Raw genomic sequence first — 144,179 nt, 5'->3', positions numbered from 1 at the left:
TAGACCCCAAGCTAGTAGCAAAAATAAATTAAACAGAAGCTTATACAAAACGCAATCGTTCACATCCGAACAGAAAAATCATACGTCATGCGAACTGTGCACAAGAGGGCATAAACTACAATCATGCGAGAAGTTTAAAAACTTAAAAGTTGACGAACGAAATAATTTTGTCAGATCAAAAAGACTTTGTACAAATTGCTTGTCACATGCGCATAAGTATAAAAATTGCAAAAGCAAATTCAATTGCTTATATTGTGACAAAAGACACCACTCAATGCTTCATTACAGCAAATTTCCCAGCTCACCCCAAAAGAGCGCATATATTAGTATAAAAAGAACTACGGGTTTAGTTTCAACTACAAATCCCGAAAACCACAATACCGAAAATTGCCAAATGACATCATGCTGCTGAAATGCAGAAAACACTCAAACGCTACACAGCGAAATACAAAGTAGAGTACTACTACCAACAGCAGTCGTCTCCATCGAACACCGAGGAGAGCTGTTTAAACTTAGGGCCTTAATAGACCAAGGATCACAACGATCTTTCATAGCGTCTAGGGCTCAAAATAGGCTACAACTGCCAACAAAACTAGCCAATTTTGAAATTACGGGAATGGGCGGAAGAGTAGTCCAAAACTCAAATAAAATCTGCCTCATTACCCTAATTTCCCCCCAAGCGGATAAGCATATACAAGCAGAAGCTATAGTCTTACCGCAACTAACAAATATGCTTCCAAGCTATCATATAAATAGAAAGCATTGGCAAAAGGTTTCACACCTAAAGCTAGCAGATCCCAACTGCAACACCCCCGCTCAAATAGACATTCTATTAGGCAGCGATCTCATACCTCAGATAATACTCGAGGGTGTTGAGAAAATTTCAAACAAACTATTGGCACAAAATACTATTTTTGGGTGGATCCTAAGTGGACTAGTTTCGAAACCAGTTACCACCATGACCACTCAGGTTGAGGAAATCTCAAACGAATACCTCAATTCACAATTTATAAAATTTTGGGAGTTAGAAGAACTCCCCCCCATATCAATCACAACGCCTAAAGATCAGTATTGTAAAGACTTCTACAAAGCCACAACTACTCGATCAAATAATGGCCGGTACGTCGTACGACTACCACCAAAGCCACAAACTTCCAACACTCTACAAATTGGCACAAAAAACCATGTGAGAGTTTGTTCTGACAACCCCAGTGCTAAAAACACAAATATCTATAATTCAACCAAATCATCGAGATATATTACTAAGTATTGTATAATGCATCTATCTAAGCGCTCATCATACGGGTAGTTTATTGTAAAAGTTGTAAATCTCACTTCAAAAAAGTGAGCGAAAATCACAAATCTCACTCTCGCAAGATCCCTCTTCAAAGGTTTGAAAGGAGCACCCATTCTGGCCACATCTGAGCCAGGCGTGGAGTCGCTATCCTCATAAGCCAATAATAAAGAGATTGCACCCTAGTGAAACACACCACACCTGTGAACACTCAAGGAATTTCACCCCACACCAGATGACACCACACAGGACAACACAATATACCATTTCATTCTCTTATCGTCTATGGGCCTGAGCGCCACATCAACATCCTTCGATACAGCATCCCACCGCACGCGTCTAACCAGAGCAGGCATCAGATACACCGGCCGCGTTTTCCAGATACACCGGCGATTGGACCGACACGTCACATCGTTTCGTCAAAGCAATCCCGGATATTTTTCGACATCAGGCTTATAATAATTGTGTTACTGAATAATATTGTAATTATGCGAAAATACATATAAATAATAATATAAATACTTGGAGATTTTCCCTAACATATTCAGTGCGATAGTGAGTGGAATATAACATTTGAAATATATTGAGAAGTTTTCCAATAAATTGGGTCCCCAATTATTCATGGTCCTTCGAGCCATAGTGAGCGGCGCTATGGATTAAAAAAAAAAATATATATATATATATATATATATAACTATATATAACTTAAGTGAAAAAAAGTGCTACAAAGTGACAAAATCGTTAATACTTGTATATACACACAAACGGAATAGAACGAAAAAATAAGGTGACAGTAAGTAACAATTGGGAACACACAAACCTACCATATGTAAGGAGGAAAATAAGTGCGGTGAAAATAACAAATACATAAATATACAGTGCAAAATTTGCTAAACATCTTAAACAAATAAAAAACAACACAATCGGGCGCGAAACTTAAAAACACAGTATACACAATAACATAAATAAAAACAAAGCAAACGGGCGCAAATTTATCCACAAAAATACAAACAACAAACACGCATAAGGAGCTAGCCAGCTGATGCCGAAGAGGACAGACACTGGGACAAACGCACAAGCACATATACTTGTATATACAGATATACGCCCTCCAAAAGCCCCTTCAGGAAAACCAAAGTGAGCGTATTTATTTCACTTATTATTTTAGGTATATACTAATATAAAAAAAGATTACCAAACTGGTATAGATCACGGTAAAAATCGAAATACCGCTGACATTAAAACCAGTTTGGTACAATATATATATCCAAATATATATTATGTAAATAATTGATGTATGCCTATAAGCTTACCTTTGTGTTTTCAAACACACATATTTCACAAACACAAAAAACAAAAACAGAATTCAAGTATTTACTTGCAATATTTTCCGGCAATACCCCTTATTTTTAACAAAAACAGTAAGCAGGATTGCCTAAAATAAGTAAGCAAAGGCACAAACATATAACAAAAATTTAAAGACAAAGAAAGAGAAACAAAATAAATACAAACGACATATTTATATATTTTCAAAAACCAAGTACATATTTACATCCATATATGTGCATACGGAGAATATCTGCACATTATCAATTCCTTTTTCGCGCTCTCTTTCTATTGCAATATATTGTAGAAGCCCAGTTTATACATACATACGGCATACAATCTACCTATATTTTTTGTGGTGATTGATGTGCAGGAACGATGCGCACGCGGTGGCTGCCAGCAGGAGAAGAGGCCGTTAATCGTGTTGTATCGTCTTTTATAATAACAGCAGGCGTCCTCGAGCCTAACTGTTGACTATGTATTTGCTGTTCCGTTTTGTGTCGTATTCGTTTCAGCGTTCCTTGTAAGCCAGGATCAGCTGACTTGCTGACATGGTGTTGCCATGTTATATTGTTATATATAATATTATATTGTGGCTCATCCCACAAGTACTCCCCTTCTCGGAGTACGTTATCGAAATCATTGACAATTTAAAAAGGTGATCAGTAGTTCAGCGGAATCTGACGCGTCTCTTGGGTAACGGTGTAGGTGAGCTGAAATCGGATTCTGGTGGGCGGTATGATGACGACGAAAATCGAGATGTCCCAGATTCGGATGACTCCGGTGAAGTTGATGTAATAAGCGTTGTGTTGTTGTCATCGTCGTTGTTCTGCTCACTGTCGTTGAGCTTATCGTCAGGAAGGAGGTAGATAGGCTTTAGTCGATCGATGAAATGTTTCTCATGCCTTGAAATGACTCGGTGAGGTCCTTCATACGGTGAAGTGAATGCGTGGTGTGGAGCGTCGCGACGAACAAAAACGTGTGAACATGTCGATAGTTCTTTAAAAATAAATGTTTTCCTCTGACCATGTCGGACGATAGGTTGAGGTGCGAGGTCTGCGAAGTAGTTTCTCAAACGTTCTGCCATATTGGATGGTGGCAAACCAGATAGTGGCGAAGGAGCGAGGAATTCACCTGGTAGACGAACTGGCTCTCCATAAACAAGATCGGCAGGAGTTGCGCCAAGATCTTCCTTCCAGGCAGCGCGAATTCCAAGAAGGACGATTGGTAGCATGTCGACCCATGAGTTATTTTCGTGACAACGAATCGCATCCTTCAAATGACGGTGAAGACGTTCCACCATTCCATTTGACTGTGGATGGAAAGTGGTGGTGTGTATGTGTTTACTGCCGAGGAGACGAGCGAGAGCGTTAAAAAGTTGACTCTCAAACTGTGTACCCTGGTCGGTCGTGATGCGTAACGGTACTCCGTAGCGGCATATCCATCCGGCGAAGAGTGTGCGAGCGACACATTCGGCCCCGATATTATCAATAGGAAATGCCTCTGGAAACCTGGTGAAACGGTCAATGATTGTCAAACAGTTACGATATCCTCTTGATGGTACGTATGGTCCAATGATGTCCACGTGAATATGTTCGAAACGTCTTGTGCGGCATGGAAAGTTTTGGATTGGTGATAAAACGTGGCGTGATACCTTATTTCGTTGGCAAGCTAGGCACGTTCGGGCCCACAAACGGCAATCGCGGTTAATGCTGGGCCAAACGTATCGTTGCGTTAACAATTTGGCGGAGGCTCGTGCTCCGGGGTGACTAATGCTATGAAGAGCGTCGAATATTCTCTTCCTAAGCGCTGCAGGAACGTAGGGACGAATAAGGTCGCTAGAAACGTCGCAATAAATTGGTTTATTGCAGCCTGGAATGTTGACTGGTCGTAAGTTCAGTGAATCGTGCTGTTCCCTTCGTATACGTTGCTGAAGTTCCTCGTCTTCAGCTTGTGCTTGAGAAAGTTCGTTTGAGGATACTGCCGTTGATATTTCTTCGATGCCGGAAAGAGCATCTGCGACGATGTTGTCTTTGCCGGCTATATACTGGATATCGGTTGTAAACTGGCTGATGAAATCCAAGCGGTGGAATTGCCAAGGTGTCGCTCGATCAGCGTCCTGAGCAAAAGCATGTAGCAAAGGTTTGTGATCCGTGAATATCGTGACATGTCGTGCTTCGAAAATATAGCGAAATTTTCGTAAAGCTGCGTAGATAGCGTGAAGCTCACGGTCGTATGGACAGTGTTTCCTCAGAGCGGGTTGAAGCTTCTGGCTGAAGAAAGCCAATGGTTCCCAGTGTTGTCCACGTCTTTGTTGGAGAACGGCGCCGATAGCATACTCGGAGGCATCAGTAAATATTGCCCAAGGAAGCGTTGTGTCTGGGTATGCTAATATCGTTGCTTTGCGTAGCTCTTCTTTGCATCGGACGAACGCTGCTTCTCCTTCTGGTGTCCAGGGGACCGGATGAGAACCTTTTATTGAAACCCCTTGAGTGTACTCGTGCAGGGGTGCCTGAAACTTGGCAGCATTTTTAAGAAATTTACGATAGAAATTTATCATGCCGAGGAACTCACGCAGTTTTCGGATCGTTGTTGGACGAGGAAAGTTAACGATTGCGTCTACTTTACCTGGAAGAGGTAAGATTCCTGTTGCTGAGATGCGGTGTCCCAAAAAATCCACTTCAGACAGACCAAAACGGCACTTAGCGGTGTTAATTACGACACCATACTTAGTGAGCCGTTGGAAAAGCGAGCGAAGGTGACTGCGGTGTTCCGTAACATCCTTAGAAGCGATTAGGATGTCGTCTATGTATGGGAATACAAAGTCATCTAATCCCCGTGTTACTTCGTCGATAAATCGTTGGAATGTTTGCGCAGCATTCCGAAGTCCGAACGTCATGAACGGAAATTCGAAAAGACCAAACGGTGTTATAATTGCAGTTTTGTCGACATCTTCTTTGGTGACAGGTATTTGATTAAAAGCGCGCACGAGATCAATGGTTGAAAATATTGTTTTGCCAGTTAGATTGGCAGTAAAATCTTCAAGAACACGAACAGGATATCGGTCTGGCAATGTACGGGCGTTAAGTCGTCGATAATCTCCCCAAGGTCGCCACTCACCAGACTTCTTTGGAACCAGATGGAGCGGAGATGACCAGGAGCTCTTCGAACGTTGAGCGATTCCTAATTGTAACATTTTTTCGAACTCTGTCTTAGCAATTTTGAGTTTGTCGGGAACAAGTCTTCGGGCCTTACAGGAAACAGGAGGTCCCGGCGTAGTAGATATGTGGTGCTGCGTCGTATGTTTCGTTGGCTGACAGATTCCTTCCGGCTTTGTCAGATTAGGGAACTCCACTACAGTATCTGCCCATATAGGGTCGACGGGCAGTACTTTAATTTCCGAAATGATGTTGGATGCTGATAATTTACATGCGACTTTTAGTCCAGTGATCGAGTCGATAAGGCAGTTGTTCTTTAGGTCGGGTAAGATTCCGAAATGTGCTAAAAAGTCTGCGCCAATAATAGGTTTTGTTATGTCCGCCACTACGAAGCGCCATGTAAAATTTCGTCTGAGGCCAAGGTTTAGTGATAGAGTTATGAAACCGTACGTGTTTATCGTAGACCCATTTGCTGCTGTGAGATTATAGTTGATTTGTTCCGGCGACCAAGGTGCGAGAGACTTGGGAAACGTGCAGAGCTCAGCGCCAGTATCCACCAGAAATTGGATTTTGGTGGCACGATCTGTTACGAAGAGGCGGTTTGATTCGAGTGAGGAGCCGTTAACCGCCACTAACGGTCCGACGGTAGGTTTCCCTGAAATGTGCAAGGTGACCGGCAACGTTTCGCTTTATTGCCGAAATTTTGATGATACCAACACGTGTCGTTGTTCGGTGCTGGAGAAGATGTGCGCGAACGAAAGCGATGACGAGAACGGGAACGAGATATGACTTGTCTCTTAAAACTGGAAGCTAGCTCATTAATGGAAGCTTCGAGACGAGAAATGCGCGATTCGACTGCTGATGTTGCTGCTGGTTCTTGGACCGAATTGATTTGTGCTGCTGGTAATGCGATATCGTGTATTTTGTCTGCAAGAGATGCGAGTTTATCGATATTCATGTCTGCTTGGGACGCAAGTATAGATTGGGTTGTCATCGGAAGTCTGCTGAGCCACTTAGTTCGTAGAATATTGTCAGGAACAGTGTTGTCAAGGCTTCTGAGATGTCGGAGAAATTGCGATGGTTTTCTATCACCCAAGGTTTCTCGATCGAGAAGCTGCTGTAGTCGTGCTTCTCGAGAGAGCGTAAGGCGTTCGACCAGTGTCCCTTTTAAGCGAGTGTAAGGCGTTTCTGTGGGAACATTCAAAAGAAGATCTTCCACTTCTGCGGCGGCCCTAGCGTCAAGATGTGAAGAAGCATAGTGGTATTGCGTAATTTCATCGAAAATTCCGGCGAGATGAAATTGTCCCTCAAGTTGGGCGAACCACAAGGCTGGTCGTTCGGAATTGAATAACGGACACCGTATAGAAACACGTTGGAGCGGCGTTATACTGTCGGCTACTTGCACGTCCACGCTATCTCGCATAGCGATTTTTGCTGAAGAAAATTAAATGATTGGAACGTTTTATGCGCTGCGCTCAAAGCTGTGAAGATTAGGAATGCGCGAAAACTCCAGCTGTCCTCCAATCGGTCGTATGCGTGGGCAGCCACGTGCGCGATTATGCACAAAAACCAATACACAAAGTGCACTATAATCGCAAATTTATGCACAAGTGTTGAAACTTGAAAACGAAATGCACTGTACACGAATTAATCAGCGAATTTTAAAATTATATTTACAAAATCGCGGAAAAATTATTAAATCACGTCGGGGTCACCAGTTGTGGTGATTGATGTGCAGGAACGATGCGCACGCGGTGGCTGCCAGCAGGAGAAGAGGCCGTTAATCGTGTTGTATCGTCTTTTATAATAACAGCAGGCGTCCTCGAGCCTAACTGTTGACTATGTATTTGCTGTTCCGTTTTGTGTCGTATTCGTTTCAGCGTTCCTTGTAAGCCAGGATCAGCTGACTTGCTGACATGGTGTTGCCATGTTATATTGTTATATATAATATTATATTGTGGCTCATCCCACATTTTTATACCATACTCAACATTGGGTAATATTAAATTATTAAAATTTTAAACATTCACTAAAAAGTGATTGTCCAATTGCGAATGAATAAACAAAGTGAAATAAAATTTCCTTAATTTTTTTTTTAAAAGCAAACAAACTCTTAAAAAAAAAACAAAAAAAAAAAATATATATATATAAATACATAAAATATTCTTTTAACAAGAACTAAAGTACATACGCATATGTACATCTATTCAAGGAAAACCTCTTGTTCTTGTTAAAACACAAGCAAGCAGGATTGCGAATCAAACAAAAACGCATTGATCTCTCTAACGAGCTCTCAATTGCACACAAACAAAAATAATATTTAAAGATATATACATATTAAAACATTTACAATTATAATTGTACATATTTTCAAAGTCCACAATTGGCATACATCCCGCAATACCCCTTGTAACAAACAAGCAGGATTGCGTACACAAAAGTAAAAGCAAATTGATCTCTACAACGAGCTCTCAATTGCATTAGAAAATATACATACATACGCACAAACAATCCGTGCATACTTATGTACAAAGTGTATTGATCTCTTCAACGAGCTCTCAATTTCACGAGCCCATAAATATATACTAACAAGTCCGTGTATTAGGGTGTACCTAAATACATCAACAATAAGGACATAAAAAATATTGTTAAATGAAAAGAGCGATTCTTAATAATAAAATTAAGAAAATTTAAATTACACTCACAACAAAATATTTAAAATAATTTACAAATTAAAAAATTTATTTCGCATTTAAATATTTATCTAGTCCGAAAAAAACTCGTATACAAGTATACGTAAAAGAGTATTCGGTATTAATTATCATTTATTGCTGCGTTTAAATCAGTTAACACTGAGACAATTTTAATTAACTTTGACCCATATAGTAATAAATAACATAACAAAAATGGTTAATGACGATAAAAATCAAATTACACCTGCAGAAGCTACACGCGCAAGACAGGTTAACACAAAGCAAATAAAAGGCATAAATATGTGTGCCACCAAATTCATTTCTGAGAGTGACAGATTAACACGATACTGCACTCGATTTTCATCTTCACCGATTCAAGACATCTCTGAATCGTTATTGGAAATAAAAAAACAAAATAATGACAATTTTTGGACTCGTCTCCAAACGGCTCATGACGCCATAGTAGATTATGACAATTCAGATCTACCACACGATTTTAAATAAATATGTGTGCCACCAAATTCATTTCTGAGAGTGACAGATTAACACGATACTGCACTCGATTTTCATCTTCACCGATTCAAGACATCTCTGAATCGTTATTGGAAATAAAAAAACAAAATAATGACAATTTTTGGACTCGTCTCCAAACGGCTCATGACGCCATAGTAGATTATGACAATTCAGATCTACCACACGATTTTAAATCGTCGGCTTACGCACTATACGAAAACTGCTTAGACCAGTTCGAAGAAACAAAAGCTATGATTTCTGATCAATTAAAGCTAATAAAAGCTATTTCACCTACTCCACATCCGAGAGTAGAGCTGCCACAAGTACAAAATCAAGAGGCAAGTTCAGGCATCCATCTCGAGGTGCCCGCATGTGACACAGAAATATTTTATGGAGGTTATGAAGAATGGCCGTCCTTCCGGGACATGTTCACTGCCGTTTACATCAACCATCCAAAATTATCAAAAGCGCAAAAATTGTATCACCTCCGATACAAAACGCAAGGTCAACCAGGCGTAATAGTCAAACAGTTCGCACTTAATGACGACAATTTCAATTTGGCTTGGGAAGCTCTAAAAGCAAGATATGAAAATGAAAGAATATTAATCGATAACCAAGTAACGACACTAATAACCTTGCCTAAGATTCAAAAAGAAACCAGTGAAGAGTTTATAAGACTACAATCCACTGTTTCAAACTGTTTGTCGGTTTTATCGACACAAAATATTCCCACCGACAGCTGGGACCCTATACTGGTAAACATATGCACTGCCGCATTACCAGAAAAATCGTTACTTTTATGGGAGCAATCGCTCTCATCACGAAAGAAATGCCCCACATGGCTACAAATGAAAGACTTTCTAACTACCCAGTACGAAATCGCTGAAAGGGTAGACAAAAAGCTAATTAAAACAAGAAATGTACAACACGACCAAAAAAGAAGCTTCAATAGACCCCAAGCTAGTAGCAAAAATAAATTAAACAGAAGCTTATACAAAACGCAATCGTTCACATCCGAACAGAACAATCATACGTCATGCGAACTATGCACAAGAGGGCATAAACTACAATCATGCGAGAAGTTTAAAAACTTAAAAGTTGACGAACGAAATAATTTTGTCAGATCAAAAAGACTTTGTACAAATTGCTTGTCACATGCACATAAGTATAAAAATTGCAAAAGCAAATTCAATTGCTTATATTGTGACAAAAGACACCACTCAATGCTTCATTACAGCAAATTTCCCAGCTCACCCCAAAAGAGCGCATATATTAGTATAAAAAGAACCACGGGTTTAGTTTCAACTACAAATCCCGAAAACCACAATACCGAAAATTGGCAAATGACATCATGCTGCTGAAATGCAGAAAACACTCAAACGCTACACAGCGAAATACAAAGTAGAGTATTTCCTTAATAGACCAAGGATCACAACGATCTTTCATAGCGTCTAGGGCTCAAAATAGCAGCTACAACTGCCAACAAAACTAGCCAATTTTGAAATTACGGGAATGGGCGGAAGAGTAGTCCAAAACTCAAATAAAATCTGCCCCATTACCCTAATTTCCCCCCAAGCGGATAAGCATATACAAGCAGAAGCTATAGTCTTACCGCAACTAACAAATATGCTTCCAAGCTATCATATAAATAGAAAGCATTTTCAAAAGGTTTCACACCTAAAGCTAGCAGATCCCAACTGCAACACCCCCGCTCAAATAGACATTCTATTAGGCAGCGATCTCATACCTCAGATAATACTCGAGGGTGTTGAGAAAATTTCAAACAAACTATTGGCACAAAATACTATTTTTGGGTGGATCCTAAGTGGACTAGTTTCGGAACCAGTTACCACCATGACCACTCAGGTTGAGGAAATCTCAAACGAATACCTCAATTCACAATTGATAAAATTTTGGGAGTTAGAAGAACTCCCCCCCATATCAATCACAACCCCTAAAGATCAGTATTGTAAAGACTTCTACAAAGCCACAACTACTCGATCAAATAATGGCCGGTACGTCGTACGACTACCACCAAAGCCACAAACTTCCAACACTCTACAAATTGGCACAAAAAACCTTCTTCTTCACTTAGAAAAATGGTCACAATCCTCAAACAATCTTAACGATATCCGAATCTACCGATTCTTGGCCACAATCGCCCACTTCCATACATAATATCGTCCGCAACATACGAGTAATTGTCATGGAATGTTCAAAAATCGACACTTCTTTTACTATAGTGCCTCATAGTTGCCTAAATTTTCATGATCAAATACAATTCAAAATTAAAGTTAAGGAATCACCATACTTGCAATGTGATACAGTGACGCACCCAGACTTACAAAAAGCAAAGGTCGCACTTATCGCATCTATCTAAGCGCTCATCATACGGGTAGTTTATGGGAAACACTTGTAAAAGTTGTAAATCTCACTTCAAAAAAGTGAGCGAAAATCACAAATCTCACTCTCGCAAGATCCCTCTTCAAAGGTTTGAAAGGAGCACCCATTCTGGCCACATCTGAGCCAGGCGTGGAGTCGCTATCCTCATAAGCCGATAATAAAGAGATTGCACCCTAGTGAAACACACCACACCTGTGAACACTCAAGGAATTTCACCCCACACCAGATGACACCACACAGGACAACACAACATACCATTTCATTCTCTTATCGTCTACGGGCCTGAGCGCCACATCAACATCCTTCGATACAGCATCCCACCGCACGCGTCTAACTAGAGCAGGCATCAGATACACCGGCCGCGTTTTCCAGATACACCGGCGATTGGACCGACACGTCACATCGTTTCGTCAAAGCAATCCCGGATATTTTTCGACATCAGGCTTATAATAATTGTGTTACTGAATAATATTGTAATTATGCGAAAATACATATAAATAACAATATAAAAACTTGGAGATTTTCCCTTTTTTTTCAGTGCGATAGTGAGTGGAATATAACATTTGAAATATATTGAGAAGTTTTCCAATAAATTGGGTCCCCAATTATTCACCTTGGAAGCAAAATGTGGGACCACCACATACAGCTGAAATATGCAACACATTCTAAGTGTTGCATAGCCGAAACGCACAAACATTTGCGAACATTTAATTAAAAGGAATGACAGAAAAACTCGATTTGAGTTGCTGGACTCTTTTGCTCGTGTGAATGCACAGAGCGATACCAAAAGAGTATTAGCCGATAATGAGGGTCAAACGAGTCCCAATGTAAACACAGTGAAAAAGGCTAAAGTTTTAGATTTAAAAGACCCTTTTTATGTGGTAATAGATAAACTGCGACCCCATAGGCTACTATCTATTATTTCAGTTTTGCGTCACAAAACACACATTTTGTTGTTTAGCTTATGAAAGGCTTAAATATTAAGACAGAATAAAGAAAACATACATACCTGCTCTACATATGTATGTGTGTACCATACGTAATTATATGTAAGTTATTGTTAATTTAGCCCTCATAAGCAAACCTTTCAAATAGGTACCATAGGGGGGCAGGATTTTTCGAGCACTTAATTGCAATGCAATGAAACTACTAATTTCTAAAATATAAATGTAACGTAATATTATGTTAGTGAATATCTATGTAATATATAGGTATACAAAAGTACGTAAGCTGTGTGTTCAAAAATATACCCTCTGTAGCACCATGTTGCAAGAGTATAATAAATATCAGTACACTGTGTTTGAAGTTTCAGTTACACTAGATTTCTTGACCTGCAAAGTGCTTCTTTAAACAAATTTTAGTGTATTACTTATATAGTTTGTAAACTATTATTATACATACATATGTGTACACATTACATCAGTATATTAACCAAAGTACCTATACACCGTACAGCAAGGACTCAATTACAGTGAAAAAGAGCAGAACCTAGGATCCAACTTTTCACACCCGGACGGACGGAATTATATAAGTATTATATATATAAGTAGTTTATATATTTTGGTAAGCCATTTTTTATTTATTTATTATGCCTAGATTAAGTAAAAGGTTTGTATTACTAAGTCGTCTTCAGAATCTAGAGATAGTGAGCAGTCACAAGATACTGTTAGGCAATTCACAAGCTGCGCCTTATGTCTTATGTTATTTCAATAGTCCCCCTTAATTGTTGTATGTCATAAAATGTAATATTTCTACTCTTCACCAGCTGGTAGTGAAAAATTAAGAATACAAAACTGCCACGGGAAAGTGACAAAATTAAAAATAAAGCTTCTTTATGTTGAAACAACGGCATTTTGATTCACATTGCAACCACAGAAAGAACAAAATATTTTTTTATTTCCCTTTCTTCAACTTAATTTACCTGAATATCGTGGCTTCCTTCGATATTATTAAAGAAATTCATGAAATATATTTATTTTATTAATTTTAGAAACCAACAATAAAAAAAAATAAACAGATACGCTGATAGAATAGCACACTCAAAAAACATACTTCGCCGTGTTGTATTTGTTGTATTTGTCGTATTTCAATTTTGTATGGGAAAGAACAAAAGTGTCGATATGACAGTCATAAAAAAGTAAGACAATATGACGATATGACATAATATGACCCCTTGTGAATACCCTATGTATGTCATGATAATCGTATATTAGATTCCGATGTACGTCTGTCCGAACAAATTATCGATACAAATCAACATAGAACCAGGAGGGAAAATCTCGAGGTACGCTCGTTTGAACAAAATTGAAATACTGTTCAACACAGGGGTGTGTCTTACCAAATTTGCTCTGAAGAGCAAATAAGAAATACTCGAAGTCAAAGATCTCGGCGCGGAGACCGAAGCAGGTTGGAAATACTGTTCAATATAGCAGAAGGCGGCAAGATCTACAAATTTGCTCTGAAGAGCAAATAAGAGATACTCGAATTCATAGATCTCGTCGAGAATCCCGAGGTTCGCCATGATAAGCAAAGTAGGAAAACTAGGGATCATAGAAAACTTCGCGAAAGAAATCCTGAGTATAGGAATTTAAAGCGCATTCGTGATTAAATGCAAAGAGAGAAGAGTGGCAATTTAACAGATTTCAAAAACATTTATTTCCAAAATATAAAGAAGGGTCCTACTGAAATATGTATTTGCTGCGGCGGATTATGATTTTCACCCCAAGTTCGCAATTTAAATTTCGAAACTATTGCGCAAGGTCACCCGAAAGCTGCATCCGCCTTCTTTTTAATGCAAAAATTTGCAACTTTTGTGCTACTTGCAAAAATGCGATTGTTAAAAAAAACGTTCTAAAAATATGTTTAGCTAACGGTCTAGACTTTCCTGAAATACCGGATTGTTTGAAAGATTAAACCCCAATTGAAGAACTCATAATGGCTAGATTGCCGTTTATGACAATCTGTCCAATAGGAAATCAAGGTCATAGTTCTCTCAAAGGTGCTGTTGTTAATATACCAATTTTTGTTAACAATATTGTGACCTCTCTACCAAAGTCCTTTGATGAGGCTCATGTGATACAAATTCACTTAAGAAGGTGTTTGGAATACAATCATGATTACATGATCAATACCATACGCCACGAAAAGATTATGGAAGCTTTGCAATTCTTAGTGAATACCCCTCTGTAGCGCGAGCACAATATACATATTAATGAGAACTGGATTTCAGAATTTAATAACCAAAAGGAAGTTTCGTTTGTTGCATCTGCAGAGGATTCCCGATTATTTAAACTTTTTCATGTGGCACAAACTTCTCATGATAATCCTTCTGGTAATTATATTCCCATGAGCTTTTTACCTTCAGAGCTAAATCCAGGCGGTCAAGAAACACTTTTGATATTTGAATATTCCTACAAAAAACTTGGACTATAACCATTTAGTCATAGCGCCAGGTGAAGGACAACGACCAATTGACATAATTTAAGATAATAATTCAGAAGAGTTGTCATTTTGAACAATTGATCTTTTGGTCATCTTCTCTAAAACTGTTGATTCTAAAGATGTTTCGGAAGAGACGCGATTACTTGTGCTAGATATTTTCACTATCACTATCGACAAATTCTTAAGCTTTTTAAAGATAATGCCGGAATTTTTGCAGAACATTTTGTCACAAATTTTTACTGGAGAGTGGAGTTTTAACAGAGAGGTTCCTCGCATGTACATGACATGTATTGGCTTAATAATCCTCCCAGGATCAACCTTCAAGATCATCAGACATTCCCTGATGTCATTAGTTTTATTGACAATTATATTTCTACAGATGGTTTGGTCAGTCACTTAGAAAATTATTCAAAAGCATAACCACAGTCGGTCTTATACTAGAGAAATGAGAGGACCACATTTTTGTCATTTTGGTATATCATATCCACCAATGCCTTCAACTTAAATACTGTTACCTCTTGAAGAAACAAGTCAAAATTCAGAAAGCCACAAGGACAACTTTTTTCAATATTCAAAACGTATGACTACAGAAGACATTTCTAATTTAAAATATTTTGAGCATTTCCTGTCTGATAGTAGAATAAATATGTAATATGTCTTTTGATGAGCCCTTAGATCCAGTTTATCAAAACCCAAACTTTTTCTAAAAAGAAAATTACAGGATCGTTTTATAAACGCTTATAATTTTTTCTGATATCTCTGATTTTGGAACTCCATAGAGCAAATGTGGATATCCAATATATACTGTATGCATATGCATACAAGGGAAATTTTTAGGATCTTAAAATAAGCTATATCAGAGGGTGAGGCTGTAAATGATACTGTTAACCAAAAACTTAAACATATGGGTCACAAATTTATATCAAGCACAGAAATATCTGCACAAGAAGGAGTATATTGCTGCATTGGGCTCCATCTTTCGGAGGCAAGTAATGCAGAAATATTTATAAATACCTCTCGACCTGAGGAATGTGTTCGAATGGTAAAACCAAGAGCGGAACTTCAGAACCTTTCTTTAGGTTCGACTAAAATATTCCTAGTAAGTATTTTAGACCGTCTTGTTCAAAGATCCGATCAGTTAGAAACTCTTTGTATAGCTGATTTTGCATCTAAGTATAAATATTTTAAATCTAGTAGAAGAGCACAAGGCATTGATCATGAAGAAGAAAAGGGGGAAGACGATAATTTACTAGAAAGCGGGATTGTCATGCCTCTTAAAGACGCGGTTTTGTTAAAAAATCTTATATTCAAGTAGTTTGGTATATCTTATATCAAGTAGTTCAGTATAGAAGGTTTAACCCAGATTTGGCCAGAGTTGAGTATTTCCGCGAAATGGTAATGCTTTATTATCCATCAAGATCTCAAGGTGCACAAAATGAACTATCTATCGTGGAAAAAGAGTGCCAAGTGTTGGCACTTCCAGAAATAGTCCTAAATATAAATTTGCTGGACTTACATGGTGAAGATTCAATAGATAATAGCACTAAATCTGATTGCAATATTATACTTATTAAACTACCGCCTTTAATTCCAGTTGAGGAAGTTCAAAGCCTAAATACTAAGCAAAGAACGTATTTGACACATTTGATGCATCAGCTAAAAACAAAAGTTGAGCCCACTTAGCAATGACATAGTTAATTCATTGTATTCCAGACTTATCAATTTAAAATTATTTATAATTGATGAAATATCGATGGTAGGCGCTCGTATGTTTAGCTCTGTTGGTGCGAGATTAAAACAAATTTTCAAAACAGACAGCCGCTTTGGTGGTATACCGAGCATAGTGTTTGGTGGTTTGAAGCAACTCTCACCTGTTGGAGATAGATGGATATTCTTTCCTAATCCCAATGATACATACAGCACTTTAGTTGGGTCTCCTTTATAGGAGTTATTTAAATACTTTAATTAACAGAAATAATGAGACAACGGGAGGATCAGGCCTTTGCAATTGCATCAAACAGTCAAATGAAAAGTAAAATGACTGTCAATGTTTTTGAACTTTCTCGAAATTACCAGATACCATAGGTAATTTTCATTTGACTGTTACCAGATACCATAGGTAATTTCGAGAAAGTTCAAAAACATTGACAGTCATTTTACTTTTCATTTGACTGTCAGTGGTGACAGTAATAAAGGATTCAGCTATTTTATTTTTACACAATATAATTCGAAGATGTCTCTGTTTAACAATAACAGTGACGGTAAGTTGACCGTCACGACTGACATTAAAAATGTGAGTGTATTGGTGAAACCAGCATAGGAATACTAAGCTCTTGTTGTTGTTCTATGTACTCACATATTTTTTTCATTTTTAAAGTTTATATTTTCAAGATTGGATTTTCTATCACCGTTAGACATTGAAGAGAATAATTAACATTCTTAAAATGATAAGTTTAACAACTACTGCACTCACATCGCCACCACTGTCTATGAAGACCTTTAGAATCACATAGAATATTGCACATACATATGTACTCATACAATATTTGAATGAGTTGCTATCCATCCGATATTTTCAAAGTAATCAATTTTAATTCATTACTACCTTATACACATAAGTGACACTAACACAGGAGTAAGCAGTGTAATAAATGAATGTAGTATACTGTTAATTTAATCTTGAATTTATGGAATTCTGTACTCATTCTATTGACGTCTAAATTGTTTTATCATTAGGTTTTGTAATAAATTCGGTCGCCTCAAGTTTCACGTTTTATTTTATTACTTTCGCGGTATCTATCTTATGACACATTCCATGCAGACAGCAGAAGTAAGCCAAATTGGAATAAACGCAATATTAGTCCAATTTAGCATTTCAGGCAACTTAGACGCATTTCACTTGGAATTGAAACAAAATGGATAAAAAAAAATACGCTACCCATCGATGCTGATGTTAAAAATGATCGTGAAAATTGGTCTGGAAAATTGGACTTCTTAATGTCTTGTATATCAGTATCAGTTGGTTTGGGTAATATATGGAGGTTTCCATTCATCGCATACGAAAATGGGGGAGGAGTTTTTCTGGTACCATACATAATTTTGTTATTTTTTATTGGTAAGCGTTAAAAATTTTGGCAGCCAGTCTAGTAAATTAAATTTTGCATGTGGACCATTCATTCTTGATAAATTTAAATACATACTTAAAAACTTAAAAAAACAAATTTATATAATCAAGTTTTAAAAAAATTTTTTTACAAGAAAATTCTTGTCGAAAGTGATCATAACATTCTGAAAACCCCATAAGCACTTCTTATTTTCGAGAGTAAAACTGATTTCATCCAGTAAGGAAGAGCTAAGTTCGAGTGTAACCGAATATTTTATACTCTTGCAACTTGAAAGGATCAAAGCTGGCGAAATACTTATAGGTGTTGGCAAAATTTTATTTAGTATAAAAAAAAGAATGTGATAAGAGTTATTCCAAAAAAATTTGTATTATTGTAATTTTGAGTAAAATATCAAATAGCAAATAAATTTTTTTTCTATTAACAAATATTTATTTGTATTAATCATTTTCAAAATTAAACTTCGAGTACAATCCCTTAGATTCTTATACAGTATTTCGCCTGTATTGAAAAACAACATTTCACTGTATTAAATAGTTTATTATAATAGTATATAATGTTTACCATAGCCACAGCAACTCGTGGTCGGTTATACATATAATATATAGATATATATGAGCCGTTTATTTTGAAAGTGATTTAAGTAAATTTTAATAAGAATTTAGTTAATAATAACAATAATCACAACCCTGTATAATGTTTTTTTTTATAAACAATTTAAGTCTAGTGTCATATGAGTGTGTTTTCAGTAAGTAAATTTCTAGTATTATTTAACAGTGCAATAAGAATAGCTGTGTTTATTAAATATAATTTTTAAAGTTCTTATTATTGTATAATATTTAATATGTCTGACAAAGATTACACTGGTGATAAAAAAAGAATTTTCCTTTAGGCTTATAATTAAAATAACTTGTGAACTATCGGTTACTATTTTCAATGGATATATACCTGATAGATGCTTTAAAAACCAATAATTCTAATAGTACTATAAAGAGAAGAAGAATCGCAGAAAATTATTTGTCTTCAGATGATGATGATGGAGTGCCGTATGATTTCAGCACAAATTCTTTAAAAGTGAATGAGTTACCAGAAAGAAATGGTGATAAATACGCTTAAAGATTAATAAAATCTGGGAAAAAATATGGTGAATGTATAGTTTAGGTCCCCCAACTAAGGCGATTTAAAAAAAAAATTCATTTTTGAGGCCTCCTTAGTTGGGGGACCTTAACTATACATTTACCAAAAATATACCAAGACCATAGACTGTCATTGTTTAAAGAATTGCATAAATCTGATTAATGTAGAAGAATGGAAAAATATTTTTGATAACTTTTGGAATTTGGGGAATTCAATAAACAAAATTTATGTATATCATTTAGCTACGGAGCAGCATATTGTGCTCCGTAAACGCTTGAGAAACACTTACAAATGTTACTTAAAAACTACTCACGTAATTTTGTTATAATATATTAACAGAAAGATAACCACGTATTTAAAAATGTAAAAATATTGGAATTGATTTGCGTGGACATATGCCAGGATCTTTTAGGAAAATTAATGAAGAGGATAGAGAAGCCGTAAAAATCATATTAAATATTTTCTTCAATATGAATCTCATTACACAAGGTCTCATAATCCAAGTAGAAGGTACTTACACCCTGCATGAAATGTTACTAAAATGTTTAATCTATACCTGAAAGAGTGTAAACAAAATAGTTTAAGCAATGTTTATGAGTGGACATATACAAACATTTTTAAAAACGAATTTTCATCACCCATAAAAATATACTTGTCAAAAATGTGATCAATTGAAATTTAAAATTAGAGCATCTTGTAATACGGGGAAAAGGAAAACCTCAGGGAAGTGCATACTATTCACTTAAGATGTTGTGTAAAAGAAGATCAAGATTTGGACCGAAATAATCCAAATGTATATTTCGCTATTTCATTAGACTTAGAAAAGGCGTTACCTTTTTTAAAATTGTCTGTTTACATGTATGTCTGGAATGAAACTGTGACATCGAGAATTTCTCAAGAAGTAGAATCTTGTATATTAAAGAACCTCAAAAATTTAAAAATCAGAAACATAGCATAAGTACATGTTTTTCTAAATACATAAATAAAAATATATATCTAAATTGAAAGCTTCCCCATTTACTTTAAAGCTATTACATTCATCTACATCAAAAATAAAATATTTACAAGTTCTATTATTTAATTTCTTTAAAATAATAATTTCACGAACTTACCTTAAAAATATAACTATTTAGACGAAACACTGTGTATACAATTCTTTTGGATAATTTGTTCAATATTATTGTGAAGCTAAAGAAAATTGTTAGCTAATCAACCCCATGTAATAATTGTATTGGAATTATTAAAATGTTGTGGAGTAACTTGAAGTAAAAAAATAAACTTTAATAATATTAAACACAAAGTGAACTTATTCCTTTTCACAAACAAAAAAGTAATTTTATTAATTTTGAAAATGGTTTAAGTCCATTTTAAGTTTTGAAACACAGCTTATATTTCTAGTAAAGTTTACAAAACGTATTACGTTATATATTCTAACATGTTTAAGGTCACAAAGCCATAATCACAACTTAATACAAGTTTACAATATTTTTGAAACAATTCAAACGCAAACCCTTAAATATTCCAATATAAGAAAAAATGGGCTTAAACCACTTTCAAAATGAACGGCTCATATATTTTTATTTGCTATATACATATCTAAATATGACATAATTGATTTGAACGATATTTGAAGTAATTTTCAAAAAAGAATTTCCTTTTTGTTCTGCAGTAAAAAATTGGCTACAAGCGTTTGTGTAAAAGGCTTTAAAATCACCCCAACCATTTCTTCTACGTTAAATTAAAAAAGAAAATAGTGTTAGAACAGCATTTTCTTAAAATGATTTTCAATTTATTGAAAGTTTGAAAATATTTTATAATACATATATTTATGGTAAGTATATACTAGAAAATTAGCGGGTTACAATCAGAATTTATTTATTTTTTTATGTATGTATTATATTATTTTTTTATGTACGTATAAATGCTATTAAAACATAGAAAAATGTATTTATTACAAGCGTCAAAATAAAAAAGCATGCTTTTTATTTTTATAATATTTCAATTTTAGGTTCACATAAAGTGGAATACTATGAGGAAAATAACTGCCATTTTTCAAAATGTTTGGTTAAGCTTTTGAAACTAATTTGTACGCAAGTCGAAAAGTCCTTTTGAGAAGTACGCGTTTGATAAAATCTCTCGGTTAAGCTTTTGAAACTAATTTGTAGGCAAATCAAAAAGTTCTTTTGAGAAAAACGCGTTTGAAAAAATATCTCGTTTGGGGCCTGAAGGTGAGCTACTCCCTTTTACGGTTTATAGCAACAGAACTAATCGGAATTTTCATTTCAAATTTTGGAAACATATTTTTCAATAGCATTACTAATAATTTATGTAAGTAAAAATTCAGTTTTTAATTAATATATGTTTAAATTATTAATAGGTAAACCTATGTACTACATGGAAGCTCTTTTGGGCCAGTTTGCCAGTAAAAGTTCTGTGAGGATGTGGTCTTCTTGTCCAATATTTATGGGTGCGTATTCAAAATTAAAAATTTTTCATGAATTATTTATTGTGGGATCCAATAACTGGTACACCTTTATGGTTATGTGGTATAAATTTAGGAGTGGGCATCGGGCAAGCAATAGCGACGTTTGCCGTTTTAACGTACTATTCGGCTTTAATAGCGGTAACTATTTATTACTTCATTGTATCATTTCAATCGCCCTTGCCATGGGCGTATTGTAGGGAAGATTGGGTAAACTGCGTCGGCTCCAGTCTCTCAAACCGTGAAAATGTTACCTCAAGTGAAAAATTACAAAGCAGCTCCGAGTTATATTTCAGGTAAATAGTATTTTGTTGGTGTTTTATTTAATTACTTCAATTACTTAAATATTTAAAATTAAAATAAAGAAGTAAATCACAATACTTTATAGTAAAACTGTGTTGAGAGAATTGGACGATATATCTGAAGGGATTGGAATTCCAAGCTGGCGACTTATATTAACTCTTTTGCTTTCTTGGATAGTTACATATTTAATTTTGATCAAAGGTATGAGAAGTTTGGGAAAGGTTGCATACATTTTGGCACTATTCCCCTACGTAATCCTAATAACATTGCTAATAAGGGCTGTGACTTTAGAGGGGTCTGTTGACGGAATTATATTTTTTCTAAAACCTGAATGGGATAAATTGCTTAATATGAAGGTATTAAAATGTTTATGTTTGCATAATCAGAGTTAGTATGATTTATAAAGAATTTAATTTCATAATATAATATTATATTATTATAAATGTACCTAGTGTATCATAAAAATTTCATTGGATGTACATATGTGACTAGCATTATAAAATAATTTATTATGTTAAATTGTTATATATATGTATATACAATATATAAATAACTTTTAGCTCTTTCTCAAGATTAGAATATTAAATGATGATTGCAATATTTGTTCTTGATAAATTTCAGGTGTGGAAAGAAGCAGTAGTTCAGTGTTTCTTCTCTTTAGCTGTTTGTTTTGGACCGATTGTGGCGTTTTCGTCACATAATCAATTTCGTTACAAAGTTTACAGGTAAAAACTCATATTCAATGACAATACATTATAAAAAATGTCCCCTTTAGAGATGCTATGATTGTTACAACATTGGACACCATTACATCTCTTGTAGCTGGCATTACTATTTTTGGAATACTAGGAAATTTAGCGCTTAATCTGAATGCACCAAATATTGGAGAAGTGGTGCGCAGTGGCACTGGATTAGCATTTATTTCATATCCTGATGCAATTGCCAAATTCAAATTTGTGCCACAGGTGAGTTTATATATATACCTACATATGGCTGATTTTTTACCGAAAACATTGGTCAATCTGTAAGTTATATTATTCAAATACGAAGCGAATCTTTTTCTGTGTAATAGTGTGCCTTTATGGGGAAAATGGATAGAATATGGCGAATACTTCCCCTAGCACTCACATACCTAATGTTGACTCAATACCATACCGTTCATTCTGTGAGGTATCTTAATGAAACTCAGAGATCACCTTTATCTGGTAATACTCGTATGGCAATTGATAAAATCGGGTCTATACTACTCCCAACTCATATATACCTAATAAATATAAGAATTTTAAACTTCCAATTGGATTTACACCATATCTATCGGTCAATATGTATGTTATCTTAGTAGAATTATGTGAACGTATATGTGAAATCGGTAAGCGAAATATCCCAGCTCGCTTATACCATATATAATATAATATAATATTATGATTTGCGTTATTCTAGCAGAATTTACGCCGAATATGTCACATTCATAAAATGGCGTGAAAACATGAATAACTTGAGTAGTGTCAAAAGTCGACGCAATTAGTCTAGATCTTCACCTAGTCCCAATATACCCGATATAGTGACTTCCATTGTTTTGGCTTTCCGTTAAACCGTTTACGATGTTAAATGTCATCTATTAATAAAATTTGCTAGATTTCTTTACCATAATGTGGTTTAACGTTAAATATCAATGAATTAGGTCTATAGCTTGCTTTCAACGTCATCCACCAGATATAATGACTTCCGACTATTGGGTTGGGTTTATTCTCCCATACCCAAAATATTGAATTTAGCCCTTTTGACAGAGAATATCTACCATACACTAATATTATAAAGAGGAATTATTTGAATTTTTGTTTGAGTTGATAAGGCTCCGAAACTACTAGACGGATTTGAAAAATTATTTCACTGTTGGCAAGCTATGTACATTACCTCACCTAAAAAATTATTTACACCGTATGCGCTTCGAGTACTGTTGGTTATAGAACAAAATAAAGTACTACGACTTTGTAGAACATATAATTTTCTACAAAAAATTTCGCGAATGTAATTAAAATGCCGCCTCTGTAAAAGCTCTTAATTCGTAACTTGCTATTAATCCTTAACCAAATTATTTACTTCGTATTCAAGATTTATTCAATACTTTTATATAACTTTTTGAAATATATGATTCGGACATTCCATTCGTTAAAAATGTAAAAAATATTAGAAAAACGTCGCGTGGTCGCCGCTCACCCCGCTAGGCTAGGCTGCAACATACATATGTACATACATGTACTACAAGTATTATGCGATGTAGGTGCCATTTGCGCACGGATTAAGCATACTAAATATAGCTAAAAAAGAAAGCGGTAGACAATTTCACATTAAAACGAACATTGATTTATACACAAACCTTGTTGTATACAATTTTTTAAACATTGTTAATATTGTTGCATTGTTAGTTTAGTGTTCTTATTTGTTATAGTCTCGCAATATGTTTCACTAAATTGTGGTTTTGTAGTAAGGAGAAATCTGACCATTGTCACTCCCACAAATTACAGTTAATTGGAAATCATGCTAGAAGACTTAACTACTCGTTTTATAAAAAGGATCATTGTAAGAAGAGATATATGCGATTAAAAAAAAAATGGAAAAATGCTCGTGATTCCGCTCCTTATGGTTTATATACTTGTACATACTTGTATATCACAAAATACTAAATCTGTGTCACCGAACTTAGTGAACTCATTTCACTCTACTATTTATATAGTATGAAAATGGGTGATATCGGGTAATAACAATGCTGAATGTTCAAAACTACTAAGAGTGCTCAAAGCTAATGAATATAATATAATAGTGAGAGTGGCAGCGACCATCTTATTTTGGATAATTTAATGAAATCGGTCCATATGTTCCCTTAACCCTTATGTACCGAATAAATGATTTCCGCGCTTCTGATTAATAGTAATCGATTAACAATCTCATTGAACAACGAATGTTGAATTCATATGCAGAATTTTTATACTATCGCAACATGTTGCTACAAAGTATAATATTTTTTTTCACGTAACGCTTATTTGTATCACCTAAAACCAATCGAGATAGATATGGAGTTATGTATAAATAAACGATCAGGTTGACGAGACGTGTTTAAATCCGGGTGATTGTCTGTCCGTACGTCTGTACGTCTGTCCGTGCAAGCGATAATTTCTGTAAAAATTGAGCTATGTATCTTGATGAAACTGACTACCTATTTTCTTTGGCACCCAAGGGACGATAGCATTCCAGATGGGCGTAATCGGACCACTGCCATGCCCACAAAACGGAATTAAACGAAAACCTATAAAGAGCCATAACTAAGCACTTAATTAAAATCCATAACTGTAATTGAATACAAGGGATCAAAGTAGCGAGGGACATCTATTGGATACATTTTTTTAAAAGAAGGCTTGACCGCTAAGGCTAAAATATCCACCAATACCTCCTGAAAAGAAGTTCTTTTAGTACCTCTTTATTTACTAAGAAAATGAGTAAAATTAGATAATAATCACGCCTTCTCCCCATATGTCGGGGATGTTGAAAACTACTAAAAGGGCGGTAACTCCCTTTATAAGTACGCCACAAACAGTAAATTTCACAAAAAGGATGGTAAGGAAGGGCTTTATAGGAGCAGGTGTAAATATTGGTCAATGGCCGTAGCTGCGCCCACCGTTAGGTGAAATCCTGTATATCAAGAATTTCTTGAGCAATTTCCACTAAATTTGGTTCGTGAGTTTACTCAAATATTTCTATTACACACTGTGAACGAAATAGGAAAACAACTAAGCCTACTTTTCATTTGACAATCTTCTGAATTCTATCTAATTCTTTCACTTCACAGTATACAAATCAAACATAATTAAAGTTATCAGAAAAAACGATATTTAATATTATGCCCAAACAAAAAAACATTTTGGTCAATCTGTGACTTCTCGAATTGAAGTTACATCATCCTCTTGTTCCAAAAATGGCAAAAATCTGGTCGAAACTTCTCTTAGCTTCCATTTTTCTAATATAAATATTTGACCCTGTAAATATTTAAACTTATGACCACAATTCAACTACAGTTATCCGTAGATATAGTAATGCACACTTAAATATATTGTCTGCGAAATATTACTTCTTCCATAAATTAAGAAAATATTAATTTTTAAACACCGAAAAGCTTTTTTCGGTTTTATTTTTTTTCATGCTTTTTGTTCTCGGGATCGGTACCTTAGCGGCACTACAAAGTGCTTTAGTAACTATTATCTGTGACCAATTCAAATTAAAAAGGTTCTGGCTTGCCTCATTGATAACAACAATAATCGAATTTGGCATTAGTATACTATATGTAACGCCGGTGAGTTGCACTTAATTCATTTTATATCTAATAAACCAATAATTATTAGATTAATTTATATATGTTTTTATTTTCAACTTATTAGGCTGGACAATGGATTCTAAATCTTGTGGACTATTTTGCTGGAACTTACATAGTGTTCTCTCTGGCAGTTTTTGAAATAGTCGGTATAACTTGGTTCTACGGTACGAAAAGTATTATTAAGACATAAGTTTTTTTCCTTACAGTTTTTGAATTACTAACACATATGCAAACCTACAAACTTGTAAGAATATAGAATTTCATTAACATCTTGTACATATGTAGGTCTGCGTAACTTTTGTGATGACGTAGAATTCATGACTAACCGTAAAGTGTCCATTTACTGGCGGCTATGTTGTCAAAACTAAAATCCAACTATTAAAAAAAGTCTACCTATTGTATTTATAAATAAATGTATTCGACTGTGATTTTGAGCTATTTTAAGAATATTTCAAATATATTCAAGTTTATTTTTTAATTACTACAAAATATCGAGACTGTCAACCCTGCGTTGCAAGAGATTGCTCTCTCACTCGTTTCTATGGGAAAAATTCAATTTTCGTGGATATCATACCGTAAGTTCTGTAGAAGCGGTGGTTAGTGCTCATTTACATTGCGCTCTCATAAGATAGGTCGTATCAGCTCATTTGGTCCACGTTTTTGCGTCGGTGACTGTTTGAACTATTAATCATGCATTGGGTATGAAATCATCCAACTATAAACAATATCTATTATATGAAGAATGTATTAATATGTGTCATTGCAGTTGTCGGCTGGATATTATTATTAATTGGATTTCTTCAATTTCCCTTGTGGGGTATTTGGTACTTGTATGTTCACAAAGAAGCCACCTTCAAAAAAGTATTTATTTAACATAAAAATATATAAATATACACGCTAATGAAAAAATTTTTTACTATCTAGACCATCAAAAAAGCGATATCTCCGAGTCAGAAGTGGGGCCCAATGGACCCAGAAATATATGTGGTATGGCTGCAGCACAAGGAATTTCTAAAGAGGTTGCGGGAAAAAGAGAGAAATGAAAAGGAGCTTAGCAAGTTTAAACAAAATATTTATTATCTAATAGGCATATCGAAATAAGGCTAATAAATGGTAATAAAAGTGCGTAATGTCTAATTAAATGAGAACCTAATCTCATCGAAAAATATCTATGTATGTACATACATATATGTACAAGTATATGCATGTATGAATATAACAATTACGTGTCACGTTTTCTCCGAGGTTATCTTCTAAACTACTGAACCGATTTTAGTAAAATTTAGCACATTGCGTTCAGTTTGATTCAACTTAAACGGTTGGATAGTTTATATCTCAATTATATTAAAAGTAAAACAATTCCTAAATAAAAAAAGAATTATGTAGTTTTATGAAACCACGGTAAAAGTGAAACTTTTTTTCACATTATGGACATTTAACTAAAAATCGTTCATCAATCTCGATTTTATACTTGGAAAAAAATCTAAAAAATAACAGAATTGAACATTTTCACTGTTAAATGAGAAAAATTATGCTGATTCCAATACTAAGTAATGTACGCTTAAAGATTCCTTTATTTACAATGCGCAAACGACTCAGCATATTATCTATAGATAATCTATAGATAATCTGTATATATTTGGTATTTCAGGCCATAAGTATATAGTACATACATACATATGTATCTATGTTCAAATTTACCCATTTCATGATGAATTCCATAAAATCTCTGGAAATATATAATAAAGTAAGGATTGTATTATTACCTAATTATTTGATTTATATAATATATGTAAAATAACTTCCTTCGATTAATAAGTATTAAAAAATACATGGTTTTCCACGAACGGGCGGAAGAAATCAAAACGATAGTTTGAGTGATTCTGATGGATAACTGTGCTCTTAATTTCAATTTACTCTTATTAATACATTTTTTTATTTGCTTAATTCCTACAATAAAGAGAGTGTCAGTTACAATATTAGCTTATTCAGTAATTGGTTTTATTTGCTATTGCTTACATTTTGTGTTCAATAATTGGTTTTAGTGTTTACATTTTGTGGATGGTCTTAACTGAATGAAAAAGAATATCAGTTACTAAAATAAGCAAAGATGCTTGTTAAGAGGCTATATAATTGCTAAGTGCAAAGATACAGTTTTGTTTATAATTAGCGTAAAGCTAATGTTATATGATATTTTTTGAGGTTCTTCATTTTTATTTATTTTGGAAGTTCTATAAGATTTTTTAAATTTTACAATCTTATAAATTATGTACATTATTAACAAAATTACAATTATGTACCGTAAAAATGAATGATGTTTAAAAACTTTCATCAATTTATTCATTCATTCAATCATTTATAATTTTTGGATACTTAATTTATATAACAATTACATCTTGATTTTGTAATACCTAGTTAGAAATGTCCATTAAATCAGTTATAGTCAATCGTCCGTATTCACTTTGAATTATATTTTTTATCTCATCTAAATAGATAGCAGGGTTTAAAATTCCTATTTTTGCCATAGCTATCGTATGAACCATATTTTGTAGTTCAGTTATTAAAAATTGATATTTCATTTTCATTAAAAGTTTAACGTGTGAATTTTCGTTTACATTTTTAATTGTTTCTGTTAATTGACTGATAATTTTAAAAATTTCAGAGTTTGTTGTGTATTGTTTATTGTTATTTTCAATTAGTTCGTTTAACTTTTTATTTATTAACACTAAATCGTCATGATCTGGTGTTCCTGCTATCCACTTCCGTAGTGTCCCTAATTCATTTATCCCTCTTTTATATCTTGTGTCTTTATTTTGTATTTGCTCTAATAAAGTTTCGATAATTTCAATTTCTGGTTCTGTATCTAAATCATTAATATATGCTACCTCATTTTCATTATTCCCTTGTAAATTATTATATCTGTATTTTTATTACTATAACTTTTGTCTGAATTTATAAGTTCTCTAAAATAAGTTAAATTAGAATGTGAAAAATGTTGCCATAGTCATTATATAAAGCTACGTCGCCGTCCTCTAATAAGACATAATCCTCTCTTGTATAGTCCACAATGTCCGTCATTGTTTGAACAATTAATATTAGAATTCTGTAGTTAATTGAATCTTTATTCTCTAAATATTCTTTTATTACTTGTTTCTTGTGTCTAGGCTTTAGCTTATTTCTCTCCCCTGTAATTTTTTATATATAACATCTCCACATAAATATGTTTTGTTAAATCTATTTTTGTTTTGTCTTTCTAGCATCCTAGTTTGTGCTAATAAAAGTTTGTCTGGTAAGTTGTCATGAGAGGCCTATTATAAAGGACTTCGAATGGTTTCTTATCAGTTACCGAGTGTATAGTTTTATTGTATTTGAGCGGTTCTAAACATTGATTCCGAAAAGCTGATTGAATTTTATTCTTGTTTTATATAATATATCGTGAAATTTCAATTATTGTTGAATCTACCCTCTCAAGCTGACCGTTTGTGGTGCTATGATTTGGGTTGCAATCTGAAGTCTCTGCATCAGGGACTTAAATTGTACCGTAGTGAATCCTGGTTCATTATCGGTTGTTATTCTTTTTACATTAGGGAAACCTTGTAATATTATGTCTCTAACACTTTATCTTTTAATAAATTTTATCTTCAAATTACGTAATAACTAAAAACTTTGAATAACTGTTGATACATGTAATGAATTTTAATGATTGTGCATAAAATATATCTATCTATATCTATTCCCTTCTCTTTAGGTATAGGGACCTCTCCAATAGGTATTTTTAGGGATATCTATCATATTTTTTTTTATTACAAATTTCACAATTTCTAATATATTATTTGAATTGTTTATGCAATTCTGGCCAATAGTAAAAAGTTGAGATTTGTTTAATATTTTCGTCAAAACCCCTGTGCGCTCTGTTATGCGTTCGCTCTATTACTGTTCCCTGGTCTTCGTTGTTTGGTATATCCATGGGGAAATTTTTTGTAAATAAGGACTTGTTAGTAAATGTTTTTTTTAATTTAACTTTTATATCATATAAGTCTTCAGGTATACAAAATATTGCAGTTACAAGATTTGGTTGTAAGAACTTTTTTAAAATAGTCATTAAATTCATATTCAACAACAAGCGACCTTTATTAAGAAGTATTTGTTGCTTGAATTGATTGAATGGTTTTTTAGTTTCTTGAATTTGTGTATTATCAGAGCTCTGAATGTTGTGTGTCCGTTTCTGATGAATCATCAGTTATATTACTAAGTTTTGTCGGGATAAGGCATCAGCCGGTTTTTCCCGGTTTATAAATCATTTTCAGAGCATATTCCTCAATAATGGTATTCCTCGATATTGGCTTAATACACCACCTAATGCATCATTTAAGGCATCAGTTGCTAATATAAATGTTTTATTAAAGTCTGGTTGAGTTAATTCTACTAGATTGGTTAGTAATTGTTTTAATTTTTCAACTGCTAAAATTGTGTTCTACTCTAATCGAACTTAAATTTTTTTGACATATGCTGAGATACATGTCCATTTTCTCCTGATAAATGTTTGTTTAATGGTTTAGCTATTGCTGCGAAATTCTTGGTAAATTTCCTATAATATCCAATCATTCCAATGAAACTTCGAAGTTGTCGTACTGTTTTTGGTAATGGAAAGTTGTAAATCGCTTCAACTTTATGCGGATCCGTTTTAATTATATCATTTTCAAAAAATTCTGACAATGATTTTTTAAGTGGGTAGATTACTTGATTCAAATGTTTTATATGATCGAATAAGTTGCGTGAAAAAACAATTATATCATCAATATATACATACGTGACAGAATTTTCCAATAAATTCTCTAAATATATCATCCACAGCTCGTTGGAAAATACTTGGTGCATTCTTTAAATCAAATGGCATTCATAAAGATTCGTATTTTCCATTATTTACTGAAAATGCAGTTTTCTCGATGCCCTCAGGCTTTATTAATATTTGATGAAATCCTAATTTTAAATCGATTGTGGAGAAATACTGTGATCCTCCTAGTTTTGAAAGTATAACATTTGTTTCTGGTATCGGATATGTATCCGAAATCGTAACTTCATTTAGCTTTTTGAAATTCACTAATATTCCTAATTTTGGTGTTCCATCATCATTGATACCCTTTTTTGATACCGCCCAGATTGGGGAATTATAATGACTTCTACATGGTCGTAAAACTCGTCGTTTTTTAATAGATTATCGATTTCTTTATTCACAAAAGCATTTGATGCTAAAGGATACTGATACTGTTTGCTCCAAATTGGAGTATTTACCGAGGTTCTTATTTCCACACGAATATTCGTTATAAAAGGCTAATTTAATTTTTTCCCTCAAATATTCAATTTTTTCTTTATTTATGCCGGTATTTTCTTCGGCTGGTGCTTCAGAGAATTCTTCCTCCAAAGTAATTTTTTTTAGATTTTCTTTATTGTTGGTAAGTACATCGACTGGTTTTTTTTCCACATTCTATTTTTTATTTTTGGTGCCGATATTATCATCGGCTGGCGTTGTAGAACTTTTTTGTTCCACATTATATTTTTCATTTTTAATATATTCAATATGCTGGTATAAATCTTCAGCTGGCGCTTTAGGAGTCTCTGCTCCCAAAGTAATTATATCTCCTTCAATGTTTTCATCTTTTAAATTTCCTTTACCTGTTGCTCAGATTCACCTCCTAAGCTAAATATGTCTTCTTCATTATTTATTATCAATTATTTTTCTTTCAAGTTGATCGCTGCATTAATTTCTTTAAAAAAATTGTATCCAATTAAGAAGTCTGCTTCTAAATTTTCGGTGTCGTAAAAAATTTGTCTTTTACCAAATAGAGTAATAAAATGATAATAACGTATTATCGAAAATCCAATAATTGTTTTTACTCTTTTCTATATATTTAATTCGTTTTTATTCTCATAAATTCCTGATTTTATGTAGCTACTCGGATAGATACGCTACGGGAGTAGATACGCTACATGTAGGTATTTAAAAGTTTTGGCCATTAACCCTGTCATGTAGGAATATATATGGCAGAGTTAGTTTTGATCTAAAATATTATCCTCTTTAATATTATTTATTCTTTGTGTTTTCTTTGGTGGTTGATTACTTGGTTGTGCAATGGCATATAGTCGTTTATCTGTAGTATTCATTCTTGTAGTCTCTACATCATTATTTACGTTATAATGTGGTCGGTTTTGGATTCGAGTACTTGGATCGACATCGATAGGTCTTGGCTGAATGTTTTGTTGAAATGGCCTTTGATTGTAGCCTCTTTGAAATTGGATTTGTGGAAACCGTAAATTATTATTCAAGTTCCCGTTATTGAAGTTAGTACGATTTTACATTTAGATGAGATAAAAAATATAATTCAAAATGAACATGGACGATTGACTATAACTGATTTAATGGTATTACAAAATAAAAATGTAATTGTTATATATATTAAGTATCCAAAACTTATAAATGAATGAATGAATGAATTGATTTTAAACATCATTCATTTTTATGGTACATGATTGTAATTTTTTGAATAATGTACATAATTTATAAGATTGTAAAATTTAAAAAATCTTATAAAATTTCCAAAATAAATAAAATTTTAGAATCTCAAAAAATACCATATAACACAATTTTGGATAATGGCAACCTCCGCAGAGTAGCTTTACGCTAATGATAAACAAAACTGTATCTTTGCACTTAGCAATTATATAGCCTCTTAATAAGCATCTTTGCTTATTTAAGTAACTGATATCATTCAGCTAAGACCATCCACAAAATGTAAACACTACAAGTAAAACCAATTATTGAACACAAAATTAAATGAATTTCAATTATATATTATATCATACACATTGACCGATATTTTCGGTAAAAAGTCAACTATAGGCACTGGGGTCCACATATTCAGTACCTAGGGGCTTGAACAGTTTTGGTTCGATTTAGACAATTTTTGGTCACAAGTTGGCATACTACTTGTATAAACGCATTAGTTACACAAACTTTTACCCCGATACAATCATTGTTGCCTGATTTGCATAGTGGAAAGTGAAAGAATCAGATGAAATTTGAAATTGTGTTATATGAGATGTAGGCGTGGATGTAGTTCGATTTCACCCATTTTCGCACCATAATATAGGAATGTTAAAAAAATGTTATATACATAATTAAGTTGAAATCGGTTAAGCATTTGGATATTTTATTGTTAACCCACAAGTGCCCCTAGCTACTGCGATCCCCTGTGCCAAATTACAGTTCTAAATCTTAATTTAGCTAATTGTGGCAATTTATAGGTTTACGTGTGGGCATGGCAGTGATTCGATTACGAACTCGTCCATACTTTTTGCCAAGAAATACGTGTACCTAGTTTCATTAAGAGATCTTAATTTTTACTCAAGTTATCGCTTGGACAGACGAACCGACACTCGGATTTCGACTCGTCTCATCATCCTGATCATACATATATATAATTTTATATCTAACTCGATTATTTTTAGGTGATACAAATAACCGTTAGATGAACGAAACTAGTATAAAAGTCAACCCTATTACTATGCATTCCTTACATATACATACATTCATCTGTATACAGGTTTGCGTACATGTGAAAGCAGTGAAGTTATCTTCGCCTGCGAGCTCAAAGCTGACCTAGACGAATTGACGATTTTATATGTATTTGAATTCCATAAACTGACGGGCCCAGCAGCTTTGTAAAGCTTTTATTCAGATGTCGTCTAGACTTGCTCACAGCAATTCTGATTCATTAAGTAATTTACATGCTCTCGAATATAAAAAAGGTTTAATAAATAAAAGGAACTTTAATTAAGCTAGAAAATGGCCAGGTGGAAAGCTCGAATCTCTTCCAATCTCTAAAGAGTACATTAAAAGAGAGTGCATCAGTAGCCAACCTTAAACCAAAGACCACAGTGGAGACTAGAGATCTCCATGCCCTAACGACAAAGGAAGAAGTCATAGAGAGCGCTCTTGGAGAACCAGTGCCTGACCCGAAAATAAACATCTCTCCACCCAACAGTAGAGAGCAGGTCAGAGCATACATAACATGTACTAAAGCAGATACAATGCTAAGACAGAGTTAAAATCGGATGGATTAGCTGCAGACTACGACTAAAGCAATCTATTAAAAGATGTTTCCGTTGCCAGGATACCTGGCTTGGGATTGCAAGGGGCCAGACAGAAAAGGGCAAAGTATATGTATAAAATGCGGCCAACCGGGCATAGGCTTAAAGAGTGCCTCAAGCTTCCAACCTGCTGCATATACACAGAGGCCAAACTTAGCCATATGGATCACCTACTGGGCTTAAGTAAATGCACGGTATTAAAAGACTTCGTAAACAAATGAAAGTTCTTTAAGCCAACATGCACAGAAGTAAAACAGCGAACGCACTCCTGACTCAAATGACAACGAAGCACCATTACGACGTTGTCGTTATAAGCGAGCAGTACAAAAGAAAACATAATGGAATATGGATAGAAGACAGCAGTGGAACTACCGCGACTTGGAGAATTGTATAATCTTCACGACGCGAAGAAAGAACTAAAGCGGGCTATCGAAATTAGCAAAAAAAGCAAAATGGGAAGAGCTTCGAAACGACCTAAACATAAACCCGTGGGTTCTAGGGTATAAATTCGTTATGAAAAAAGTAGTGGTCGGACCCCACCTCTCCATATGAACGCATATAATTATTTCCTACACATGAAACACCCCTCTTCACCATCGAAGAAATGCAAACGGCGGCAAAAAAACTTAAACCAAACAAAGCACCCGGACCAGACGGTGTACCAGCAGAGGCACTAAAAATAATCGCCGAAAGCCGCCCAAACGTGATACTCGGATTGTTTAATACCTGCCTCAAGCCGGCGTATTCCCAGAAATTTGGAAAAAATAACAGCTCGTGTTAATTAGTAAAGGAAATGGTGATCCCGACAGCCCATCAGCATACCGGCCTCTTTGCATGCTTGACACAGCCGGTAAGCTTCCCGAGAGAATGATGAAACCAAGGATAGAAGAAGCAATCACGACGGCAGGCGGCTTTTTTAGAATGTTGTGAGGAGCGTAGAAAAAGCGCACAGAGGATGCAACAAAGTCGTACGAGTTGTTTTACTCCCAACCCTTGACTTTCGGAACGTCTTCAACAGCGCTCGATGGGAAAACATGATTGAAGCATTAGAGGAAAACTTTAAAATACCCACATATCTCAGCATAATGGTGATGAGCTATTTGGAAGACAGAGTCTTGCTGTATAAAACCTTTGAAGGACCACGACACTTGAAGGTCACGTCAGGAGCCTCGCAGGGATCAATTCTCGGCCCAGACCTCTGGAACATTAGTGACGACCGCATATTAATCCTCGATATGCCCGACGATACTTACCTAGTTGGCTACGCAGACGACATCGTCGCGATAAGCACTGCGAGAGACCCCGAAGAAGCGCGTAGGAAGTTAAACCAGGTGATGATCAGAGCACAAATGTAGCTTGATGCGAAAGGTCTCAAACTTGCCACTGAAAAAACCGAGCTGGTACTGTTAACAAAGAAGCATATTCCGACTATAATAGACATGAGGGTAACATGAGAGACAACGTACTGGGCACAAATCCAACACGCTGCGGAAAAAGCATCTAAAATAACCAGTCAATTGAGCAGGCTGGTGTCCAATATCGGAGGACCGAGACAAGAAAAACGGAAAATTTAGGAAAAATAATCGACGCAAATCCCTCGGAAAGTGAATCGCACAGCTGCTCTAAGGGTAGCATCGGCATATCGGGCAAGTTGTATATGTAATAAGCGGAAAAACACCCATCGACTTATTAGCATTCGAACGAAGGAAAATGTGGACGTTGAAGAAACAAGGAACAGATACTGCCGCTACAAAAAATGAAATAAAGAACGACACCTTGGAACAATGGCAAGCTCGCTGGGAGCAATGACGCCACGGCAGATGGACGGTCTGGCTAATCCGAAACACAAAAGAATGGTCCAACAGGAAACATGGTGAGGTGGATTTTAACACTACTCATATGCTATCCGGGCACAAATATTTTAGGAAGTATCTATATAAAATGGGAGAAGTCGAAGAGCCGTCCTGTATACGCGACCGAGGACGACTGAACACATACTTCTCAAATGCACACGCTGACAAACGCAGCAAAAAACGAGGAAAATTGGAAGAACGTGAAAAATTATATAGAAAACGTATTACGGATTAAAAAATGGGAAAATATGGAACGCCATCTTGAAGTAATACGTAAGCGGTTCCAGGGGGGGCGACGGTTCCCTAGAGGAGAGTTTTTTAGTGAACTGAATGTGGCACATACCATTGCTGTGACGACACAATGACGATGCAGAAGGCAATTTTCTCAACCTCCTCTGAAACAAAAAAAAAAATATTCTCACTGCAAAGATATATATTTTGTGAATCCGTATCAAGTGGTTATAATTAGTTAGAAGACCGAAAAAAGTGAAGAAGTTTTTCTGAGAAAACTTTAAATTTATTGATCCAAAAATAGTTTTCTGAGAAAACTTTTAAATTTATTGATCTAAAAATTTATATACGTATCTTTTAACTATATTTTAAGACTTAGTACTAGTAAAATCTTTATTTGGAAAAGAGCTACAGCTGATCTCCGGAGCTCTTCTCAAAAAAGACGTTTTGCGGTGTATCTCACTAAACTGGATCATCTGATATTAAAAAAACCAAACAGATTTCGTTAAAGTAATGTTAAATCTAGTAATTAATCAAAGGAATAAGCAAAATAAAATTTTTTGACAAAATGGCGGGTCTTCGAAAAACAAAAATATTTATCGGAGAGAAAAAATCTTCGATTAATTACTAAAAAATATATTTAAAAAGCTCGTGTTAAAATTTGAGACTAATCGGTTTAGCCGTTTTTCGAGTAATGTTGGTCACCGACTTTGAAAACACCTGAAACGCCAAATTTGCGTGTAACTTCGAAAATATTCACCGGAACGATATGAAATTTTCTGTGTGTATTCTTAAATATACATTAAGAAGAAAAAATGAAAAGAAATCGATTGTTTGAAAATTCTTACCTCAATAATTATATATAAATATATATATATGAATATGAATAGAATATTTAAAAATTGTATTAAAAAATGAAGCAAAAGTTATTTGACTTAAACGTTTTTTTTTTTTGCTTTCGATGATTTATTAAAAAAGAGAAGCAGTTTTTGATTTTCTGAGTTAACACAGTCTATACTATCTACTATCTATATCCGGCTTTTTTCGAGTGAGTATACTAATTATAATGAATGTGCTTACGTGCCAGTCCGACCAGAGCTCAACGAAAAATTAGTTAGATCGTATAAATATATATGCAGTTTGCATAACCTTAAGTTTAATATGATTATTTTCAATACTACGTAATAACTAAACATCAAGGTATCGTTATACAAATATTGTTTATCATAATAACTTTTTTATTATGGAGACCTAATTAAATGGAGAATCTTTTGATATAACTGTTTTATTTTCCCTTTGTCATTTCGGTTTGCTCTCTCTTGTGCACATTTGGCTTTGAATGCAATCCAATCATTTCTATTGCTCTCTTTATAAGGACCCCATTTAGAACTTGATCTGATGGAAGAACGAATTGACTAGAATTTTAAAATAATAAAGTTTGTTCATTACATTTTTTTAAATAATATTTGTTATAGCGCTAGAAAACTTACATTCCATATTCCCTCATTCCAATGAGTAGAAACACTCCATATAGCCCAGAGAGGAAATTGAGCCATCCCAATCGTAAATAGAATCCATCCCGAAACTAAAATATAATAATAATCTCTATAAATAAAGTATTGTACTGAGTTCATATTAATAGTTATAGTTTAAGAATATATGTAAGTAAAGATTTTGGTGCTTCTCTTAAGAAAGTTAATAGTTAACATACCAAACTCTTTATTACGATTCATAAGTCAAATATTGGAATTTTTTGAGCAATTAAATTTTGCAATTAAGGTATGTATATATGTACATATATATATACTGTTATTTGGCACACAAGATCACATTAGGGAGGGGCATCTGCAGTTAAATTTTTTTTTAAAAGTGGTGCCTCCCAATAATAGGTTTATTAAGTATATCTCCTAAACCGCTAAAGCTATAATAACTAAATTCACCGGGAACAAATGTTTTTCGCACCTCTACCCACAGGGTGACAACCCCCCAATATAACGGTACTGTTAAAAACTACTAAAAGCGCGATAAATCAAGCACTAAACACGCCAGAGACATTACATTTTATCTCTAAGGTGGTATGAGATGACTTTATAGGAACCGCGTTCAAAATTAGTCAGTGGGCGTGGCACCGCCCACTTTTAGGTGAAAACCCATATCTTGGGATCTGCTTAACCGATTTCAACCAAATTCGGTACATAACATTATTTTCATATTTCTATGTAATAGTGCGAAAATGGGCGAAATCAGATTACAACCACGCTTATTTCCCATATAAAACCATTTTAAATTTCATCTGATTTTTTCACTTTCCAGTATGCAAATCAAGCAACAATGATAATATCGGGGTAAAATTGTCTAAATCGAACCAAAACTGTTCAAGCCCCTAAGTACTAAATATGTGGACCCCAGTGCCTATTGTTGACCTTCTACCGAAAATATCGGTCAATCCACAAAGAAATCTCAAACGAGTATACCATTTGACTTTGCGAGAGTATAAAATGTTCGGTTACATCCGAACTTAGCCCTTCCTTACTTGTTATAACAATATTTTACTTCACGTCAGTGAAAATTAAATAAAAACTTTCTCAAAAGAGACATACGAGATACAAACTCAACCGAAGAGGCTAAATTTAATATATTTAGTTGATGTTAAAGACGCCAACCAGAAGATCGGAATTAATGATATTATGGATGTGCAGTTAAGACCAAGGTTCAGACCAACTCCATTCATGTTCAGCGCTAAGCCATTAATATAATAAGGTTTGTTAGAATTATAGTTAAGAAAAAACCACTTTCCCTCAATTTCTAATTATTGGTATATGGGGGATAAGGGAAATATTGACCCAATTCAACCCATTTTTGACATACCGACATACTATTATCAGGAATTAATTTCAAGTATATATCTCACACATTGACTGATATCCTCGGCAAAAAGTTGGCCATATGCTCTGCGGTCCACATACCCGGTAGTTGGAAGCTTGCATAGATTTCCTCTGATTTGGACAAGTTTTAGTCTTAAGGTGGCACACCTCAAAGACACTATTCATGCAAGTTTTTATGCGTATATTGATTGGTTATTGATTTGTATACTGGAAAGTGAAAGAATCAGATGAAATTTAAAATTGAGTTCTATGGGTTCGCACTGTAACATGTAACAGGTCCGGATATATGGGAATTCACCTAAAGGTGGGCGGTGCCACGTCCTTCGTCCAATTTTGACCGATTCTTATAAAGCACTCTTCTACCATCTTGAACATAAAACTTCATTATTCTGACGCGGTGATTTATTGATATATCGCACTTTTAGTAGTTTTTAACAAAACCTTTATATGGGGAGTGGGCGTGTTTATCATCCGATTTTAATTGTTTTCATGCTGTTATTGCGATTCATCTACCGAATTACAGTTTTTATTTTAATTTGCGGCTTAGTTATGGCTATTACAATGGTTTGATTACACCCATCTACAAACTCGTCCTCCCAATTCGACTAAGGAACACATGCACAAAGTTTCATGACGATATCTGAATTTTTATATATCATATAGATAAGTGTTTGGGATCTCTAAATTTTCAGTTCCAAAGGGACAAATTTCGACACATGCTCAGGTAAAATTTTTTTACTAACACACTTATAATTTTCGAACTGGCAAGACTGCTGGCAAGGAAATTTCAAAGACTGTACAATTTTGACACATGCTACCAGTAAATGTAAAATTACATAACAAGTATGCAAAGAATGTTATGCAAAAACATCAACATCTTTTGTCCATAATTTTTGTACTCTTGTAACATATTGTATTAGATTATAATGGTTTTGTTCATCTAACAGTTGTTTGTAGCACCTACAACTAATCGAGATAGATATATGGCAGATATATATATATAAATGATCAGGATGAAGAGACGATTTGAAATCCGGGTGACTGTCTGTCTGTCCGTCTCTGCAAGCTTTAATTTGAGTAAAAATTAGATATTTTTATAAAACTTAGTACACATAGCTCTTAGTACCGTAAGACGGTTGCGGACACTGCACGCCCAAAAAATGCCATTAATCAAAAACAAATAAATTGCCAAAACTAAGCTCCACAATAAGATACAAGACTGTTGTTTGCTATACAGGATTACATTAGAGAGCAACTGCCGTTTAAATTAAAAAAAAAAAAGTGGGCGTGGTCTCGCTCTCTGATAGGTTTAATATGCATATCTCCTAAACCGCTTAAGCTATAATAACAAAATGCACTGAAAACAAATGCTTTTCTCTATCGACAGTGTGAAAATGGGTGAAATCGGGTGACAAGCCGCCCACTCCCCATATAACGGTAATATCATATACCTAATATCCGGGTGACTTTATACCGCATATATCGGCCAATATGTGAGTTATCTCTATGAAAATGAGAGAGCGTTTTAAACAGTGGGAGCATTTTGTTAGTCTGTGTCATGTTAGTAGTATATGGTTATGGCAAAATTGATCAAATCTGGTTAATACTACCCTCAAATTCCATATACTACTTATAATGCTTTTCGTTATTCTAACCAGTTTTATGCCGAATATGTCGGTCAGTGAGTATTTATATATTTTTTATACATAAAATTGCTTTAAAATATGTTCGGGATGTATGTTTTCGCAACGCAAAATTAATATCTTTCTCTATCCCCAATATATCCGTCTTTCATCTGACTTTAAACCGTTCCGGTTTATTAAAATGTGATATTTTAATAAAATTAATTGGATAAGTTTTCTTAAAAATTATGTGAATGAATTCCGATTCTCTGGTTGAGGTTTTCCACATAAGCTTATAATATAAAATTTAGCCACTCTGGTCGAGTTAATATCACATTCATACATGTGTATATCTGACTTCAAGATGTTCTTTTTTATATAATTTTCGCTGACACGAACTAAAATATAGCAATAAAACTGGGACCAAGTTTATGGCCCTTAATATAAGTCAAGAAAATACTAAATTTGATTGTAATTTAATCACGATTTCCCTTAATAATGGATGCTTAATTCTTTCCCAACATTTTTTAATACCAGGATTTGGCACACCTGAAGGAATTTCCTCGCCTTTAATTCTTGCGAATTGCAAGAGTATAAAGCTCCAACATACTTTACGTAAAAAATTCAAACTTCCGTTTGATGTTATATAAACGTAAAATATTAGATATACAATAGTTGAATGCCGAAAATGTATGAAATCGGTCCACGTATTTCCCCAGCTCACATGTACTACTTATGGTATACTTGTTTACGTTAATTTGATAATTTAATTAAATTAAATGGACAGTTTTTCTTAAAAATAATGTGGTTTGTCGATGCATATGAATGAAATTGGTCAAGACCTTTGTTTAAACCATATAACCCTAATATACTAATTTCCGCTCCTCTAGTACAACAGCAAACTCATATACCCCACATATTAAATCTAACCCCTTTGGTTCAGTTTATAAATATCACATATGTATATCATGTTTGAGTTAAATAGCTTCTTTTCATTAAAGTTAACATTTCGGAGAAAAAATAGTATTGACACTAAAAATATCTGTGATCTATAAAAAAGTTAATAAGATACCAAATAATAATCGAATTATGAATGTTGAATTCTATCTTTTTATACTTTCGCAACATGTTGCAACAGAGTATAGTTTTGTTCACCAAACGGTTGTTTGCATCACCTAAATCTAACCGAGATAGATACAGATTTCTTATACATATATTTATACTAATATTTGGTGATAATCAGTGGATAGGTATATTTTGTCCGCCACCATGTTGAACTAATAATAAAATATACTAGACAGCAATGTAAAAAAGTTTCATAGAGGGCTGAACTTTGTATAGAGCAAAAAAATCGAATGAAATAAATGTTAGTAGTGTTGTATCACAAAGGCTAAAGATTTAGATTTAAAAGACTCTTTCTATGTGGTAATAGATAAACTGCGACCCCATATGCTACTATCTCTTATTTTAGTTTTGCGACACATTTTAATATGAAGGCCCTGTTGTTTAGCTTATGAAAGGCTTAGATATTAAAACAGAATAAAGAAAACATACATACCTGCTCTACATATGCATGTGTGTACCATACGTAATTATATGTAAGTTTTTGTTAATTTAGCCTTCTTAAGGAGACCTTTCAAATAGGTACCATAGGGGAGGAGGGTTTTCCGAACACTTAATTGCAATACAATGAAATAAACTATTAATTTCTGAAATACAAATATAACTTCATATTATGTTAGTGAATATCTAAGTATGGTATGGTGTATGTAGGTATACAAAAGTATGTAAGCTGTGTGTACAAATATATACCATAACAAAACTATTATACTCTGAAGCAACATGTTGCAAGAGTATAATAAATATCACTACACTGTGTTTGTACAAGTAGTTTCAGTTACACTAGATTTCTTGACCAGCAAAGTGCTTTCTTTAAACAATTTTTTTTTGGTTGGCTTTATTTGCTTCGGAAGATGGTTAAAAAGAACGTTCAAAAAATATGTTTAGCTTACGGTCTAGACTTTCCTGTAATACCGGATTGTTTGAAAGATTTAACCGCAATTGAAGAACGTCTCATAATACCTAGATCGTCTTTTATGACAATCCGTCCGTTAGGAAATAAAAGTTATAGTTCTCTTAAAGGTGCTGTTGTTAATATACCAATTTTTGTTAACAATATTGTGACATCTCTACCAAAGTCCTTTGATGACAAATTCACTTAAGAAGGTGTTTGGAATACAATCATGATTACATGATCGATACCATACTCCACGCAAAGATTAAGGAAGCTTTGCAATTCTTAGTGAATACCCCTCTGTAGCATGAGCACAATATATATATTAATGAGGATTTCAGAATTTAATAACCAAGAGGAAGTTCCGTTTGTTGCATCTGGAGAGGATTCCCGATTGGTTAAATTTTTTCATGTAGCACAAACTTCTCATGATAATCCTTCAGGTAATTATATTCCCACGAATTTTTTACCTTCAGAGCTAAATCCAGGCGGTCAAGAAACACTTTTGATATTTGAATATTCCTACAAAAAACTTGGACTATAACCATTTAGTCATAGCGCCAGGTGAAGGACAACGACCAATTGACATAATTTAAGATAATAATTCAGAAGAGTTGTCATTTGGAACAATTGAGCTTTTGGTCATCCTCTCTAAAACTGTTGATTCTAAAGATGTTTCGGAAGAGACGCGATTACTTGTGCTAGATATTTTCACTACCACTATCGACAAATTCTTAAGCTTTTTAAAGATAATGCCGGAATTTTTGCAGAACATTTTGCCACAAAGTTTTACTGGAAATTGGAGTTTCAACAGGATCAACCTTCGAGATCATCAGACATTCCCTGATGTCATTAGTTTTATTGACAATTATATTTCTACAGATGGTTCGGTCAGTCACTTAGAAAATAATTTGGGTTATCAAAAGCATAACCACAGTCGGTCTTGTTCTAGGGAAATAAGAGGACAACAGTTTTGTCATTTTGGTATATCATATCCACCAATGCCTTCAACTTAAATACTGTTATCTCTTGCAGAAAAATTCAAAACGTATGAGTACAGAAGACATTTCTAATTTAAAATATTTTGAACATTTCCTGTCTGATATGAGATAAAATATGTCTTTTGGCGACTATTTGTTAGCTGTTAGATCCAGTTTATCAAAACCCAAAATTTTTCTAAAAAGAAAACTACAGGATCAGATTTTGGAACTCCATAGCGCAAATATGGATATCCAATATATACTGGATGAATTTGATTGCTGTTCATATATAAGGTGTGAGCAAAAATAAACAGTAAAAAAGTAAACTCTAGTGGCGCCATCTATATGTCCACTACTGTGTTACAATCTGCTATCCTTTATTGACTTCCAGTAAAAATTTCATGACATTTCATCTATTGGAAACGAAAGGTAATGCGTTTTAAGTGTCAGTATGTTTTTGTCATCGGTGCGAAAATGAGCTTCGAACAAAGAGCCAACATTAAATTTTGTTTTAAAATTGGTAAATATTTTACTGAAACGTTTCAATTGATGAAACAAGTTTATGACGATGATTGCCTATCCCGTAGCAGAGTGCACGAGTGGTTTCAACGTTTTCAAAGTGGTCGTGAGGACATAAATGAGAAATGAGCCGAAACCCAAAAAATCGCGCCTGGAGAAGTCAAAAGTGAAGACAATGCTGATTTGTTTTTATGATTCCAAGGTATTCTACATTGGAGTTTTGAAGCGTTTGGTGCGCCGTATTCGACGTGCTCGGCCCGACTATCGCGAAGATGGAAGTTGGCGTTTGTTGCACGATAATGCGCCGTCTCATCGATCTACCGGGCAACGAGCTAAAACACTCGTTCGACATGCTTTGGGACCGTGCAAAAAGCTGTATTAAAGCAGGAAGAGACTATTTTGAATAAAATTAATTGATTTTGCCGATAAAATCATTTGTTCTGTCTTTTTTTAAGTCCTGTTTACTTTGGAAAGCACCTTGTATAATTAGTTATATTAACAAGTCTAACTGGGGAATTTCTAGGCTCTTAAATGAAGCTATAGCAAAGGTAAATGCGGCTTTGTTAAAAACTATACCACACCTTGTATAATTCGGTATAGACAGATTAACCCAGATGTGGCTAGATATGAGTATTTCCGCGAAATGGTAATGCTTTACTATTCATGGCGGAATAAACAGCAAGATCTTATTGAAAACGAAAATGAGCAGACGTGTATAGCACATCGTATTCTAATTAACGAAAATTAAAGAAAATATTATGTTTTTGAGCAAAGAGAACTTGAAAATGTTCTAGAAAGTCTTTATAATGAAATAGACTTAGAGAAAGGTGCACAAAATGAACTGCCTATCGTGAAACATGAGGGAAGAGTGTTGACACTTCCAGAAATTAACCCAAATATAAATTTGCTGGACTTGCATGGTGACGAGTCAACAGATAATGGCACTGAATCTGATTGTAATATTATACCCATTAAACTACCATCTTTAATTCCAGTTGAGGAAGTTCAAAGTCTAAATACTAAGCAAAGAACCTATTTGACACATTTGATGCATCAGCTAAAAACAAAAGTTGAGCCCACTTAGCAATGACATAGTTAATTCATTGTATTCCAGACTTATCGATTTAAAATTATTTATAATTGATGAAATATCGATGGTAGGCGATCGTATGTTTAGCTCTGTTGGTGCGAGATTAAAACAAATTTTCAAAACAGACAGCCCCTTTGGTGGTATACCGAGCATAGTGTTTGGTGGTTTGAAGCAACTCTCACCTGTTGGAGATAGGTGGATATTCTTTCCTAATCCCAATAATGCATACAGCACTTTAGTTGGGTCTCCTTTGTGGGAGTTATTTAAATACTTTAATTAACAGAAATAATGAGACAACGGGTGGATCAGGCCTTTGCAATTGCATTATTTTTTTTTTTCCAATGAAGAGGCAAATAATTTCAATGCCCTTAAGCTCAGTCGAATCCCAACTGAAGTTATCCTTTCAACTGCAAAAGACTCACTTAAAGGAATTGGTATAAGTGAAAATGAGAATATTGTGAAAAGAGTTAAACTTTTCAAAACTTCTGAAACTTTCATTACTCCTAACAAATTTTCTGAATCGGATCCTGTATTTAGGGAACTGAGGGAATTGAACACAAATAAAGCTCTGACAACAAGTTTCAATTTTATGAGGCCATCAAATTTTATTGCATAATGTTTAGAGTATTCACGCTCACATTAATAATACAATCAAATAAAAATATCTTCAGATATTTTATGTTATGTAAAAAACTTGGAGTTATCCTTGCGAAAATTTTGATATACCAGGATTTACTCCAATTCACGAGCTGAGGATAGATAGCACGGAAACAATCAACAGAAATAAACATGGCATTATAATATATGCAAAGCATAGTATTGCTAGCTTTATAGAAATAAAGGCTGTAAAGAAAATTTATTCAGTCCGCAAAGTTTTAGAAGCGGTTTTGTTTAAATGTTTCAATATTAATATTCTGGTTCTATACAGAAATTCAGCTTTCTCTGTCAGACATTTAATTGTAAAACTTCAGGAAGTCATTGCTTCTGAGTTATGTATGCAATCAAAATGTGCAAATTGTTGGAAATTTTATCATTTGTTTAATGTCTACAGAAGTTACAACAGGAAATCTGCTCCAAGAAAAAACCTTTAGTTCCCTGCTTGGTGTAGAATATTCAACTACACCTACCGGCACACAAATTGATTGGGCATTTTCAAACATGGATCCTGCCCATGTTAATGCAATTACTGTTGAGACAGTACACAGCTATCATGACAGTATTTGTGTCTCTATTTCGAACTAAAGTTTTCAGACTTACTGATAATATCGATATAATAAATAAAAAATTTTATTCATTGACAAAAACGATTTGTTTTCATACTCCTCAATACAGTTGTAATGCATTCTATATAAAATCAACTATTAGCGTATAACACAAAAAACAAGAACGATTTCTCATAATTTGATTAAACTTAGTTTACGAATTTCTCTAATTAATTTTACTGTGAAGGTAAATAACTGAGGCAACAGTTCCTACTTCTAATAAATATATAAAGAAATCTCAAACCGTAATCGTAAAAAACAAACAGTATACATCCATTTAACTTTGCGAGAGTATAAAATGTTCGGTTACATCCGAACTTAGGCCTTCCTTATTTGTTAATACATACATATGTACTTATAGTATACGGGTAGAAGATTATGTGAATTAGAATATATGACATATAAATTAGCCTTACTATTTGCAGAGTCTGGATACAGCTTGCCGCTATAAGTCAGAGGCTCTATGGATGTCAGCGAGTATATGAAAATTACGATCATTGATAATGGAGTAAGAGCTGCCCAACATAACCGCCAGTAAAAAGACACTTCACGCTTCGTCATAAATTGGACATCATCACAAAAATTGTTTATGCCTGCAAAAAAATATCACTGTTCTTAAAACCAATGATAGAAAAGGGTACTCAATATATACAAACTTAAGATAAGTATGTGGTTTTATGTGAAATATATATGTAAGTATGTGTGTTAATTTAATTTCTAATTAACATATACCTATAATCAGTAAGTAAAAACGAGCTAAGTTCGGGTGAAACTGAACATTTTATACTCTTGCAATTTCACAGATCAAATATGGCAAAACACCTTCAGATTTTGGAAAAACTATATATTATACAAGTAAGGAAGAGCTAAGTTGTAACCGAACATTTTATACTCTCGTAAGGATCAAAGCCGGGAAAATATTTTTCGATATTGGCAAAACTTTATATTAAACAAGTAAGGAAGAGCTAAGTTCAGGTGTAACTGAACATTTCGCACTCTTGCAACTTGCAAGGATCAAAGCAGGTGTTCGAAAAACGGATTTCAACTCGTTTCGTCATGCTGATCACTTATGTGGTATGTGCAAATCAGGGCTGTTGTAGAGTCTGATAGCTGTCGGAATCAGAATTTAATCCGATAGAAAAATGTATTAGGTGTCATGAATTCAGATATTATTGGTTTGACGTTCGAAACAGAAATTGTATCGGTTTTCGGGTGCCACGGAAACCAATTTTATCGGTTTTGTTATCAGAAACAAAGCAAGAGGATAGTCGTTGACAGATTTGAAATGTAAGTTAAGAAATTAATTTATATTAATATTACGATTTAATTTATTTTTATTTCTGTAGTGGAAAATGTAAGAATAAAACACAAAATGTCATTAATTTTATGGAAAAAATCCAGATATTTTGAGAGGATTTACAAAACGTAATTTAACACCCAAATGCGCCTTTATTCAGTCGATAATGTGATATAAATCTATAAGGTATTCATGTATACAATCATACAAGTAAATGCAATCCAAATTTCGAATGCGACTTCCCTGGTGCATTAAGTGGATTACTGTGTTCTCTCAATATCTTCACATTGTATAAATCTAAAAGTAACCAATCTTAAGTTTTTCAAAAAAAAAAATCTTATTAATGTCACGCTCGGCAAGGCTTGCCTACTAATTTTCTACGACTAAAACGTCCAACTGCCTCAAATTTGATATAGTGTGTTGCCGTGTTATGTTTTAAAATTTATAACTTTAACAATGTTTTCATTACATATTCAAATATTTTTCGATTATTAAAATTCCTTAAGATTAAATTTACATAATCTTGTCTAAATATTATTTATTGTATCAAAAAATTATAACATATAGAGATTATTTGTGTAACTGTTTGTAAAATCTAGGTATTTCGAGCAACAAGCTGATTATTTTGACTTTTATTGTTAATGTAATTACTATACATGAAGTGTACCTGATTTTATATATATATGTAACTATATTTTTATACTCTTGCAACATGTTACTACAGAGTATAATAGTTTTGTTCACCTAACGGTTGTTTGTATCACCTAAAACTAATCGAGTTAGATATAGGGTTATATATCTATAAATGATCAGGATGAAGATACAAGTTGAAGTCCGGATGACTGTCTGTTCGTCCGTCCGTCTGTGCAAGCTGTAACTTGACTAAAAAATTAAGATATTTTAATGAAATTTGGTATACATGTTTCTTGGTACTGTAAGACGGTTGGTATTGCAGATGGGCGTAATCGGACCGCTGTCACGCCCACAAAACGCCAATAATCAAAAACAAATAAATTGCCATAACTAAGCTCCGCAATAAGATACAAGAGTGTTATTTGGTACACAGGATAACATTAGGAAAGGGTATCTGCAGTTAAAAATTTTTTTTAAAGTGGGCGTGGTCCCGCCCCTAATAGGTTTAATGTGCATATCTCCTAAACCACTAATGCTATAATAACAAAATTCACTGTAAGCAAATTTTTTTAGCACCTCTATTGACGGTGTGAAAATGGGTGAAATCGAGTGACAAGCTCCCTCCCTCCCCATATACCGGTACTGTTAAAAACTACTAAAAGCGCGATAAATCAAGCACTAAACATGCCAGAGACATTAAATTTTATCTCTGGGATGGTATCAGATGACTTTATCGGAACCGCGTTCAAAATTAGTAAATGGGCGTGGCACCGCCCACTTTTAGGTGAAAACCCATATCTTGGGATTTGCTTAACCGATTTCAACCAAATTCGGTGCATAACGCTCTTTTATTATTTTTATGTTATAGTGCGAAAATGGGCAAAATCGGACTACAACCACGCCTATTTCCCATATAACACCATTTTCAATTCCATCTGATTCATTCACTTTCCACTATGCATATCAAGCAACAATGATTATATCGGGGTAAAACTGTGACCAAAAATTATCTAAATGGAACCAAAACTGTTCAAGCTCCTAAGTACTAAATATGTGGACCCCAGTGCCTATAGTTGACCTTCTACCGAAAATATTGGTCAAACCACAAAGAAATCTCAATCGAGTATACCATTTGAGTTTGCGAGAGTATAAAATGTTTGGTTACATTCGAACTTAGCCCTTCCTTACTTCTTTTTTGTTAGTTTTTATTCCCGTATTTGGGACTACCATTACAAAATGAAAAAAATCTTTAATTCAAATGTGGCTAAATGAGCTATCTATTATATTATTCCCAGCAAACATCCCTGCACACGCACCACACACCACTTCACAAGCAACACTGATAAATTCCAACACACCACAACATTACCATCCACTCCTGAAAACACCACACACCAATACATACAACTTTACACAATTCACCGAGGGATACCAACACACACCACACCTTCAACACACCCACGATCTCACCACTACCCAACGAACAAAAGGGATGGACGATTGGACACGGGTTCCTTTTTACGATCGATCGCCGTCGTATACGCTTGAGCTGAGTCCTGTTGTGCGCCAACCCGGATATCTATATTTTCATCTCGTTTTCAAATCATTTTTAAACAACTTTATAGTTTGAAAGACTAAATAAAATTGCAAGTTAGAAAAGCCTTTATAGCCATATTTGTTCTGTTTCATTTCGGGAGCGTGTGAAAGTGGTGAGTGTTGTGGTGCACTTTAGTACTCAACTATTTATGGTCCTTCGAGCCCTAGTGGACGGCACTATGGGTGTTTAAAAAAAAAAAAAAAATACATTTCTAAAAAGAAAAAAAACCTTAAGTGATATTCATATACATATAGAAAAACAGTGCAGTTACCAAACAAGAAAAAAAAAAAAAGCAAAATTACAGTAATGTAACAGTACGTGCAGTTAAAAAAAAAAAAAGGAAAAAAATGCTTTAGTTTAAAACAAAGTGCGGTGACAAACGAAAAATACATATGTACATATATAAGTGCAATAAGTGCAGTGCAGTGCATATAGCCACATAACTGGAATACTGTTAAACAAAAAAAAAAAAAATTAATTACAAAGTATAATTACTCATATGTACATATAAGTGCTAAATAAGTGCAGTGCAGTGCATATACACTAGAATGCTGGTAAACAATAAAAATAAAAAAATAAAAGTTCAATAAATATTAAAAACACATAAAACAATAAAAATAACAAAACGGGCGCGAAGCTTAATACAAAACATAAATCAAAAAAGCGGGCGCGATACAAAATACATACCACAAAATATATATAAACCAACAGCGGGCGCGATACAAAAAAAAAAAAAAATTAATCCAACAGCTGGGACAACTACACCTTATAACGTCCACTTATATCTCCCACAACCCCTGCAGGAAATCAGAGTGAGTTGTATCGCTTCCTCTTAATGAGTATATTTACATGTATATATGTATGGCAAATTACGTTTTTTTTTCCATATAAAAAACGAAATTAATATTTAAATATAACGGACACCAAACTGTCTGCAATTTACGGTTTAATTTACGGAAAGAGCCGAAAACAGTTTGGTACATATTATATATATATCTCTACATACATATACATATATATATAGATATATATACGGGTATCGAAAATAGCCATATTACATAGGGTGATTTCCTTGTATGCTTACATTTGTGTATTAAAAACACACTTTACGTTTCCAACAACACACCAAAATATTCAAGTATTCACTTGCAAACTTTTCCAGCAATACCCCTTACGCTTAACAAAGCAATAAGCAGGATTGCGTCAAACCAAGTAAGCTAAGGCAAATTCAGAACCTAACCGAAAACATAAAAAAAAAAAAAAAAAAAAAAAAAAAAAAAAACAAGCAGAAATTTACATACATACATATATGCAATTTAGTTACAAAATATATACATACGTACATACAATATAGCACATCTTCATATGCACATATATATACTTAATCTAACAACAACCATATACATATATATATTAAAATACATTTTATATAATTGCCAAGAGCAATACATATATGTACATACATAAATTCAATTTTATCTTTTAACATACGTGTACAAGATCATAATTTGATACATATATATATACATTTTACGAGAATACCTGCGGTCTATTATTCTCCTTTTCGCGGTCTTTTCATATATACACGCGCATTTACATACATACCGGCACAGGTTTACAAACATACGTACTTCGCTTCAAAGTCCACATTGGCAAATATACCGCAATACCCCTTGTTCTTTGTTAAACAAAAACAAGTAGGATTGCATATATACATATAATATTCTAAGTCCACATTGGCACATATTCGCAATACCCCTTGTTCTTTGACCAACAAAAACAAGCAGGATTGCGCAAAACATAATATAATACATACATACATATGTACAAAGCACATTGATCTCTAAGACGAGCTCTCAATTGCGCATAACGACAAGTACATATGTATCAGCTGATCCGCTTATAGGTATACCCTATAGGAATTGCGGACGAATAATACATACACATCAAATTAAAAATAAAATCATTCGCGTTTTATAATAATCAATTAAATAAATAAATAAAAATAAATATAAAAAAATTATTGCGAGTGAATACGAACGGTACAAACTAAATACGCGAAATTTTGCTTACTTAATCAAATTAAAAACTCTTACTCTCTTAAAAGAGTTCAGTTATTCATACGAGTTAATACGACGATTAAAAACGTCATTGATTCACTTGGTTTATTCATAAAAAAAAAAAATAAAAAAATATATATATATATATAAGAAAACAAAAAAAAAAAAAACTTCTTTTCTTAAAAGATAGATAGAAGAAGATATTTATTACACTGAAAATATTTAAATTTATTTCGGCATACCTTTTTAAATGAGCTCAGACTCAAAAGAATCAAAAATATCTCAATTGTTAAAAGTACCAAAGATGATTTCAGATGATAAAAGTCCATGTACACCTGCAGAAGCTACACGCTCGAAGCAAGGTGCTACAAAGCAAAAGAGGGGTAAAGACATTTTTTACACTAAATTCATTGCTGAGAGTGACAGTCTAATACGATACTGCACTCGATTTTCATCTTCGCCGATTCAAGAAAATTCTGAATCGGTATTAGAAATTAAAAAAGACAATCTTGACAATTTTTGGAAACGTCTCCAAGCTGCATATGACGCAATTCTAGAATCTGACGACTCAGATCTACCAGAAAATTTCAAATCTTCGGCTTACGCCAAATACGAAAACTGTTTAGACCAGTTCGAAGAAACTAAAGCAATGATTTTCGATCAACTTAAGCTAATAAAAGCAATTGCACCTACTCCACATCAGCGAGTAGAGCTGCCACAAGTACAAAGTCATGAGGCAAGTTCAGGCATTCATCTCAAGGTGCCCACATGTGATACAGAAATATTTCATGGTGGTTATGAACAATGGCCGTCCTTCCGGGACATGTTTACAGCCGTTTACATAAACCACCCAAAATTAACAAACGCACAAAAATTGTATCACCTCCGATACAAAACAAAAGGTCAAGCAGGCGTCATAGTCAAACAGTTCGCACTAAATGACGATAATTTCAATCTGGCTTGGGAAGCTCTTAAATCAAGATTCGAAAACGAAAGAATATTGGTCGATAAACAAATATCGATATTAATGAACTTGCCAAAAATTCAAAGGGAAACTAGTGAAGAATTTATCAAACTTCAATCCACTGTTTCAAATTGTTTGTCGGTTTTATCGACACAAAATATTCCCACAGACAGCTGGGATCCAATACTGGTAAACATATGCACTGCCGCATTACCAGAAAAATCATTACTTCTATGGGAACAATCGCTCTCATCACGAAGAAAATGCCCCACGTGGCAACAAATGAAAGATTTCCTAACTACCCAATATGAAATCGCAGAAAGGGTAGATAAAAAAATGGTCAGAACGAAACCCGTTCAACATGACCTAAATAGAAGCTTCCACAGACCACAAGCCAGTACCAACAACAATGTAAATAGAAGCTTCTTCAAAAATCAAACGTTCACATCCGAACAGTACAAGCAAACGTCATGCGAACTATGTACAGGGGGGCATAAGCTCAAATCTTGCGAGAGATTCAAAAAGATGAATATTTTCGATCGAAACAATTTTATAAAAACCAAAAAACTTTGTACAAATTGCCTATCACATGCACACACACTTAAAGAGTGCGAAAGCAAATTTAATTGCGTTTATTGTCATAAACGACATCATTCAATGCTGCATTACAGCACATTTTCCAGCTCACCCCCAAACAGCGCAAATACAAAAAGAGCCACGGGTTTAGTTGCAACAGCAAATCCCGAAGTGCGAAATCCCGATAATTGCCAAGAAGCACCATGCTGCTCAAAGGCATTAAAAACCCAAACGCTACACAGCGAAATTCAAAGTAGAGTACTACTACCCACAGCAGTCGTCTCCATCGAACACCGAGGAGAGCTGTTTAAACTTAGAGCCTTAATAGACCAAGGATCACAACGATCATTCATAGCGTCTAGGGCTCAAAATAGGCTACAACTGCCAACAAAACTAGCCAATTTTGAAATTACGGGAATGGGCGGAAGAGTAGTCCAAAACTCGAATAAAATCTGCCCCATTACCCTAATTTCCCCCCAAGCGGATAAGCACATACAAGCAGAAGCTATAGTCTTACCGCAACTTACAAATATGCTTCCAAGCTATCACATAAATAGCAAGCATTGGCAAAAGGTTTCACACCTAAAGCTAGCAGATCCCAACTGCAACACTCCCGCTCAAATAGACCTTCTATTAGGCAGCGATCTCATACCACAGATAATACTCGAAGGTATTGAGAAAATTTCAAATACACTTCTGGCACAAAATACTATTTTTGGGTGGATCCTAAGTGGACTAGTTTCGGAACCAGTTACCACCATGACCACTCAGGTTGAGGAAATCTCAAACGAATACCTCAATTCACAATTGAAAAAATTTTGGGAGTTAGAAGAACTCCCCCCCATATCAATCACAACCCCTGAAGATCAGTATTGTGAAGACTTTTACAAAGCCACAACTACTAGATCAGATAATGGTCGGTATGTCGTACGACTACCACTAAAACAACAATTCCCTAACACAATCGCCTTAGGTCACTCTCGCACCGCTGCTATACAGCAGTTTTTAAGTATGGAAAAAAACTTACTTAAAAAAGGTGAGCTTAAGCCAGAATACGATGGCGTGTTGGAAGAATACCTCCATTTAAACCACATGGAGGAAGTAAGCCCATGCGAAAAAATCACAAATGGCAAATATCACTCATTTTACTTGCCTCATCACGCAGTAGTAAAGCCAGACAAAAAAACAACTAAAGTAAGAGTTGTTTTTAATGCATCAAGATCTACTAGCTCGGGGAATTCCCTAAATGATATTCTATTTACGGGACCCACGCTCCAACCAGATTTAATGCTACTAATTTTAAATTGGCGTATATTCAAATACGTATTTAACGGAGACGTCGAAAAAATGTATAGACAAATAGTCGTACATAAAGACGATCAAGATTTTCAGCGAATTATTTTCCGAAAATCTCCCAATAGTCCACTCCGCGACTATAAATTGAAAACAGTTACCTTTGGCGTCAACTGTGCCCCATATTTAGCCATTCGAACACTGCACGAATTGGCAGAAAACACCAAGTCAGAGTTTCCTCTGGCAACCCAGGTGTTAAAAACACAAACGTATGTAGACGATATTCTGTCTGGAAGTCACAGTCTTCCACAAGCATACGAGTCACTAGCACAAGTGACACAAGCCCTCAAAACCGCAGGGTTTCCGTTAAAAAAGATAACGGCGAACCACCCTAATATCTTAAAGAACATACCTAATGAAAATTTGTTAGATACTAATTTCCTGAAATTCGAAAAGGAAAGTACAACAAAAACTCTGGGGATCCAATGGAATGCGATATCTGACAAGTTTTCATACACTACAGAGTCAATATCTGCATTATCTGCCATAACAAAGCGGCAAATTCTATCCTCTGTGGCGAAACTTTTCGACCCCGCAGGATGGCTTTCGCCAGTTATGATACAAGCCAAAATTCTAATACAAGAATTATGGTTAGATGGAACCGACTGGGACGAACAAGTAAAACCACTGCGTTTAGAAAAGTGGTCCCAGTTTGCGAGCAATCTAAATGATATCTCACAGATACAAATCCCACGATGGGTAAATTATGCCCCAGAGCACAAAGTCGAACTACACGGCTTCTGTGACGCTTCTGAAAAGGCATATTGCGCAACTATATATGTTCGCACACAAAGCGACAATGCGACCACATGCCACTTACTAGTAGCAAAAGCAAAAGTGGCTCCTTTAAAAACAATAAGTCTACCACGACTTGAATTATGTGGAGCGCTACTACTAGCCAAACTCGTGTCCATCGTACAAACGCATTTAAACATGGCACAATACAAACTATATCTGTGGTCCGATTCTGAAATCGTACTCGCCTGGTTAGAAAAACCACCACATGCATGGAAGACGTATATTTCCAATCGAACGTCTCAAATCCTTGACCTAGTAGGATCAGCCACTTGGCGACATGTAGCCAGTGCTGACAATCCTGCTGATCTAGGTACAAGAGGATGCAAACCCCTGCATCTTGCCACCACCACCCTCTGGTGGAATGGCCCCCGATGGTTAACAAAATCTTCCGATTCTTGGCCACAATCGCCCATGCGCAATATAATTGCCCCAGAAAGTCGAAAAATCGACTCCTTTCATGCAACATCGGATGATACTGACATCCTTGAGCGATTCTCATCGTTCCCCCGAGCCCTCAGAGTAGTTGCATACATGATCAAATTTATAGAGCAGCTCAAAACTAAAGTTAACGGAACACCTCCAATACACCCCCAATGCGATACATTAACGCACCTACACTTACAAAAAGCAAAAGGCGCTCTTATCGCATCTACGCAAACGCGCTACTTCAGCCGAGAAATATCATTGCTAAAAGATTCGAAGCCAATCGATAAAAAGAGCTCACTTTTAGTACTAAATCCATTTCTGGACACAAAGGGTTTGCTTCGTGCGAATGGTCGGCTTGTCAACTCCAGCCTGACATACAACGAACGACATCCTATAATCATACCAGAAAAAGCACGGCTTGCCACATTATATCTGCATTATGTCCACATACTGATGCTACACGCTGAGCACCGCCTCATGCAACAAATAGTCCGCCAAGAGTTTTATATTCCCCGTCTTAAGCCTCAAATAAAGAAATGCATTTACATGTGCAAAGTTTGCACAACGTACAAGCAAAAAATGCGAACGCAGATAATGGCAGCACTTCCACCTGAACGCTGCAACTTTGCTCTGCCCTTCACAACAACAGGTGTCGATTTTGCTGGGCCTTTCCAGATAAAGGCTTCAATGTTAAGATCTCCCACTTTAATGAAAGGCTATGTGGCAGTTTTTGTTTGTTTTACGACAAAAGCTGTTCACCTTGAGCTATGTACAAATCTGACGACAGAGGCTTTTCTCGCGGCATTCGCTCGCTTCGTCGGACGGCGTGGTTTTCCTTCAAAAATTATGAGTGACAACGGCAAAACGTTTATTGGAGCCAAAAGAGCCACTGAGAAACAGTTTGTGGACTTTATCCAACAAGTCTCACCTGAGATTGTACAGAAGTACGCACCCCAAGGCATTAATTGGCAGTTCATCCCCCCAAGCGCTCCTCATATGGGTGGTTTATGGGAATCAGCTGTAAAAAGCTTCAAATCCCACTTCAAAAAAGTAGCTGGAAACTACAAGTTTAATTATGAAGAATTCTCGACCTTATTAATTCGAATTGAAGCCGTACTCAATTCACGGCCAATCACAATCCTCTCGCAAGATCCCTCCGATTTCACCGCCCTAACTCCTGGGCATTTTCTCAAAGGAGCACCCATTCTGGCCATACCTGAGCCAGACGTGGAGTCGCTATCCTTATTAAACCGATGGGAAAGAATCAAAATTCTCCATCACAATTTTAGTCGCCGCTGGAAAGAAGATTATCTAAAGGACCTCCACAAGAGGTACCGCTGGAAAGCTCCAGAAAAGGCGCCGAAGCTTGGAGATTGCGTGCTAGTACACGATGATTGTCTCCCCCCTACCGAATGGCGGCTTGGTCGCATAGAAAAGCTACATTATGGCTCCGACGGTCATATAAGAGTAGTTGATCTCCGTACCCAAAGCGGAACGCTTACCAGACCGCTCGTGAAGCTGTGCTTTCTACCAACCGCAGATATAAACGAAAAAGCAAATGATAAACGATAAACCGATCATAATCCCGAAAACGCAATTCATAACCGTTTCAATAAATCGACTAAAAAACACGAAAAGACAATAACTCGCAAACTCGACAACAATCCGTATATATAAGTATATAAGTATATAAACTAACGAGTCGATCAATATGACGACCCTCTCATGCTACCAAGAGTTGTAGAATGCCAATTTCAACTTATATCTTAAAACTTTATAAAGCCCAATAATCTTTTCTACATAGATAACTATGGACGCAGATGCACCTATGCCAACGCCTGCTATTCGGTCGGCTATCAATGTGCCGCGACCTGGGGTTACTCCAGCGCCCCGATCTGTAACTGCAACCGCTCCTACAGCCGCTCCTCGAAGTAGCGCACGACCGTCACCCACAGCAAACAGGGAACCGCAGCGCGTCCGGTGCATCATTTGCCGCCGCCCTCACCGACTACAACACTGCAACATTTTTAGAGGCATGCAACCGATGCAACGCCAGCAAATTGCCCAGGCTCATGGGCATTGTCTCAATTGCTTGACAGCGGCACATAACACACAGGAGTGCACGTCCGTCAATCTGTGCCAAATATGCGGCAGGTTGCATCATACGTTGCTCCATCGCAACCCGAGACGTGACATCGGTCGGCCGCCTGCCCCGCGCAGCCGCCCTCCAAGTAGACAACCACTATCTACTCGGGCAATACAGCATCGACGACCAGCAGCCCCTCCTGTGTCCCGATTAAGGAGCCACCGAAACGAAGCACCAATGATGCGCCGGCACTCTAGGCCGCAATATCGCCGCTCTACGGGACTGAGCAACGTTGTAGCAACGCTTCAACAGCTGCAACGACTCTTAGGCTAAACATTCGCCTAGGGGGGCCGGGATGGCTAAATGAGCTATCTATTATATTATTCCCAGCAAACATCCCTGCACACGCACCACACACCACTTCACAAGCAACACTGATAAATTCCAACACACCACAACATTACCATCCACTCCTGAAAACACCACACACCAATACATACAACTTTACACAATTCACCGAGGGATACCAACACACACCACACCTTCAACACACCCACGATCTCACCACTACCCAACGAACAAAAGGGATGGACGATTGGACACGGGTTCCTTTTTACGATCGATCGCCGTCGTATACGCTTGAGCTGAGTCCTGTTGTGCGCCAACCCGGATATCTATATTTTCATCTCGTTTTCAAATCATTTTTAAACAACTTTATAGTTTGAAAGACTAAATAAAATTGCAAGTTAGAAAAGCCTTTATAGCCATATTTGTTCTGTTTCATTTCGGGAGCGTGTGAAAGTGGTGAGTGTTGTGGTGCACTTTAGTACTCAACTATTTAAAATGTTACTTCAATTATTATTTCAATGCAATATTCGCAACCCTGCCTCAGAGGCACTAATTGAGCAAAGTTTTATCCTTTTGTATTCATTCATGTCTGATTTGTATCCTGTAAAGTAAAAAAATCATAAATCAAAAATTAAAATGGTATTATCTTAGAAGTAGGCATCGTTGTGGTTCTGTTCCGCCAATTTTTGATACTTTGTGGTCTTTTGGTCTTCTTGGGTGCAGAGTTTAATGTCTCTGACGCATTTTTTTATTGAGTCATCGCACTTTTAGTAGTTTTCAACATAAATGTTATATGGGGAGTAATCTGATTTCACCCATTTTCACACAGTCAAAGGGAGTGCAGAAAAGATTTGTCTTAAGCTACTTTTATTGCTTTACCTTAAGTGGTTTGGAAGATATGTATACTACACCTATTAGAGGGCGGGTCCAGTTTTTCAAAATTTGTAAAACCACAAATGCCTCTCAATGTGATTTGTTTTACCAAGTAAAAAATTGTTTTTTATTGAGGAGTTTAGTTAAAACTTTTCTGTGGACGATTCCATCCATTCCAACTTTCACATGGTGTGTACAAAGTTTCATCAAGATATAATATTTAAATTTCTACTAAAGTTACAGCTTGCAGAAACGGACAGACTGACAGACAGTCAACCTAATTTCAAATTGTCGCGTGAATCTGATCATTTATATTTATAACTCTATATCTATCTCGATTAGTTCTGTGTGATAGAAACAATTGTTAGGTGAACGAAAGTTTTATACTCCGTAGCAACCTATTGCAAGAGTATAAAAATGTTGCGATAGAATTCAGCATTATTCAGCTGGATTACAATCATATTTGATATATTAGTAACTTATATTATAGTTAGGTTTTATGCTCTCTTAGTTAATTAACTCAAACGCTATATACAATACATACATATGTGATATAAACTCAATCAAATTCGCTCAATTTCATATACTAGGCTTATTACGAAAAAGTTCACCAGAGAAACGGAAATCAAAATATTAAATATAAGGCACTTTCCTTACGTCTAGACCGATTTTATTCGTATTCAGTGCTTAACGCTTAAGAATATCCACTTTATATCATTTAAATACATACATACATACATATATTGACGAAAATAAATATTACATCGGGTGTACTTGGATCTGTACTGATTGCATTAACTTTTCACATTACTCAAGTTCACTTCATTTTTATGAAGTTAAATCCCACACAGACCGACATAAACTGTAGAAACCGACACATTTCGTATAAAGTCTGCAAGAAAAGTAAAAATCATGTACATTTGTATATACATAAGTAGTATATAGGAGCTGGGGTAATTTGTAGACTGATTTCACACATTTTCGGCTAGTGCCGAAATCCAATATTATAGGTTCACTTAATTTTGCTTAGATATCCTACATACTTGTATTGATCGATATATACGGTATAAATCACAGTTATTAGAAAGAGTGTAAATTGTTTAAATAAGATAAGCTTCCCCTACACATACACACCACTCTACGCGGCAAAAACTGGCGCACCCTCCACATCACCAATACACCACAAATTAGAAAACACCATAGTCGATGACGCCACACTCGCAAACAATATACATCGTACCTGTACACTACCCTACTCATCAAAAAGGATGGGCAACAGGTCAGCCTACAACGTTAGTTTTTAAGCATGCGACAATTCGATTCATCCACTATCCCAAGAACCACGTCAACAATTTCCGATTACAACAGCAATCCGGCCCGCTATAAACCTTTTTGATCCAAAGCGATACGGCTTCGTTCAATCCGTATACCTGCATCAGCCTCCGAAATGTACAAATAAACTAAGCAAATAAATATTTGATCTTAGGAAAAATAACAATTATTTAAAGTTTAAAATTGTCTTAATAAATTGTTTGTTATACACTTGGTGACACGGGCATTTTAATTTCGTATATGTTACTCACACAATTACAATTTCAGTTTTAAACACACATTTTGGCCGATATACTTTGTATAAAGTGAACCGGAAGTTCGAATATATAATATTTATATAAGGGATAGTATTGACCCGATTTTATCAATTTATGGCACAAGATCATGCTGTTATCATAAAAAACAATTTATCCCGATTTCAGCACTAGACCTCTCATATTCAATTCAATTGGTCGAATCGTTCCTGAGATATGGGATTACATTTAAAGCTGTGCGGTGCCACGCCTGTTGCAAATTTAACTCGTCTTGTCATCCTAATCATTTATATATGTAGATATATCTCTTTATATAATATATCTCAATAACACAGAACTATTATACTCTGTGCGACATGTAGTGAAATCCTTGCTAAAATTTCTTACTCCCTTTGACCACGTTTTCAACTTTCTATAAATTAAAATTGCTTTTTATTCGTTCATCATTCAGTAGTTATATATAAACTTTTGGGGAATCAACTGAATTCTTTTTTCGACATTGCCAGTTGCCCTCATATGTGTATATAAAGACTTTGGTAAGCTTACCATATATCCATGAAATACTGATTGTTTCTAAAATCGCTAGACCAAAAATAACAAAAGTTCCTCCATAAAAGTCCACTAAATTTAATATCCATTGACCTCCCTGAAAGTTGAAAATATATATTATTATTACATAAATATCTAGTAGTCAATAGTCACTACCGGTGTAACGTATATTATGCTCGCAAGAAACCCACATATGCATGTCAGCAGTGCTACTTTCCAGTATTGAAGTGATTTAAATTGATCGCATATTATAGTGACAATAGTAGAGTGTAGCGCCACAATAGATCCAACTCCCAATACAAACAGCATAAAAAAGAAAAGTATGGCGAAAATCTGTGGAACTGCTTGAAATTTGGCAATGGCATCCGGATAGGAAATGAATGCAAGACCAGTACCACTTTTGACGACTTCTTTGATGTCTGTAATTTGAAGGTTATGAGCCAAATTTCCAAGAATACCAAAAATAGATACACCAGCCAGTAAGCTTGTAAAGGTATCTAATGTTGTAACTATCATAGCGTCCCTGAAAATAATTGATAATATACTATGTATTTATATTTTCATCCTATGACTGTTCTTTATTTGTACACAATTAGGCAAATATAAACTTAAATGGCTATTTTCTAGCTTACCTATAAATGCCGTGATCAAAATGATTATAAGAAGAAAACATAACTATTGGACCAAGTCCAACTGCCAGAGAGAAAAAACATTGTACCACAGCCTCCTTCCACACCTGCAAAAAAAAAACATAAAGATTTCGGTTCGTACATATTATATTAAACATATAATATATGTAATAAATATGCATAAAATTTACTATATAAAAGTACTCAATGAAAATTACCATTATTAAATGCAACAATCACTCTTATTATGTTTAATGGCATACTTCTGTAAATAACTGGCTTACTTTCATCCGTTTTTAGACTATAATCAAATAAATTTTATTGCAAAGATTATATATTTCATAAAATTCGGCAAATGTCTTTGATTTTATCCTAAAAACAGATGAAATCGGTTCATTCAGATAAATATCAAAATATGCAAAATATTTTAATAATTTAATTCTATTTGTGGCATACATCGGCACTAACGGGGAAAACATTTCGCTAAGAGAAAACATCTCTGTTAACCACGTTATATAGTGTAATATAATATTATAGCTGAATTGAAATCTCCAATAAGATACCCACATATATTTTTATTTAGTAAAACGAATCGCATTAGCTATTTTTACAAATTTTGAAAAAGAGAATTGCCCAGCCCCCTAATAAGTTTGATGTACATATCTTCCAAACCACTTAAGCTACATCACCCACAATAGCTCAGGACAAATATTTTCGGCACCTACTCCGACAGGGATAAAATGGTTGAAATCGGATTAAAGAAGCCAGTGCAAAAATTTGACAATGGGCGCGGCACTACCTCCTTTTGGTGAAAACCCATATCTCAGGACTGCTCGACCACTTTCAACCAACTTCGGTACATACCATTACCGCAATTCCTACATCACGAAAATTGGTGAAATCGGACTGCAACCGCACTTGCATCCCATATAAAACAGATTTAAAGTTCCATCTGATTCTTTCCTTTTACTGTATACAAATCAAGTATCGATTAATATATTTAGGCAATTCACAAGCTTCGTCTTATGTCTTATGTCGTATTTCAATAGCTTAAAAAATACGACACTTGTGAGCACCCCTTAACTGTTGTACAAGTATGTCATATTATGTAATATTTATACACTTCACCAGCCGGTTATGAAAACTTAATAATACAAAACTGCCACGGGAAAGTGACAAAAATAAAATTAAAGCTTCTTTCTATTGAAACAGCGGCATTTTGGTTCACATTGCAACCACAGAAAAAACAAAATATTTTTATATTTTACTTTTCTTTAACTTAATTTAGCTGAATATCGTGGCTTCCTTCCAAATTATTAAAGAAATTGATGAAATGTATTTTTATTATTTCTTAATTTTAGACACTTAAACGTCAACAATAAAAAAAAGTAAGCAGATACAGCCGATAGAATAGCACACTCAAAAATCATACTTCGCCGTGTTGTATTCAGCTTATCACTTAAGTTAATGAGATACCAAATATGATTGCAATCCTTTCAGGCTTCGAATAATAAGTTTTGAATTCTAACGCAACATGTTTATACTCTCTGAACATGTTGAAAAAGAGAGTATAATTGTTTTGTTCACTTAATGCAGATAGGCGGAATCAGTATATTGCCACGCCCACAAAGTGCTGTTAATCGAAATAATAAAGTGACATAACTAACCTCTTAATTAAGATATAAAACTGTAATTTGATACAGGAGATCATAGTAGCGAGGGACACCTATGGGCTGAGCATTTTTTAAAGTGGGCGTGGCATCGACTCGTAAATGTTGTAATGTACATACTTTCCACATCGCTGAAGCTAAATCAACCAAACTTGTTGAGAACCCTTTTTTTAGTCTTTCTTTATACACTGTGAAAATAGATATAGTAGCGAGGGACACCTATGGGCATTTTTTAAAGTAGGCGTGGCATCACCTCGTGAATGGTTTAATGTACATACTTTCCAAATCGCTGAAGCTAAATCAACCAAACTTGCTGAGAAGCCTTTTTAGTATTTCTTCATACACTGTGAAAATAGGTAAAAACAGATAATAACTACGCCCACTCCCCATGTAACGTAATGTTATCAACATAATCGAGGGGGTCGGGGTTGTCAACTGTTTTCTCCTTTGTAAATTAAGGCTACAAAAATCTGGTAAGTAAGAATCATCATTCTGTTTGCTTTTAACATATCGCATCTGTTCAGTAATTGTTTCGTTTTTTTGTATGTTACAATACAATATTTAAGTATTTAAATAAGGCAAAGCTCTAAGTTATTTTTGGATAATTGACGTTCACGCCTAAACCTAACTCAAAAGTCCTATATAAATTCAAAAATTTCTGAAGTATATGAATAGTCGGTTGAATGGGAGATATGTGATATAGTTTTCAGGTCTGGCCGATGCCGGCAAATGATCAATAGAATATCAAAATTCACACATACATATATCAAATATTATTTAGATATCTCAAAAACTGATGACTACATGTTATAATCACTAAAGCTAAATTTTGCCAATCGTTGGCTCGAAACCGGTTTTAGACCCATAGCTTCTTGGGCAAAGTTGTTCGGAATGATCCGTAGAATATTTTCCGCATATGCGATTTTTCCATTTTTTGGCTCCCTGTAAATCGGCCCGGTCATATACATACACATAGCCAATAAAGTCTGCGTTCACCCGACACATTTTTTTAAGTGAAGTAAAAACACAATGTAAATAGGTAATTCAGTTCAAGTTTTCTGCATGTATTTCTTCTTTATATTCTTAAGTTCAAAATGCAAAAACAAAAATGTATATTCCTATTTTCATTTTAGTGATAACGTGATTTTAGTGTAAGAACAAGTAAACATAGTAACCATTAAGTCTGCGTTCAGCTTTAGAATTAGTTACAAAAATATTAAAAATGATAAAGAAAAATTAAATTGATAGCCGCGTTGTTTTAAAACCTCACTCAATCGATTTGACATTGATCTTACCAACTTATCTGTTTCCTCAGCTGTAATCTGGAACCATTCTTCTTTAATAATGTAATATAATCGTATGTATATGTACGTGTATAGTATATATTACAATAAATGCATCTATAATTCAAATTAATGGCACACCCTTTCAAGGCTTTAATTTTTTTTTTCAACGTAATAATTCCTATTGGGTGATTTTTATTAAACTTTTTTATAAATGTGATTGATAATACCTTTGGATTAAGTAGTTCATGCCAATTAGGTTCCAAGAAAAACATTATTCCTTTTGCCGCTCCCTCCAGAGTAACTGCCCGCACTAGTAATGCGGCGAGTATTGCGTAAGGAAATAAAGCCAAAAAATAAGCCGCTTTGCCGGAACTCTTTACGCCTCTCATGATGACCAAGAAAATTACAACCCAGGACACAAAAAGTGTTAAAGTTAATTTCCAATCTGGCATTCCTAGCCCATCCGCAATGTTTTCCTTTTGTTTTATAACTTCTTTTCTGTTGTTGTAAGGAAATATAATAAATAATAAATATATACTCTATGTAATGATATATAATATTTTGTTGATTAATTAGTATATTATAAAACGATATACTTGTACATAGTAATTGAGGCGCTTGTTTTAAAACTTACAAAAAGTAAAGTTCAGAACTGCTTTGTAGTTGCATTGACGGGTTTTCAATATTGCTTTCTCTCACACCTCCAATTGGATTAGAATTAACACAATTGTCACCCCATTCGGTTCTACAATATGTCCACGGAAGTACAGACTGACAAGAAACTACCAGGTAGTATAATGTCAATGCCAGAAGAGATGAATAGTAAGTGATAATGCAAATTGTAGCGAACGCTTGACCATACCCTATGCCTACAAATAAAACAATATAATTATATAAAATCCGTTTAAAAATTATCATTAATGAAGTGCAAATAACTACATACCTAAGAAAGAGGGGCAAATGCTCCAAATCTTCACCGAACCTTTACTTGAGAACTGACCTAAAATCATTTCGAGATAATACATTGGCTTTCCTTAAATGAAATTAAATATAACATGTTAGCAGTTATTTTATTATATATTATATAGAAGCTTACCTATTATGAAGAGAACGATAATATATGGTATAAGAAAGGCTCCTCCACCATTTTCATAAGCTGTAAAAGGAAATCGCCATACATTCCCAAGTCCAACAGACATAGAAATGCATGACATGAGAAATTCTAACCCGTTTGACCAGTTGGGACGTTCAGTTGTATCTTTTCCTTGGAACAGTTTACTTTCTTTATCATTTTTTCTGGACAGCTATAAATAAATTAATTTTAATTTTAATATATGTATATATAGATTTAGTAAGGTGACCTAATGGTAACTAAAACTAATCGAGATATATCTAGGCTTATATATATATGTATATAAATGATCAGGATGATGAGACGAGTTGAAATCCAAGTGACTGGTACTGGTGATAATCGAACCACTGCCACGCCCACAAAACGCCATTAACCGAACACCCATAAAATGCCATAACTGTATATATATACCTATATTATTTATATTATATATACCTATAATATAAATAAAATTCCAAAATTGATTGTAATCCATTTCCGATTTCGTCAAATAACGAATGTTGAATTGTTTCGCAAAATTTTTAATCTCAACTTTTCCTAACACCTGAAGTTATTTCCTCGGCTTTAATTCTTGCAAGTTGCATGAGTATAATATATTCGGTTTTACCCAAACTCAGCTCTTTTTTACTTGTTTTCTTTCGCTTTTAAAAGAAAAATCTTAAAATCCCAATAGCTTTTTATAATAGTTTTATTCACCTAACGGTTTTTTATATCACCTTAAACTAATTGAGATAGATATAGAGTTATGTATATATAAATGATCAGAATATTATGTACCGAATTTGGTTGAAATCGGTTGAGCAGATCCCAAGATATGGGTTTTCACCTAAAAATGGGCGGTGCCACCTTCACCGTCTAATTTTGAAGTCGGTTCCTTTAAAGTCATCTCATACTATCCCAGAGCTAAAACTTATTATCTCTGGCGTGTTTGGTGCTTGATTTATAGCCCTGTTAGTAGTTTTTAACAGTACCGTTATATGGGGAGTGGGCCAATTTTACCCAATTTCACACTGTCGATAGAGGTGCTAAAAACATCTGTTCTCAGTGAATTTTGTTATTATAGCTTTAGCGGTCTAGGAGATATGCACACTAAATCTGTTAGAGAGCGGGACCACTCCCACTTTTTTAAAAAGTATTTAAACTGCAGTTGTTCGTTTCTAATGTGATCCTGTATGCCAAATAACAGTCTAGTATCTTATTGTAGAGCTTAGTTATGGCAATTAATTTGTTTTTGATTAATTGCGTTTTGTGGGTCCGTCTTACGGTACCAAGAAACATGTATACCAAGGTATCTAAATTTTTACTCAAGTTACAGCTTGCACAGACGGACGTACAGACAGTCACCCAGATTTCAACTCTTCATCCTGATCATTTACGTATATATAACCCTATATCTAACTCGATTAGTTTTGGGTGATACAAACAACCGTTAGGTGAACAAAATTATTATACTCTGTAGCAACAGGTTGCTAGAGTATAAAAATGTTGCAAAATTCATTATTCGATGAAATTGTAAATAGATTACAATAAAATTTTGTACTTATTTTAAGTCCCGTTATATGGTAAGAAACTAAATTTAATATAATGAGTTGATGGGAAAACATCAAGGTTTGGACCAATCTCTAAACCAATTTCAGTCATATTCCCACACAATTTTTAAGTATCACACATTTTGTCATGTATGAGATCATATTTACAAGTAATTTTATAATATTGTATATATAACACTCGCCAGAAAAAGTCTGCGTACATAATAATATCTTATGAACTTTTATGTATTAAATTTTAGAGCATAATCATATTAAGTGCCTTACTACTAGTCTATAGCATAATCCCATAGCATTTAAAGCAATGAAAATCTGACACCATAGTTTTATAGACACATTTAGAAAACATAGTAATTTTGCAGCGTACAAGTTGTAAAATGGGAATTCGCTACGTAACAACCAAATGTAAAAGTTTCGGAAAGGTATAGTATAGCTATAGTTTACTTGCTTTCGTAAAAGTAGCAATTTTAAAAGATTATTGTTCTACTCAGTTTGTTATTAAATTTAGAATATCGAATCTCACCTAGAAGAAAAGAAAAAAGCCCTTCTGAAAGGGTAATAATGTTTAAACTTTTCGAAAAACATACCCTGAAATCGGTCGAGGTTTTGGGAGAAAACTTTCTTCAATACAAAGAGTAATAAAAAAAAACTACAAACATATCGGCGTTTCTGTATCTCGACGCGTCCAGGGCGGCCAAAAATACTAGCACAGCGTGAAACTCGTAACGTTTTGCAAAGTGTGAAACAAAACCGTCGCCACAGGGTTTTATGGTCAAGTCGCACAGAAGAACTCATTCATATCGCTAGTTAATAGGTAAGTGCATAATCTTGGCGTCAAAGAGCACCTAAATAGGCCGCGGGAGTTTTGGCAGAAAGTTATTTTTTCGGATGAGATCATATTTTGCGTCTTTTGAATCAAGGGGGGTATGATTTTATGGCGAAAAACGGACACGGCACTCGATAAGGAAATCTTGATGCATTTTGTAAAGAGCGTCATCAGATTTTAAACCCAAATAGTGCAATGAGATTCACTGGTACGTAAAATCCGCCAACGCACAATTACCTCAAAGGATATGCTCAAGGATGCGCTGCACGAGGAATGGGCTCACATCGCTTCGACAAAAACCTCTAAACTTGCATATTCCATGCCAAAACTCTTAGCGGAAGTTTTAATAACTTTATTCGACTCATAAACTTTGTACGCAGACTCTTTCCAATGGATTTTCTATTCGTCCGTATGTTTTGTTTTGTTTATAAGTTACTGTCTTCTATTTAATCACTTTTAGTTTCATACAACTACATATTTAATGTCGTTTTAGGAATATTAAATATATTGGTTTTTATAGCAAGTTGTTTCCAACAAGTTATTTTTGTTGATACCTTGTACACAGACTGTTGTTATGTTATGTTATGGTAGGTATATGAGATATACATAGGTATAGTATTGGCCCGATTTTATCCATTTTTGGCAATACAGATGGCATATACTACTAACAGAATAAAATGCTCCCTGAGTATGTTGGTGACGGTATGTGAGGTATTTTAGTGAAACTCAGGGAGTATTTAAACGTAGCGACGTTACGGATTTCAATGGAGCAGGAATACATGCGAGGCACAAGAAACGTTTGTCTACTAAGTACGTTTTTAATTAAATCTTTCAAAATATATATTTTTTATTTTTTTCATGGGTGACGTTGGGTCTCCATTAGAACCCACCGATAGGCGGCAGAAGGATCTTCAGAAAGTATTATTGTGGAAAGAACAAATGGTGTTTTAAAAAATAGATGGAGGTGTGTACTGGGAGCTAGAGAGATGCAATTATTTCTTACACTGAAAATATTTTAATTTATTTCGACATATCTTTTTAATTGAGCTCAGACTCAAAAGAGTCTAAAACAACACATTCTCTAAAAGTACAAAAATGGTTTCGGACGAAAAAAATCCATGCACACCAGAAACAGAAGCTACACGCTCCAAGCAAGGTGCTACAAAACAAAAAAGAGGTAAAGACATTTCTTACACAAAATTAATTTCGGAAAGTGACAGGTTAATAAGATTGAATAAATCTATACACAATTCAACACTAACACTCGATTCCATATAAAACAAACGCAAGTGACTTGGTAAATCAATAATTTTAGTTTATTCCGAAACGAAATTAAATATATATAATATAATAATTGATGGAATCGAACGTCGTGGGGGTCGTCTTGAATTGATGCGGTAGCGCGCAGGAACTGGTGTCCGAACGAATTATTTTAGCGAAGGTATGTGTGGCGCTCAGGCCCGTAGACGATAAGCGAAAGATGATGTGAAAGCGATGATCCCGTCCCTTTTGTTAGATGTACAGGTGCCGTGTTATGGTGTGTTTTCATCGAGTGGTGAGAACCTGTGATTGTTCTCTGGTGTGGTGTGTTGCATTAGGGTGTGTCAGTTTTTCCCGAGTAGAGTGGTGCACTTGAAGGAGGGAGTTTAAACTCATTTAAACAAAGATACTACACATTATTTGCATCTTCACCGATTCAGGACAGTTCTGAATCGGTATTAGAAATCAAATAGACAATCTTGACAATTTTTGGTCACGTCTCCAAGCTGCATATGACGCAATCATAGAATCTGACAACTCAGACTACTGGAAAATTTCAAATCCTCGGTCTACAGTTTGAAGAAACTAAATAAATGATTTTTGATCAACTAAAACTAATTAAAGCAATTGCACCTACTCGACATCAGCGAGTAGAGCTGCCACAAGTACAAAGTCAAGAGGCAAGTTCAGGCATCCATCTCAAGGTCCCACATGTGACACAGAAATATTTCACGGTGGTTATGAACAATGGCCGTCCTTTGGAATTAGCAGAAAAATCATTACTTCTATGGGAGCTATCGCTCTCATCACGAAGAAAATGCCCCACGTGGCAACAAATGAAAGATTTCCTAACTACCCAGTCCGATATCGCAGAAAGGGTATACAAAAAAATAGTCAGTACGAAAAGCGTTCAACATGACCTAAATAGAAGCTTCCACATACCCCGAGCTAGTAGCACTAACAATTTAAATAGAGGCTTTTCAAAAAATCAATCGTTCACATCCGAAAAGTACAAACAAACGTCATGCGAACTATGTACAGGGGAGCATAAGCTCAAATCTTGCGAGAGATTAAAAAAATTTAATATTAACGACCGAAACAATTTTGTAAGAACAAAAAGACTTTGTACAAACTGCCTGTCACATGCGCGTACACTTAAAAACTCAAACGCTACACAGCGAAAATCAAAGTAGAGTACTACTACCCACAGCAGTCGTCTCCATCGAACACCAAGGAGAACTGGTTAAGCTGAAACTCAAACGATACACAGCGAAAATCAAAGTAGAGTACTACTACCCACTGCAGTCGTCTCCATCGAACACCAAAGAGAACTGTTTAAACTGAGGGCCTTAATAGACCGATAATCGCAACGATCATTTATAGCGTCTAGGGCACAAAATAGGCCATAACTGCCTACAAAACTAGCTATTTCTGAAATCACGGGAATGGGCGGAAGAGTAGTCCAAAACTCAAATAAAATCTGCGCCATTACCCCAAGCGGATAAGTGCATTCAAGCAGAAGCTATTGTCTCACCGGAACTAACAAATATGCTTCCAAGATATCACATAAATAGCAAGCATTGGCAAAAGGTTTCACCCCTAAAGCTAGCAGATCCCAACTGCAATACTTCCGCTCAAATAGATCTTCTATTAGGCAGCGATCCCATACCACAGATAATACTCAAGACAAATCAAGTTGAGAAAATCTCAAACGAACACCTCAATTCACAATTAAAAAAATTTTGGAAGTTCGAAGAACTCCGCCCTATTTCAATTACAACCCCAGAAAATCAGTATTATTAAGACTTTTACAAACCAACAACTACTAGATCCGATAAGACTAAAACAACAATTTCCTAACACGCTCGCCTTAGGTCACTCTGCAATACAGCAGTTTTTATTTAGCGGACCAGATTTAATTGTACTTATTTTAAATTGGCGTATATTCAAATACGCCATCAATGGAGACGTCGAAAAAATGTAAAGACAAATAGTCGTCCATAAAGACGATCAAGATTTTCAGCGAGTTATTTTCCGAAAATATACCAATAATGCACTAAGCGACTACAAATTAAAAACAGTGACCTTCGGCGTTAACTGTTCCAAGTAGTACCAAGTCAAAATTTCCTCGGCAACCCAGGTATTAAAAACGCAAACGTATGTAGACGATATTCTGTCACAGTCTTTCAAAAACATACGAGTCACTAGCACGATCGCTCATGCGCAATATAATTTCTTAGAAAACCGAAATAATCGACTCCTTTCACACAACAGTGGAGGATACCGACATCCGATTTTCATCTTTCCCCGAGTCCTCAGTAGTAGTTGTTTATAGAGCAACTCAAAACCAAAATCACGGAATCAACAAGCCGCGATATATCACTATTGACAAGATAAGTCCCCTTTTAGTTCTTAACCCATTCCTTGACACGAAAGGTCTCCTTCGTGTGAATGGGCGGCTTGCCAATTCAAGCCTAACGTATAACGAACGCCATCCCATAATTGTACCAGAGAAGTCTCGATTTGCCCCATTACTCATCAATTATATCCACTTACTAATGCTTCATGCTGAACATCGCCTCATGCAACATATGGTCCGCCAGGAATTTTATATTCCCTGACTTAAGCCCAAAAAAAAAACAAGTCTTGTGGAAAATCTACACCATGCATAAGCAAAAGATGCGAGCACAGATTATGGCAGCACTTCCCCCGGAACGTAAATGGTAAAACCTTTATCGGCGCTAAAAGAGCCAACGAAAAACAGTTTGTGGACTTTATTCAACAAGTCTCACCTGAGATTGTACAAAAGTTTGCGCCTCAAGGCATTAACTGGCAGTTTATCCCTTCAAGCGCTCCTCATATGAGTGGTTTATGAGAATCAGCTGTAAAAAGCTTCAAATCCCATTTTAAAAAGTATCTGGAAATTACAAATTCTACTATGAAGAATTCACTATTATTAATTCGAATTGAAGCCGTTCTTAATTTACGGCCTCTCACAATCCGCTCACAAGATTTCACAGCCTTAACTCTAGGGCACTTTCTCAAAGGAACACCAAGTCTGGCCATACCTGAGCCAGGCGTGAAATCGCTATCCTTATTAAATCGCTGGGATAGAGTTAAAGTTCTCCATCACGATTTCAGCCGCCGATGGAAAGAAGAGTACATAAAGGATCTCCATAAAAGTTACCATTGGAAGACTCCTGAACAAGCGCCAAAACTTGAAGATTGTGTTATCATACATGATGATTGTCTACCCCCTACCGAATGGCGGCTTGGTCACATAGAAAAGCTACATTACGGATCCGACGGTCATATACGAGTCGTTGATCTCCGTACCCAAAGCGGAACGCTGACCAGATTACTCGTGAAGCTGTGCTTTCTACCAACCGCAGTTAATAACGACAAAGCAAATCATAAACGATAAACCGATAGTAGTCCCGATAACGTAATTAATAACCGTTTCAATAAACCGACAAAAAAAACGAAAAGACTATAACTCGTAAACTCGACAACAATCCGTATATACTATAAATGATAAGTATGTATATGTATATAATGTAATCCGCCGCTCCTCGAAGTGGAACGCGACCATCACGAACACCAAACATGAAACCGCAGCGCGTCCGGTGCATCATGTGCCGCCGCCCTCACCGACTACAGCATTGCAACATTTTTAGGGGCATGCAACCGATGCAACGCCAGCAGATTGCCCAAGGTCATGGGCATTGTCTCAATTGTTTGACAGCGGCACATAATACGCAAGAGTGCACGTCAATCTGGGCCAAATATACGGCAGGCTGCATCATAAGTTGCTCCATCGCGAACTGAGACGCGACATCGATTGGCTGCCTCCTCTGTGCAGCCGCCCTCTAAGCAGACTACCACCAACAACTCGGGCGATACGACACCGACAACCAACAGCCCCGCCTAAGAAGTCAGCGAAACTAAGCATCGATGATGCGCCGCAATATCGCCGCTCCACAGCACTGACCAACCTTGTAGAAATGCTGCAACAGCTGCAACGGCTCCTAGGCTAAACCAGAAAATGATAATAAATAGAGAAGGCGCATATATTAGCTGTCATAAAATGTAAATTATTAAAAGGAAACATCGAAAATACGCAAATTCGAATTAAATTACACCACGACAAAAAGAAACCTTCCCCTCATGATAATCGAACTCAACAAACTACACCACTCTAAAAATGAACCAAACAAATTTTCACCACCTTATAAACGGCAAATGTACATACATATGTATGTATGCGCAGATATTTTGGGCATGCGTATTAAAAAATTTGAATAAGGAAAACATTAAATTAAATTAAAATAAATTTAATAAAAAAGGTTTATAAAAATTAAAAAAGGAATAAAACAACATCTGTGATAGATTTTCAACTCAGTCAATATATTTGATGTAAAAATTATGAACTTCAAAAATCAATTGTTTTAATATTTTACAAAATAACAAAAAAGGGTTTAAATAGTTGCTGCATATGTTTAACGGATATATGTATAATAATATTTAATCTTAATAAATGTTTGGTATTTTAATTTAAATTCCCAAAAATTATTATTTTGTCCGATCTGGCTAGAATGGAAAATGATATAAAAACCCTTTCCTTCTTTCCTTAGTGGCACCATTGTCAAATGTTCTAAAAAATGTGGACTTTTACAGCGCTCTCTGGTTTCAAAGAGTCCCATTATGTCAAGATTGTCGATTGAAAGAAGTTTTGCCAACTCCGCGACGATTCGCACAATTCGGTGTCAATATGTATGCGAGCTCATATGTATGCATGTATATATATATGTTTGTGGACAAAGTTTTCAACTGGTTTTTTTTAATAACACAATGTCCGCGCGAACTCGCCGTTATTTCGTGGGCTTGCCACCATACACAAAGGCGTTTCAACAGCGGACTGTAGTATATTATTATGTTGCTTAATTTGTATTGAGAAATATTGATATCTTAGGGCTTATTCATGTGATATTATAATATTTACGTAAAATATAAATGCGCATGCATTCAAACTTATTTAAATATTTTTAAAACAAGTCGAAATAATAAAAATATATATCTGAAATAACTACATACAGTGCACCCTCTGACTCCTCCTTTCTTGCGATCGTTCAACTTGCTTCGTTCTAGCTGTTCGCACAAAAAGCAAAACGTGAAGTCTTTGTTTGTGCGGGGCAAGGAGTAGTAAGCATCAGCAAACGTGTACTTAAGAATGTATGTGTGATTAAAATTTCTATAAATACGCATCAATTAAGGATTATTCTATAAGCCTAAACATATAAACATATTTTCTTAAAATATAATATTTTAATTATCTCAGAAAGTAAAATATGTTAATAAAGGAATTGAATTGAAATCAGCTAAAATGTCAAATAATAAAATAAAAAAAAATAAAAATTAAGATTTATGATTTGTAGGAGTCGTACGTAAGCGTTTGTAATCGGAATGGCTTAACTCCTTTAGGCTTTCGACCTGAGCCACCGCAAAAGTAAAACCGCGGCCGCTTAGCCACTGCTTTATTGTTATCTTTTGCCTATTAGATATTGCTTTTGCAACGCACAGAAGTGTATTGAAGAATTTATCTATTAATTACTTATTTTCTGGTAAATTCTGAGGCTTTAATCATCTTATATAATTCGAAGATTTTTTTTTTAATTTCAAAAATTATGATTTTTGGGTATCATATGAAAATGTAAAGCAGCACGCGCATAATTCATTTAAGATTTTAACATTTGCGTCTTCTCTATTTATTAACATTCTCTGGCTAAACATTCGCCTAGGGGGCCGGGATGGCTAAATGAGCTATAAGCTATAAGCCGAAAACACCACATACCAAGCCATACAACTCCACACTTTCCACCGAGGGATGGTACACACCACACACGATCTCACCACTCTCTCTGCCCAATCAACAAAAAGTATCGACGACTGGATACGGACTCTCTTTTTTCGATCGACCGCCGTCGAAAGTGAATCAATGAAAGTTCTGCGCAACCCCGGAAACCTGCACCGTTTTTTTGAAATAATTTTATTATTTCAAGTTACATTTAATTGTGTAAAACGATTCTGTCTAAGATATTAAAATTGCGAATTTGAAAACCCTTTTCGTCATTATACTTTATTCTTTTATTCGGGAGCAAGTTTAAGTGAAAGTGGTGAGTGTTTTTGTGCAAATTAGTAATAAACTAAATAAGTAGAGAATCAGGGACGATTAATCTTAATAAGGGGTGAGTTATCAATAGCGTTCACACAGTAGCTTTACCCTTATTATAAACAAATCTGTGTATTTGCACTTAGCAGTCATACAACCTCATTATTAAAATCTCAGTAAGCATCTTTGCTTATTTAAGTAACTGATATGCTTTTCCCTTCAGCTCAGACCACCTACAAAATGTAAACAATAGTAAATATAAAACCAATTACTGAATAAGCATTTTTTTAAACGAAAGTTTCAACGCGCTCGACGGTCCAATTGACAGGCTGTCCCAGCATAGGCATGAACTTAGTTGTGCGGTCGTAAGAGGGCGGACATCACCTCTCTTCGCGTTGGTGACACTATGTTATCACGCCTTTAGCCTGGTCAGGTCTAAACGGTCCCCAGGTTTTGATGGTTTGAACGGAGATGTGCAAAAGCTTGTGGAAGTTCATTCCTGAATACTTAGAGGCCATTTATGATAAGTGCGTGTGGGAGGGTTGCTACGGTTGTTCCTCTTCTGAAGTCCCCTGATAAGATCAAGAGCGATCCTGGTTCTTTTCGGGGCATCAACCTCCTTCCAGTACTTGGAAAAGTGCTGGAAAGAGATATGGTGGAACGGCTTCAGGAGCTAACGAGGGGTATGTGGTCGGATAGACAGTATGGGTTCAGGAAAGGACGCAGTGTAGAGGATGCGTGGTTCTACGTTCGGTGCTGTATGTCCTTGGCATATTTGTTGACTTCAGGGGGGCATTTGATTACCTAAGCTGGGATCGAATTGTGCAACGGCTGGAGTAGCTTGGCTGCCCGAAATTACTCCTTGGCGAAGTTACTTTTCGGACAGCAAAGCCTCTCTAGGTGGAATGAACGGGAATGTGGAGATCGGAGTAGTCCAGGGATCCATCTGCGGTCCATATATTTGGAACCTCATGATGGACTCTCTGCTTGGACAGCTCGAGCCCCTCTGTAAATGTTGTGCTTTTGCGGACGACCTTCTCCTTCTGGTCGAAGATCGATCGCGATTAGAGTTAGAGCGGGCGGGAGGACAATTTTTAGAAATTGTAAATAGTTGGGATTTAGGTGTGGGTGTTGACAAATCGATGGACAAAACGGTGACAATGCTGGTTAAGGGCAGATTGTCGCCGGTTCGTCCACCGATTGTCCGGGTGAATGCATCAGGTATGTGACGCAAGTCAAGGCGCAAGGCAAAGTGCGACGCATTTTGAGGAGCGATTGGTGCTTGGATGCCGTGCTGTTCGCACCATATACCGTGGTCTATTTGTGGCTTGTGCCACTTATGGAGGCGCAATATGGTGGAAATCAGCGATGACGGTCTCTGGTCGCCGAAAACTCCTCTTGGTGCAACGTTGCATGATGCTTGCATGTTTGCCTGTATGTCGCACCGTTTCAACGGATGCGATGCAGGTTTCATTAGGTGCACCCCCTCTTGACCTGATTGTTGTACAGCGGGCTGTTGCATTCAGGTTAAGAAGGGGTTACGTGTGTCATTGCTGCGGGATAATTGGATTTCCGATGATGATGTGGAGAGGGAGGGATATCTAGGGAGCAAGAGGCTTCTAGATGATAGGGTTAGAAGTAGGTGGCAAGACCGTTGGGACAATAGTCCTAACGGTCGGGTGACTTATGAGTACATCCAGGACGTTAGGTTTGTTGAGGGTAACCCAGATTTCAGATTTTGTCTGAGTCTGGGTTTTTTAACGGGGTATGGGCCTCGGAATGCATTTTTGCATCAGAGGCACCTTTCTGATAGGTCGGGGTGTTTGTGTGGGGCGCAATGTGAGACTGGGTTCACTTGATCGAGGAGTGTCAGATGTACTCGGACATTAGGGATCTCGGGGGTATAGGGATTAGCTGGACTGATGGATGATTAGATGTTAGCGGTGTGATCTCCACTAGTCGGAATGCCGAACAGTTAGGGTCGTTTGCGGTTGCAAATGTGCAGTTGCATTGCAACCGGGTGCCGGACCCAAAGTACGGCAGCGGTTTTAGATAGACCCCACCATGGTGTGTCCATTCCACACTACCAATCGGTACTGAAAAATGCCTGGCATTTTCAGGGCGCTGATCAACGCATTGTATTGATACGCTGTGCTTTTGAGCACCGTGAGATAAGGCCGTCGTCGGCAGGTACTCACGTTAAACACACCGGACGTTGTTCCCCAAAATCCAATGATACATGGTTCACATATTCAAGCAAATTTGTAAGAGTCGATTTCCCTTCACGAAATCCATGCTGAAAAATTTAGGTATAACTGATACTTTTGCGATACCTCTATAGTTTTCAATGTTGGACCTAAATCCCCTTTTATGCAAAGGAATTATAAATGACTGTTTCCATATTGAAGGAAATATACCGTGTTTAAGAGAGGAATTAAATATCCTGGTCAAAGGCAAGTAAATATATTTGGCACTAGTTTTTAGGAAGCAGGAGGGTATCATGGCCCAGACATACTACATAACTAAAATAAAGTATTAACTTATTTAAATTTAGTAGAACGTCTTCTTCAGAAATAATTAGAGCGTTAATTAAAGTATTCAGACACAGCACGTGCTGATAAGAAAAAGTTTAAGGAGAATTATTACAATATTTTGACTTGAAAAATTTTGTAAACATTTTGGATACATAACGTAGACATATATTATTGTTAAATGATAGATTTGTATTTCATCGCGGACGGAAATTTGGAAATCCTGTGTTTGGAGTTAACGAAATCATAAAACGAGTTCGGATTACTTACAATATTCTTGTTTACCTTTTTCAAGTAATTATTATAACATTTTAGGTTTAGGGCAAAATATTGTCGATGCAATACAGAATATTTAGAATAGTCGACAAGTGAATCGGTTTTTTTAAATGTTTAAAGGCTCAAGTTTTTCTTTTTTTCAATTTATATAACTTTTCGAAAACCACGGACTTATACTTTTACTTTTATTAACAATTACTCTTGTGGCCTTCGCCTTTCCATTTTATAATTTTTTACTACATAAACTTTTACTTTCTTTCAATTGACGACAGAATTGAACTATGTATGTATGTATATTGTATGCAAATGCGTCGTGCAAACAATTAATACATTTAAGCCAAACAAACATATATGCATAAGTATGTATATGTGTACCTATATTTAAAAACAATTAAGAAAGAGTTAAGTTGGAACGGAACCGAACAAGAGATACCTTATTATGAGAATATTAAATACTTATTAGGTGTCTTCGATTCCAAATTTCTCATTGCTCACAAATCCCTTGCTAAAAATGTAACATACGAAAGCCATAACAAAATGAGCAAGTTTAATTCGATCGAAAGGGTAAACGGATATACCAGTAAATGGTATAACTGCTATTTTCAGTAAGCTTATTTTAGAGCAGTTTTTTCATATAATAAATTACGCTGCAATATACGTTGTATAGGTGAGATCGCTGATACCTTCCTTATGCATTAGGCTTATGAGTTGTAATATGTAAATGTGTTATTTTCCGTTGGGTACTTATCCTTCCAATTCAATGGCTTAATATTTCGGGTAGTCTCGACTTACTCGACTAAAGTACGAAGATTTTTTATAGATTTTAAAAACTTAAGTAATACAACAAAATATAATTGATTACTGAATTTTTGTTTATATATTTAACTCATTTATGTATATTGCATTTCCACAAATTTGTCACATGTAGAGCTATGCCACAGAATTATCTTATAAATTATAGCTTTAAAGTTTTTGGAAAGTAAAAATAAACACCTAGTATCAAAAGATACGAAATAGGAAAGTTTCATTTGAAACTAGAAATTGATTAAGTCCAACAGTTTTACTAATCGATTTGACTTCTTCAGTTCTAGAGTTAGATTTAAGAAAAAAGGCCCCGTTTGTTGTAAAATGTGCAAAGTCAATTAAAACATAGTTGTGCTATGAACATAGGTCAGAGTAGGTGTTTTTTTTTTTTGTGGTATACCGTAAAATGGTATTATGTTGGGGTATCTAAGCTAAGATTAGTTCGAAGTGTTACAAACGACTTTTAACTAATAAAACCGTTATACTCTGCGCAACATGTTGCGTTTGTATACAAATTATCCATTTTAATGAGTACTCATATGTGTATACATATTCTTATATAAATTTTTCAAGTCACGAGTAAAAACAAGAATATATATACTATATAAATACGTAAAAATTCTGACAGGTATTGTGAATACTGGTTTTTATTAATAACTCAACCTAAAAGCTTGAATCTTAAATTTAGAATTATGTGAACCTGCTGAAACTATTTTATAAAATGTGGTGGCAAATATTAAGCTTTGTAAAGAAAAATTTCGCACTGTTAAAACATGAAGTAAATTTAACTATTGTGTAGCTAGAATATTTATGTAGGTAGGTCAAACATGGGTTGTATGTACATATAAGCATAACAATCAGATGTTGTACAGAATAACTATTTAATACGCCTCACTTAGTTAAGGTGTTACACATATTTTTTAAAACCTTTTTATACACTCGTAACATGTTTTTCCCCTAACAGTTGTTTGTTACATTGAAAAATAATTGAGACAGATATAGAATTATAATCATATATGTACACACATATCTATAAATTATCAGGATGACGAGACGTGTTGAATTTCGGGTGAGTATTTATCCGTTCGTCCATCCGCCCATGTAAGCTTTAACTTGAGTAAAAATTAATACATATATATTGATTGCACTTTGTACATAGGTAGAATTGGATCACTACCTCGCCAAAAAAAAAACATACAATATAAAATGCCATCACTAAGCCCCAAATTAAGATATAAAAATGTAATTAAGTACAGAAAATTACAGTACTGCGGGGCATTATTGGTTTTAAGTTTTTTAAAGTGTGGGAGATTGTTGAACAGTTTCAAAGTAATATTCATAAGCCCCCACCTCGTTACGTGTCATGATTGTAGGATTTTCAGCTATATTGGCAAGAATCTCTTTTGCGGCATCTACTCAAACTTGATAGATATGAAGTTATAGGTACATATATGTATATAGAAATGATCAGGATGACGAGACAAGTTGAAATACGGCTGACTGCCTGTCCTCGATAACTTGAGCAAAAATTGAGATATTTTGATGAAATCGTAATCGGACCACTGCCACGCCCGCAAAATGCCATTGAACGGAAAAGCTAGAAAGTACCATAACTTGGCACTAAATTAAGATACAAATTGTAATTTGGTAAAGCGAATCTCTGTAGCGAATGACACCTGGGAGCTCAACATTTTTAAAAGTGGACTTGGTTTGTACATATCTTTCAAACCGCTGAAGATAACACAACCAACAACACTTTGCACAAATTAATCCCTCAAGGTATTTCGTATTACGGCAAAAATTGTCGGAGTCGAACTGATATTTTCAGGGGTCCAGGCACCAAAGATATGGAATCCAAGGGATATGGCTGATCTTTTACCGAACATATCAGTCGATCTGTGGGGCCTAGTATAGAAATTCAAGAAGAATATTATTGTGATGAAAGCTTGACTTCATGCTAAAAATAGGTGAAGTCGTTGTCTAATTTAAATGAAATTAGGGCAAGACTTACCGTAATGTGCCTAACATATGCATTTTCAAACACCCGCTTACTTTTATACCTTATATATTGATCAATCTGTGGGCGTTCTTAATATTATAAAATTTAGAGGGTCGGTCAAAATATTCCCTAGCCCCCATAAAGCTTATGGTATGTTATATACTCGTACGTATAAGAAAATTGATAAAAATTATATACGAATTTCAAACTTCCGTTTGGATTTAAGAGATCTTATAAAAATAAGTGAAAGTGTAATATTAGATATACTTTGGTTTAATGCCTCCTTCACGCTTACGACCTGAATCTTAGCAATAGTTTAATGTCAAAAACATGTGAAATTGGTCTACGAATTAACAACTCCCATTTACAGCATATAATAATACTAGCTTTGATTGAGTTTATATCACATACATATGTACATATATCTCATTAGAGTTAATTAGGTTCATCTTAATATTAATAGTTTGGACATGCAAAAAATATGAATGAAAGTCTACGATTTATATTATACATACTTACTTATGAACATATGTACATAAGTTAATAAGATACCGAATTTGATTTTAATCCATTCACAATATATGTATGTATTGTCAGAACTAAATATCCATTCGGAACCCACACAACTCATGAAGACGCACCCTGTTAAACAAATACAACATAGCAAGAGGATACAAGAGAAAGGAAAAACGAAACATAGCAAGCACTTATACACGATACGCTAAAATCACGCCACGTAAACAACACAACAAGTATTGGTCTGCAACGGGAATACCACGACACTTCTAGCAACACACGCCATCCTAAAGCAGCATGTTGCGAACGCGCGAGCAAGCAACACACGGCTTGGCGGAAAGCTAGCAGACCGATCATCAGTCAGTCAGCACAGGACTGTAACAGCGACAAGGATGACATGATGCGAGACTCTCTCATTTTCGCTGATTTTTCTGTTATTCTCTTTCCCTGATTATTAAAATCAGGGAATTTCGAACAGCTGATGTCAAAAAAGGCGGGATGCCAGAAATAAACCAGCTAAAAATAGCTAACAAAAGCAGTGCGAAACGAAATTTCAAGGAACGACACAAATACATTTGAATAGCGTGCAACTAAATTTTATTTGTTAATTTAATTTGAAACGTTCATTATAAAACCATGATCTTTTATTATGACTTGTTTTGTTTCTTTGTTATAATATTTTATTATTTATATGAAATTTTTTTTATGTTATATGATTTTTAAAAAATTTTATAATATAAATATACGTATATAGGGATGTATATGCGTTATAAAGGCCTACTCGGGGACGGAGCACCTAAAAATAATATTGAAATACAAAATACCCAAAAGTTTTTTTTATAATACCCAATCCATTTTCTTTCGACAGTGGCTTGGTTGGCAAATGTTATAAAAAATGTGGGTTTTGACAGCTCTCTCTCGATTCAAAGAGTCTCGCATCATTTCATCCTTGACAGCGATCACACGCATGACACTAGACTCAGCAGTGTGTCGATCCTCTGGATAGTCTTAGTGTCTTAAGTTGTGAACGCCCTTCGTTAAGGGTGAGCTCGGTAGTGAGTTGTTCCTCTGACCGACTGAACCCTGAACTTTCGGTCGCCAACACAGTCTCCAGTGGTCCGGGACTATTTTTCCACAGCAATACGCGAGCGCCGGAAGAAACATTAACATCCGAGCGTCAACGCATGCAGCAAGACATCGTCATCTGAGCAGAGAATGTTAATGAATAGAGAAGGAGCAAATGTTAGCTGTACTAAAATGTTAATTACGATGAGGGAACATCGAAAACGCGCAAGTTCGAAAATAAAATTTCACCACACCTATCAATTTACGCAACGAACTACACCACTCTATAAACAAAATGTATATACATACATATGCACAGACGTTCTTTGGTATGCGCATAAACAAAACTTAAAATAATAAAAAGGAAAATAATTGACTTATGAAAAGATAATATTAATAATGAGGGAAATATAATGAAAATAGAATTAAAATATCATTCAATAAAAAAGGGTTATAAAAATAAAAAAATTGTATATAAAAATATCTGATAGGATTTGAACTCAGGCAAAATATTTCATTGCTATAATTAAGTGTGCTATACAAGCAGCATCACAGACGATATTCGAGCAATTTTGTCTAATCTGTGAACTCAAACAGCTATTGTTGTTTACTTGCTTCAAATGTTCATATGTCTATATGTATATATTCTTGAAATTGTCTTCCTTCATTATGTACACTTATGTACATATGTATGTCCCTCAATATGTCTTTCCCAAAAAATCAAACATTCGCACAAGTGACAAAAACGTAGACGCACCATCATCGGCCAATAATATTCAAGCGAACTCGCGGCTTATTTAGTATTTCATCTTACAACGACAACAAATTCATTAATAAGGAACGTGAGTCTGCTTCAAAGCAAAGTGCGTTCGTTCATAAATCTGCACCGCGCTACTTTTTCTGTGAGCCTGGTAAACCAAATTTGGTTTTCATATAGAATTCCTACCGCAAATGCGCGAAAATAAAAATGAATGAAATTGAATTTGAATGTCTTCAATTTTACAACTGATCCTACCATTCCCCTCGCATTTGTATGTTGCCCACAAGCTGCTTCCTCACAACATTTGCTAAAAATCAGAAATTGAAGAATTTGTCTGATGTTCCCTTCAGCAAGGAGAATTGGCAACATGACCTATTAGCGAGTTAAAATAATATTTATGTTTTTTTCATATTATGCACTATATATGGCATTAAATTATAAAATTTATATAAAATTGCCATTCATATGAAATCATTAACTACTTCTATATATTCTAAGCACACTGCATATAGTACTTTTATATGTTTACTTATTATCATTGTTTCATAGTTTCTCAATTTAGCCCATTTTATCTAAACACGACGCTATGAAAATGCAGTCCAATCGGTAATCGCAATATTTCAAAAGAGCATAAGTTAACTTTTAATAGCAAAGCGCTGCAAAAAGGACAGACGAGACAACCATTGTATAAATCTACAAGTAACAAATCCTAAGATTTTCACTAATACACATGCAAAAATATCCCACTTGGTACGGGTTGCCTCGAAAATTCTACTACTAAAATCACACTTGGTACGGGTTGCCAACCAATATTCTGCTACTTAAGTCACACTTTGTACGGGTTGCCAAACAATATTCTACTACTAAAACGTCCAAATGGCAGAAATCTGGTATAGTGTGTTGCCGTATTATGTTCTAAAATTTATAACTTTAAGAATGTTTTTATTCCATATTCAAATATTTTTTGGTTGTTTTAATTCCTAAAGATTAAATTTACATATTATTATATAAATTAATATTTATTGTATTGAAATATTATTAAATGTTTCCAATTTTATCAAATATATTATTGTGTAACGGTTTGTAAATTCTATGAATTTCGTGCAACTGTGTGATGTCAAAAATCATTTCAACGGACATTTTTTTAAGCATAAGAAGCTTTGAAATAAATTAAGTTTCACTTATAATAAATTAAGTTTTCAATTAAGTTTTTAAATATTGCAGTTTAGTGTTTTTAGTTATTCAAGGAGACAGCCGGAGTAAGTATAACAACATTAATATATTAGATTTGTTAATATTTGTGTAATAATTTTAAGGATGCCTAGAAGAAAGTGTGTTGCTGGTTGCGATTTGGAGGTACCGCTGTATCCCTTCCCATCAGAAGGGGAAGTTGTGAAAATTGTAATTCCGATACTATAAAATGTCTATTCATTAGAATTAGAACATATTTCTTAGTAAATGCTTTTAACAAAAAAGTGAAACAAAGTGATTTCAAAAACATTAAGTTCTTGTGTGTTACACATAAATAATCACGTCCGTTTGTCTGCCTATATGTGTCGGAATTTACATATATGTCTGTCAGTCTGAATTCTTTTACATTTGTCAAAATGTTTATCCGAAGACCGCATTAACCACCATAGTTACCTGGATCTATGATTTTGAAATGAGAATTTTTGTGATTAGGTTTGTACGCTTATTACATATTTTTTTGTTTTCTAAGTATTTTCGTGTACCAAGTATAGGACCCTTCTCTTCACCACTATTCCTTTGATAGGGTTTTTTTTATTTAGTATTTCGCTGTGGGTGATTTAGAATATTTTGTAAATATTATTTATTACTTAGTAGTTTGTTTTGATTATTGTTATTGTTACTGAATTGTACCTAATTTTTTATATATATTTTTGTTTTTGCTAAAATTATTACAAGTAGATTGTTTTCACTTATATTTGTTCATGAATACAATTGAATTGTACCTGATTTTTATATATTTATTTTCGTTTTTGTTCAAATTAAGTTGAATATTTCAACTTATATTGTTAATGTTATATTGTTAATGTAATTAATATTCATGAACCTGATTCATGTACCTGAATAATTGTTATGAAAAGTAGATTGTTTTAGAAGTGTATATGGTTCCCCAGGAGGCCTATATTCACCCATATAATAGGCCTCCTGGGGAACCGAACACCCAAAAAAGATCGGTAACGCGCCTATATTGCAACCCCAGAGGTGGTGAGGAAAAGTAGTAAATATATAATAATCTTTTGTTTCGAAAATATTATTGAAAGTTTTCATTATTATTTCCATTACAAATACATGTTCATAAACAAATTGTTAAACTACATCCTTTTATTTAAAACTCTGTTTCAAAAAAAGGTATATTCGATCAGCTGATCACGGCTGTTTCACACACATAGGAAAACAGCTGATTGTTTGGCTACTTGTAGGCTTATACAAGGGAGACAACATAGCTGACCGACATTGCCGTAAAATTGTCGATTGAAACAAATTTTGTCAACTCCGCGACGATTCGCACAATTTGGTGTCAATATGTATGCGAGCTCATATATGTATGTATGTATGTATATACATATGTATGTTTGTGGACAAAGTCGTCGTTTGGGTTTTTTCAACAACACAATGTCCGCGCGAACTCGCCGTTATTTCGTTGGCTTGCCACCATGCACATAAGCGTGTCAAGTGAGGGCTCATAATATATTATTATGTTACTTAATTTGTATTGAAAAATACTGATGCAGTTATGAATTATTTTCGTAATATAAAATAATATACGTAAAAGTATAAATACACATAAATTTATACCTATAATCGTTTTTAAACTAAATTCGATAAATAAAATATATATCTGAAATAATTATGTGGCAGTGCGCCCCAATCCCTCCTTGCCTACGATCGTTCAACTTGCTTCGTTCTAGCTGTTCGCACAAAAAGCAAAAAGTGAAGTCTTTGTTTGTGCGGGGCAAGGAGTAGTAAGCATCAGCATACGTGTACTTAAGAATGTATGTGTGATTATCGCATTTGTGTAAATACGCATAATAAGGGAATATTCAATAAACCCCCGCTTACGACCTCAGCCACCTCAAAAGTGGAAACGCGACCGCTTAGCCACTGTTTTATTATTATCCTTTGCTCAATAGGTAATTGCTCACGCAACGCACATAAGTACATAAGTGGGAAAAATTGATTATTAAATGTTTATTTTATTATAAACTCTGGGGTTTTTACCGGTAATACAGCTTTTTAATTCAGAAGGTTTTCTTAATTATAAATTTTGTCATATCATAGAAATTGAAAACATAAATCAAAATAGGTATGCGCAACGATTTTTCATTTAGGAATATATTTTTCGATGTTCCTCATCTGGAATTAAAAATTAGTACACAAAAAGACTTCATTTAACATTTGCTCCTTCTCTATTCATTAACATTCTCTGGCCTTAGTTAATGATTCGTTCCAAATTTCGTGAAGATATCTCGCCAAATGAAAAAGTTTTCCGTATAAGAACTTGATTCCGATCGTTTAGTTTGTATGGCAGGTATATGTATGTTATAGTGGTCCGATAGTTTGCATATATACAGACGGACGGACGGACGGACGGACAGACGGACATGGCTAAATCAACTCAGCTCATCATGCTGATCATTTATGTATATATTTTATAGGGTCTCCGACGTTTAGTTCTTAGTGTTACAAACTTCGTGGCAAACTTAATATACCCTGTCCTGGGTATACAAATTTGGAGCTGTTTCTTGGTGAAAGCAGTCACCTACCTACCTAATCATGTCGGTCAATATGTAAGATATATTAGCAAAATTATTAGAATATACTAAAGTTTGGTGGCCCAGCTTCCATATACTACTTAAAATAATTATTCCAACGGACTTTATGTCCAATAAATCGGACAATGTGTGATTTATCTTAATATAATTGCATGGAAACATGTTCTCGAGCATGCTTTCATTTAAAAGTAAAATACAATCACCTCAGACCTTCTCTGAGCCCCAATATACGTAATATAGTGCTGAAATTAGTATAGACCTCCTATTACTAATATAAATATTTTAGACCCCCCCTTGGCTTTTATCGCTTATGCTTTTCTTTATATCTTATCAGCGTTATGTCCTCCGACCGGTTGCTACAGAGTATAATAGTTTTGTTCACCTAACGGTTGTTTGTATCACCTAAAACTAATCGAGTTAGATATAGGGTTATATATACATAAATGATCAGGATGAAGAGACGAGTTGAAATCCGGGTGACTGTCTGTCCGTCCGTCCGTCCGTGCAAGCTCTAACTTGAGTAAAAATTTAGATATTTTTTTGAAACTTGGTACACATGTTTCTTGGTACCGTGTGGCGGTTGGTATTGCAGATGGGCGTAATCGAACCACTGCCACGCCCACAAAACGCCATTAATCAAAAACAAATAAATTGTCATAACTAAGCTCCACAATAAGATACAAGGCTGGTATTTGGCACACATTATCGCATTAGGGAGCGGCATCTGCGGTTAAAATTTTTAAAGTGGGCGTGGTTTCGCCCCTAATAGGTTTAATGTGCATATCTCCTAAACCGCTAAAGCTATAATAACAAAATTCACTGTAAGCAAATTTTTTTAGCACCTCAGCCCCGCCCACGCTCCATATAATGGTACTGTTAAAAACTACTAAAAGCGCGATAAATCAAGCACTAAACAAGCCAGAGTCATTAAATTTTAACACAGGGATCGTATGAGCTGACTTTATAGGAGCCGCGTTCGAAATTAGACAATGGGCGTGTCGCCGCCCACATTTAGGTAAAAACCAATATCTTAGGATCTGCTTAACCGTTTTCAACCAAATTCGATACATAATAATATATATAATATCTCATATTTCTATGCTATAGTGAAAAAATTAGCGAAATCGGATTACAACCACGCCTATTTCCCATATAACAGCATTGTAAATTCCATCTGATGTTTTCACTTTCCAGTATGCAAATCAAGCAACAATGATTATATAATATTTGCGTTTAAAGTATGCCATCGTTGAAAGATGCAGTGGTCTGCATCTGGCACGAATCTGGCAGATAACAGAGTATTAAATACTAAGATATATATATATAAGTATGTATGGCGTGTGAAACATATCGTGATGTCTACAAAATTTATTTGCGGATGTTTGATTAAATATATGTTTCTTGGTAGTCTGACGAGATGAGTATCACATATCAACAGAATCATAAAAAAATTTTATTTGAGGTAAAATTGAGTCAGAATTTAAGATACAAAACTTGATTTTGGAAAGGGATATATTCTGCAACGGGAAAAAGACGCCACTTCTAGCAACACACGCCTATTTCCCATATAACAGCATTGTAAATTCCATCTGATGTTTTCACTTTCCAGTATGCAAATCAAGCAACAATGATTATATAATATTTGCGTTTAAAGTATGCCATCGTTGAAAGATGCAGTGGTCTGCATCTGGCACGAATCTGGCAGATAACAGAGTATTAAATACTAAGATATATATATATAAGTATGTATGGCGTGTGAAACATATCGTGATGTCTACAAAATTTATTTGCGGATGTTTGATTAAATATATGTTTCTTGGTAGTCTGACGAGATGAGTATCACATATCAACAGAATCATAAAAAAATTTTATTTGAGGTAAAATTGAGTCAGAATTTAAGATACAAAACTTGATTTTGGAAAGGGATATATTCTGCAACGGGAAAAAGACGCCACTTCTAGCAACACACACCATCCTAAAGCAACATGTTGCGAACGCGCGAGCAAGAACCACACGGCTTGGCGGAAAGCTAGCAGGCCGACCATCAGTCAGTCAGCACAGGATTGTAGGTAGGTAGGTAAAGTGGCTGTCACGCACAGGACTGTAACAACGATCACACGGATGACACTAGACTCAGCAGTGAGTCGATCCTCTGGCTAGTCTTAGTGTCTTAAGTTGTGAACGCCGTTCGTTTAGGGTGAGCTCGGTAGTGAGTTTATCCTCTGACCGACTCAACCCTTAACTTTCGGTCGACAACACAGTCTCCTGTGGTCCGGGATTATTTTTCCACGGCTATACGCGAGCACCGGCAGAAACATTAACATCGGAGCGTCAACGCATGCCGCAAGGCATCGTCATCTAAGCGTACACGAGCGCCGGCAGAAACATCCGAGCATAGTGCTCGTAGCACAAACGAGCGTCAACGCACGCAGCGGTAGAATCGTCGTCTAAGCCTACACGAGCGCCGGCAGAAACATCCGAGCGTAGTGCTCGTAGCACAAACGAGCGTCAACGCACGCAGCGGTAGAATCGTCGTCTAAGCCTACACGAGCGCCGGCAGAAACATCCGGGCGTCGTCGTCGTAGCACTTCGTAGTAGAATACACTATCGTTTAATAGCTATTCAACGGGAGCGCGGAGTGAATTTCTCGCAGTGAGTCGATCCTCTGGCAGGCATTTCACTCTTAACCGTACGAAGGTTGGAAGTCACGCGTAAAGTGGGTAGTGAGTTGATCCTATGACCGCTGCCACTGCCCTCCTTAATTCTGCGTGATAATGGTGCGCTAACTGGCCACGCAAACCGGTACTCTGCCATAGCGCTATCCTCGGGTGACGCCACTACAACGCGTAAGACACCATTTTGTACAGTCAAGTAAAAGAGAAATTGTAGATGTATGGTAATTTTTAATAAAATACGATTTGTAAAAGGCCCCATTGTTTGCAAATTTATTGTAACGAGCCCTGAACACGGCGAGTATACCTCAGCAAATCACAAGAAGCAGGGGCAGCAAAAAGCTTCGTTACAGTATGTTGAATGTTTTCGCAGTATTTTAGTACTCTCGCAACATGTTGCTACATAATATAATAGTTTTGTTCATCAAACGGTTGTTTGTATCACCTAAAACTTATCGAGATAGATATGAAGTTATAAACTTATTAGTGATCAGGATGGCGAAACAAGATGAATTCCGAGTGACTTTATAATACTTTTATTGACCTAACGGTTGTTTGTATTATCTAAAACTAATCAAGATAGATTTACACAGAGCAATGTACATAATTCTAAATTATCAGAATGACTCGCGTTGAAATCCACACCTGTGGTTTGAAAATCATTAAAAAGCGGGCGTTGCCACGTCCCCTAATAGGTTCAATGTATAGATCTCCCAAACTGTTCAAGCTATATCACCAACATTTGCACAGAACAAATCCCTTTGTCACTCTTACGGCAGTGTGGAAATAGGGGAAATCGGATGCTAACTCCCCCACTCCCCAGATAACGTTTTTGAAGAAAAATTATAACTAACAAACTAAAAATGTCAGAGACCATACATAAGATGGGACGATTGAGCTCTATAGGAGCCAATATAAAAAGTATAAGTAAAAGAAAAATACACATAATAGACACAACAAATATTCTTAAATGAATTATTCTAAATCAGCATGATTTGTGTTTTCAATTGCTATGATATGACAAAATTTATAATTATGAAAAGCCTTCTTAATTAAAAAGCTGTATTACTGGTAAAACCCCAACGTTTATAATAAAATAAACATTTAATAGGCAATTTTTTCAACTTATGTATGTGCGTTGGGTGAGCATTTGCTTATTGAGCAAAGGATAATAATAAAACGCTGGCTAAACGGCATGTTTTCACTTTTGTGGTGGCTTAGGTCGTAAACGTGAAGGAGTTAATTTCAATCCGAATACGAGCCTATATGTTCGAATTCTAAAACTCATGAAACTTAAATTTTATTTAAGTTTTTATTTTATTAATTGGAATATTAGCATATCTCAATTCAATTATTTGAATAGCATATTTTACTTAATGGGATAATAAAAATATTTAAGGAAATATGTTCATAAGTTTAGGTTTATTGAATATTTCCTTATTATGCGTATTTACACAAATGTGATCATCACACATGCATTCTTAAATACACGGTGATGCTTGCTTCTTCTTGCCTCGCACAAACAATGACTTTTGTCTATACTTTTTGCTTTTTGCGAGAAGCAAGTTGAACAATCGCAAGCAAGAAGGCGTCAGGGGCGCACTGCCACATAATTATATCAGATATATTTTTATTAACCGAAGTTATTTTAAAAACGATTATAAGTATGAATTTATGTGTATTTATATTTTTACGTATATTATTATTATATTTCGAAAATAAGTCATTAATGCATCAGTATTTTTCAATACAAATTAAGCAACATATTAATATATTATGGTCCTCACTTGACACGCCTCTGTGCATGGTGGCAAGCCAACGAAATAACGGCGAGTTCGCGTGGACTTTGTGTTGTTGGAAAAAACGAAAAGACGACTTTGTCGACAAACATACATATATACACACATGCATATGAGCTCCCATACATATTGACACCAAATTGTGCGAATCGTCGCAGAGTTGACAAAATTTGTTTCAATCGACAATGTCGGTCAGCTATGTTGTCTCGTTTGTCCTTTTTACAGCGCTTTGCTATTAAAAGTAGACTTATGCTCTTTTGAAATACTACGCTTACCTATTGGGCTGCATTTTCATAGTCGTTTTTAGCTAAAATGGGCTAAATCGACAAACTATGAAGCAATGATAATAAGTCAACATATAAAAGCACTATATGGAGTATGCTTAGAATATATAGAAGTAGTTAAAGATTTCATATGAATGGCAATTTTATATAAATTTTATAATTTAATGCCATATATAGTGCATAATAAGAAAAAAATATAAATATTATTTTAACTCGCTTGTGGGCAACATACAAATGCGAGGGGGATGGTAGGATTTTCAGTGATACAAATTGAAATTTTGCTGATTCTTTAATTTTACTGAAGCCACTCAAATTCAATTTCATTTTCGCGCATTTGCGGTAGGAATTCCATGTGAAAACCAAATGTGGTTGACCAGGCGCACAGAAAAAATAACGCGGCGCAGAGTTAAGAACGAACGCACTTTGCTTTGTAGCAGACGCACATTCCTTATGAATGAATTTGTTGTCGTTGTAATATGAAATACTTAGAAAATATGGTGTGAGTTTGTTTGAATCTTATTGGTCGATGATAGTGAGTCTACGTTTTTTTTTTGTCGCTTGCCCAAATGTTTGATTTTTTTACAAAAAGCATATATTGAGGGACATACATACATATGTGTACACATATGCAAATATATGTAAGACATGCGAATGGAGGAAAGACAATTTCAGGAATATTCACATACAAATTGATTATTTGAAACAAGTAAAAATGATAATGTTCATACATTAGAGCAGTCTGTTTAGTTATTGTTTGTGGTGCTGCTTGTATAGCACATCTCCTTATTGCAAATTTACATCAAATATTTTGCCTGAGTTCAAATCACATCACCGATGTTGTTTTATTTCTTTTTTAATTTTTTTGAAATTTTTTGTAAAAAATATATAAAAAACGTTTAAAATATTTATTACATTTATTGTGTCCAGCTTCCCATTAGATAGTATCACGTTTGGGGTTTGTCCTTTTTCTTTCTGGTACTCGGGTCTCTCGACGTTTATAAATCCTTTGGTCGTTTTGTTTTTATGATTTGTAGTTTTTATATTTCATACACATTTTTTTTTTTTTTTTTTAAGTAGGGGGAAGCATCGAAAGCCGAAGAGCGGAACTTTAATCCGCTAAACCTAACCTACTCCCACCGCATATCCCTCCCACGGAACCACCTGATTAAGTATTACTTCGTGGGGTTGATAAGACATTTAAATATCCTCTATTGTACGGACTGACGGACGCCAAATTGTCATGCTTTTGTTTCTCTCTTCTTTTTTTGATCCTTTAGTTGTCTCTGTTGACAACTTGTATACTCGCGTGAATTCTTCACCCTGGATGTCAATGGGCATCATACTGGCTATTACTTCAGCAGCCTCGTACCGATTATTCTTAGTGCCGACAGCCGGTGCACGGTGTTTATTTGTTTGGCATATGCTTTAATGTTAAACGCCTGGATTCATATTGGGGCCGCATACAATATAACCCATCTTATTACCTTTGCGAGTAAAATTTGCTGGCTGGAACGCACGCAGCCCTTATTTTCCACCATTATTGATAAGGCGTTGAGGATTTTATATGTTTTACCTGAGGTGTATTCTAGGTGCTCCTTAAATTTAAGCTTTGAGTCTATTATTACTCCCAGCTACTTTAGTTGTGGCTGTGATTGTATCTCACACTCCCCTATGGTGAGAGATATCATTTCCTCCACTTTCCTAGTACTTATTAAGAGAACTTCTGTCTTGTGCTCAGCCAGTACTAGGCTCCTTGAGGAGAACCATTGCCGCACACTGTTTACGCATTCATTGCATTTACTCCGGAAGTCATCTAAATGTTTAGCCACTGCTACCACAATAAGGTCATCCAATAGCACCCCGTCATACATCACGTTCCATAGAATGGGACCTAAAACCGAGCCTTGCGATACCCTACTCGAAATAAGGTAGCTCATCGGTGTTGAATATTAGTCGTCTGTTTTCAAAATAACTTATAATAATGTTTATAAGATATTGAGGAGCGTGTATTTCATAAGAGCCTTGATTATGTTTGCCTATTTTTGCCGAGTTGAAGGCATTCTTCACATCCAGGGTGATCAGCGCGCAATATTTTTTAGTCCCGCTTCTCCACCTTTTTCCACTTACTGCGCATTTCGCAGTGTCAACGACATTGTTTAGTGCGTCAATAGTGGACCTCTTTTTCATAAAGCCGTATTATCTTTCTGATAATCCGCCGGCTTTCTGGATTGTTAACTCCAAGCGGTTTCTTACTATGCTTTCGTACACTTTGCCAATCGTGTCAAGCATGCACAGAGGTCGATATGATGAGGCTTCCTTCACAGGCTGATTTGGTTTGGGAAGTAGAACCAATCGCTGTTCTTTCCATGGGTCGGGGAATATACCTTCCTTTAAGCATGCATTATACATTTTTTCGAATACATGGGGTTTTAAATTCATGGCTTCTTTTAAGGCCCTGTTTGGTATACCATCTATACCAGGCGCTTTGCTGCCTCAGGTACCACTTCAGGCTGGCACCGCTTTTTATTTGCCCATGTGAAACAATTATTGTCTTTGGATCAGGATATAAAAGGCTGGCCTTTGCATGACCATATTGCAGCCTTGCCAGATATGTCTGTGATCTGGGCTTTCCGAACGCTGCGAGTATTGCTCGCTTAGTAAGGCGACGTCAATGTTTTCCTCAAATAATGTCTGTTTAAGCAGATCTTGTACTGCAGCACAGTGGTTCATATTAAGTTGTAGTATCCTCATTTTCCTACCGACCTTACCATCTCCAAATACTTGGGACAAGTCGTCAAGTCGTACTCAATACTAAGTGTGCACCTTTTTAAAGCATGCAGCTTGGATCGTTGGTGCATGGCTTTGCTACATGTCCGCCGGCGCCACAACGTGTGCATAGGGACGACCTGTCTACGGGGTTGCAGCATTTGCGCGCCTTGTACCCCAGGTGTAAACATCTACAGCAACAGGAAATACGGGAATATTCCCGGAGGCGGCAGACAGACCACCCGATCTTAACTTCGCCTACCTTAAGCGCAGCCTTGGCATCCTGAGTGCGCAGGCATATGAGAGCTATTTGGGTACCGCTTCGGGTTTTTCGCATACTTTTAATGTTTACTTTCCCTCGATTCTGTATCCTGCACTCCTTTTGCAGGGCCTCATAAATTTCTTCCGGATTTGTTATTTCATCCAAATCCTTGCACATAACTGTAACGTTGTGGGTTTTGGGCTGTATCACTGCCATTTCACCCATCACTCCTTCTAAAGTGCTTTGAAACGCTTCAGCTCTCTTTTCCGCTTGATTTTTAAGTTCCAAAAGCAAGTCCCCCTTCAATGTTTTTCTTTTGTAGGCGACGCTTGTGCCCAGTTCCTCTAGTCCGCTGTAACCTTTTATTTTCCGGAGGATGTCGGCGTACGATGCACCATCCTTTTTGGTAAGTACGATGGCGTTTGGCCTTGATCTTATTTTCTTTTCGATCGGCCTTCTTTTCTTAACAACGTCCACCAATGTTTCGCCTATGCCGGGTTTAACCGTAGTATCGCCTTGAAATATTTTAGCTGCCTCGTTGTTAGTAGGTTGCGCTGTTTTATTTATATTTCTTATATTTGTTGGCTTTTTTGTTGGTGGTAAAAAGCTTAAAGTCTCACGCAGCCTTTTTGGAGTATTCACATTTTTACCCATGGGGTATACTTGGGTTGCCTTTCCTACCATAGTCCTTTTGGGTAGGTTTTCTCCTTTTTCCGCCTTGGCATGTAGCATCACTATGTTACTAACTAAGTCGCGCATTGCTTGATTTATATGCCTTTGGCCAGACATCATACTCTCAAGTTCCTTAATCTTACTAGATAACTGGTTAAAGTTCTGGGTAGTTTCACTATTTTGTGGTTCTCCAGCAGGTTTGGCACATCTTATTGCCTGCCATTATTGTTGATCCAGCAACGGTGGATAACTTATTTTTCCCAATAGGAGGCGTTCTCATAACTTTCGAGCTCCTTCTAAATGGATTCTCTGGGGTGCACCCACTACTGTTCTCAGAGGCCATACCTCAATGAGAAAATAGTTGGAAACACCTGCCAGTAAGTATGTTCAGTCACTGTCCTTGCTAATATTTTCGGTAGTTGGTAATGCCAAAACCAAAAGGGAATATAAAAAGGGGAACAGCTGATTGACCAAAACAAAACGGCGGAGCAAATTAAGCACGCGTTTTTTTAGATTGCTGTGTCAGGGGAAAAATAATTTGCTTTTCAGCAAAAATTTGCAACGGAAAATATGCAAGTAAGAGCAAATGATTTTTAATTTAAAAATACAAATTGTTCTTATCTTTCTATAGATTTAGTGTCCGTTTAGATTGTTTCGGTTTCCGAAAGTCACAGGGAAGAAATCACTTTAGTTGTTGTGGAAGAACTAGGAAATTTAAGAAAAAACCCCAGGACCGCCCCAAAAACACAACCACTTAACTTAAATTCGCCCGCATTTTTATGGCTGGTGGTGCATATTTGTCGTAGTTTTTTCTTTTAGTTGTTGTACAAAATTTATTCACTTGTGGAATTTTATTAATATTAAAGTTTTAGAGAATTCGTCCTGGCATAAGAATAGGTTTTAATTAATCACTCGATACCAGCGTTTTTACCATTTAGAAAATTATAGGTTAAGAGACAACTGCATTAAATTTATTAAGTTTAAATTTTAAACTAATAATAGTTTTATTATTTTTTTCGCGTCAGCTAAATTTTTATTAAAATCATCTTCAAATGAGATATACATATGTATATATGTACATACACATGTATGTGATATAAACTCAACCGAAGTGGCTAAATTTAATACATACGTCAACTAGAGGATCGGAATTCATTTCATATTCTATAAATAAGGTTTAGATCAAGGGTTTTACCAACTCCTTACATATTCAGCGCAAAACCAAATAATTTTTAGCAAATATCACACATTTTGAAAAAAGTCCCTAAACAGGATATATTGATGGCAGAGAAAGGTATGGATGATTTTATAAGAACCACGTTGAAAATTAGGTAAACACCCATATCTTGGGATCTGCTTACCCGATTTCAACCAAATTTGGTACTAATATTCTTCTCATATTTGTATGTTATAGTACGAAAATGGGCGAAATCGGAGTACAACCACGCCTATTTCCCAAATAACATCTTTTTAAATTCCATCTGAGTTTTTCACTTTCCAGTCTGCAAAATGATTATATTGGCGTAAAGCTTTGCGTGAATAATACGTTTAAAGTATGCTTCCTTGTGACCAAAAATTATATAAACTGAACCAAAACTGTTCAAACCCCAAGGTACTGAATATATGGACCCCAGTGTCTATAGTTGACTTTTTACCGAAAATATCGCTCAACATAGAACAAGGCGGCAAGATCCACAAAGAAATCTAAAACTAATATACCATTTGACTTCGCGAGAGTATAAAATGTTCGGTTACATCCGAACTTAGCTCTTCCTTACTTGTTTTATTTAACTACATTCATATGTACATATGTATGTACATACGTATATAGAGTATATTGGTGGCAGAAAAGGTTTGGGCAGATTGCACGAACTTTGGATATTAGTCAGGTATACTCACATACATATTTTCAAACAACATACATATACTATACATATAAATATAACTCATACACTGACCGACATATTCGGTATAAGGTATGTTAGAATAACGAAAATCATTATACATATCTACATAGTATTTGGGAGTTCGGGTAATTCGTAGTCGAATTTCACATACTTTCGACATTAAACTACATATGTATAGGAAGTTTGAAAATTGTATGTTAGATATATATAATATAAAGGTAGTATTTACTCGATTTCATCTATTTTTAGCATTACTACATATGTATGTATTATTAACATACCATCCCCAATATGAAAGGAGTAAATTTAACCGGAAGTTTGAAAATCCGTATATTAGTTATATAGGGTCTAGGCCAAGTTTTCACCCGATTTTATCTATTTTAGACGCAAAAATATATTGTTATTAGAAAAACACGCTCACTCAATTTTATTCAGATAACTCACATATTTTCCGATATAAGTACTTACACATGCGGTAGAAAGTCAGCCGGAAGTTCGAAAATCTTTCTATTAGGTATATGGGGACTAAAGGCATTGTTGATCCGATTCAACCTAATTTGGACATACAGGCTAATATCAGAAAAGGATTCTCTCCCAATTTCTACAACATATATCACAGATTGAACGATATTTTTGATTAAAAAAATTGCAATAGGAACTGGGGTCCACATATTCGGTATCTGGGGGCTTGAATAGTTTTGTTCCGATTTGAAAAAGTTTTGGTCATAAAGTGGCACAAAGGCAGTATTCATGCAAGGTTGTATCCGGATACATTGATTGCTTCTTGATTTGTATACTGGAAAGTGAAAGAATTAAAGGAATTTAAAATTGTGTTATATAGGAAGTGGGCGCACAGTTATGTAGGAATGTCAGGATAACATTACCTATCGAATTTGATTGAAATCGGTTGAGTAGGTCCCGAGATATGGGTTTTCACCTTAAAGTGGGCGGTGCTACGCCCATCGTCGATTTTGACACAGGCCTTTCGTACCATCTCGGGGGTAAAATTCTATGTCTCTGACGCATTTATTTATAAATTTATCGCGCTTTAGTAATTTTTAATAAAACAGTTTTTTGGCCAAAAACTCCCTAGTACAATTCGTTGTACTAAATAACAGCGTTATACCTGGAGCTTAGTTATGGCCCTTTATAGATTTTCGATTAATGTCGTTTTGTGGACGTGGATATGGTCTGATTCCGCCCATCTGCAATACCTCGTCACTCGTCTTGTCATCCTGATCCCTTATATGGTATGTATGTACATACATACATACAACAAAAAATTTTGATAAGAACAATTAAGAAATTGTGTACACCCGGACATAAGAAAATTAATACTTATGAAATGCTTACGTGTTCTTATGTCTTAAACATAAATCAACAAATTGTATACGAAATACTTATATTTTTATTCGTGCAAGGGGCTGTTCAAGTATTACGTACGCACTATGAGGGGGCAAGCGGGTCTTTGCTTTGCTTATTTTTTATGACGTGATGGGTAGAGGGGTCTAGATGATGATTACGTTATCAGCAGTTATTTCCGTTTTAACATACTTACATATGTACATACTTATGTATATGACAACCTACACATAGTCTATGATCGACAACGAAATGCGGGGATTCCCAAAAAAATAATCTATATGTCGCAGTTCCACAGGAATTGCCGCGGCGACTATGCTGAACGTAGTTTCACAGAAATTTCTGTGGCGACGATAGGTTGCAACACTTCCATAGTTTCGACCATGGTATAAGGGAGTAGCGATAGTGTCCATTCACAGTACTATCGCCACCTGCGAGGCGTACGTTTACAATAAAACCAACGTGGCCGCCTCTGGTGAGTTGGGTTGCGCATAATAAAAAACGCCGTAATAATTATTTATAAATATTTTCAATTTTGGTTATAGAATGATGTTTAATGCTGTAAACAAAATATAATATTATACCATGCTGATATAGGTAAATATGCGGCATATTTTAAGAATTTTAATTAACTTATTGATGGACAAAACAACAGAATTTGATATTATAAGTCATAATAGTTCATATAATAAAAATAAAAAAACTTATCATTGTCATACAAGCCATAATAATTCATTTAAACAATAAAGACAAAAGTATCATTGTAGATATATCAAGAAATAGTTACAGAGCCGATGTTTTCTCTAGTTTTAGTATAGATTTATTTAATCACAAACTTCATTTTCGTTTTATATTTCAGCATTTAGCAAGGAAAATATGTACAATATTTTATTACACCTCTATACATAAAAAATTATCATAATATTATACAGTTCTTAGTTTAGTTTTTGAATATATAGGCTTCTAAAATATATTATTTGTTGAAGTTGCAATATCTTTAGAGCATATAATACGGTAGATATATGTATTCCTTTCCTAAAAAATACTTTAAAATTAGCTTACGCAACACTGTTACGCAATGCTCAAGAGCAATACTGGCAACACTTTTGAATATTTTTGACATGGACGGACTTATTTTTACAAAAGTGAGTTGTTTTTGAGTATTGTTTTTAATATAATCATTATTTTTGCATACATTTATAAAACTTGTCTCCAGGCTCGTTGAATAAGCATTTTGTGGATCCCGTTATTTGACATGGTTGCTTAATTTCACCTTACATTTTTCTGTGTATATCTTACTTATTCTAAAATTTGCCAATAATAGTCGCTCTTTTTAGAATATATATTAAAATAAAATGATTTTATTTTGAAAAAATACTATAGTTTTACATATAACCCATATCTTTGGGACAACTTTTTCATAAGTTAAAAGAAAATGCAAATGCAACCATTTTCCGGTCAAAAGTTGGCTATCTTGGATGCCAATAGAAACTAACCCTCTAGGCGGACTTGACATTTCTCCATGGAGACCTGTCAGCCGTCGCTTTGTTTACATCTGATCAGCTGATAGTTTCCCTACTCCCCCTTTATGATGGTTTTGACTATGTTATTGTCTTTATTCCTAGAAAACACAATTGAGTGCAAAGCCTAGTGGCAGAGACAGAAGGAGACTCTGCTGCTGAGATGGGATCATAGTGTCGCTGATATAGAAGAGATTCACGCATATGAGTGAACTATGGACTAAATAAAACTACATAAGAGCATTTCCATGGAGTAGGGGAATTAACGTGCGCTATTCACTTGTCTACATTTCATTTGTCAGTGCATTGTTCCGTTTGGACGTTGAATACCAAAAATACTTTTCGCTGGTTTAAATTAAGTAACCATGACTTAAACAAACCTTACAAACTTAAACAATAACGGAAAAAACACAGGATGTTTCCATTAAAATGTTTCTTTTAATAACGTTATTCCCTAAAATCGTTGTACTAAATAAAATGAAGGTTTCTTTAAAATTGTTATTTTTCCACGGTTCTTAACTCTTATAAAAAAACTGGTAAGCCGTGGTGGCAAAGATTCTGAATTTTGGCTGCACGTATGAATAAGTGAGGTTATGTGCAACCGATATGCAATTTTATGAAAATTATTGGTAAATCTAGTTAAAGAATAAACCATCAATAGTAAAAATAAGCTATTGATAGTCCCATTATTGTTTTGCCGCTCTAGTAGACGTATTATAGTGGATAATGTAAAGACCCTTTGTAGTCACACCTTTGTACTTCTGTAGCTTAATAAGAGAATCTTTAGCAGTATCTATAGAATATTTTAATATTTGCCACTTAATAAAAAAATAGGAAAAAGATAAAATAAAAATTGGTGTAGAATCACAACAGCAATGCGAAAACAAACGAAATGCCGATACACAGAGAGCAAAACCATCTTAGGAAGCTATGAAAAATAAGATTGGTCTAGTAAAAAACAATCAAAAATCTGAATGCTTTGCATTCTGCCAGAGATACTATTCCAGGCAAACAATCAAGCATCTCTTCGGGGGTGTTGTAGAATCTGATAGTTGTCGGAATCAGAATTGAAACCGATAAAAAAATGTAGTTGATGTCATGAGTTCAGATATTATTGGTTTGACGTTCGAAACAGAAATTGTATCAGTTTTGGGTGTCACAGAAACCAATTTTATCGATTTTGTTATCAGAAACAAAGCAAGAGGATTTTTGCTGACAGATTTGAAATTTAAGTTAAGAAAATAATTTATATTATTCTTACGATTTAATTTATGGTTATTTCTATAGGGGGAAAAAAAATAAAACAAAAAATGTCATAATTGTCGAGTTTATGGAATAAATCAAGATATTTTAAGAGAATTTACAAAACGTAACAAACGTAATTTAACACCCAAATGCGTCTTTATTCAGTCGATAATGTGATATAAATCTGTAAAGTAAGCATGTATACAAACATACAAGCCAAATTTCACGTGCGACTCCCTGCATCAAGTGGATTACTGTGATCTTTTAATATATTTCTTTTATTTTTTCCGAAAATCCACGCTATCAAAAAGTCATAGAATTTGCCATTCAACACTTTAAGCGATATGATCTCGATGCATTGTCTTTAGCTTCCAATACTCCTGGAAGAAGTGCGTATAACAAAGTAGAGCGCAGAATGGCTCCTCTTAGTCTGGAACTGGTTAAATATTGCCTCATGATCATTTTGGATCTCATTTGGATGAACCTGGCGTTACAATTAATGAAAATTTAGAAGGATTTAATTTCAAGTTTGTGTTAGCTGAAGTATGGAGTTCAATGGAAATTGATGGCTACCATGTTAATGCAAAATATGTTGAGCGAACAAAATTTTCCAGAATTTCCAGACTTTTAATAGTATTCAGAGCATGTGCGTGAAAGCCAAAACTTGCACCAAATTGTAAAATTTAGAAACATAGAATGCTGTCGTCCAAGATGTGGCCTATTTAGATTACTAGACAACAGGTTTCTTCCACCACCAGTAAATGTAAAGCAAACAGTTGATGACTTGGTTTTGGATGAAGGAGTTAATTTACCTCTACACTTAAATGCTTCACTCAAAGATTTCTTGCAAATGCCCTACGATTATTTTTGTTCGACGGTAAAAGTGAAACTATCAAGTTGAACATGCAAAACGTGCGGTCTTTATAATTTTTCCGTTAAGTCATTGTACAATTTAAAAATATTTGATTATATTTCTTATAAAAGTACAGAATTGTGTTTTGCCGTCGGCAATTCACATTCATGGTACATGTTGCTTTCAAAGAACTGCGTTTTGTCGTCGGCTATCTAATTACTTATGTATACATATAAAAAAAAATATAAAAGAAAAATATTTGTAAACTTGTCTACACACAACTTTTTATGTAAATACACATATAAGGTCATTGCTTTACTGTATTTACATTGGCACTCTTTTGACCCTCATTATCGGCAAATACCCTTTTGGTGTCGCTCTGTGCATTCACAAGAGCATTCACAAATGTTTGTGCGGTTCGGCTATGTAACACACTCTAAGTGTGCATTTGTATGTTGGGATGATGGTCTCACATTTTGCTTGCAATAAATTACAACGACAACAAATTCATTCATAAGGAAGGCTCGTATCCTACAAAACGACGTGCGAACGTTTATAATTCTGCACTGCGCTCTTTTTTCTGTGCGCCTGGTCAACCAAATTTCGTATTCATATGGAATTCCTACCGCAAATGCGTTAAATGAAAAATGAATGAAATTAAATTAGAATGGCTTCAGTAAAATTGAAGAATGAGCAATATTTCAATTTTACAATTTGTATCACTGAAAATCCTACCATCCCCCTCGCATTTGTATGTTTGCCCACAAGCTGCTTCCTCACAACATTTGCTAAAAATCAGAAATTGAAGAATTTGTCTGATGTTCCCTTCAGAAAGGAGAATTGGCAACATGACCTATTAGCGATTTGAAATGTTATTCTAATTTATTTCAAATACTTCATTATATATGGCATTAAATTATAATATTTATATAAAATTGCCATTTATATGAAATCCTTTATTACTTTAATATATTCTAAGCACACTGCATATAGTACTTTTATATGTTTACTTATTATCATGGTTTCATAGTTTGTCGATTTAGCCCATTTTAAAACGACGCTATGGAATTGCAGCCCAATTGGTAATCGTAGTATTTCAAAAGAGCATAAGTCTACTTTCAATAGCAAACCACTGCAAAAAGGACAAACGAGACAACATAGCCGATGACATTGTCGTAAAATTGTCGATTGAAACAAATGTTATCAACTTCGCGACGATGCGCAAAATTTGGTGTCAATATGTATGCGAGGTCCTATGTTTGTCGGAATAGTTAGCATTTGGTATTTTTCAAGGTTTTGTCAGAACTCAATTTTTTGTTCCGCCCGTCACTGCGCGAACTCGCCGTTACTTCCATAGCGTGCCATCATGGTTAGAGGCGGTTCAACGTAGGGTTTTATCATATTACTATATTGATTAATTTGTAATGAGAAATACAGATATCTTACGGCTTATTTACGTTATATTATAATAGAAGAGTAAAAATATAAATACACATGAATTCATACTTATTTCAATGTTTTTTAAAAAAACTCGATTAATAAAAATATATCTAAAATAATTATGTGACAGTGCGCCCCTGATCCCTCCTTGCCTGCGATCGTTCAACTTGCTTCGTTCTAGCTGTTCGCACAAAAAGCAAAAAGTGAAGTCTTTGTTTGTGCGGGGCAAGGAGTAGTAAGCATCAGCATACGTGTACTTAAGAATGTATGTGTGATTAAAATTTCTATAAATACGCATCAATTAAGGATTATTCAATAAGCCTAAACATATGAACATATTTTCCTAAAATATAATATTTTAATTATCTTAGAAAGTAAAATATGCTAATAAAGTAATTGAATTGAAATCAGCTAAAATGTCAAATAATAAAATAAAATAAAAATTAAGATTTATGATTTGTAGGATTCGAACGTAAGCGTTTGTATTCGGAATGGCTTAACTCCTTCACGCTTACGACCTGGGTCACCGCAAAAGTGGAATCTTTTATTGTTATCCTTTGCCTATTAGATATTGTTCATGCAACGCACAAAAATGTGTTGAATAATTTATCAATTAATTACTTATTTTGTTGTAAATTCTGCGGCTTTACCAATAATCCTCTTATATAATTTGAAGGTTTTTTTTTACATTACAAAAATTATTATTATGCAAATGTAAATCAGCATGCGCATAATTCTGTTTTAAAATGAATGATTATTTGTGTCTATTTATATGTAGCCTTTTCCCCGTTACGATCATTGCATGGTGTATTTCAAATGAGTCGAAGTTCTATTTTTCGATGTTCCCTCTTGTGAAAAGCTCAATTTAGTACTTTTTAACATTTGTACCTTCTCTACTTATTAATATTTATTTACCGATATTTGCGGAATAAAGTCAGCCGGAAGTTCTAAAATCTTTATATTAGCTGTATGGGAGCTAAAGGAAGTTTTGATTCTGTTCAATCCATTTTTGACATACAAGCATAATATTATCAGGAAAGGAATTTTTCTGAATTTCAATAATGTATTTCACAGATTGACCAACATTTTCGGTAAAAAGTTCGCAATACGAACTAGGGTCCACATATTCGGAAGATGAGGGGTTGAACAGTTGAAGCCCGATTTTGACAATTTTGGATCATAAGGTGCACACCTCAAATGCTATTTCTGCAAAGTTTTATCCGGATACATTGATTGATTCTTGATTTGTATTCTGGAAAGTGAATGAATCAGCTGAAATTTAAAATTGTGTTATATGGGAGTAGGCGTGGTTTTTGTCCGATTTAACCCATATTCGCTGTGTAATGTAGGAAGGCCAGGGTAATATTATCTGACGAATTCGGTTGCAATCAGCCGAGAAGGTCCCGAGATATGGGTTTTGACCCAAATATGGGTGGTGCCATGCCCAATATCTTAATTTGACATTGGCTCCTCTAAAGCCCTCTTTTATCATCTTAGGTGTAAATATTAATGTCTCTGGAGCATTTAGTTATTTATTTATCGCGCTTTTAGTAGTTTTTAACAAGACCGTTATATGGGGAAAGAACGGGGTTATAATCAGATTCCATCCATTTTCACAACATCGCTAGAGGTTTTTATAGGTAGGGGTATATATGTACTTACATATCCGATAACTTAAAAAGTGAAATTATTTAAAGTAGTCAGATAAAGTTTTCGTCAATAGTTAACTGTAAAGAATTATCAGTATACTTGTATATATCACTATATAAAACACGAATAGTTGTTAAAAATATATGAATTACTCAAGGAATTGAAGCAAATTCACATCTCCTTAAATGAGGAATGGAGTCAGAAAGTTTCAATTAACTTCATTTGTCGCTCTCTCTTTTTTACTTGAATAGCTATGTTTGTACGTACTTAGAGTAAGTGAGGGTAATGTGATATAGGTATAAGCTTTTTTGTCAGTAACTCAAAAATTCTAAAACGTTTTTTACAGAAAAACATGCAGTAATACATAAGTAATCATTGTTTCATCGCGCAAGGTATACCAAAATACGATTTCGATGTTTTAAGTAGTTTGAGAGATATTCCATTAGTATCTTAGATAGTCAGGAAAGTAGTTTTTCCAAAATTGGTGGGTAATGTGATTTATTTAGACAGACATTTGCTATCAGCTCAAACAGGTCGAGCATGTTTCATTAAAAGCAGAGATGGTTTTTTTTTGGGAACATAAGGAATGGTGGAACAAAGGTCCCCCTCAGCTCAATCAGCTTATACAGTTATGAAAGATCCTCTTTCGGCTGATGTCATGTACCCATTTGTCTTTTTCCTTTTGCAGCAAATATTTTTGGCTGCTTTATATAAACTTCTGTTTTATCGACATTCTCAACATTGATCTAAAGATCCTGCCTAAAGAAATACTAGTGCAACTGCGTAAACTTATTTCCCTTTTATGCCTTTTTAGAAAGCCACGAACCAATCTCTCCCAGCGCATTCTTTGATTACAGAAAATGGGTTCTCAATATTGTTTCGCTATTTTGCTTATTGAAATATAAGCGAGCGGACGGCACTTCGAGTTAGTTCAACAACTTTGCCTCCATTTATTTCAAATATCTTACAAGCTTCACTTCCACATTCCGGTTAAAAGCAAGCTTACGTCCCAATAGCACGGCTAGTATGTTGTCGACTGCTTTATAACTGCGTGCAGATTACAAATTTCACATCATTCGACGCCAAAAGTGTCCCTATCTTTTCACCTCTTACAGCCTGGATAGCCTTTTTCATATTTTCTGCATCCCACTTGCGAGTTTCGCCTTTCTTCGGCATTCGGAAGATTATAATCAAATATATTTACGTAAGAACCAAAGTAATGTGCAATAAATTTAATATACATATGAATGTAGAAAACTCGGAGTAATCGTATATCCAGTATTGAAATTTATTCACTATTTGTCTTCCACTGACACTACAGAACGTGTTCTTATTCTATGACTTATTAAACTAAAAAGTAAATTTCAAAGACAGTATTAAATGTTATATTTTAATGCAAATAAACTCAAATAGTAAGTACAAGTAAGATCTATTTTATATGATTCCCTCTGTGAAAATAGAGAAAATCACATATTGTACAAAACTGAGATTAATTAGATTATTGGAAAAACATATTCAGAAGTATTCACATTTCCGTGTGCAACTGTACCGAACAAAGTTAGTTTCACTTTCACACTGCTACACTGAATTGTTTATGCACATACGAGTACGTAAGTAGGTATCCCTACAAGAAACTGTTAATGGATAACATTTGTTATGTCAGTACCCGGCAATTGACCGTCACTGTTATTGTTAAAAAGAGACTCTTACGATTTATATTGCTTACTATAGCTTAATATAAGTATGTAAGAATGAAAAAGCTGCATTCCTTAGGACTGTCACCACTGACAGTCAAACAAACAGTAAAATTACTGTCAATGTTTACGATTTTTCCAAAAGCAAATTCTGTATACGTCAAAAAGAAACAGCATACATTTCCAAAGAAGTTTCGAGAAGTGGTGAAATACATATGTAGCTGTTATTCCATGCGATAAACCAAAATGTTGCGTGCTACTGTGCAATACCTCCTTTTGTGTTAAAAAAATAAATAAATAACGAAGGATTTTTCAAATATAATATACGTATGTTATTATTAAGTTTCAAAAAAATTATATTTTTAATTAATTTTCATTTTTATTTAGGCATTTTTAAATTCCGAAATAACCATGAACTGGAGAAACAGGTACAGCAGAGCTTTTGAGAGGAGCAAGCATGGAGTCAAATGAAAATTTCTTTTCACCATTTATTATTTAATTACATTTTTGTTGCACTCCTTTTTTATATTTATATACTCGTTCATTACTATAACTAATTTTAATTAAAATTTTTAAATTTATTTTAGAAATAAAAAATTTACAATATACTGCTCAAAAGAATTTTTCACTTGTGATAAATTTAGTCATAACTGACATATATTACAGCTATTATAGCGTTTCATTCATAACTGAACATTTTCAGCTTTGATGGATTTATGATCAGCAATGACTTAGGAAAAGGCATGAGAGTGAGCAGTATAAATACATATTTAGTGAATCAATTCCGAATATCCATGTGTTAAACGGAGATACAAAATCACACACATGCGTAGTTTTTACACAAGGCTCTTAAGAAAATGATAGAAACTTTGTTCTGCGGGCTGACAAAATTTTTTCAGCTGTGAATATCATATTGCCGGTCAGATCACTATCACTGTTCTTATAGGGTATATTAACTCACACAACAACAATAAAAACAACTGAGATACGAAGAAACATTAATTTTAAGTAATTATCAACAACAGAATCTAGTTAATGGTTGCAAATTTTTTATATACATATGTAAATACTTATATGTACATATGTACATACATAGATATGTTTACTTGTAGAGTCGGTAACTTTTCAATGATAAATTATGCGCCTTAAATCAAACATTCTTATACATATGTACATATGTATGTTTGTTAATAATATAACTAATAACAAGTTTGTTTTGAGGGAACAATAAAAAACGGTGCTTTTTAGAATTCTGGGAACTTATTAATTATAAATTGCTGGCAACTTTACTTACCTCAATATTAGGAACACTATTTTCCATACTCATTATGACTTGATTTGCTTAATATTGATATCTGATAAATTCGTTTGATTTTTTAAAAGTTGGTATTATACTACGTTATTTCCAACTTCCTATACATATAAGTATACTTATATATACAGACATTAAAATATATGAATGACGCGCTCTTACACTCCGTATTCGAGTTGTGCATTTGTTGGCGTACAGAACGAAACTGTTTCAAGTTCCTCTTACAAATGTCTTCAAGGTACTGTTTAAATTTGCAACAAACAAGTGCGGCAATCTTTCGACTGACACACCAATATTGCTGTGAGATTGATCCGATAGGAAAAAAGTAATAAGAAAACTCCCAGTAATAAAAAAAACATTACCTGAGTTTCAATATATTAATAAAATGGCATGCGCTTAACAATCAGATAAACAAAACCCTACATTCCAAAAAATTAAATGTGGCCTTTAATATACTAGATAAATACATATGAATGTATGTACATACATATGTACATATTTGAGCCGTAAACTAATAAATGTATAAATAAATGCATACGTACATATGTAAGTAAGTACATACATATGTATGAATAAATAAAATACCTACATAATTAAGTATTTACTTATGGATGTACGTAAATAGATGAAAGTAATTTTTATAAAAGTAAAAAACGGTTTTGAGGGAACAGATAATAAATGATCTCATTTGTTGTATTGTATGTTATTTAAGTTTACATTCGCTATTACGGAAAATTGGGAATCATTTCAACATATCTTAGAACAGCAGTAGAGCACCGTTTATTATAAACATTAGATTGACGAGATGAGATTCTTCCTTGATTTCTGTTAGTCCTTTGGCTTGAAGATAGAAGATATTGTAAATCATCACAAAAGTAAATTAATAATTCCGTTGACCCCACAAGTGAGGTTCGTCAAGAAATATGATATTTTATAACTGTAACGAGTAAAGAAAAAAAGTTAAGCTTAGATGGTTACACAACAATGGATTGAATTTGCAATCATAAAACATAAGGATTTGTTAAAATATTGGTAAATATGTACTTAATGACCCCCACTTCGTAGGGGGTTGGGGTTGTAAGGGGTGACACAATTAAGTGTCCTTTTTATGAATTCGAAGGAATTACCCGTCGGTCACCCCTTAAAAAAAAGTTATGTAGATTACAAATCCGTGAGCGGAAAGTAAATTTTTTCAATAATTTATGTATATTGTCAATATTTATTTACACACTTTGCACATATCACATATTCAAGTCACTTAGTTGTTGTTGTTGCTGCAGCGGCAAAATTCTGTAGAATTCAGATCTCTTAGCTGTAATTACCAGTTCAGTGTGTTAAACATTTTCTTATGAAAAAAATATACTGAAGAAATGTAATAGTCAAAATTTCTTTTGTGCCGCGTTTTTATGGAATGAATGAATTTCGGAGATCGTTGAACTCCTTTCCGCAATGGCGGCCTTCGGCCGCGCTTCAAAAAAATAACCCTGGTCGGTCCAAAACCGGGGTGTTCATAATTCAATTGCGTCAAGCTCCTTTCTGCACAAACAGCAGCGAAAAGGATTTTGACGCGATTGAATTATGAACACCCCGGTTTTGGACCGACCAGGGTTATTTTTTTGAAGCGCGGCCGAAGGCCGCCAGTGCAGAAAGGAGTTTGACGCGATTGAATTATGAACACCTCGGTTTTGGACCGACCAGGGTTATTTTTTTGAAGCGCGGCCGAAGGCCGCCAGTGCAGAAAGGATTTTGACGCGATTGAATTATGAACACCCCGGTTTTGGACCGACCAGGGTTATTTTTTTGAAGCGCGGCCGAAGGCCGCCAGTGCAGAAAGGAGTTTGACGCGATTGAATTATGAACACCCCGGTTTTTGACCGACCAGGGTTGAATTTGGGAATATGCTGTTTTCACGAAATTTTAACCCTTCATATAATTTTTTTGAAGGGTGGCCGACGGCTAAATCCACTGAAATTGTATTTCACAGACTCCCTTCACATACCATCTGCAACCCCAACCCCCTCCGAAGTGGGGGTCATTAAGTACATAATTACCTTTATTTTTTTATTGAAGTGTCGTTATACCAAAACTGGATAAAATCGGATCAGATCCCCTAGCTTCCATATACTTTATACATATAAAAGTTTCAAAATGTCTGCAGGTTTTATAGCGTATATATCGTTCAATATGGGCATCTTAAGTTTACGTATAATATGGGATATACTATAATTTAATGCCGAAAATGTATGAAATTACCACAGCTCACATGCTATATATAAGGATTTGCTTAGTCTAGCAGACCTTATGCCGAATATGTCGATAAGTGTATGAATATGTTCTCAAGTATACTTGAGTAATGCCAAACATTAATACAATTAGTCAAGATCTTCCCCTCTCCCTCTTCATCTGACCTTACAGCGTATACATGTGTACATATGTCGGTCAATATACATACAGGTGTGATATTTTAATGAAATTAAGTGGAGACTTTTTCTTAAAAATATTGCGGTTTGGCGCTGCATATGAATGAAAAGTCAGCGAGAATATTTTTTATTAATAGTATATCGTGATCGAAAAATGGATAAAATCGGGTCAATACTACCTTAGCGCCCGAATACCTTAAATAAAAAATTTGAATTTACGATTTTATAATTCTAATTCGATTTTATTATTCTATATTGGCTATACTATAGCTTATTGCCGAAAAGGTTTGAAATCGGTCGACGAATTACCCCAGCTCGAATATACTTCGACTACATATGTATGTACATAATAATAATTTTCGATATTCTAGTAGACTTTATACGGAATATGCTGTCATCTCCTCATAAAATGCGTGGCGTGGAAACATGTTCTAGAGTATACTTGAGTAAACGTTAATGCAATCTGTCCAAACCTTCTCCTAGCCCCAATATACATACCCGATATACATAATGATTTGGGACTTTCTATCTGACTTTAAACTGACAGTCGGTCATTGTGTGAGTTATCTTCATAATATTGAATGGAAACATGTTCCCTGGTATACCTTATTAATGTCAAAAGTTAATGCAATCAATCCAGACACTAATATACCCGTTGTTTTTTACTTTTAAGCTGAGTTGTTCGTCAATATATTTACATAAGTATGTATATATGTGTTAATTCAACTACTTAAGTATATCAAATGGACACTAATATACCCGTTGTTTTTTACTTTTAAGCTGAGTTGTTCGTCAATATATTTACATAAGTATGTATATATGTGTTAATTCAACTACTTAAGTATATCAATATGTTTTCTTAACCAAAATATGGTTTGGCGCTTAATATAAATGAAATCGATCTAGACCGTAGTCGAAATCTCTTATCCTTAATATATTGGTTTCTGTAGCTCTGGCTTACTTTTTTACTTTAAATAAATTTAGCCACTTTGATTAAGTTTATATCACATATATTTGTACAAATGTACAAAGTATTTGAGTTAATTAGGTTGACTTTAATATAAATATCTTGGACATGAAGCAGAATACACCTATATAATGCTGATTTTACACGGTTTTGATTTAACACGATTTTATTTCATTTAGCACGATTTAAAATTTATTGGATTTAAATTTTATTTGTCACATTTTGTTTATGCGAAATACATACTAAGTATGTTCATATCACTAGTTTAGGGAATTATCCTTTTGTGCATATAAGCAAATTTGAAATGGAACGTACTTTATAAAGACATTTTTTTATAGGCAAATTAGTTATTTTTTTTTAAGTTCAATTAAATACATAAGATAAAAGGTTAGCCTATTTTTTAGGCATTCAGTTTTAATTAGCTGTTTTACATAATTTTTTTTTAGTTTCTGAACTTGAGTATGTCAACTTAATTAACATTATTTTTGAGATTAGAGTGTATATCTTTTTTTCTTCAATAATTATGCACGTTACATACATATGTGATTTAATAAAATAAACATCAATAATTTTTTTTAAATTCCTTGTTTTTCACAAATTTCAAATTTCAAATTTTGCATTAGATCAATGTCTGTTTTTACTCCGGAAACCTCTTTACCGTGTAAAAACAGAATTAGGTGTATACCTAGTAATGAAACAAAGTGAGTCAAAGACCTACCTATTATATAATATAAGTTAATAATGTTGAATTATTTAGCAACATACAAATGTTCGATTACATCCGAACGTAGCCCTTCCTTACTTGTTTCCTCTGAAAGCAAAAATAACAGAGGTAAGTAGTTTAATTTTGAAACAAATAACTTGAGAACGATTAAATTAAATGTCATGAAAAGTTGACAATATTCTAGTTAAGTTTAGCAGTGTAAAACAAAATTAGAATATTTTGTTCCAGCGTGGTCACAGCAAATGCCAACGATTTTACTGCCAATGTATAGTAGTAACATACATATAGTATACATATATTTACATGAATACATATGTATATTAGATTATGTTCAAGTTGTCAGAGAAATTCTAAAATCAGCGCTGAAGCAAAATTTATATAGATATTCATAAACACCTACTTATGTACATACCACAAAAATTGTAAGGGAATGCACAGTAAAATTTTTGGAAAAAAAAAATTAAATATTACTATTTAAATGCAATTTTTGACGGCGCTTAATAAGGTCTTGAACTGCTGCAATAATTCCGGTCTTCTCCGTGGATGAAATCTAAGCTTCTCTACAAGATAATAAGGTAGGTATGGAGAATTATATATAGAACATGCAGAAAAAAATTGATAGTGATTCTGATAGGTTGAAGTGATTTACATAAAACTTTCCTCGCTTTGCTTGACAGTTCATACCAAGATATCGTGTTTTCCAATTGGGATGATATGATTTCTAAGTGTCAATTCGAAGATATACACTAGAAACACGTTTACAAATTATTAAATTTTATTATCAAAATAATCGTTCTCCAATTGCAACTTTTCGTGCGCCTATTGTTAAATAAATAAACAACACTGTCGATTCTGGTCTACAAATTATTCATGAACAACCATTACATTCACCTTAATTAACAGTTCGGGTTAGTGTGTGTTTTTTTTTAAATTTTTATAAACAAGATTGCGCCATCGTGATGTAATGAGTTTATGAATGAGAAGAGGCCAGTTTTCAATTTTGCCTCTACTCTTTCTTAAACTCATTAAGTCAAGCTTGAATTTTTTTCGCTCCATTTTTGGTTACAACTGTCACAGCATAAAACCGAAAAATAACGGTAAATACTTGGTGTTATTTCTATTTCTATCATTCATAATTCATACTTTAATCATGGCTAATGAAAGTCCAATACATAAAAAAATTAGCGCAAAAAGTAACACATACACACCGCGTAACTCATAAGGCCTTTTCGTAAAAAAAGGATGAACGATCACAAGCAGAGAACGTATATCATATAGAAGGTTCACAGTGCGGCCATTAGCAAAATATTTCATGCTTCGCAGGGGAACTGAAAAAGATGAGCGTGTTTCACCACATTTGGAAGGGGTACTGAAAACGATGAGCGTGTTTCACCAAATGTCCACAATTAACATCAGGGGACTGAAAAATAGCAGAATTGAGCATTTTTAATGTTAATTGAGAAAAATAATGCTAATTTCAATGTTAAGAAATGTACGCTGAAAAATAGCAGAATTGAGCATTTTCAATGTTAATTGAGAAAAATTATTGTATAGAAAATTTTATTTTATTTAAACAATTAATTATTTTTCCATACTCAACCACGCATATGCGACACCTAATTCGGGATTGCCTCAATTATCTCTTTAATGGACCGCTTCAGTTCAGTCAGATTTCTGGGTTTGATTTTGTACACCTCTTGCTTGACATAACCCCATAAGAAAATACCAAGCCGTCGCAAATATTCTTATACATTATATATGTATAATTATGTGTGCATGTAAACAAATATGGAAGTACCCTTTATAATTATTAATTTGTCTACATGCAACATATGTGTGTAAGTATGTACACTCATTGTTTCATGCGAAATCTCCGTTGCCCTGGACAACCAATGGCCGAAGCTCACGTTTTTTGTTTTCTTGTCAAAGAGTCACTGTGTCGAAGGACTGACGCGACGACAAAGCATCACAACATTGTGTTGTTGGTAGAAAATCCGAGCTGTGCCGAAAAAATATTAACGAACGGCCGCCGATTGTCACCGCTTCCCTTGCCGCTCTAACAGCTTTGCCCACTAATGATCGTAAATATGTATGTTTATATATGAGCATGCATACATATTGACGCAGATTTTTGTGAGACACGGAAAAATATTTCAAAATTGTAAAATATTTTAAATCGACAAAAGCTTTGTTGCCAGTTTAGTCAATTTTTTTTGTATTTTGTGGGCTTGCGTGGTTGCAAGTTTTCCCTTTCAGAGGGAATATCAGAAATTTGTTCAATTTATGATTTTTAGCTTTTGCCATCGTCGCGAAAAGAAGCTTGTTGGCAAACGCATGCTCACGGAGATGAGAGGTTGTCTGTTTTTATGAATGAAGCGAGGTTGCTTGTTAAAAGTACGCCTGCGTTCATGAAGGAAAATGTTGTTGTTGTGTGATTTACTATAAATTTGGGCTTCGCATATTTGGCTGACATATTGACTTGTGACGATTGTTGTTTTTGTAGAACAAGTTTGTAGTTTTTGCGAGTGACATATTTACGAATATATGAATGTAGGTTTGTGTATCCATTATTTGTGTAGCAATGTCATAAGCACATATGTATGTATGTACATATAGAGCAGTGCGCGCAAATGTTATTACTGATAAATGATAATAACTTGATTTGAATTTGAATTGTACTTACATAAGTACATACATATGTATGTATGTAAGCTTTAAATCATGAAAGGTGTGATTGGCATATATTACTATTTAAATATATTAAGATTTTTAAGATATTATGTTAGTGTGTTATATACTTATGTATGTATGTATATAGTAAAACATAGCAGATATATACATATGCATACATATGTACTTATATGAAAGCATTTCATAATATCAAACATAAGCAATATTTAAAAAGCAACTGCAAATATTCCTTTGAAGTAATATATTTTAACTAAAATGTAATACATTTTTCATGATATCATAGATATTCAGAAAAGGAATTTCATATCTATGAATATGATTGCATATAAACGTATAAAAATATAAGCTAACATGCGGCTGTAATATCAATGCAAACTTCTGAGCATAATTTTCATACAATGCTCAGCTCTGTTCACTCGCCACTGTTAAAATTTCTCCTTCCGAGCCGAATGTGGTGAAACACGCTCATCGCATTTTGTTAGGTTTTGACAATTCACACGCTGGTCCGTAGTTGGACCTTCTCTGTATTTTACGTTCTCTGTCACAAGTACACAAGAATTTCGGTTAGAACTCTCAATTGGGCCTTAAGAAACTGACAGAAACTTTAAAAGAAATGGTAACGTTGTTGCAGAGAACGTATATCATAGAGAAGGTTCACAGTGCGGCATTAGCAAAATATTTCATGCTTCGCAGGGGAACTGAAAAAGATGAGCGTGTTTCACCACATTTGGAAGGGGTACTGAAAACGATGAGCGTGTTTCACGAAATGGCTACAATTAACATCAGGGGACTGAAAAATAGCAGAATTGAGCATTTTCAATGTTAATTGAGAAAAATAATGCTAATTTCAATGTTAAGAAATTTACGTTTACAGATTCGTATATTTACAATGCGCAAACGACTGTGCATATAATTTGAAGATATTCTGCCTATACAGGGTGGCTAACGAATCGTGCTACAAAATTAAACCGCAATAAATTTCTTTTTAGTCAATGCATTACATATATTTTTTTTTTTATTGTATAGAAAATTTTATTTTATTTAAACAATTAATTATTCCTCCATGCTCAACCACGCATATGCGACACCTAACTCGGGATTGCATCAATTATCTATTTAATGGACTGCTTCAGTTCAGTCAGATTTCTGGGTTTGATTTTGTACAACTCTTGCTTGACATAACCCGATAAGAAAAGACGAAGCGGTCCCAAATATTCTTATTCAAATATATATGTACCCATTATAATTGTTAATTTGTCTATATGCAACGTATGTATGTAAATATGTACACTCATTGTTTCATGCGAAATCTACGTTGCCACGGACAACCAATGGCCGAAGCTCACGTTTTTTGTTTTCTTGTCAAAGAGTCACTGTGTCGAAGAACTGACGCGACGACAAAGCGTCACAACATTGTGTTGTTGGTAGAAAATCCGAGCTGTGCCGAAAAAATATTAACGAACGGCCGCCGATTGTCACCGCTTCCCTTGCCGCTCTAACAGCTATGCCTACAAATTATTGTAAATATGTATGTTTCTGTATGAGCATGAATACATATTGACGCAGATTTTTGTAAGACACGGAAAAATATTTTAAAATTGTAAAATATTTTAAATCGACAAAAGCTTTGTTGCCAGTTTTGTCAATTTTTTCTGTGTTTTGTGGGCTTGCGTGGTTGCAACTTTTCTCTGCTAGAGGGAATATCAGAAATTTGTTCAATTTATGATTTTTAGCTTTTGCCATCGTCGCGAAAAGATGCCTGTTGGCAAACGCATGCTCGGGGAGATGAGAGTGTGTCTCTTTTTATGAATGAAGCGAGGTTGCTTGTTGAAAGTACGCCTGCGTTCATGAATGAAAATTTTGTTGTTGTGTGATTTACTATAAATTTGGGATTCGGCTATTTGCTGACTATTGACTTGTGACGATTATTGTTTTTGTAGAACAATGTTTGTAGTTTTTGCGGGTGACATATATACATACATATGTACGCATAGACATACATATGTAGGTTGGTTTGTGTATACATTATTTGTTCGGCAATGTCATTTATACATACATACATATGTATATGTGTGTACATATAAATCATGGCGCACACATATATTGTGTTGATATATGATAAAATTATGATTTGAATTTCTGAATCCGCACATTCAAATGTGCTTGTGCAGATATATGTACATATGATTATATATAAGATTATTATGATAAAAGATGTACATATGTACATATACATATATTGTAATAAATTTAATCTCTATTAGGAAAGTATATTATGTAAAAACTAAATAAAATCATTAAATTCCCAAATTGACTATATATATTTTTAATATTACATAATTTAATTAGAAAGTTATCAGTTTTGCATGTTTTCATAAAAATTCGCAAAATGATATTCATATCAATAAATATGATTTCATATACGCGTATAAAAATATAAGCCAAAAGAGTAACATGCGGCTGTAAACTCAACGCAAGTCTCTGAGCATAATTTTTATTCAATGCTCAGCTCTGTTCACTTGTCACTGTTAAAATTTCTCCTTCCTAGCCGACTGTGGTGAAACACGCTCATCGCATTTTGTTAGGTTTTGACAATTCACACGCTGGTCCGTAGTTGGACCTTCTCTATATTTTACGTTCTCTGGTTGTTGGGTAATTAACCGGTGATTTAACCGATAAAGCCATCTATCTTGCAGGCTTGCTTTCCTCTAATAAAAATTGCGTCTGCTGCGTGTCTAAGCATAATAAGATAATGACCGATTCACATGGAACTTTTGCTTCATTTTCAGTTCAGTGTACGCTTTTGTAGGAGTATGTTCACATCGAAGTGAAAGTATGTTCAATCGAATTTCCTGTCAAAGCAAAAGTGTGAAGCAAAACAAAACCTATATGTGAAGCAGCTATTAGACAGTTGATGCCCCTTAGCAGAGAACGTAAAATACAGAGAAGGTCCAACTACGGACCAGCGTGTGAATTGTAAAAACCTAACAAAATGCGATGAGCGTGTTTCACCACAGTCGGCTCGGAAGGAGAAATTTTAACAGTGGCGAGTGAACAGAGCTGAGCATTGTATGAAAATTATGCTCAGAAGTTTGCATTGATATTACAGCCGCATGTTAGCTTATATTTTTATACATTTATATGCAATCATATTCATAGATATGAAATTCCTTTTCTGAATATCTATGATATCATGAAAAATGTATTACATTTTAGTTAAAATATATTACTTCAAAGGAATATTTGCAGTTGCTTTTTAAATATTGCTTATGTTTGATATTATGAAATGCTTTCATATAAGTACATATGTATGCATATGTATATATCTGCTATGTTTTACTATATACATACATACATAAGTATATAACACACTAACACAATATCTTAAAAATCTTAATATATTTAAATAGTAATATATGCCAATCACACCTTTCATGATTTAAAGCTTACATACATACATATGTATGTACTTATGTAAGTACAATTCAAATTCAAATCAAGTTATTATCATTTATCAGTAATAGCATTTGCGCGCACTGCTCTATATGTACATACATACATATGTGCTTATGACATTTCTACACAAATAATGGATACACAAACCTACATTCATATATTCGTAAATATGTCACTCGCAAAAACTACAAACTTGTTCTACAAAAACAACAATCGTCACAAGTCAATATGTCAGCCAAATATGCGAAGCCCAAATTTATAGTAAATCACACAACAACAACATTTTCATTCATGAACGCAGGCGTACTTTTAACAAGCAACCTCGCTTCATTTATAAAAACAGACAACCTCTCATCTCCGCGAGCATGCGTTTGCCAACAAGCTTCTTTTCGCGTCGATGGCAAAAGCTAAAAATCATAAATTGAACAAATTTCTGATATTCCCTCTGAAAGGGAAAACTTGCAACCACGCAAGCCCACAAAACACAGAAAAAATTGACAAAACTGGCAACAAAGCTTTTGTCGATTTAAAATATTTTACAATTTTAAAATATTTTTCCGTGTCTCACAAAAATCTGCGTCAATATGTATGCATGCTCATATATAAACATACATATTTACGATCATTAGTGGGCAAAGCTGTTAGAGCGGCAAGGGAAGCGGTGACAATCGGCGGCCGTTCGTTAATATTTTTTCGGCACAGCTCGGATTTTCTACCAACAACACAATGTTGTGACGCTTTGTCGTCGCGTCAGTCCTTCGACACAGTGACTCTTTGACAAGAAAACAAAAAACGTGAGCTTCGGCCATTGGTTGTCCAGGGCAACGGAGATTTCGCATGAAACAATGAGTGTACATACTTACACACATATGTTGCATGTAGACAAATTAATAATTATAAAGGGTACTTCCATATTTGTTTACATGCACACATAATTATACATATATAATGTATAAGAATATTTGCGACGGCTTGGTATTTTCTTATGGGGTTATGTCAAGCAAGAGGTGTACAAAATCAAACCCAGAAATCTGACTGAACTGAAGCGGTCCATTAAATAGATAATTGAGGCAATCCCGAATTAGGTGTCGCATATGCGTGGTTGAGTATGGAAAAATAATTAATTGTTTAAATAAAATAAAATTTTCTATACAATAACAAAATTGAATGTAATGCATTGACTAAAAACAAATTTATTGCGATTTAATTTTGTAGCACGATTCGCTAGCCACCCTGTATAGGCAGAATATCTTCAAATTATATGAAAAGTCGTTTGCGCATTGTAAATATACGAATCTGTAAGCGTACATTTCTTAACTTGAAATTAGCATTATTTTTCTCAATTAACATTGAAAATGCTCAATTCTGCTATTTTTCAGCGTACATTTCTTAACATTGAAATTAGCATTATTTTTCTTAATTAACATTGAAAATGCTCAATTCTGCTATTTTTCAGTCCCCTGATGTTAATTGTGGACATTTGGTGAAACACGCTCATCGTTTTCAGTACCCCTTCCAAATGTGGTGAAACACGCTCATCTTTTTCAGTTCCCCTGCGAAACATGAAATATTTTGCTAATGGCCGCACTGTGAACCTTCTCTATGATATACGTTCTCTGTCCTTGTATTTGTTTGCAAATTCAAGACAAAGTTGCGTATTTTTCTCAGATATAAGAGGTTTTTTTTTGGAACTCTGCTTTGATAGCTATTTTCCCGTAAGTCTCTTGCTACAGTTTTACCAGAAGCTGCAGCGATGCTATCGGTTATCTTTGGGGCACTTATATTGGGATTTTTTGTCACTTCTTTGATGATTAAACTAACATCTCGCCGAGTATGCTTCCTTAGGCGCCCAGGCCTGGGCCTATTTTTCACGGATTTGTGCGTTTTATAATTTCGAATAATATTTTGCACACTTGCACAAGATAGATTAAGGATTATCCCTATATCTCGGCAAGATTTTCCATCTTGAAAAAGTTTAATTATTAAATTTTTAGCGCCACTCTATATTTGTTTTCCGTTACCCATTTTTTTGTATTTTACGTCCACTCTTAGAGAAGAAATCGCTTCTAATACCAAATAAAAATATATACATAAGTATGTTGCTAAATCATCAAATAAACGGCCCTTTTTTCGAAAGAATTTGTAAAACATATTCTTCAGTGATTGTATGTAAACTTTTGTCCCGTGTAAGTTTATGTGTCTGATGAATTAACCGTTATCTAAGCTACATTGAATGTTTTTTTGGTTTCAATGTTAGTAAACAATTTACTGAAAATAAAATTCATGCTTACATTTGCGTTAAAATACTTTTTTTGCACAAAAAGTTAAATTTTGTTGGTGTATTTAAAGTTTTGTCTTTGACGTATGTAAGTGGTGACGTTTGACTTAGTTGTTATCGATTTTTTCCATATTATAATTCACTAAAAATCGCGACATATAATAGGTGAGAAATCAACACAATGTTATTCAATTCATTCTTTTTTTTTTAATTTCTAACCCCGAGACGGCCGACGGACGCTTAACGAGACGAATGGTCAACTAACGGTTAGACCTAATAAATGCTATTATCATCTATGTATATTTAATTTCGCATTTACTTCATTGTATACAATATTCATTAATGTATGTACATATGTATATATAACCACTATAAAAGTCCTCACTTAGGTATTTCAAACAGCAGTGCTGTAAAGTCTGGCTATTTCATGTATGATTTAGTTACATTTTTTTTTATACTCAGTTGTTCTCCGTATACTTTTCTCTTGAGGATAAATAAAACTGTAATACTTAATTGTAGTATGAGAGTAGTTTAAAATATTCTAAACAAATAAAAGTATTGTCTAAGACTTTAAAAATTATATTTGGTACTAAGATTTGTAAATTTTGTATCCAATCACATTATCAAATGTAATTTCCTGAAAAAATGGACAGAAATTGCGAATTCATATGGACTTGTCGTTCTATTTATGGTATGTTGTTGCATGTAACGCTATGTATTGATAGTTTAATGTCTTAAAACAACACGAACTTATGTATACATACCCATAGCCAATAAGTCTGCGTTCACCCGACACTATTTTTTAAGTGAAGTAAAAACACAATGTATTTCTTCTTTATATCTTTAAGTTTAAAATGCAAAAACAAAAATGTATATTCTTATTTTCATTTTAGTGGTAACGACAGAGAACGTATATCATAGAGAAGGTTCACAGTGCGGCCATTAGCAAAATATTTCATGCTTCGCAGGGGAACTGAAAAAGATGAGCGTGTTTCACCACATTTGGAAGGGGTACTGAAAACGATGGGCGTGTTTCACCAAATGTCCACAATTAACATCAGGGGACTGAAAAATAGCAGAATTGAGCATTTTCAATGTTAATTGAGAAAAATAATGCTAATTTCAATGTTAAGAAATGTACGCTGAAAAATAGCAGAATTGAGCATTTTCAATGTTAATTGAGAAAAATAATGCTAATTTCAATGTTAAGAAATGTACGCTTACAGATTCGTATATTTACAATGCGCAAACGACTTTTCATATAATTTGAAGATATTCTGCCTATACAGGGTGGCTAGCGAATCGTGCTACAAAATTAAACCGCAATAAATTTCTTTTTAGTCAATGCATTACATTCAATTTTGTTATTGTATAGAAAATTTTATTTTATTTAAACAATTAATTATTTTTCCATACTCAACCACGCATATGCGACACCTAATTCGGGATTGCCTCAATTATCTATTTAATGGACCGCTTCAGTTCAGTCAGATTTCTGGGTTTGATTTTGTACACCTCTTGCTTGACATAACCCCATAAGAAAATACCAAGCCGTCGCAAATATTCTTATACATTATATATGTATAATTATGTGTGCATGTAAACAAATATGGAAGTACCCTTTATAATTATTAATTTGTCTACATGCAACATATGTGTGTAAGTATGTACACTCATTGTTTCATGCGAAATCTCCGTTGCCCTGGACAACCAATGGCCGAAGCTCACGTTTTTTGTTTTCTTGTCAAAGAGTCACTGTGTCGAAGGACTGACGCGACGACAAAGCGTCACAACATTGTGTTGTTGGTAGAAAATCCGAGCTGTGCCGAAAAAATATTAACGAACGGCCGCCGATTGTCACCGCTTCCCTTGCCGCTCTAACAGCTTTGCCCACTAATGATCGTAAATATGTATGTTTATATATGAGCATGCATACATATTGACGCAGATTTTTGTGAGACACGGAAATATATTTTAAAATTGTAAAATATTTTAAATCGACAAAAGCTTTGTTGCCAGTTTTGTCAATTTTTTCTGTGTTTTGTGGGCTAGTTTTTGGTTGCAAGTTTTCCCTTTCAGAGGGAATATCAGAAATTTGTTCAATTTATGATTTTTAGCTTTTGCCATCGTCGCGAAAAGAAGCTTGTTGGCAAACGCATGCTCGCGGAGATGAGAGGTTGTCTGTTTTTATGAATGAAGCGAGGTTGCTTGTTAAAAGTACTCCTGCGTTCATGAATGAAAATGTTGTTGTTGTGTGATTTACTATAAATTTGGGCTTCGCATATTTGGCTGACATATTGACTTGTGACGATTGTTGTTTTTGTAGAACAAGTTTGTAGTTTTTGCGAGTGACATATTTACGAATATATGAATGTATGTTTGTGTATCCATTATTTGTGTAGCAATGTCATAAGCACATATGTATGTATGTACATATAGAGCAGTGCGCGCAAATGTTATTACTGATAAATGATAATAACTTGATTTGAATTTGAATTGTACTTACATAAGTACATACATATGTATGTATGTAAGCTTTAAATCATGAAAGGTGTGATTGGCATATATTACTATTTAAATATATTAAGATTTTTAAGATATTATGTTAGTGTGTTATATACTTATGTATGTATGTATATAGTAAAACATAGCAGATATATACATATGCATACATATGTACTTATATGAAAGCATTTCATAATATCAAACATAAGCAATATTTAAAAAGCAACTGCAAATATTCCTTTGAAGTAATATATTTTAACTAAAATGTAATACATTTTTCATGATATCATAGATATTCAGAAAAGGAATTTCATATCTATGAATATGATTGCATATAAACGTATAAAAATATAAGCTAACATGCGGCTGTAATATCAATGCAAACTTCTGAGCATAATTTTCATACAATGCTCAGCTCTGTTCACTCGCCACTGTTAAAATTTCTCCTTCCGAGCCGACTGTGGTGAAACACGCTCATCGCATTTTGTTAGGTTTTGACAATTCACACGCTGGTCCGTAGTTGGACCTTCTCTGTATTTTACGTTCTCTGGTAACGAGATTTTAGTGTAAGGAGAAGTAAAGATAGGCACCATTAAGTCTGCGTTTAGCTTTAAAATTAGGTACAAAAGTATTAAAAATGATAAAGAAAAATTAAATTCAATATTTTGTTGAATAGCCGCGTTTTTTTAAAACCTCGCTCAATCGATTTGACATTGATCTTACCAACTTATCTGTTTCCTCAGCTGTAATCTGGGACCATTCTTCTTTCATAACACTTCGCAAAGCCTCTTTACTTGTTATTGTATGCTGACGAATTCTTTTTTCCAACAGATCCCATAGATGCTCAATAGGGTTGAGGTCAGGTGATTGAGGAGGCGTTTTAAGTTGTCTAGGAGCAAAAAATGCTAAATTTACTTTTATCCGAAAATATTACTTGTCTCCAGAATTCCGGCGACTTATTTATATAACTATGAACAAATTCAATGCGCTTTCGCCTGTTTACAAGTGAAATATATGGTTTCTTTTGAGCGACTCTACAATGATATCCAGCTTTTCGAAAAATTTGTCTATCAGTTTCGGCACAAATTGTATTTTTAATGGTTATATTTACGTTTTCAATAATCTTTGTGGACGTAATTCGAGGGTTAACTTTCACCATATTTATTATTTTCCGTTCTTCCCGGGCTGATAATATTTTCGGACGGCCAGATCGCGGTTTTAATGTTAAAATTCCTTTTTTTTTTTAATTGTTTACGACGCGCTGGACAGAAGAATACGTTCTTCCAATAGTTTGCACAATTTTTCTGAAACTCTCGCCATCTTTTCGCAACTTAATGATAATTTTTCTTTCCGTAAGGCTAATTTCTTTTCTTTTGGTTTCCATTTTTTTAAAATATTATTAAAACGCGTCACGAGCTCTTTAAACGACTAATTATAATAAAACACAATAGAATCTACGCAAAAAGAACGAACAAATTCATGAGAAGTAACGGCATTTCCAATTCAAGCTAACTGAACGCAGACTTAATGGTGCCAATGTTTACTTGTTCTTACACTAAAATTCCGTTATCACAAAAATGAAAATGGAAATATACATTTTTGTTTTTGCATTTTGAACTTAAGAATATAAAAAAGAACTTCACTTAAAAAAATGTGTCGGGTGACCGTAGACTTTATTGGCTATGTGTATGTAAAAAGTCGTCCAATCTAAAAAATTTCTTCAGATATTGAAGCGTTGCCTTGGACAATAATTCATGCAAAATTGCATGAAGATATCCCGCCAAAAAAAGTTTTTCTTACGAAGGTTTGATTTTTATTCGTCAGTTCATTGGCAGCTATATGCTGTAAAATATTGGTCCGAGATCGGCGGTTTCAACAAATGAGTTTCTTTGGGAAAAATACACGTAAGCAAAGTTTCGAATAGATATCTGAAAAACTAAGGGACTAGTTCGCGCATAACATACAAACAGACACACGGACAGACCGACATAGCTAAATCGACTCAGCTCGTCACCCTGATCCCTGATATATGGTATATATTTTATAGAGTTTCCGACGTGTTACAATATAAAATATAACATAATAATATAAGTATAAGTATAAAAATAAACAGAAGTTAAAAACAATATAATCAAATTCTTGACAAACTGTATATAATATATCATATTACGTAAAGCAGGCAATGTTTCGAAGCAATTATGGTTATTTTTGAGGCAGGACTGTCATCATACGTACTTTTTACCGCTTATGAATATCATTACAAAACGGAGCAATGGGTTCTGGCAATCTTTAACCCTTAATAACCTAAAGTTTCAATTTTGATGCCAATCTTTTAAACCGAATGTTCACATTACTATTAGTTTTTTTTTATATATGTATATAATATATCATACTACGTAAAGCAGGCAATGTTTCGAAGCAATTATGGTTATTTTTGAGGCAGGACTGTCATCATACGTACTTTTTACCGCTTATGAATATCATTAAAAAACGGAGCAATGGGTTCTGGCAATCTTTAACCCTTAATAACCTAGAGTTTCAATTTTGGTACCAATTTTTTTAAACCGAATGTTCACATTACTATTAGTTTTTTTTTATAGGTTGGCTGTATAATATTCTTTCCAACGAAACTAAAAAAAATCTAATGTCATTATTGTTTTATTTTATCTATGACATATTTGTAAGTATCAATTTTGATACTTCAGGCATTCTGCCCTACATAAAACCTACCTTCTAATTCTTTAGCTAATAGAACTTTTTGAACTTCCGATTCATTACTTTTCTGCGTAGCTTGGTGTTGGGATTACTTTTATTTTTATTTTATTATAGAAATTTATCAAAAATGCGACCAGAAGAGATTGAGAGCATATTAAATATTGATTTCTTTATGGTGTTAATGCCTAAAGTATCAAAATTGATACCTGCTTTTTTTCTAAATAAATATGTAAAATAAATATTGTGATTTTTTTAGCTATTTTTCTCTTCATCTAGACCCTTAAGCAAACACAGTAATATTAAAAATAAATCACTTTCGTAAATCAGGCTACCAAGGGTTAAACATTTATCATTAAATTACCAATTGAAAAAACTCAATAAAAACTAGTAGCCGTTCTAAAGCTGTCGTTTTGTTTTCCTTGAAATAGTTAATTTGTTATCCACAGCTCTTACCTGCATGTACATATGTGCAAAAAAGAAAGTGGAAAAGTATGTATTACTTATTAGGTAACAATTACAGTTAAACAGAGTTTACTGACATCGCAGTAGTTTTGTTTTATTGATGTCCAAGATACCCTAGTAAAATAGCTACATATGTATATGTGCAGCAATTGTCTTGGTTAGTTCTTGTATTTGCATTTACCGCAAATTTTTTTGAGTACGCAGTTTATTTCGATGGTATTTTGTGTTCATTCGCAATGATTTATTTTTGATCACTCACTTAATCTAAAGCTCCGTTAGCCAAGACAAACGCGAACGGTCATATATTTCATAGAAAATAGCTACACATATGTACGATATGTAAGTATGTGCAATTAGTTATAATTGTTTCCTGAGTGTCAACAGACAGCGCCAATACACTTTTAACAAAATTGACTCTTATTGAAAATAAAAGCGTAAGAAATATAATTAGGTATAAATTAACAGCAATTTATGAAAAATTTATATTTTAAGCTTAGAATGCCTCGTGGAACGGAACTCTCAAGTGAAGAACAGGAAAAACAAAACCATGTATGAAAGTGGGACTAAGATTGAACAAATTGCTACTGCAACAAACCGCCACAGAAATACAATCACTAACTTTTTAAAAGATTTAGAGAAATACATAATTTGTAAACGTAGGGGTACTATACAGGGGTACTATACAATAAGCGACCGCAAAACACGGCACATAAGACAACTTGCCACTGAGGACATGATGAGTTGCAAATTTTTGAAAAAACGAATTCAATTCTATTATTTATGGCGAGGAAAAAAAATTCAAATGGAGGGATACCCGCTATCTTTGGCAGACTTGCGACAAGCGAAACCATGGCGGGGGATCCCTGATGGTGTGGCTGCTTTTAGTGCTAAAGGAAAGATATATGCTTTGTATTGTACCTACTCGTTCCCCCTGCGGGTAGGGGTAAGAATTTACCCGCGGTAAGGCATGCCTGTCGTAAGAGGCGACCAAAAGCCAATATGCACTATGACTGTTATTATGTAGCTTGCTCAGTAATATCAGCATAGTATGTCAGAAATAATGCTATAATACTCAGCTTGAACTGATATTATAGACTTTAAATGAAAAAGAAAATAAAAAGACATTTTAAGTTCAAGCGACAATTGTTACCAGTCATTGAGTAATGGGTTGCTCAACTGGCAGTAGTTTCGGCTACACAGTTTTACCGGAGACTTTCTGGTACCACGGGGAGCAGAAAGCCCTTGGACTTTAGTCCAATCTGCTCATTGGGTTATGGCCCCTTTGGGGAGATTCGTGGTGGCTGCGGTTGAAACCTAAATGCATGAAGAACTAAAAATTCAGCCTAACTGTTTTTTCAGTTCTAAAATAAAGTTGCAACAAGCAACTGGGTTCCGTACCCGAAAACGGTAGAGGTTTTAGGTCGGCCTCGAATCATACCAAGATGGTAGTGTGTGCCCAGACACACTACCACTGGTATCCAAATAAATACTTGCAAATAGCTCGTATTGTTTGGAACGCTTATCAACGCATTGTATTGATACGCTGTGTTTTGGAACACCGTGAGGTAAGGCCGTCGCCGGCAGGTACTCACGTAAATCAACAACGAAAGTTGTACCTACTCGTATGAATACGGAAAAAAATGTAGAGCTATGGAAAGTGAGCTTATCCTGTTCGCCGAAGGACTTTATGGCGAAAACTGAATATTTCATCAGGACAACGCCCCAACACATGTAGCAAAGTACACTAGTAAAAATGCGCTTTTGCACATACATATAAGTATGTACATAGCTATTTTCTATTGACAAAACTATTGAAATATAATTTCTTATAAATTTAATATTTCTGTAATATATATGTATTTATGTTCTTCGATATATTACTTATAAACATGTAATTTTAAAAAGTATATCATAAATAAAAAAACAATGTTTTGAGAAATAACATTTAAAAAAACACATTGCACATGTACTTATTTTACTAGGTTATATTTCAACGATTGCAAATAACCTTATAAGAACTTAGGAGCGTTGGAGTATGGATTATTTAATCTCTAAACACACGTACCATTAAGATGATGAAATTATCCAAACCGGAAACAAATAATCGTTCTCTGTTTGACTTTATTTAGATATTATGATTCTTGGAAACACTTCACTACCTACCAAATTAAATTTGGACTCGCCGCTTGCAAAAAGAGTTATATTATCCTTTCTGTACTGCATTCTTTTTTTTGATATTTCTGTGGAACCTTTAATAACATACTTTACCATAAGTAAACTGTTTTATTGAGATAGATACGAAAAGGATTTTCGATCGAAAATTTTCATAAGCATGTTTAGCCCTTTTGTTTATTTGGTTTGTATGACCATTTATTTATTTGGTTTTCATAAGTGTGCTTTTACACGGGGACTCAAAAGAGTCTCATTTTTTTCAAACTTTCTTTTGGTGTCGCTCTGTGCATTCACACGGTCAAAAAGAGTCCAGCAACTCGAGTCTAGTTTTTCTGCATTCCTTTTCACAAAATTTTCGTAAATATTTGTGCGGTTCGACTGCGCAACACTTAGAGCGTGTTGCATATTTCATTTGTATGCTAGGATGGTGGTCCCACATTTTGCTTGCAATGAATTACCATGAATATGGTAGAACAATATGCATAATACAAGTACCTACCCGCTAAATAGTTTCAAAGAAATACTAAAGACGGGAATTCCCTAATCCACAAGAATGTATTGAATATCCGCTACTAATATTTTCAAGGCAAAATTTATAATAGGAATTTCCTAATCTTTAAGTATTAAAAACTCATAATTTCTTTACTCCGTATTAAAAATTCATAATTTCCTTACTCCATAATCTATATCTTAATTTTCTCCTTATTTACAATTTGTCATAGTATTTCTATTATTCTATGCATACATATTTGCATATTACATACAAAAATAGATAACAGAACTCAAATTTGCGATCGAATTCATTTGAAACCGAGCGCTCTTGCAACTATTCAAAGGATTTGAAAGTGAAAAGGAATGCTGAAAAGGGTAGCAGCGAGCTGTTACGAACAAGAACACAAAGCGTGCCACCCGAACACGAGTGGCCGTTCCCACGACAGTCGGGTCTACGTAACCGGAACGGACCCGGATTTATTCCGGCCAAGGACTGTCAACTCGGCAGAATTCTGTCGCTACAACAACAACAACAACAACACGAGTGGCACGGTCCCTTCGTCTTTCCTCGTCGTCCCCTCGCCCACAATAAACTATTATGAGACTCTTTTGAATCCCAATGTGAAACGGCATATTATTGAAAATGCATTATTGCCAACAGGACAATTGTCGGAGCAGGCAGCCAAGGCACAAAATAAGCATTTTCGGTTCTATCGGGAAATTATGCTACGGAGCATTGCAACCTTGATATTTACAATAGACTATTTTTGAGTTCAAATCTACTATTAAACAGGATTAGACAAACAAAATAAAACGTTGAAGTAAGATCATTATGTGTAGAAACAATAAATATGCCACTACCAGCTGATCCAAACGCAGAATCTAATATATCAGAGACAGAAAGTGATGAATAAATAAATAATTTTTTGTTATACTTGCTTTGGCCTATACCTGATGGGTAAGGCGTTAACTATTTGTACTACATTACATATTATTTTGAAATACATATAATAAAAACGTTATAACTACTTATTTAATAAAAAATATGGTAAAATTCTTAATTTTTGTTAAATTGTTTGCGTTTTTGTTCAATAAAACATGCTCATTATTCAAATAACAATACTGAAATGTAATGTAATAATATAGCCAAAAAAAGCAAAGGAAACACCATTCTGCTTATTTTTGATAAGGCCCGCAAAAATGGCGTTATCTTATCATTGTTATCTCATTGCACATATAAAATGCAACCTTAGCTTTATCTAAAGCTTTTACAAGTCCTCTTAAAACCTATTACAATGATGTGAAGACGATTTATGCAAGAACAAGGCCGAAAAGTGACTCAATTTGATGTTATTGAGCTGTTTTCAAAAACCAATCTTAAGGTACAAACACAGATAGCAATAAACGGCTTCAAATACACTGCTATTTATCCATTTAAGAAAAACATATTCCAAGAAAGTGATTTCATGGCTCAAAACCAAGAAAATTAGGTAGAAGATGCGCAATTAAAAGGAGAAAGCAGTTTAGATGCAGCAATCGCCAGTACAATGAAATCAACCATGAAAAATTGTGTCACACCCTGAGATATCTCACTACCACCTAAGTAGAAAAAACTACCAGCTTCAGAGGCAAACGATCAGTACCAATGGTATTAACAATATCGTATTATAAAGCATCTTTGAAAGAAAGCATAAAAAATGTTGAAAAGCGTAAAAAGAGAATCGAGAGAAGAGAGCGAATCAATTCGGATTAAGAATTTTGGGCAGAAGCGCCACCAAGTAAGCACACCACGCGCACTTTTTACAACAAATCCTTTGAAGCAGATGAGGAAGACAGCACGTGGGTACCATGTTTAGAATGCGACTTATTTTGGGCATATAGCAAAATGCCTGTCTTAAAAGTTAAGCAATCAGGGGTGTTGCAGAATCTGATAGTTGTCGGAATCAGAATTGAAACCGATAAGAAAATCTAGTAGGTGTCATGAATTCAGATATTATTGGTTTGACGTTCGAAACAGAAATTGTATCGGTTTTGGGTGTCTCGCAAACCAATTTTATCGGTTTTGTTATCAGAAACAAAGCAAGAGGATTTTTGCTGACAGATTTGAAATGTAAGTTAAGAAAATAATTTATATTATTGTTAAGATTTAATTTATCGTTATTTCTATAGGGGAAAACATAACCATAAAACAAAAAATGTAATAATTATCGAGTTTATGAAAAAAATCAAGATATTTTAAGAGAATTTACAAAACGTAACAAACGTAATATAACACCCAAATGCGTCTTTATTCAGTCGATAATGTGATATAAATCTGTAAAGTAAGCATGTATACAAACATACAAGTAAATGCAAGCCAAATTTCACATGCGACTCCCCTGGTGCATCAAGTGGATTACTGTGATCTTTCCTTTTCCTTTTATTTTTTTCTTGGTTTTTTTTTTTTAAATAAAATAAAAGCTAAAATAGCGGAACTCATTGTTAACTTTAGTAGACTTCATTCAGCATTTCAAATTTATAAACCACTTCCTAATTTATTAATTTGCAAATTTTGTGACATTAGTAAACAGCTGATTCGAATATTGGTTTTGCATATGTTCGAAAAGACGCAAACCCAATCAGATTCTGTGACACCATTCAAAATCAGAATTGGTTTGCAATTCTGACAACTACGCAAATCTGTCTTGGATTCCACAACACACCTGAATATTTGTATGCACGTCCTGTCAATTACTATAAAATTACAAACTTGTAACCTTTTTTGAATCCATGTACTTTCTTTAATCACTAAGATTATTGGGCCTACCCCCTGTTCCCGAAATTTGTTTTGAACTTTTGTGCATATTTTTTTTTTAATTTCCGTAACTCACTCATCAACTTATAGATTTCGACAATTACTCTCGACTTTACGTTTTCAATGATTTCGAAATTAGCGCCATCTATTAGCCACGGAACGTATTTTATCGAGTCGGTAAGCGAGTTCAATTTCATCGAAAATTTTGTTTCGATACGGCTCCAATGATTTGAACTATTTTGTTCCGATCGAATCAGCAATATTTTCGATCAAACGGATTCAATATTTAGACCCAAGATGTCTTATCCAATATTTAATAAGAACAGAATTTTAATGATTTAATAACGTTATATTTATTATTTATTTTTGAGTCAACTGATTTCTACCGCCTATTTATTTACTCTTTTTAAATCTTGATAACATTTAACACTTGAGCTGTAGGCCTCATAATCCATGTTTGACACAAATATAATATTAGCATTTTTCGATATATAAAATATAGATGAAGAAATGTATGGTTTTCTGCATAGCTATCGGTGTAATTTGCTTAAGTGCAGAAGAACTATGGCCAAAGCGTTATATTATTATGTAATCTTCAGAATATTAAATCTCTATTGTTTTATTATAAATGTACTCCAATTGTAATATTCAGCATTAAAACGTTTCTTGAAATCACTTTATGAATAAATATAAATCTAACAATTTTTATTTAAAAATAACTAAGCTCAATCAAACAATAATTAACACTAAGGCTAATGGGTTTTCATTCTGGTAAAAAAAAAACATGCCATTTGGGCATTACTGAGATGCAAAATAAACACGACGTTTTAGAGGAATAACTGAACAATTACTTATACATTACAGTTTAGCGTACTTATATTTACTTAAACGGTCTAAAATATTACTTTATATTATTTTACCTTGTTACATATTCAATTATTAATAATAATTTGGGTTATAATATACAGGAGACATTTTGATGCAATTTCATTCTGGACAGGATGCAACATACCCAATTAAATAAATAAATCGATAAAAAGGCAGTCAATATTTCAAATCTCAAATGCTTTATACATAAGTAAGAAAAAATAGCGGTTAAAATTATATATTCCTTTTTTAATGTGTTTAATATTTTTTCCAGTTATTCTCATTTTCATCAAAATGCCTTTCAGGAAATTATAGCAAAAGTAGCTGTAGCTGCTTTTTTAGTTCTCTCTAGGTTTGGTAAAAAAATATACGTATGTTTAAAACATATGCTATTTATGCTTCGATAAGAGACCTAAAAATTTATTATTTATAATATAAATAATGTTTTAATATGCAATTATATGTACAAGAGTTTATTTCAAACTTTTTATCCGGCAGAATTAAGACGAGCCTTCTATTGCTTGCTATGTTCGTAGATATATATATATCGAAACATTTTTGGCAATTTTTAATGTCTTCCTTATTTACAACAGATTTATTCACTTGAAACAAATGACTATTGCGTAAAACACAACGTGTCGCATGATGCTTTAATGACACCTTTACAACTCCTATTAGTAATTTATTTTATAACCTATTCGCATGATAACTTACCTAATGAAATACATTTACCATTTCTAAACTTTTTATAGCGATGTTTTGTTCATTTAAATATTTAAAAATAATTAGATGATAATGGTGGCTTCTCTATTAACAGTTTTTACAAAAACTTTCCACTCCTTTGAATCAGTCTCGCAACTCAACCCATTTAGCTAGATTTCTAGCTTCAAGTTCCCTGTTTATGAAAATAATATTCTGAAATGAAAGAAATAATATTTCAATCTTAATAATATTAAACAGGTTAATATGAATAAAACTGTATATTTTATATATAATATTATAGTTGGAATCGGAGCTCAGATATTCATTTACACGAGCTGACTTTTTTTTATACTTGGGTTTAATCATTTAATGACTTCTCCTAATTTTAATAGACAATACAATATATAAATTAACTTAATTTCTTTTCACAATAATGAACAAAATAACAATATACTTACACCTGGACCTAAGTAAGCATACAAGTAAATTTCCGGTATATTCTGGCTATTGTACCCCGCTACCTGTGCTTGTAATACTATGCCTCTTGTTAGCTGACACAATACATCTACAGCTTCTGATGACCACATGGAGTCTAGACAAAAAATAGTGCGATACACATTATTTAAAATCATAATATAAATAAAAATGTATATAAACACTCGGCAAACAAAACCCCACGCACTTTACAGAGTGGCTATATATAGCGCAAAACTTAGGTTCATGTTATCTTAAGGTAGACAGTTTTTTTTGAAAATCAACCCGTTTTATTCACTTCATGTTTAAAACATTTTTATATAATAAACTTATAGTTTAACACTTGTTTTAGTGAAAAATGCAAGCATACACATATAACAAGCCACAGAACTAAAATTTGTTATGAATAATAACATAAACAAGTTAGTTAAACAACATATATTACGTTTTTTATGTTCTGTATGTCACAATGAAATACATAAAAAAGCAAAAAAAAAAAAAACAAAAAAATCTTAGTATTTTGTGAAGCACCCCCTCCTTCTTCCTTCCTCTTTCCACACAACTTCAATTATTTTTTTTTAATTTTTTTTAGACTTTTTGGACACTTTTCTCTTATCCTTTTGCCCATTGCAAGGAGTTCTCGATTGGATTGAGATCTAGACTGTTACCTGGGCACGTGAAAGATTTAATTCCATAAAAATATTTTTGATTTGTAAGTGTTTGTAATGAATTATTTAAAAATCTATTTCAATGTTTTATGCTTTAGCTACCGTTTTGGCTCTATGGCAAGGGTATGAATCATTCTGAAAATAAACTTTTTAAGTGTGTTCGAACAGCTGTTCAATAGTTGGCAAAACGGATTCTTTCAAAATTTCAATACACTTTTCGGCATTCACAGATTCTTTAAGTATAATAACCTGCCCAACACCACACTTGGTAATAGCCCCTATATCATTAAATAAGGCGAATGCTTTACGGTGGGTAAAACACAGTTTTTTTTCACTTTTACGATTTAAAGAATTAAAATTCGTATAATTTTTAATAACATTGCGCACACTCCAATCACTTATGTACTGTTAGCGTCAAAAGAAAGTGTACACCATTTTCTCATACATTTCAGTCTTTATCTCAGTATAAAAATATGTAAAAATTTTCAAATAAATTATCGTTTATGAATGATTAAATATTGTTCTTACAAAAAATTAACAGCAATCCAAAAAAAATCCATAAATACAAAAACAATACGAACAAAATCAAATATTCTCAGTATTTCACGCGTCAAAACAAAGTGTACAGTTACGGTAATAGGCCTCGCATACTTATTTTACGCAAAAAAATATATCGTTATCCATAGTTCTTTCTTTGTAATTGCTTCATTCTAATATTATTTAGTATCCTTGTGTAGATAGAATTTTATTTGCGTTTAGAAATTTGCCAAGAGGACATCAATTTGACAATGGGTAAGCAAACTTCATTGAATGTAAGAAAATTAGTGATCTATTTTAGGAAAGACGGAAAATTTTTCCGCGAAATTGCTTCGATAATTGGAAGAAGCCATAACACAGTGAAAAAAATTATTGATAAGCAAAAAAAGTTTGGAGAATTAGAAGATCCGACACGTTCGGGTAGGCCAAAGCGGCTCAGTGATACAGAAATGCGATCAGTTGTGAGAGCTAAAGATAGATCCAACTGTCAGTGCCGTAAAATTGTCTGAGGAAATGTCCAGAATATCCGGACTGAACGTAAATGCCAGCACGATCAGGCAAGCGTTGCATGCCAATGGTCTCTATGGCCGGGTACCGAGGAAAAACCCACACATCTCTACACAGAAACAAAAGCGACGATTGCAATTTCCGGAAAAATATAAAAATAAGGACAAATCGTTCTGGAATAACGTAATTTTTTTTTGACGAAAGCACGTTCGAAGGTTTCAGGAAGAAAAAAAATACTAAAATTTGGAGAAACAAAAATCAAGAGTTTGAACAGAAAAATATTATATCCACTGTATAGCATGGTGGGGGTTCGGTGATGGTTTGGGGGTGTATGGCGGCAAGTGGAGTGTAAAGGCTGGTGCTGATTGATAGCACAATGAACTAAATAAATTATCTAAACATTTTAAAAGAAAATTTGCTCCCCAGTATTGAAAAATTGGGCTTAGATCAATCCTGGATCTTCCAACAGGATAACGATCCTAAGCATACGGCAAGAATAATAAAGGAATGGTTGCTTTACCGTACACCAAAACAGCTGGATAGTCCCCCACAATCACCGGACCTAAACCCCATTGAGCATCTGTGGGAACATTTGGACCGGAAAGTAAGAAAAAGGAGCATAACCAGTAAAAATTCTCTGAAGGACATTTTACAAGAGGAGTGGTCCAAAATTTCCCCGGAAGTAGTGTCCAACTAAGTGGAATCAATGCCAAGGAGGTTGGAAACAGTTATTCATGCAAAGGGAAGACAAACAAAGTATTAGCTTTTGAATTTTGAAAATTTTCTTAAACTGTACACTTTGTTTTGACGCGTGAAATATTGAATATATTTGGTTTTGTATGTGTTGTTTTGTACTTGTGGATTTTATTTTGGATTGCTGTTAAGTTTTTGTAAGAACAATATTCAATAATTTATAAATGATAATTGATTTGAAAAAAATTTAATATTTTTATATTGAAATAAAGAGTGAAATGTATGAGAAAAAGGTGTACACTTTCTTTTGACGCTGACAGTATATTTTACGGACTGTTTATCGCTTGGATAATTTATTTTTATATAAAGTATTGATTTCTACTTTCTTTTCTATTGACAACAGCATGTTCAACTTTGCTTATTTTGACAACTGACCCACAAGAAAATACCGCAAGTACTTAAATAAACACGTGCATAAACTAAAAATTTCTGAAATAACGGTAAACTAATGTAGTCACATAACAAAAAAGTCAAACAAAACATATATCATATTTTGAGCGAATAGTGACAGTTTAAAAATGGAATGTTAGAAAACTTTCGACTGCGTGGGTTTTTTTCTTTGAGTGTATACTTTTTAACTTATTTACATACCGATCGGCTCCACGTTAGACAAAACACATTCAGTGGCTTGGAATGGTACAGTCATAAAGTCTGATCTTATTTGCCTTAATTCATTGAAATGTACATTCATATAGCCTCCAAAGTCCAAAAATTTAACTACACAACGCTGCTTATCCTCAACGTCTTGTTCGACTATTTGAACTCTATACCAAATTCCTTTAACTGGAAGTACACAAACAGCATTGATTTCGATACCAGGCAACAATGGTGCTTCACTCGAAGTGTAGCTGTCATATAAACACTTTTGAAGAACTGTTAGAGAAGGGTGTGAGGGATGTAAAGGATGTTGTACGAACATGTGTGCGCCATTCACTACAGCAGTGACAATTACATCGTTATTAATGTTTTCGATGAGATTAAGCTGTAGGAAAAATAGGAGAAATAGTCAATTTGGTGATAATACAAGTATATAAAAATACAAAACATATTGCATAATTACACATTTACCTGTAAATTAAGTAAACTGTCGGCAGATAAAGGAACTACAGTTTGGGGAGATGCAGATTGTATTTTATTCATAGTAAAATTAGGAAAACGTTTTGTAGGTAGGCGTTGTCTTATCATTGCCAAAGCAGCTTCTATTTCACTCTCAGACCCCTCAATAATGCAAATGCAAACCAATTTTCCGGCATAATTTGTCTTGCGTATTAGTACATTCGCTGAAGTTTTTACTTTGATATGGTTTATAAAAAAATGTTTTCTGCCATACAAGTGTCCTATAAAACTATTTGGCAAAAAGAATTCGTATGTGGATTTGGCACGATTTGCTTCGGATCGGGGTAAACTTGAACCTTTTCCTGAATCGCCAGATTGGACGCTACATAAACTCAATGATGGACTGGCAGCATCTACATTACGTTTTCCATTTTCCGTAATATCAACATCTTGACAAGGGATGTTCATTACGGTCTCTTTGTTAAAATTTTGCTCAAGAATTGGACTCTGTTCAATTGGTTTGTGTGTGGTATTGCAGGACGATTGAGTTGGATGTCCTTGTTGATTTCCTGTGTCACTTTTAATTTTTACATTTTCTATAAGATCTAAATTATTATTTTCTTCACATCCTTTGGTATACTTATTTTCAAGAAAAGAATTTTCAGGTGAGATTTTTGGTGTGCGAGTAGCTCTTATTATAACAGGTGCATCCCTTTTACAATTCACATTTCGCGAATAAAAGGCGATACGATTATCCACCGAATCTGGCAAATCAACTGGTGATGATAAGTTTTCAAAGTCTTCATCGATGGAGCGAAGTACTTTATTTTCAGCGCTTTGTATTTTGTTTTTAAGAACCTCAGAATCGACCTGTTGTTGTTTAACAGGCGAACCTCTACAATTCTGAACAATTTTGATTGGAGCTGATTTACCAAAAAGTCTACCGGTTGGACTCTCTTCACCTTCATTTTTATAATTTATATTTACTGAATCACTTGGTAAGGGGTTTGACTTGTTTTGCATAAAATTTCCATTTATTTGGTGCTTTGTAGATTCTTTTGATTTATGTGTATTTAAGTTTTCTTGCTCTTTTTCAGTTGTGTCTCCATTTGAACGACTTTTATTGCGAAGTCGATACCAATAAACACCGAGGATAAATACTACTCCAGGCAATGACAAATATAATAGGGGACGACCAGATACCATTTTCGTTGAATATTGAAAACTATTAAAAGAAAAAAAAGTCATTAAAAATGGGGTGATATTAAATTTTTAATTCAAAAATTTATATGCATGTGTTTTATGCTAATGGAAAATGACACGTTGTTATATCCTAGCTATGAAGTTTTGCTTAAAAAATTAACAATTAAATTTAAAAAGAAATAAACGGAAAAAAGTATATAGTTATAATCATAACATATTTAATGATTTTCATTTATAAAGACTAGAAAACAAAAATTAAACTTTGTAATTTTTTCACTTTTTTATAATAGTATTAACAATTTGAAAATGATACAATATTGCCAAGCTTAAATGGTTAATAAATGATTTTCCAAACTACTTAATAAAATCAAAAAAGAATTTCATAAAACATATAATCAAACTTTGACTGTAATTAAAATAATAGACTTAAGCAGCAAAAGACCCTGGCGAATTTATCACTATCATATCAACTTGTTATAATATATATACATAAACTTTAAAATCCCTATTTCGGTTTGTGTTTGTAAAAACAATAATTAATAACATTGAAACATTCATAAATTAAATAGTTTAGTTACGCCGTGAATTAACTGGATATAAGGTAGTAAAAATCTTTACTTACCTCTATAAGTTTTCAAAAATATTAAAAAGAATTTTATACTATCGATTTACTACTATTATTTAGTAACTAATTTTAAATCTCTATTTTTCAAAATTATTATTTCGTATTGTCGATATTTAATTCGTAAACATATTAGTCTTCTGCAAATTTTGCAAAAACACTCACAGCTACTAGTACAATCAACTGGTTGCACAATGACGATATTTTTGAAAATTTTATTGCCATGATTTATATAAAATCCCGCGTCTTTTATAAATGTAATTACTTCTCTTTAACATCTTAGAATAATATGTTCTAATACACTTAAATACCAATACGATTCCACTTTTTTATACAATTGTTTTCTTTACCAAAAAAAATTTAGTTCCTACTCAGAGAAACGTATTTTTAGATTATGCCTTCAATGAGATGCCAACGAAAACATATTACCATATGTACTCAGTAAATATTAAAAGTTGTATGTATGTAAATGTGCATATGTAACACTTCGAATCTTATGAATGTTAACAAAAGTTATTATCAAATATTATAAATATAACTTTATTTTTTATTGAGATATATACATTGACTTTCAAAATGCAAATTGGACATACGATTGAATGATATCAATGCATCACATTATATTTTAATAATTTCAAAAACTGCATTTTTTGATACATTTCCAATTAAAATGTTTGTGTGCAAGTAAACCAGAACCCTACAAAAATCAAACACTAAATGAAATACATAAAAACTTAGCAATGTTATCTATTAGAATAGTTTCTTGGCAACACTCTTCTCTTGTTCGCATAAGCTTATTCTCGTCTACAAAGAACAACCACATATTGCACAACCTAAATATAATTAAAGAAATTAGGAAGTAATATATCCCTTACCTTTAAAAAAAAAAATTATATCCCCGTTTTTTAACGGATAGTATAGGGATAGAAAGATAATCGAGTTTCAAAAATATTCTATAATATATGTAGTAAATAAAAAGATAATAATGAATTAACAAGCGCAAAAAATCGGAATAGACCATACATTAATTTATGTAATAAGGCTACCAAATTCTTATACAATAATATACATATAAGAGTTATCGAAGACATCATATACAACATATACTTGTACATATGTGATAAAGAAGCGTATGTCATTTTTACTCTCACATATAATAATTTATTTCGGAAAATTAAATATTTCATTGATTTTATAGATTTCAAAAGATTATACATTTTCGTATATAGTATGATTTTGTAATGGGCAATTATACTTATATAGATGCGGAACAATAGTTAACTATAGATTAAAAGATATCTTAAATTATTATCCAATTTTGATTTATTTTAATATATCACAAAATTGTGGATTTATATGCTTCTGTCGAACATTCGTGTTGTCGTATAGTAACACTTCGAAGAAATGTCATGCCACGACCCGTAATTCAATTTGGAGATTTTGAGATACCCAGCGTAAATTTATCCAGGAAGTAATATTTGCTAATTTTTTATATAAAGGTAAATGTACCAATGACCAAAAAAAACTCTTTATAATGCCACATGGCGGAGCGACAAAAACATTACCTAGATAGGAACTAGGCAATAAAAAGAACTCTATATCATTCGCCATTAAATGACTTTTTACAACAAACTTTCGTATTGCGGTAAATGCTATAATTTCTTATTAATAATTAAGATTAAAATTGAACAATTAGCAATATCTAAACCGCTCAATTTAGTTCTTAGATTGTACGATGTGCGCGCAGCTCAAGAGGAGAGATGTATTGCTACTTGATAATAGTCAGTTTTGAGTAATTTAATTCAATGGCCACAAACTAAAAATATCCATATAATTATACAACGACGAAAGAACCGATTCATTCGTAACATAAAAAAAAAAATAGAAGACATTCTCTTGATGCAAAGAGATAAAATGTTTGATTGTTTTACTAATTTCATTCAAGAAATAAACAGATATACAGATTTAAAACTTTAATTAATGTTTTTCTCCGGGTAAATTTCTATCAATGCTCACATGAAGTATTTCGTCACCCCGACCTCTGTTTACAACCTTAAGATATACTTTTTAACGCCTGCTTATTGTAATTGTTCTTCTTTCCAGACCAAGTAGTATTGATTATATTGCACAAGATTTTTTGACTTTCTAATATTTACAAATTTTTTGTAAATAGTATTGATTACAAAAAGATATATGTTTACAGAATGGTTGTGTTCGGATTCACCAAGAATACTAGGTTATGTTATATTCTGCTCTCGACACTCTTACCTTATTAAACACAATACAAAACAAATATATATATAGCTTTCAAAGCTTTTATAATGCTTTAAATAAACCACTTTTGATATATATTTTATCCTTTGTATAATTTTCTTTAATCTTTATTAAAAAAATTGCGAATTTAAACACGTGTCGAGCGTATTTTCTTTCATACACACAATAACAATATGGCCGGCGTACAAAATTTCCAATACATATTTCGAAAAATGCTGCCACCTCGCCCAATTGGAAATTAAGTAATAGTTTCATATCTCAAAGAAAATGCTTTGTTATAACACTAATATATATATGTATTATTTTGTTTGTATCAATAAAAAAATTAAATATTATATTTGTTAAATGATATAAACGTAAAAAATATACAATATTAAAGGATTTAATAAAATGATTGGATGACAGGGTTCAGCTTAAAACCCTGATTGAAAAAATCAACTTTCCGCTCACGGATTTGTAACCTTCGCGTCAAAAAAGAAGATGATTTAAAAATAAAAATATTAATTTTCGAGGCCTCCTTCGTTAGGGGCCTAAACTATACATTTATCAAATGTAATTTTACAATACTAATCAATCACGAAAAACAATGGGTTATGACAGTCCATACAAAAGTTCAAACACATATTGAATATACATATCCTCCATTATAATAATTGTTTAAAACATATTTTATTGAAAACAACCCTGAAAACGAACTATCGGTTTAATCAAATCGGGAGTTTCGGTAGACGTGACTAACTGGGATATTTGCTATTCTCTAACCCGAACGTTGCACGATCAAGAAATTGCTTTTATGTTGCAATACACTCACACTTTTCTACTACCCCACTCTCACTTTTCGAACTTGAAAGCCGTCTTGATATCAATTTTCTCATTCCAGTCACAAATCGAATTGAATAGAATTTAATTGAGGCTTGTACCGCGACTTTAGGTCTATTGTGCCCTCTCCTCGATCAGATATTTTGACAATAGTTTAACACTTTGATTAATCATAGAAACTTGCTGGGCGCTGTTGAGGTGATATGACCCATATCCACTTATATGAATCCAAAGGTATTGATATAAAGACGGCTTTCAAGTTCGAAAAGTGAGAACGTGGTATTAAAATAGTGTGAGTGTAGCAATTTCATGATTGTGTAGTTGA

General features: G+C 34.3%; 3 protein-coding genes, 2 long non-coding RNA genes and 1 pseudogene across 16 annotated transcripts; 4 read left to right on the top strand and 2 right to left on the bottom strand.

The window, feature by feature from the left end:
- The first annotated feature begins 17,595 nt into the window (after nucleotides 1-17,595).
- Nucleotides 17,596-27,363, top strand: LOC106620872 (sodium-dependent nutrient amino acid transporter 1). Of its 7 annotated transcripts, XR_011396761.1 has the most exons (12): nucleotides 17,596-17,943; nucleotides 21,465-21,554; nucleotides 21,646-21,865; nucleotides 21,958-22,228; nucleotides 22,494-22,597; nucleotides 22,648-22,837; nucleotides 26,041-26,217; nucleotides 26,303-26,402; nucleotides 26,524-26,813; nucleotides 26,871-26,937; nucleotides 27,005-27,099; nucleotides 27,163-27,201. XR_011396761.1 is itself a non-coding variant. In XM_070110734.1 (11 exons), exons 3-11 carry the CDS (start codon nucleotides 21,473-21,475, stop codon nucleotides 27,337-27,339), a joined length of 1,416 nt encoding a protein of 471 aa, XP_069966835.1. In that variant the 5' UTR covers nucleotides 17,806-17,943; nucleotides 21,096-21,315; nucleotides 21,465-21,472; the 3' UTR covers nucleotides 27,340-27,363. The 7 variants fall into 7 exon arrangements, 3 of the variants coding, with proteins under 3 accessions (XP_069966836.1, XP_069966834.1, XP_069966835.1); XR_011396763.1 differs by having other exon boundaries at nucleotides 26,303-26,380; nucleotides 26,445-26,937; XR_011396762.1 differs by having other exon boundaries at nucleotides 26,303-26,384; nucleotides 26,445-26,937.
- Nucleotides 27,364-37,584: 10,221 nt separating this feature from the next.
- LOC106620876 (Nutrient Amino Acid Transporter 1) lies at nucleotides 37,585-109,935 on the bottom strand. Of its 3 annotated transcripts, none has more exons than XM_014239526.3 (11): nucleotides 109,679-109,932; nucleotides 66,670-66,877; nucleotides 66,517-66,606; nucleotides 66,208-66,442; nucleotides 65,801-66,071; nucleotides 62,621-62,724; nucleotides 62,145-62,511; nucleotides 61,986-62,085; nucleotides 47,259-47,435; nucleotides 37,961-38,055; nucleotides 37,585-37,885 (listed from the first exon to the last, which is right to left on the bottom strand). In XM_014239526.3, the coding sequence occupies exons 1-11, from the start codon at nucleotides 109,709-109,711 to the stop codon at nucleotides 37,712-37,714; spliced, it is 1,854 nt and encodes a 617-aa protein (XP_014095001.1). In that variant the 5' UTR covers nucleotides 109,712-109,932; the 3' UTR covers nucleotides 37,585-37,711. The 3 variants fall into 3 exon arrangements, 2 of the variants coding, with proteins under 2 accessions (XP_014095001.1, XP_036218038.1); XR_011396759.1 differs by lacking the exon at nucleotides 37,585-37,885 and adding an exon at nucleotides 42,536-42,686 and having other exon boundaries at nucleotides 109,679-109,935; XM_036362145.2 differs by lacking the exon at nucleotides 47,259-47,435 and having other exon boundaries at nucleotides 109,679-109,933.
- Nucleotides 50,038-59,470, top strand: LOC138857609 (uncharacterized; annotated as a pseudogene).
- LOC138857364 (uncharacterized) lies at nucleotides 97,179-109,005 on the top strand. The gene is made up of 2 exons (XR_011396430.1): nucleotides 97,179-97,289; nucleotides 108,772-109,005. It is a non-coding gene; the product is annotated as an uncharacterized lncRNA (long non-coding RNA).
- Nucleotides 109,936-110,353: 418 nt separating the features above from the next.
- On the bottom strand, nucleotides 110,354-143,194 carry spoon (A-kinase anchor protein spoonbill). 4 transcript variants are annotated; one of them, XR_011396736.1, is made up of 5 exons: nucleotides 138,949-140,161; nucleotides 138,472-138,862; nucleotides 135,400-135,533; nucleotides 134,954-135,154; nucleotides 110,354-110,633 (listed from the first exon to the last, which is right to left on the bottom strand). XR_011396736.1 is itself a non-coding variant. In XM_070110645.1 (5 exons), the coding sequence occupies exons 2-5, from the start codon at nucleotides 140,140-140,142 to the stop codon at nucleotides 135,086-135,088; spliced, it is 1,788 nt and encodes a 595-aa protein (XP_069966746.1). In that variant the 5' UTR covers nucleotides 140,143-140,161; nucleotides 143,030-143,194; the 3' UTR covers nucleotides 133,701-135,085. The 4 variants fall into 4 exon arrangements, 3 of the variants coding, with proteins under 3 accessions (XP_069966746.1, XP_069966748.1, XP_069966747.1); XM_070110645.1 differs by lacking the exon at nucleotides 110,354-110,633 and adding an exon at nucleotides 143,030-143,194 and having other exon boundaries at nucleotides 133,701-135,154; XM_070110647.1 differs by lacking the exon at nucleotides 110,354-110,633 and adding an exon at nucleotides 140,927-141,119 and having other exon boundaries at nucleotides 133,701-135,154.
- LOC138857595 (uncharacterized) lies at nucleotides 127,753-129,870 on the top strand. The gene is made up of 2 exons (XR_011396737.1): nucleotides 127,753-128,348; nucleotides 128,407-129,870. It is a non-coding gene; the product is annotated as an uncharacterized lncRNA (long non-coding RNA).
- Nucleotides 143,195-144,179: the final 985 nt, after the last annotated feature.

Source organism: Bactrocera oleae, chromosome 5 (assembly GCF_042242935.1).
Source record: "Bactrocera oleae isolate idBacOlea1 chromosome 5, idBacOlea1, whole genome shotgun sequence".
Taxonomy (NCBI): domain Eukaryota; kingdom Metazoa; phylum Arthropoda; class Insecta; order Diptera; family Tephritidae; genus Bactrocera; species Bactrocera oleae.
The sequence above is the reverse complement of the archived record's forward strand: the minus strand, read 5'-3'. Positions and strand labels throughout refer to the sequence as shown.

Excerpts from the sequence above, each read along its gene's own strand:
- LOC106620872 (XM_070110733.1), top strand. The coding sequence starts at position 17,826 with ATGTCTTGTATATCAGTATCAGTTGGTTTGGGTAATATATGGAGGTTT. Across the intron at positions 17,944-21,464 it reads AATTTTGTTATTTTTTATTG|GTAAACCTATGTACTACATG; the intron begins GTAAGCGTTAAA and ends AATTATTAATAG. Across the intron at positions 22,838-26,040 it reads AATTCAAATTTGTGCCACAG|CTTTTTTCGGTTTTATTTTT; the intron begins GTGAGTTTATAT and ends AACACCGAAAAG.
- LOC106620876 (XM_014239526.3), bottom strand. The coding sequence starts at position 109,711 with ATGAGTATGGAAAATAGTGTTCCTAATATTGAG. Across the intron at positions 62,512-62,620 it reads TTTGATCACGGCATTTATAG|GGACGCTATGATAGTTACAA; the intron begins GTAAGCTAGAAA and ends AATTATTTTCAG. Across the intron at positions 62,086-62,144 it reads GCATAATATACGTTACACCG|GGAGGTCAATGGATATTAAA; the intron begins GTAGTGACTATT and ends TTCAACTTTCAG.
- spoon (XM_070110645.1), bottom strand. The coding sequence starts at position 140,142 with ATGGTATCTGGTCGTCCCCTATTATATTTGTCATTGCCTGGAGTAGTA. Across the intron at positions 135,534-138,471 it reads GTCTAACGTGGAGCCGATCG|ACTCCATGTGGTCATCAGAA; the intron begins GTATGTAAATAA and ends TTTTTTGTCTAG. Across the intron at positions 135,155-135,399 it reads ATGCTTACTTAGGTCCAGGT|AATATTATTTTCATAAACAG; the intron begins GTAAGTATATTG and ends CTTTCATTTCAG.